Source organism: Bufo bufo, chromosome 3 (genome assembly GCF_905171765.1).
Source record: "Bufo bufo chromosome 3, aBufBuf1.1, whole genome shotgun sequence".
In the NCBI taxonomy this organism is placed as follows: Eukaryota; Metazoa; Chordata; class Amphibia; order Anura; family Bufonidae; genus Bufo; species Bufo bufo.
In genome coordinates, this window is record NC_053391.1 from 328,413,895 (window position 1) to 328,538,433 (window position 124,539).

At 43.3% G+C, this 124,539-nt stretch overlaps 1 protein-coding gene across 1 annotated transcript; it reads left to right on the plus strand.

Moving 5' to 3' along the window:
- Positions 1-15,229: 15,229 nt before the first annotated feature.
- On the plus strand, positions 15,230-117,100 carry LOC120995286 (protein argonaute-1). Its single transcript, XM_040424386.1, has 19 exons — positions 15,230-15,356; positions 82,668-82,851; positions 86,220-86,340; positions 86,430-86,611; positions 86,713-86,849; positions 87,162-87,296; positions 88,428-88,515; positions 88,597-88,744; positions 95,237-95,356; positions 96,182-96,304; positions 97,400-97,533; positions 100,748-100,932; positions 101,582-101,741; positions 104,331-104,421; positions 104,521-104,715; positions 104,813-104,947; positions 105,197-105,298; positions 109,774-109,973; positions 115,319-117,100. The coding sequence occupies exons 1-19, from the start codon at positions 15,332-15,334 to the stop codon at positions 115,425-115,427; spliced, it is 2,574 nt and encodes an 857-aa protein (XP_040280320.1). The 5' UTR covers positions 15,230-15,331; the 3' UTR covers positions 115,428-117,100.
- Positions 117,101-124,539: the final 7,439 nt, after the last annotated feature.

The window sequence follows — 124,539 nt, forward strand, 5'->3', positions numbered from 1 at the left end:
CTTTTAGTGATGTAAGGTGCCAAAAAATGTTTTTAGCACAGTTTTTATTTTATTTTTTTGACTGTGTTCATTTGAGGGGTTAGGTCATGTGATATTTTTATAGAGCCGGTCGATACGGACACGGTGATACCTAATTTGTCTACTTTTCTTTTTTTCCCAATTTAAACTTTTTTTTTTACTTTATTTTGGGAAAAGGACATTTTTTTCTTTTTTTTACTTGAAACTTAAATTTTTTTGTAAAACTTAATTTTTTTAACTTTTTTTTACACTTTATTTTTTGTCCCACTCTGGGACTTCAACTTTTGGGGGTCTGATCCCCTTTACAATGCATGACAATACTTCTGTATTGTGATGCATTGGCTGTTAGTGTATTACCACTGTAATACGCTTACAGCCTGCTTGCCTGTGAGATCCATGGGGCTGGATCTCACAGGCTCTCCAGGAAGGCAGCTACGATGCATAAGGAAGGCATCGGGCTGCCTTTCCTGTCATCGGATCCCCGTCACAGGAGCACAGGGACCCGATGACAGCTCCGATACCCGCAAGGACATCGCATGTGCCGCGGTCAGCGCTGACCGGGGCACATGAAGGGTTAATACGCTGGCATCAGTGATTTCAACGATGCCGGCACATGCAGCAGTGGTCCGGCTATCAGTGACTTCCCGGACCCCTGCCGCGGATCGGGCGGGCGCATCTCCTGCACCCTCCTGATCACAGCGCTGTACATCTACGGCACTGGTCCTTAAGTCACAGGCATCTGCACCGTACATGTACAGCACGGGTCCTCTACGGGTTAATATAATGTAGTATAAAGTATAATTTTACTCCTACGTGTAGCGCAATGCCATATATGTGTACTTTGCCCAACACAGTGTTCACTTTGAGCGCTGTATTTAGGTCTCAGTGCTAAATACAGTGCTCACGTTGAGTGCTGTGTTTAGCGTTTTTTTGGGGCAGAGAGCTGGTTATTATCAAGAGAATTAGGCTGTGCAGCGCAATTTACCGTTGTTTTAAGGACTGCAGATATACTCCCTGGTCGCATGAGGCATAGTCAGCTAGAATAAATGTTTACAGATAAGAGACAGAAAGGGGTTTTCTGGGAGGAATTTATATCAGACTGATCACCTTTATGGCAGAACGCCATGACATGCAATTTACAATTAAAATTGAACTCTTAGGTAATGTTGATATATGTGTTGCAGCCTCTATCCGGGGCCTCTGTCACAGAGTTTGTCAAAGTAGCGAAGACAAAAGTCCTGCATGAAGGTCTTTTTTTCTCCACTATAAAAAATTTGGAAACTGTACAGAACCCATAATGGTCAATGGGATCATTTTGGCTCTGTTCCTGTCAGTTACTGTATGTACTAAATCTGGCACTTCTGTTATTTTCTTTGTTCTGTTCCTATACAGTAAGAATAGAGCATGGCGCAACTTTCTTGAGATGGATTGATGGTCTGTGTGGAAAATCACTCTTGTGGACATACCTGTTCAGTTAGTCAGTGTTCAGTCTGGGTGCTGTGCTTTGTAAATTCAGACACCTGAATTCTGCATCAGAACTGGGGGTTCAGCACTGGAAATGAGGGGTTCACTTCACACCTAAAACACATATTACTGACAGCACAGTCACTTCTCACCTAAAGTCATAGTTTCCGCAGAAGTCACTCTCATCATCCTCTACGCTGTCACTTGCAAGTTGCTTGCAGAGGAATGAAATCCTGACTCCTGTGGTACAGGACACTAAAGTTTCTCTGCTGAGCACTAGGCAAGCCAATCAGCAGCAGGCTCTGCAAGCACTGATAATACTGATTGGCCAGCCCAGCGCCCAGCAGCGAGACAACATAGAGCGCTAGTCGGGACTCCAGCGAGTGCTGATGTGCTGAGTAAAGGGGGCTCCGAGGACAGAACAGAGGAAGCAGGGAGCTGGAAAGTACAGCCTGAGCCCCGGACAGGGACTCAGGTGCGAGAATTAAGTGTAATTTGGGAAAGCTTTTGTCCAAGACTGGGCTCATTCCTCAGTAGACTCTGTATAAGGCCCCATGCACACAACCATATACATTTTGCAGTCTGCAAATCGCGGATCTGAAAAAATATGGATGTGGTCCATGTTACATCCACATTTTTGTGGACCCGTTGACTTAAATGGGTATGTGGTCTGGAGATAGTTTCTGTCAATACAAAACGTTCAGGAAAAACTAAGGGGGGCAGTAAACTACATAAAATATCACTTTTATTAAATAATAGGAGATAAAAAACGGCCCCTACAGACAAACAACAAGACAAATACATACACAAACTGGTACACAAGCAAGGACCAGTTAATTAAGATGTGGGTAAAGTGTGAGTAATGGACTGGACCAGTGATGGCAAACCGGGCACGGCTATGTCAGGTCAGATCAGCTAGCCCTAGTACCTCCCTGCTTGACCTGGTCCGCCCTACAATTTTATTTTATTTTATGTAGTTTACTGCCCCCCTTAGTTTTTCCCTTATTGTTTATTGAGCAGTAATCAGGGAGACACTCCTGTCTTCTCCTGACTGACCATCTTTAACAATACAAAACGTTCCCCTATCCACAGAATATCTGGAACTACCACTGATCACGAGAACTGGATCCTGTGTCCCCTTATGAATGAAGTAGCTTGCACATAGCTACTCTGTTCACTGTCTATGGGGCTGCTGGGAGATAGCCAAGTACAATGCTCAGCTATTTCCAGAATTCTTATAGACATTGAATGAAGCAGAAGGGAACATGGTTGACCCACCATTCCATTTCTTTGGGGACACAGGATCCTCATTCTCATAATCATGGGGGACCCATGAGTCCCCTCCGATCAGATACTTATCTCCTAAGCCTAGCTGTAAAACCAAGAAAGGCCATCACTATCTGATCAGCAAGGGTCCGACACACTGCACCGCATTCCAGTTGACTATGAAGATTCATAAACAGGCTCAGACTCACCACTACTTAATATACACTGACTTCTTTATTAACTGCAAGGTATCAAATCTACAGTAGATGTTCTTATTAGAAGTCAGGGTACTGGTTTTAAATCTTGCCCTGTTGATTATGGACCTTTGACTCATGAAGAGTTGGGGCCTTCAGCACTCAGGAGTGGAAAAAACCCCAATGGAGGAAACCTCTAGGGAACCATGGCTGAAGGACTGCCCTTCCCCTAGGCGGTGGAGGAAAACAATGGCACATGACAAGGACGGTAGATTTTTCCTTGAATCAATGGTGCATGTCAAGTGCGTTGACTTCTGCAGAGACCAAGCCTGGAATCTGCCTTTTGATGCAGCAGAAAAGTCACTTCTTCGGTGAATACATCTGACTGCGGAAAGTCTAGTGAATGTCAAGTCCAGTGGTTATTGCAGAGACCAAGCCTGGAATCTGCCTTTTGATGCAGCAGGAAACTCACTTCTTTAGTGAAAACGTCTGACTGCAGAAAGTCCGGTGGGTGAGTGCAGAGACCGAGCCCGGAATCTGCCTCTTGCTGAAGCACTGGTCATCTGATCCTGACACAGTGGCCACCATGTTGTTGACTTGTGGTAGAGTCATCACTAGGGATGAGCGAATCGACTTCGGATGAAACATCCGAAGTCGACTCACATAAAACTTTGTTAAAATATTGTATGGAGCAGAATGAATGTATTGACTCAGATGAGCCAAAGTTATTACTTCGCGAAGTCTCACGAGACTTTGGGTAATAACTTCAAAAATTAATTTCTACTGTAAAAAAACTTTTGCCGAAATCGGGTTTGGTTCATCCGAAGTTGATTTGCTCATCTCTAGTCATCACCTCCAGCTGTATCCCATATTCATTGCAGGGACACAGTGAGACCCCCCGCTCTGGTACAGTGATCCCGAGATGCGAAACATCTAACAAATTATTACTGGAGTATCTGAAAATTACATGTACGTGACACACAATTTACTCCCGGTCACTGTGGGTCATTTTAATCCCTTTATCTGTATTAAACTAGGCCCCATGTTTCTAACAGTGATACCAACGCTTATCAATGTCATTGACTGTTATAGCTGTTATTCTTGTTCTGGGACCCACTGCTGTATCCAACATAAACAGACTACAATAATTGAGACACAAAATATAATGTATAGCTGTTTTGACTGCACTTTCTAGAGGGGAAGCTAACGGGTACTGACACATACAGATGGCCCTTATCAGTTCCTTTCCTGGAGGGGGAATCGCCTAATAATTGAATGATCAGTAGGGAGTGCTCAGCCTATACGCTTTCCCTATGCCAACTGGTTTATGGGCAGGAAAAACCCTAACTGGCTGTAGTCGGAGCACCTGCCCTGAAAATGGCGACCCCCAGCCCTTAAGCTTCCCTTCCTAGCAAAATCTAGTCCATCAAGGATGATGAAGGATGATGGACTAGATTTTGCTAGGAAAGGAAGCTTAAGGGATTTTTAGCACAGGTCCGAGGTTCCAGCGGCTGGGGGTCGCCCTTTTCAGGGCGGGTGCTCTGACTACAGCCAGTTAGAGTTTTTCCTGCCTATAGACCAGTTGGCATAGGGAAGCGTATAGGCTGAGCACCCCCTCCTGATAATTCAATTATTAGGTGATTCCCCCTCCAGGAAAAGAACTGATAAGGGCCATCTGTATGTGTCAGTACCCGTTAGCTTCCCCTCTAGAAAGTGCAGTCAAAACAGCTATGCATTATATTTAGTGTCTCAATTATTTTATTTATTAAAGACAATAAAAGTTATGTTTTCATTTTTCAATAATAAGGTACACTGAGTTCATTAGTATACAGTTTAGAGACCACTAAGGATATTAATAGTAGGTCATTTCATTTTAGACCTCCATTAACACGGTTATAAACAGAATACACCTTATAATCGTGGGCTGATTTATTTTCATATATTTTATAGGGTTTGGTGCTCAGTTTTCCTGATACAAATCGCCAAAACCCCTGCTTTCTTACACACTTACATAGTTAAAATTCTGGGAGCCATTGCTCAAGGTGATCTACATATCAAGGTCAATGGGAGCTCCCCCTAGTGGTGACTGCAGTCAGTTAGAATTGTAGTATACTTATGCCATGTTTCAGGCGATTTGGATGATTTTCCACTAATGACCACTGCTATGCTAATCTTCGTGGAGAAGCTAAACCCTAAATTATTCTGTGTCATGTCTGTTATTATTATGAGCTCCTGTCATAAATCATATTACATTGTATGACTCCTGTAACAAGGATCTTACCTTATTTAGGGATATTTTTTTCTTAAGACCAATATCTTCTAGCAGGGGTCATTGGTGAAGATCAGGAGATGGTTTATTCTGTGCCTCATTTTGTCTCAGACCTCTGGTTATCCGATCTGCTGCAATTGCCTTCATTACCCCAGGCTGTTTTTATTTCCAGTGGTTATTAGTGGATACCGCTCTGTCCAAGTTATACAGAAAACACCATAAATATCAAGAAGCAGAAATATCTTAAATCATCAATATACCCAATGAAGATACAAGGTCTTCTCATGGATGCGGTACCTATCATTTGATAGTCTGACACATGTTCCCGGGACACAACTGCCTAATAATCAGGTCTCTAGGACCGAGTTAAAATAATAAATCAGCAAACTCCCCTCATTAATAGGTATAACTATAGAGTTATTGGGCCCATAGGCTAAAAGGCCAATGTTCAGTGGCGACTCTAGGAATAATATATAGGGGGGGGGGCACAAAGATTCTTTCCCATTCTTTCTGTCTCTCGTCAGTGCGCAGGCGTACTGTTATGGTGGATCTGTGGAAGACACACTGTTATGGGGGCATCTGTGGATGACACTTATTATGCCTCTCATCATTAGCCCCCATATGCCTCTCATCATTAGCCCCCATATGCCTCTAATCATTAGCCCCCATATGCCGCCTCTCATCATTAGCCCCCATATGCCGCCTCTCATCATTAGCCCCCATATGCTGCCTCTCATCATTAGCCCCCATATGCTGCCTCTCATCATTAGCCCCCATATGCCGCCTCTCATCATTAGCCCCCATATGCTGCCTCTCATCATTAGCCCCCATATGCTGCCTCTCATCATTAGCCCCCATATGCCTCTCATCATTAGCCCCCATATGCCTCTCATCATTAGCCCCCATATGCCTCTCATCATTAGCCCCCTTATGCCCCCAGCAGCCACATTTTTTTAATAATAAAAAATCACTTACCTCTCCTGCTCCTGGACGCCGCCTGCCTCTCCTCAGTCGACTGTGCTCTGAACTGGCGCGCACAGCGTGAGGTCACAGAGCGCCCTCACGCTGTGCGCAGCCCTGCACAGCCGACAGCCGAGGACCAGGAAGTGGTGAGTACAGAGCGTTCACCACTTCCTGGTCCCTCGGTTCTAATGAGCGCTTCCATAATGGAAGCGCTCATTAGTATTCAGCGGGGGGGGGGGGCAACCGGGGGGGCAAAGAACATAATAGGGGGGGCGATTGCCCCCCCCTCGCCCCCCCCCCCCCTAGCGACACCACTACCAATGTTTGTGGAGTGTGATTATCCCGAACCTTTGGTGGTTGTCTAAGTACTTACTACACATACATATATTATCACATGAGAAGACATTATTACAATCTGTACATGAAGATGATAAAACTTAAAAAAGTCACTGGTTACTTACTGATGCCAACAAGTCTGTGGGTTGAGACCTGTACCATCTGGGGTTGGTTATAGACTGCAGCTTTGATGACATAAAGAATCCAGGTCTCTTTCGGTAATAGGCTTCTGGTCAGGGCGATCTCTTGGCCTATCATAGACTCGACATGTCATGAAAGACATGGAGTCGCTAATTGACCTTTTTGGGAAAGCCTGTGATCCTGCCATTCTGCAGGCAGGATATTAGATGGTCTCTCATCATGTTGTGCTGGAAGATCGCCGTGGGTTCACCATCATCTGTCAGAAACCTAAAGACAAATGCTATGGCGAACACCCCACAGTCATAGGCGTTTCTCTGCTGATCCACGTTAAGAAATTGTAGATGTTTCAGGGGCTCATTGACCACTACATTGTAGATGTTATTAATCTGCTTGCAAACAGATAGAGGCAAATTGCTGGTCTTGATGCTGTCGGCCACTAGGATGTCGCCATTTTTGAAGCAGGTGGTCAACCAGTGCACCCTGTCCTTGTCGTAGTGGATTTGTACGGCCTTCTTTAGCACACTGTACCCTGGAAAGAGAATAGCAGCAGCTGGCTGCAGGCCATCAAAGTCCCCAAACTGATTCTGCAGGAGATCCTGGGCCTTTTTTAAAAAGTAAATATTAAAACGATTCAAACAATTTACATCTCCATGCCACGCCAGAGAATAGAATGCCTTCCACATCATTAATTTATAATATTCTAGGTAACATACCAGCAGAGGGTGCACCGAGGATAGTGCACCTTATTTATTCCAGAAGCCTGGGAAGGTGGAGTCACTGTGACAAAGTATCCATACACTATCATCCTTCACTGCTTTGTCTTGTTTTTGACGAGTCTTTCTATTACATCGTCACTTACAGCTCTTTGGTGTTTTTTTTTAGCAGGTGGTGCTTTGTGGACAAGGAATGACTCCACAGCATCAGCGTTCCGGGGTCTTTTTGTGGGGGTTGCCAACTTTTTGGATTTTCTCCCAGGGACATGCCTTGTGGTATAATAGGCCCCTCATGTGCAACTGTTGGATCATCAATAAAATTGGTTGGTGTCTTCTCAGCTGTGTCATGGCGGATGACGTGGTTTTTCCGTCTTAAAGGGTTTCTGTCATGAGAAATAAGGTTATGTAGCTGACTGATATTAGCGATGTGCTAATGTCAGCAGTACATAACAGTAAGCTTTATAACTTCCTGCCACCGTTCTCTTAAAGGGCTTCTGTCATTTTTCATTTTTGGGCTAATTAAAATCCTTATAGTGCGATTATTCAATATATAGTGCTCTTACCTTTTTCTGTGGCTTAGTTTCTTTAAAAACCGCACTTTTATAATATGTTAAATACCTCGCTAGCAGCAAGTAGGGCGCTTCCTCAGCACTCCCTCAGTGCGCCTGCGCCGATGACGTCTTCTCTTTCAGGTTTAGAGGTGACGTCATCGGCACAGGCGCACTGAGGGAGTGCTGAGGAAGCGATCGTCCTTCTTTCAGAGCGCTTGCGCCGAATGAAGACATGTAAGGCGCAGGCGCGGGATTTGAATTGCAGACAGGGCCAGCCGGAAGAGGAGAGCGCTCGCTGGCCCTGTCAATCAACAGGAGGAGGGGGCGTTTTTTTGAAAGGAGGATGCGGCGGCTACCAGCAAGTAAACGCCCTACTTGCTGGTAGCGAGGTAATTAACATATTATAAAATTGCGGTTTTTAAAGAAACTAAGCCACAGAAAAATGTAAGAGCACTATATTTTGAATAATCACTTTTGGGGGGAGACAGAAGCCCTTTAACCACCTCCCGACCGCCTAGGGATGTGTCCTGTGGGCGGCCGGGTTATTCCTCCTAGACGCATCGGCACGTCATCTAGCGAGACGCGAGATTTCCTGTGAACGCGCGCACACAGGAGCGCGCGTTCACAGGATCGGAAGGTAAACGAGCTGATCTACAGCCTGCCAGCGGCGATCATTCGCTGGCAAGCTGTAGATGCGATTTATTCAACCCCTGAAAGGTACAGTACAGACCAAAAGTTTGGACACACCTTCTCATTCAAAGAGTTTTCTTTATTTTCATGACTATGAAGGCATCAAAACTATGAATTAACACATGTGGAATTATATACATAACAAACAAGTGTGAAACAACTGAAAATATGTCATATTCTAGGTTCTTCAAAGTAGCCACCTTTTGCTTTGATTACTGCTTTGCACACTCTTGGCATTCTCTTGATGAGCTTCAAGAGGTAGTCCCCTGAAATGGTTTTGACTTCACAGGTGTTCCCTGTCAGGTTTAATAAGTGGGATTTCTTGCCTTATAAATGGGGTTGGGACCATCAGTTGCGTTGAGGAGAAGTCAGGTGGATACACAGCTGATAGTCCTACTGAATAGACTATTAGAATTTGTATTATGGCAAGAAAAAAGTAGTAAAGAAAAACTAGTGGCCATCATTACTTTAAGAAATGAAGGTCAGTCAGTCAGCCGAAAAATTGGGAAAACTTTGAAAGTAAGGGCTATTTGACCATGAAGGAGAGTGCTGCCAGGGGTCAAGTCCTGGGAAAAAAAGTGTGGGAACTCACCCAAGATCCAGCCCCCACAGCCGACAGCCGAGGACCAGGAAGGCGGCGGTGAGTACAAAGCCTTCACCGCTTCCTCCTGGTCCTTTTGCCCTGAAAGGGAACGGCGTTCCTGCCATGAAAAAAGTGCAGGAACGCCATTCCCACGCGTTCCCCTTGACTCGACCCCTGGGTGCTGCGCCAGATGACCTGGCCTCCACAGTCACCGGACCTGAACCCAATCGAGATGGTTTGGGGTGAGCTGGACCGCAGAGTGAAGGCAAAAGGGCCAACAAGTGCTAAGCATCTCTGGGAACTCCTTCAAGACTGTTGGAAGACCATTTCAGGGGACTACCTCTTGAAGCTCATCAAGAGAATGCCAAGAGTGTGCAAAGCAGTAATCAAAGCAAAAAGTGGCTACCTAGAATATGACAAATTTTCAGTTGTTTCACACTTGTTTGCTATGCATATAATTCCACATGTGTTAATTCAGTTTTGATGCCTTCATAGTCATGAAAATAATGAAAACTCTTTGAATGAGCGTTAACAGCGTCTTACCTGGTCCTCTGGTGGTCCCTTTTGATTGGATCGACCACCAGAGGACACAGGCAGCTCTGTAAGTAGCACCAATCACCACACTACACTACACCCCCCCCCATCACATATTAACCCCTTATTAACCCCTGATCACCCCCCTGTCATTGATCACCCCCCTGTAAGGCTCCATTCAGACGTCCGTATGTGTTTTGCGGATCCTCGGATCCGCAAAACACGAACACCGCAGATCCGCAAAACACGGACACCGGCAATGTGCTTTCCGCATTTTGCAGATCCGCACATTTCCAGAACTATATCGAAAATGCCTTTTCTTGTCCGCAATTGCGGACAAGAATAGGACATGTTCTATAGGCTCTACAAAAAACGCAGTGTTCGCCCGATCAGGCCTGATCTTGTGCGCACACTTGCGTTCAGTCCGCCCCACCGCAGTGACAGAAATATATTTTTTTCTGATCACTGCAAAAACACTGTAAAATCGCTGCGGCGCTATAAAGATCACTTTTGAGGGGCATGGCAAGTTCATAGAAGATTTATTTTTTTTTGGCACAAGTTAGCGGAAATAGATTTTTTATTTTTTTTTACAAAGTCTCATATTCCACTAACTTGTGACAAAAAATAAAATCTCACATGAACTCACTGTACCCCTCACGGAATCCAAATGCGTAAAAAATTTTTGACATTTATATTCCAGACTTCTAATTTTTTAATTTTTTTTATACAAAGTTGTCAAGTTACAGAGATATTTCTCTCACCCAGCATGGGTATATGTAAAAATACACCCCAAAACACATTGCCCTACTTCTCCTGAGTACGGCGATACCACGTGTGACACTTTTTTGCAGCCTAGGTGCGTAAAGGGGCCGAAAGTCCAACGAGTACCTTTAGACTTTACAGGGTTGCTCACAATTTAGCCGCGCCCAAAATGCCAGAACAGTAAACACACCCCACAAATGACCTCATTTCGGAAAGTAGACACCCCAAGGTATTCGCTGAGGGGCATATTCAGTCCATGAAAGATTTAACTTTTTGTCACAAGTTAGCGGAAAGGGAGACTTTGCGAGAAAAAACTAAAAAATATATCATTTTCCGCTAACTTGTGGCAAAAAAAAACAACTTCTATGAACTCGCCATGCCCCTCACGGAATACCTTGGGGTGTCTTCTTTCCAAAATGGGGTCACATTTGGGGTATTTATACTGCCCTGGCATTTTAGGGGCCCTAAAGCGTGAGAAGAAGTCTTGAGTCCAAATGTCTAAAAATGCCCTCCTAAAAGGTACTCATTGGAATTTGGGCCCCTTTGCGCACCTAGGCTGCAAAAAAGTGTCACACATGTGGTATCGCCGTACTCAGGAGAAGTAGGGCAATGTGTTTTGGGGTGTATTTTTACATATACCCATGCTGGGTGAGAGAAATATCTCTGTAAAATGACAACTTTGTATAAAAAAATGGGAAAAGTTGTCTTTTACAGAGATATTTCTCTCACCCAGCCTGGGTATATGTAAAAAGACACCCCAAGGTATTTCGTGAGGGGCATGGCGAGTTCATGTAAAATTTTCTTTTTTGTCACAAGTTAGTGGAATATGAGACTTCGTAAGAAAAAAAAAAAAATTTCCACTAACTTGTGCCAAAAAAATATATATTCTAGGAACTCGCCATGCCCCTCACGGAATACCTTGGGGTGTCTTCTTTCCAAAATGGGGTCACTTGTGGGGTATATATACTGCCCTGGCATTTTAGGGGCCCTAAAGCGTGAGAAGTAGTTTGGAATCCAAATGCGTAAAAAATGCCCTGTGAAATTCTAAAGATACTCATTGGAATTTTGGCCCCTTTGTGCACCTAGGCTGCAAAAAAGTGTCACGCATGTGGTATCGCCGTACTCAGGAGAAGTAGGGCAATGTGTTTTGGGGTGTATTTTTACATATACCCATACTGTGTGTGAGAAATATCTCTGTAAAATGACAACTTTGTATAAAAAATGGGAAAAGTTGTCTTTTACAGAGATATTTATCTCACCCAGCATGGGTATATGTAAAAATACACCCCAAAACACATTGCCCTACTTCTTCTGAGTACGGCGATACCACATGTGTGACACTTTTTTGCAGCCTAGGTGCGCAAAGGGGCCCAAATTCCAATGAGTACTTTTAGGATTTCACAGGGCATTTTTACGCATTTGGATTCCAAACTACTTCTCACACTTTAGGGCCCCTAAAATGCCAGGGCAGTATAAATACCCCACAAGTGACCCCATTTTAGAAAGAAGACAACTCAAGGTATTCCGAGAGGGGTATGGTGAGTTCATGTAAAATTTTATTTTTTGTCACAAGTTAGTGGAATATGAGACTTTGTAAGAAAAAAAATAAAATAATCATTTTCCGCTAACTTGTGACAAAAAATAAAAACTTCCATGAACTCACTATGCCCATCAGCGAATACCTTAGGGTGTCTACTTTCCGAAATGGGGTCATTTGTGGGGTGTTTCTACTGTCTGGGCATTGTAGAACCCCAGGAAACATGACAGGTGCTCAGAAAGTCAAAGTGCGTAAATTCACATTTTTGCACCATAGTTTGTAAACGCTATAACTTTTACCCAAACCAATAAATATACACTTATTGCATTTTTTTTTCATCAAAGACATGTAGAACAATAAATTTAGAGAAAAATTTATATAGAAATGTAGTTTTATTTGAAAAATTTTACAACAGAAAGTGAAAAATTTCGGTCAATTTTCGATTAATATAAAAAAAGTAAAAATCTCAGCAGCAATGAAATACCACCAAATGAAAGCTCTATTAGTGAGAAGAAAAGTAGGTAAAATTCATTTAGGTGGTAAGTTGTATGACCGAGCAATAAACCGTGAAAATAGTGTAGTGCAGAATTGTAAAAAGTGGTCTGGTCATTAAGGGGGTTTAAGCTAGGGGACCTGAGGTGGTTAAAATAAACACTTTTATAATATGCTAATGAGCCTCTAGGTGCTATTAGGGCGTTGCTTCAGCACCTAGAGGCTCCGTCTTTTCACCCTTTGGCACGCCCAGGTCAGTGGATTGACTTTCGAGTTCTCCTCATCGTCCTGTAAATCCCGCGCCTGCAACGTCCCGTTTAGTATTTGGCGCAGGCGCAGTGAGGAAGGCGGCAGCAGTCACTGCTGTGTTTTTAGGCAGGAAATAGGGAGATATCCTATTATGTTTGTGGTGTTTGGGGTTCATTGACCATGCTGGTCCTACCATCACCCAAATTCTCCCTGATTTCTCTAAGTGCGCTCTGCCTGTATGCTAACATCATTGCTACAAAAGACACTGGAGGCTCAAGTCACCTATAGTGGGTGTTGCCTGTTCCATTTGATGATTCACTAAAGTCGTGCCTCTTTCATCCTGCATTTCCATGACCAAGTGGTAGCACTAAGGTTTCTTTTTCCTTTGTGATTCGGACTAGTGTCAATGACATCTGCAGCCCTATGTGTCTCTCTCACTGCAGCTCACTTCCATTCACTATAGCTTTCAGTGAGCTGACAGTCCGTCTAGAGATAATGTTAATTTAGGAAATTGAGAGGGGTGGAAAATAGCTGAAAATTGTAGAAAAAGGTATTTTATGCAGATAAGATATATTACAAAGTTTCTCATATTCGCCTGTTCTATTCATATGCAAAGCGGAGTGATAATGTAGTGATTATTAGTAAAACTATTGGCTCTGATAATATGTAGTGTGGTTGCTACTTGTGCACACCCTAAGGGATCATTTACATGACCGTTTCCGGTTTTGCGGACCACAAAACATAGATGGCGGCCGTTTGCCTTCCGCATTTTGTGGAATGGAACATCCTTCTCCATGATAGAAAAGCCTATTCTTGTCCGCAAATACGGACAAGAATTGGACATGTTCTATCTTTTTTGCGGGGTCATGGAACGGACATACGGATGCGGACAGCACACGGTGTGCTGTCCAGATCTTTTGCAGCCCCTCTGCAATTAACGTATCCACATCTGATCCACAGATCCGCTGATGGCGACAGAAAAATATAGTCGTGTGAATGGGCCCTAAGGCTCCACACCTCGCAGCCACATTGTGGACATACTCTGCCAACATGTAGGTTAGCGCAGTTTTAAATGCCACCTTTTAGCATCACTTAAATTTGAAGTGAACTGCTGTTTTGCTGTATAACACTGTGTCCAACAAAAACCAAGGTGCTTTTAGCTGGCATTTAAAACTGTGGTAATCACTAAACCAGGTAAATACATAATCACTAATTAATTATAATTGTATTTCTAAGGTTACATGCACATGAACGTATTTTGTTTCCGTGTCCGTTCCTGTCTTTTTACGGATAGGATGCGGACCCATTCATTTTAATGGGTCCGCAAAAAATATGGACAGCACACCGTGTGCTGCCCGCATCAGTATGTCCGTTCCATAGCCCCGCAAAAAAAATAGAACATGTCCTATTCTTGTCCGTTTTAGGGCTCGTTCACACGAACATTTGCGGATCCTCAATACACTGGCATCGTTCCGTGTGCATTCCGCATCACGGATGCGGACCCATTCACTTCAATGGGTCCGCAAATCCGGAGATGCAGAACGGTGCGGAACAGAAGCACGGAACGGAACACTATGGAAGCACTACGAAGTGCTTATTGGGGTTCCGTTCCATGCCTCCGCAAAAAAATAGAACATGCTCTATCTTTTTGTGGAACGGAGGGATCGTGAACCCATTCAAGTGAATGGGTCCATGATCCCCATGCGGCTGGGCCACAGTCGGTGCAATTGCATTGCGGACCGCAATTTGCGGTCCGCAATTTGCGGTCCACAGCACGGGATTCACACGGTCGTGTGAATGAGCCCTTAGGCATTGTTACAATGGATCCGCAAAAAAAACTGATGGCATAGGGATGTCATCCGTTTTTTTTTTTTGCGGATCCGCAATTTGCAGACTGCAAAACACATACGGTGGTGTGCATGTAGCCTTAGGCCTCTTGCACACGACCGTTTGGCTTTTTCAGTATTTTGCTGTCCGCAAGAAACGGATCCACAAAAAATACGGATGACGTCTGTGTGCATTCCATTTTTGGCGGAACGGAACAGCTGGCCCCTGATCTATGTTCTATCTTTGAACGGAATGGAAAAATTGAAATACGGAAATGGAAGGCATACGGAGCACCTTCCGTTTTTTTGCGGATCAATTGAAATGAATGGTTCCGTATACGGTCCGTATACGGAACACAAAAAAACAGGAAAAAAAAAAAGTTCCTGTGCAAGAGGCCTAAAGGAATGTTCTACACAGGAAACTCTCTTCTTCATTTCCAATGGCAACATAAAATATTTGTCCAGTTCCGGTTGTGTGAAGGGTCCGGCTGTCATTCAGCGCGTGAGTCCTAGCAGAAAATATAAATAGAACCTCTTGTGCGGACAGGTGGTTATCAATAAAGTTGTTTGCATGAAAAAAAAAAAGAAATGTCTGTGTTCTGCGATTGGCTGCTCGGCGGAGGCTCAGCTGCGCTTGCGTGGGCATACTGGAGGCTTAGGGAACAGAGGCAGCAGCTGCAGCAGAGCAGCCAGGGACCAGGCAATCTTGTACAGAAGGGCTGAGAGCAAGCTGGGTGGATGGGATGGAAGCTGGACCTTCTACACCAGGTGAGCAATCCCCGGGTCTCTGCTCACAGGAGAGGTAACCAGGGAAGTGCTGCAGTGTAAAGGAGGAGGGAGAAGAGTCTCTGCAACTAATGTTAATGGGGAGAACCCCCTAAAGAAATGCAAATTAGGAATGTGATGCCAAGAGGAGGGGGTGGGGGTAAACAATGGCATTAGAGGGGGATGTGAGGGGTCCTTGGGATTAGTCTGGGGAAGCAGGGGATTAGAACAGGTTGATTTCACAGGTGGGAACTTGCATGCATTACTTCTGATTAGTTTGTGTCAGCCTTGGCTGCAGAACAGGAGGAAGGATGGAAATGGGTCATTTGTAGTAGGACAGCTGATCAGCGCCCTCCTCACATCTTGTGGAGCCAGCAGCAGGTGCATGGGTCTGTGATGGAGAAGTTCTAGTAGTGGCAAGCTGAGCACACTCACTTCTTACTCTATCTATTATCTGCCTTCCTCTGTCTCTCTGCTTCATGTGGATATTTGATTTATTTAGTTAGTTTTTATGTTTTTCATATTTACTAAGCAGAGACTGGAACTAGGAAATGATGTCCTTTCTTGTTGGTATGTTGTAAAATTTTGGGTTACTTGTAGTCTAGCTTTGTCCAGTCTCCTGAGAATCGGCCAGTGATAGTAATGTGTGATGTATATGAGCTTTGTAGTTAGTGACCTATCCCTTTACCTTACAGTACACCTCACAAAGAGAACTGGCACCACAGCTGTGGACTCTTTTTACAAATGATAGGACCATGTGGCCACTTCTGCAGCATCTTGTCTTCATTTTGACTTCTAAGTTAAAAGTAGCCTGACAGCCCTTCAAAGCAGGGTGCCCAACCTTCTCTGGAGGGTACATTGGCAGGTTTCACCACTTCCATAGGTTGCAGTAAAACTCGAAAAGCTATTCCCATTTGAGATACTTGTGGCATAATGACAGTACATTGACACTGCTCGCCCTAAGGGCTCATGCACACAAACCTATTTTCTTTCCGTGTCCATACCGTTTTTTTGTTTTTGCCAACCGTTTGCGGAAGTTACTTTGTGTGCATTCCGTTTCCGTATGTCTGCATGTCCGTTCCTCCAAAAAAAAAATAGAACATGTCCTACTATTGTCTGGATAACGGAGAAGGATAGGACTGTTCTATTAGGGGCCAGCTGTTCCGTTCTGCAAAATACGGAATGCACACGGATCCGTGTTTTTCGGATCGCAAAATACATATGGTCGTGTGCATGAGCCCTAATGGTGCCAGCCGCAGAGTGCCCCCATAACTTTTCTAGCCAGTAATGTAACTCCATTATTGGTAGGTATGTCTTTCTGAACTATTGGGAGACAGACAAGCATGTCTATGTCCTGACGGTAGGTCGCCACACAGAATGACATTGTGGGTCACGTGGCCATAGGGCTGCAGGTGGTGCATTTTTGCTTTAAAGGGTTTCTCGATGATGATGTAAATGTGACTGAAATAACTCTGTGCAGATAGTGCTGTGTTCACATCTGCGTTGTAACTTCCATTTATAACGTAAGATGTCACGGTGCTGCACTATTCTAGCTGACAGAAACCTTGCCACGATGTAGAAGTGAATAGAGCATTACACAATTCACCATATGTATGTAGACTGAGTGTATGGCAGCCAAAGTCCAGCTTTTGTTTTAATGTATTACTTAATAGGGGTTGTCCATCCAACGATAAAAAAAAAAAAAGTATAAAATATGTCATACTCACCTTACCGATTTACACACAGGAAATGATGGCTCAGACGATCTCTTGAGTAGTGGGAGATCAAGAAGAGGAGTACGGCAGAGTTCACACTTAAGTTATTTGATCAGTTATTGTGAGCAAAAACCAGTAGTGACGCCTCCGCAGAGATCAGGAGTAATGGAAAGACGTACGCCTGTTCTGTGTTTTTGGCTCCTAATAACTGAACAAATCACTGAAGTGTGAACCAGGCCTACCTTTCTGATCTTTTTTTTCTTTTCTTCCCCTTAAACCAAATCTTATTCGTCCATACAACTCTGTTAATAAAGGGAAATCTTGATACATGAAGTCCTTACGTATATGTTTTCGAAATTGTTCTTAAAGGGGTTGTCTCACTTCAGCAAGTGACATTTATCAGGCAGAGAAAGTTAATACAAGGCACTTACTAATGTATTGTTGTTGTCCATATTGCTTCCTTTGCTGGCTGGATGAATTTTTCCATCACATTATACACTGCTCATTTCCATGGTTATGACTAGAGATGAGCGAATTGAGATCTGAAGTCAGTTTGTACAAAAACTTTGAAATGCTGTTTTTGTACAGCATTAAAATGTATTGGCTCCGTGGAGGAAAACGTCGTCTTGCCTAAAGTTGTGCGAGACTTCAGTAAATAACTCTGCATTTCTATCTGCTTATTTAAAAACATTTTAAAATAGGAATCTGAAGTGGACTTTGGTACCGAGGCACCAGCCAGTATCGAACCCGACTTCAGATTCCTATTTAAAAATATTTTTAAATAAGAAGATATGAATACCATTGTAATTCACCGAGGCAAAGTTTTCCTCCGCAGAGCCAATACATTTTAATGTGGTACAGAAACAGCATTTTGAATGAATCAACTTTGGATCTATGATCATAAGCTGGATTCGCTTAAGCCTAGTTACGACCACCCTGCAATCCAGCAGTGGTGGTCATGCTTGCACACTATAGGAAAAAGCACTGGCTTGTCTGGTGTCTGGGACCGTGGGAGCACGCATAGGCATAGCTTCCATCTCAGCCACCTCATATCTGCGCTGCAGCGGTGACCATAATCCTGAAAACGAGCAGTGTATAATGTGATGGAAAAATGAATCCAGCCAGCAAAGAAAGCAATATGGAGAATAACAATACATTAGTAAGTGCCTTGTATTAACTTTTTCTACATGATAATTGCCGTTTGCTGAAGTGAGACAACACCATTGATAGAAATTAGGCTACTTTCACACTGGCGTTTTGAATTCCGTTTGAGAGATCCGTTTCAGGGATGTCACAAACGGTTCAAAACGGATCAGTTCAGCCCCAATGCATTCTGAATGGATAAGGATCCGTTCAGAATGCATCAGTTTGGCTCCGTTGCGCCTCCATTCCTCTCTGGATGCGGACACCAAAACGCTGCAGCGTTTTGGTGTCCGCCTGACGATGCGGAGCCAAACGGATCCGTCCTGACTTACAATGTAAGTCAATGGGGACGGATCCGTTTTCACTGACACAATATGGTGCAGTTGAAAACGGATCCGTCCCCCATTGACTTTCAATGTAAGTCAGGACGAATCCGTTTTGATTTACACTTTTTTTTAAAAAGAATAATGCAAACGGATCCGTTATGAACGGATACAAGTGTTTGCATTATAGGTGCGGATCCGTCTGTGCAGATACAAGACGGATCCGCACCTAACGCAGGTGTGAAAGTAGCCTTAGATTTTTCTGATTATAGCAAGAAAAGACATGTATAGTGATGTGCATAAAGAATATTTGCACCAGTTGGAATTATTTTGCGTGCATGCTGCCTGGTGTCGCAGTGCTAGTATCGGATCTCTGGTTGGATCGAGGGTGAATTGTCTTGTATATAGTGAGCTATAGGGAAAGTGACTGCGCAGGGCAGGCTATTTTTGTACTGACTAACCTCATGGCCCACCCCATCACCCTGCAGCTGCTTTTCCCAAGATAAGTGCTCAATCCCCAATACTCGGGCACTGAATTTTAACAGGAGAAGCCTCATATATCAAAACTGTCACAGAAAAAAAAACGTCTTGCTGAAAGCAGCCGGTCACACTTCAATTTTTATTTTCGAATATCTATTGGTGTAATGACTGAAAATACATGGAAAGTACAAGACATGCTTGCAAATATTTTAACAATTTTTTACTAAATATTTGGGAACCCCATTTATATTATAGAGGCCACAAGTATGAAATAAAATGTCACGTATTTAAAGAAAACTTTAAGGGTTAACTAGATAATTGGAGCCTGGCATATCTAGCCTGCTACCAAGCGAACGGTGTTGACACAGACCTCTCCAGGGAGGTTGGGTTTAGGCCAAATGCCTCTATTTATTACCGAGGAGCAGAATTTGGTAGGTGCACGCCGTGAAATGCTTAGAGAACTTGATAAGCTCAGCAAAATCTTCACCTTTAGGCCTCATGCACACGACTGTTGTGTGCATCTGCGTCCGTTCCGTCATTTTTCACAGTTTAGCGGAGGTCCCATTCATTTCTATGGAGCTGTGAAAAAAACTGATAGTCCTCCGTTTTTTCTCCGCGTCCGTGATCCGTGATCCCAGTCTGTCAAAAAAATATAACTTGTCCTATTCTTGTCAGTGGAAAACGGAGGACGGACCCATTCAAGTCAATGGGTCCGTCAAAAAAAACGGATGCACAACTGGTATGTCATCTGTGTCCGCGTCCGTTTTTTTCTAAAAGACCTTGGTGCAATAAAATTACACTTTTCATTAACCTTCCTTTTTTTCCCCCCTGTTAGACAAAAAAAAAAAAAAGAAGACACAAGGAAATACAACTGAAGCAAAATCGGACACGGACCACTGAAGCCAAATCACTGACAGTGAAAAAACACTGTCGCGTGCATGAGGCCTTAGTGGCTCATACAGCAGGGATTATTATCCTGTGTTCAGAATGTAGCAGTGTAGTTCACAATGGCACAGGGTAAGAAAAAAAGCTCATACATCTCAATATTGGGTACTATAGTCTTAATGATGTAATTAGCCTGAGTCAAGAATTTTGGCACAAAGTGTCTCTGATTTATCAAGTGTCATACACTGATTAGAGGGGAATTAAATCTGATGACGTCTCCTCAGGATTGGAGATCAATATCGGGTCATTGGGGTTCCATCTCCCAGCACCCTTGCCATTCAGATGCGAGAGGGGCTGTGGAGCTCAGGCAACCTATGGGTTTCTGCTGAGGTCTCGCATTTTGCATTCTACAGGGCCACCTACGGCTTTACTGGGGCAAATCTGAGTGCGGACATCCACTGCGGTTAACAGTGGTTTCCGTGCCAAAGGGAGATATGGAAATCCGCCACGTCAGAAGAAACGGCACTGCTTTTTCCTATTGATATCAATGACTGGTAGATCCCATGTGATATCTGGAACGGAATCCATGCACAAAATTCCCCATGTGAATGAGCCCTAATAGAACCACTATGCATCCTAGCTTTCTCAATTGCATCCAGCGATCACGTGATCTCCAGGTGTCTACAGGAGAGTAGATCTGCTTGGTCTGAACAGACCTGGATTATCTCTATATGTGTAAAAAAGGTGGCTGTTTTTCCCCATAAATGGGGCTCCTTTGGATGCCCAAGTTACAGTGCAAAAGTGTAAAATAAAACTAAATAAAAAAGTGAAAATGTCGTGTCAGTTAAAAAAAACTCACAAAAAATATTTCAGTAGGCTAAGGGTACTTTCACACTAGCGTTTTTCTTTTCTGCCACTGAGTTCCGTCCTAGGAGCTCAATACCGGAAAAGAACTGATCAGTTTAATCCTAATGCATTCTGATTGGAGAGTAATCCATTCAGGATGCATCAGTTCAGTCTTTTTGACTGTTCAGGACGGAGATAATACCGCAGCATGCTACGGTTTTATCTCTTGCCAAAAAAACTGAAGACTTGCCTGAATACATTCCCCATAGGAATGTATTAATGCCGGATTTAAACGGATCCGTTTGTCCGTATGACAGACGGATCCAGATTGCTGGATCTGGCAGCCAGTTCCGGCGACAGAACTGCTTGCCGGATCACTCTGCCGCAAGTGTGAAAGTAGCCTTACTAATCTCATACATTTTGCTTTCTGCACCTGTCTTGATATCCCCTGCGCTGCCGGAGGATGCACCCTAATTTATGACAAGTTTTAGAAAAAAATGACCCTTTTGGCCCAGAATATTTTTGAAAATAGACATAAATCAATAGCCAAGGGCTATACCAATTCTGTATTATAACCTTAATTTTTTTTCTTTTAAAATATACACAAAACAAAGTGATATATTTGTATATATCTCTGTGTATCTTTTTTCAAAAGCATAAAGTGATAATAAAAAAATTCAAAAAAACATTAGTGTTTTGTTGTTCTCTATTTTTAAAATCATCTGTTTATTTCAGTGATGATGGTATTTAGGTCTAGATCTATATTAGAGCGGTAGTTGTGTTATCTTTCACACACTACCGCAATAATGAGGGAATTGTCTTTTTAATATATAACTTGTTTATCCACAAAAGCAGCTACTTTACCTGCCCTTTTCAGTATTGATTAAAGGGCTTCTGTCACCCCACTAAACAGTTTTTATTTTTTTTGGTTAGTTATAATCCCTATACTGCGATTTTTTTTTTTTCATACATACTGTAATTAATCATTTCAGTTCAGTAGATTATGTTAAATACGTATTTTTTAAATATGCAAATTACATTGCTACCAGCAAGTAGGGCGGTTACTTGCTGGTAGCAGCCGCATCCTCCTATCCTAAAGACGCCCCCTCTGCATGTTGATTGACAGGGCCAACGGACGGGATCGTCCTCTGGCTGGTCCTGTCTGCTATCAAGATCTCGCGCCTGCGCCGTAACGGTATCCAGTCGGCGCAGGCGCATTGAGAGGAGGACGCTCGCTCGGCGCCTCCATCCTCAATGCGCCTGCGCCGATGATGTCATCAAGTACACCCGGAAGAGATTTATTATTAATAATCGTTGGTGGTATAGTGTTAATAACTGTCATTTTTATAAAATTATTTATTCCCATTTCGTTGGTGGTTTTTGTGGCAGCATGCTTATTACGTACATACTTACCTGATTCGAGCATCCAGCGACGTCACCAGACTCTCCGCCTCCTTCCAGCGATACCGGCATCTTCTCTTCTGGGTGTACTTGATGACGTCATCGGCGTAGGCGCATTGAGGATGGAGCGGCCGAGTGAGCGTCCTCCTCTCAGTGCGCCTGTGACGACTGAATACCGTTACGGCGCAGGCGCGAGATCTTGATAGCAGACAGGACCAGCCAGAGGACGATCCCCTCCGTTGGCCCTGTCAATCAACATGCGGAGGGGGCGTCTTTAGGATAGGAGGATGCGGCTGCTACCAGCAAGTAGCCGCCCTACTTGCTGGTAGCAAGGTAATTAGCATATTTAAAAAATACGTTTTTAACATAATCTACTGAACCGAAATGATTAATTACAGTATGTATGAAAAAATCGCAGTATAGGGATTATAACTAGCCCAAAAAAACCAAAAAACTGTTTAGTGGGGTGACAGAAGCCCTTTAAAGGGTTTCTATCACTTCATATCACATATTTAGGTGTCAGACACTAGCGATCCGCTAGTGTCTGCTCTAACAAACCATCCTAATATAATAGGTTTTGGGGCAGCCGTTTTGCTAAAATAACAACTTATATCTATATGCTAATGAGCCTCTAGGTGCTATGGGGGCGTCATTAGCACCTAGAGGCTCCGTCTACCTTCATAAACTGCCGCCGCCCAGCGCGTCCCTCCAGCCCGCCCATCTCCTGCTGAATGCGATTCTCTCCGTGCGCGTCTCTGTTCTGCGCATGAGCAGTGAATGTCTGACCGCTTCCCTGCTCAGACATCTCCACTGCGCCTGCGCCGATGACATCATAGTGCTGTCTGACACCTAAATATGTGATATGAAGTGATAGAAACCCTTTAAACCCTCTGCTTATTTACTGAGTGTACTAGAAAGCTGTAAACATCAGTTGCTCTCTATTGGCAACATTGTTTATTATTATATGAGATAGTTTGCCACATTATTAATCTCACTTAATACAGCATACATTTTAACTATCTAAGGCCTCTTTCACACTTGCGTTGTCCGGATCCGGCGTGTACTCCACTTGCCGGAATTACACTCCGGATCCGGAAAAACGCAAGTGTACTGAAAGCATTTGAAGACGGAACCGTCTTCCAAATGCGTTCAGTGTTACTATGGCACCCAGGACGCTATTAAAGTCCTGGTTGCCATAGTAGGAGCGGGGAGCGGGGGAGCGGTATACTTACAGTCCGTGCGGCTCCCCGGGCGCTCCAGAATGACGTCAGAGCGCCCCATGCGCATGGATGACGTGATCCATGTGATCACATGATCCATGAGCTTGGGGCGCCCTGACGTCACTCTGGAGCGCCCCGGGAGCCGCACGGACGGTAAGTACACTGCTCCCCCGCTCCCCGCTACACTTTACCATGGCTGCCAGGACTTTAGCGTCCCGGCAGCCATGGTAACCACTCTGAAAAAGCTAAATGTCGGATGCGGCAATGCGCCGAAACGACGTTTAGCTTAAGGCCGGATCCGGATCAATGCCTTTCAATGGGCATTAATTCCGGATCCGGCCTTGCGGCAAGTGTTCCGGATTTTTGGCCGGAGCAAAAAGCGCAGCATGCTGCGGTATTTTCTCCGGCCAAAAAATGTTCCGTTCCGGAACTGAAGACATCCTGATGCATCCTGAACGGATTTCTCTCCATTCAGAATGCATTAGGATAATCCTGATCAGGATTCTTCCGGCATAGAGCCCCGACGACGGAACTCTATGCCGGAACACAACAACGCAGGTGTGAAAGAGCCCTAAGGCTACTTTCACACTACCGTTCAGAGCTGGTCCGTCTGATGTCTGCTCAGACGGATCCGCTCATATAATGCAGACTTGGGATCCGTTCAGAACGGATCCGTCTGCATTATATTGTAGAAAAATTTCTAAGTGTAAAAGTAGCTTCAGACGGATCCGTCCAGACTTTACATTGAAAGTCAATGGGGGACTGATCCGTTTGAAGATTGAGCCATGTTGTGTCATCTTCAAACGGATCCATCCCCATTGACTTGCATTGTGGGTCATGACCATCTTGCTCCGCATCCCAGGACATAAAGCAAACCGCGCCATGCTGCGGTTTTCTCTCCGGTATGAGAACGGAACAGAATGCCTTTTGGAGCATTCCGTTCTGTTCTGTTACGTTTTGTCCCCATTGACAATGAATGGGGACAAAACTGAAGCGTTTTTTTTCCGATATTGAGACCCTATGACTGATCTCAATACTGGAAAATATTAACGCTAGTGTGAAAGTAGCCTTAGTTGCTATCCAACAAAAGCGCTAATGTGAAAGTAGCCTTAGATAGTTAAAATGTATGCTGTATCAAGTGAGATTAATAATGTGGCAAACTATCTCATATAATAATAAACAATGTTGCCAATAGAGAGAAACTGATGTTTACAGCTTTCTAGTACACTCAGTAAATAAGCAGAGGGTTTAATCAATACTGAAAAGGGGAGGTAAAGTAGCTGCTTTTGTGGATAAACAAGTAATGGTTTCCTGCTCTATTTGAGCTGGTTTTTCTCAGACTGTCTATTCCCTAAGGCTCAGTTCACACCTGAGCGTTCTGAAAGGAGCGCTCTGTATGCGCGATTGTACGGGTGTTTACAAGCGCGCATACAGAGACAAGCGTACACACAGTGTCGCGCGTTCCCGAAAGTCTATGTACGGGAACGCGCGACAAGCGCCCAAAAAAAACGCTCCTGTACTTGTTTGAGCGTCGGGCGTTTTACAGCGCGATCGTACGCGCTGTAAAACGCCCAGGTGAGAACCATTCCCATAGGGAAGCATTGGTTTCTCCTTGTTGAGCGTTTTACAGCGCGTAGGAACGCGCTGTAAAACGCTCAGGTGTGAACTGAGCCTAAGGCCTAGTTCACACGAACGTGTGTGATCCGAGGCCGTATTTGCAATACACGGCAACAGTTCCGTGTGCATTCTGCATCACGGATGCGGACCTATTCACTTCAATGGGTCCGCAAATCCGGAATTGCGGAACGGCCGCACGGAACGGGACCCCTCGGAAGCACTATGGAGTGCTTCCGTGGGGTTGCGTCCCGTACTTCCGTTCCGCAAGATAGAACATGTCCTATCTTTTTGCGTAATGGGCGGATCGCGGACACATTAAAGTGAATGGGTCCGCGATCCGATGCGGCTGACCTACGGCCGGCGATCGTGCATTGCGGCCCGCAATTTGCGGCCCGCAGCACGGGCACGGGTGAACTCGGCCGAAATATCCTACATCTCAGTTCTCAATTCCTTTGTCTATCTCCTTATTTTTTAGAATCGGTTAGTACAGGGGGACGCCTCCAGTTCGTGTGGCATCTTTAGGGGTTAGGAGCTTCTAAAAATAAAATATGTAGAGAGAAAAAAGAAAATAAAGAATTAGGCTAAAAACAGGATTGGTATAGCCCTTGGCTATTGATTTATGCCTAATTTATGACAAGGCGCAAACGTAGTCATAAATTAGGGGTGCATCCTAACCAGAAATCGATGGCAGCGATTTCTGGCTTTATTTATGCAAGTTTTCTGAAGATAAATTTATCACTGCTGCTGGCCACACCCCCCTTTTTGAAAAGTTGCAATAATGGCAAAAAAGGAGAGATGCGACTTATTTTTTTTTAAATAAAAGTCGCTCCTGCAAATTTGTAGCACTACTTTTCAGGCATAAACTGAATGATAAAACCCCCTCTGTCCATTGTGTAGCAGCCATGCCAGTGTACTGCAGCTCAGCTACCTTACAAGTAAATGGGGGTAGCACTGCAGTAAGTTTTGGCGATGAAACTGCCCCCGACCAGCTGATCGGAGGGCTGTTGGACCCCTGCCAATCTAATATTGATAGCATATCCTCAGGAAGGAGCTATGAGGCACTGCACACAGTACGTTTTTTATTTATTAATTATTATTATTATTTATAATATTTATTGCATAAGTATTTAAATTTGGTGACTAAAAATGTTACATGGCTACTACATTTTTCAGTTTAGGAGCCACTGGCTTATAGGTCTTTTCTTTAGTTTGTAGCACTGCATAACACTAGTTTATTGCAGATTTGAAGCAAACATTGCAAGTTTTTAGGAACTCCCTCACTTTTTTAAAATCTGACCTCTCTGTAGTAAAAGATTAAAAAGTGACAGCGTAGCAGCAGTATACTTTCTGACGCATTTAATTAGATATGAGCCTAATGCCAGTTCCCAAGGGTGTACATACTATCAGGCAGTCAAATTGGCTGCTATGGGACACATGGAGAGCAGGTCTATCCACTCCAAATTGCAAACGGTGGGGATGGGAAATGGGCGCTGGACCCTTGTTTCCTTTGTGGATAAATCTGACCTCAATAATAATTGACCTCAATTTGATCACTGCTGAGCGGTCCCCATTTGCACCATAGTTTCATTTAAGGTGAATTCTGCCACATTTGGAGTCAGGAAGGACATTTGAATGATTGAACAAGTAGCTGTTTTTCCAGCCAGTGCTACTCCGAATTGAATGTTCATCACATTAGAGGTTTTCCGGTTTCAAGTACAAACCGGACAACAAATGGGATCCCTCTGTAAGAAACAACTGCGCGTTACTTACCTGACAGACCCCCCTCTGGTTATGCTGTTATGTCAACTACACATGACTGCTGTAGCCATTCACTGGTTTCAGTGGTATATTGACGAGGCCAGTGATAGACTGCAGCGGTCATGTGTTGCCGATGTCACATGATCACTGCAGCTGGGTAAACAAAGAGCGATGTGTTTTTAATTAATTAATTAATTAATTTATTTATTTTTAGAAATTTACGGAATATTGCTTGGATATGTCATCACTTTCTGATTAGTAGTAGTCTTGAGCGCGAATATTCGAATCGTGATTTTTTTTTTTTTTATCGCGAATATATTAAATAGCCGATTTTCGCAATCAAGAAAATGACTGGGAATCACGAATTTGCGAATTTATGGCGAATATTCGGCCAAAAAGTCGCGAAATATTGCGAATTCGAATATTGCCTATGCCGCTCATCACTAATTAGTAGGTGTGTGATTGCTACAGTTAATCCAAAGAAAATAAAAATCTCTTTAAGTGACAGAGACCTAACTCACCATAATACCAGTAAGGGCTCATGCGGTCCGCAAAGAATACGGATGACGTCCGTGTGCATTCCGTATTTTTCAGAAGGGAACAGCTAGCCCCTAATAGAACAGTCCTATTCTTGTCCATTATGTGGACATGTTCTATTTCTTTGCAGAACGGACATACGGAAAAGAAATGCACACAAAGTAACTACCGTTATCTTTTATTTTTTTGCGAACCCATTTAAATGAATGGTTCTGCATACGGTCCGCAAAAAAAATGGAACGGACATGGAAAGGTTATAAGTTTGTGTGCATGAGCCCTAACTGTGTATATTGTGTACAAGGAAAACATCTAATCCCTACTTAAAGTAGTTATCCAAGACTAAACTTTAACAGACCCCCGCGGCTGGATCTGCGGGGGGAAGGGCATATTTACCTGGTCCCTACTGCTGGATTCCGGCTGTATTGTTCCATGGCCTCCAATGCAGTTCCCGGGAATCAATATCCTATTGACAGGCATTACGTGCCTATGAGGTAGGTCACTGGATCACGTACTGAACGAGTGACAGGTCACCGCTAGGGGTGAGCGAACTTGTGTTTTCAAGTTTGGCCTACAAGGTTTGGGTTATCTAATAATTCCGTTATGAATTCCGCGGTAGCGGAATCCATAATGGAATTTTTTGATAACCCGAACCATGTACACCAACTCAAAAACACAAGTTCGCTCAACACTAGTCACCGATGCAGTGGTCTTGTGACACCTGTCAACAAGATGTTTATTCCCAGACATCCAGGACCTCCTGAGGCGGCTATGGAGCGATGCACCTGTAATCCAGCGGCGATGACCAAGGACGTATGAACCCCACCGCTGGTAGAGCCACTCTGAAGAGGTCTGTTAAAAAAGTGTAGTCTAGGTTAACCCCTTTAAAACTATCCACCCTTTCCCAAATCCTATGGGAGCATCTTCCATAACTTTCTGGCTAGCAGATTGCAGAAATGCTCTCCAAGTATGTGACAAATATGCACTTAAATAGCTTGAGTCTGCTAGAACAGGAGATGCAACTCCAGAGCACATATTCTTTTGGCTCATAGAAGGGGGCCTCGAGTGGGGGACCGCCTTCTTTGATCTCAATGTCCGCTAATGTGGAGTACAAACAGGCATTGTCCTCATGAGACAGCCGCTTTTAATGAATGTAACTTTTGAGGTGACACACAAAGAAAGAAAAATCCACCATGCGTCATTTTCAATTCTATTTGTCGCCGATCTAAAATAATTATGTATACACTATCAAAGTGCAAAAAGAACACCTGGAAAATTAAAGGGAGTTGTGATATCAGGCTGCCTGTTACAAGGGTTATCCAGCTTTTAGATATTGATGACCTATCCCCCTGTTACCCATATCAGATTGAGTGGGGTGTTGAAACTGTTTGTGGCAGTCGCCGGCGCTGGAAACAGAACAGTGGATGGATTTGGAAGAAAAAGGGTCAGTTTACTGTGTAGTTGCTGTGCCAGCATATTGCAGCTCAGCGCCCATTCAGGTAGGTCATGAATATCTCAAAGCTTGACAACCCCTTTAAAGGGAATCTGACACCATGTAGCTTGCTATGAAACCGTCTTACATGCCAGATGCAAGCTTTTCAATACATTTTAATAGTGTTGGTCATATCAGTGGCCCCATTGTGGAAAAATTAGGCCTTTTATTTGATACTGATAAGCTTCTGGGTGCAATGAGGGCGGTGCCTTTGCACCTCGCTGCACTCGAGGCTCCGCTCCTTTTCCTTCCAGGCTGCACCCCCAAGACTTTTACTGACAGGGCCAGGCAGTCAAGCTGTACTCATGCCTGGCCCTTAGTTCTCACATTTGCTCGCTCACTTCACTGTTTGGCACAGGTGCAGTACTGAATCTATCATTTAGAGAGCTTCTATACTGTACCGCGCCGAACAATGAAGCAAACGAGCAATCACGAGACTATGGGCCCAGGCATGAGTACGTCTTCACTTCTTGACCCTGTCAGTGAAAGTGGTGGGGGTGAAGTAAAAAAGGAGCGGAGCCCCGGGTGTAGCAAGATGCAACGTCATTGTCCTTGTTGCACCCAGGGGCTAATTAGCATCAAATAAATGGCCTATTTTCTCCACAATGGAGCCACCGATGGAATACACTTTACACCCTGTTTTAACCTGCCATAAAAATCCTCTGAACTTGTAATGCTCAAACACACTGGCGCAAATTTATCTATGTGATAAGTGTAATTCATTTACTGAAGATTTCTGGTTCCTGTGTGGACTCGTTACCTCTGCTGTGTGTGAAGGGGTCCACTTCTCATTGAGGCAGATGCACCGTCGGAGAAGGAGGTTTGCTTAGCTATTGAAATATTCCAGTCGCTGACCCCCTTCACACACAGTAGAGATCAAGTTTTAGACAAGAGGGGGCCCACATTTTGAAGTAGATCAAGTTTTAGACAAGAGGGGGCCCACATTTTGAAGTAATGTGCTAAAAACACAGTCCGATGTCTGACACCCCCGACGATCAGCTGTTTGAGGAGACAGCACGTGCTATTCACTGCTGTTGTCCCATAGACCTACAGCAGCAGAGCAGGAAGAGAGACGGCACGTGCACACAGCGCATGCCGTCTCCTTAAACAGCTGATCATCGAGAGTGCCGGGTGTCAGACCCCCGCCGATCTAATTATGATGACCTATCCTAAGAATAGGTCATCAATATGAAAAAACCCGGAGAACCTCTTGAAGCTACCCCCAATACTGTGCCTGTTGTGCTCCCCCCCCCCCCCCATGTCCACAAATACTATACTATACACCCAGACTGCCCTCATTAGTAATGGTGCCCCCAATAGTGATAATACTCCCCAAGATAGCCCCCATTAGTAGCAATGCCCTCCATATTGCGTCAAATAATAACGCCCCTACAGTACTCTAGTAGTAATAATATAACCATAATGCTCCCAGTGGCTCTAATGTCCCCCTGTATTGCCCCCCACTAGTTCCAATATATAATGCTTCCCCCCATAGTGCCAGTATATATATAATGTTTCACCGTAGTGCCAGTATGTATATAATGCTCCTCCATTCCTCCCCAGTAGTGCCAAGTATATATAATGATCTCCTTCCTCCTATCCCTGGTGCCCCCAACAGTGTGGACATTTAAAAAAAAAAACACCTCCCTCCCGTCCCCCCGCCGCTGTCTGCGATGCAGACCACAGTTTTATCTGTGGCTTGTGTTGCTGCATCCTGATCCATGTGGTCCTAATGACATCACCACTCCTGCTCCGGGTCTCACGTGATGACATCATCATGCGAGACCCAGAGCAGGAGGTTGCAGTGATGTCATTTCGGCTTCTTGCTCTGTTCTAATGCCTGACAGGCTTGAGACCTGGCGGCCTGAGGCTTGTGAAGTTGGACCGCCATATGTGCACCCCCCTTTATGGGTAGAGAAGTGGCACCCTAGGGGGATGACTACCCTCCCCTAGCCATCCTCCCGGCCCTAATTCAGAGCACATTACTGCAGGAGGTATAACAGGAGAGGACTATAACTCCCAGCATGTCTAAGCCATTATTATTTGATATCAGAGCACATTACAGGGGGACGTATATGAGGATGCAACTACAACTCCCAGCATGTCCAAGCCGTTATTATGTAATATCAGAGTACATTACAAGAGAAGGTATAAGAGAAGACTACAACTCCCAGCATGTCCAAGCAATTATGTAATATCAGAGTACATTATAAGAGGAGGTATACAACTCCCAGCATATCCAGGGAGTTGTAATGTACCCTGATATTATATAATAATGGCCTGGACATGCTGAGAGTTGTAGTCCTCTCCTCTTATACCTCCTCGCGTAATGTACTCTGATATTACATAACAAGCTGGACATGCTGGAGTTGTAGTCCTCTCCTCATACCTGATTAACTGCCTGAGAAGGACGCTTAAAATGATACATTTATTATATAGATATTAAAATATAGTGGCTACCTGCCAACAGTTCAGTTCAGGCTAGGTGCTATAGGGTAGTGGATTGTTAGCATAAATATCCAACCACTAGCCCCATTGTCACCAATGAGTAAAACAAACTGTGTGCGGTGCTGGAAGTGTTAGGCCCCTTTCACACAGGCGAGAGTTCCGTGTGGGTGCAATGCGTGAGGTGAACGCATTGCACCCGCACTGAATCCGGACCCTTTCACTTCAATGGGGCTATGTACATGAGCGGTGATTTTCACACACCACTGGTGCGTTGCGTGAAAATTGCAGCTCTCTATATTGTGCGTTTTTAAAGCAACGCAGGCCTCATAGAAGTGAATGGGGCTGTGTGAAAATCGCAAGCAAGTGAGGATACGGTGCGATTTTCACGCATGGTTGCTAGGAGACGATCAGGATGGGGACCCAGTCTTTATTATTTTCCCTTATAACATGGTTATAACGGAAAATAATAGCATTTTTAATACAGAATGCTTAGTAAAATAGTGATGGAGGGGTTAAAAAATAAAAAACAATTAATAAACTCACCTTAATCCACTTGAACACTCAGCCTGGCGTGTCTTTTTTTCATTTTTGATGAAAAGGACCTGTGGTGACGTCACTGCGCTCATCACATGGTCCATCACCATGGTGATAGACCATGTGATGAGTGTAGTGACATCATCAAAGGTCCTTTAGCCAGGTCCTGAAGAAAGTAGAAAGAAGAGGAGATCCGCTACGCGATCAAGTGGATGAGGTGAGTTAAATTTGTTTATTATTTTTAACCCCTCAATGGACATTTTACTAAGCATTCTGTATTAAAAATGCTATTATTTTCCATTATAACCATGTTATAAGGGAAAATAATAAAATCTACAGAACACCTAACCCAAACCCGAACTTCTGTGAAGAAGTCCGGGTCTGAGTACCAAACATGCCGATTTTTCTCACGCGCGTGCAAAACTCGCGTGGAAAAATTGTGCATTTTCCCGCTACGCACCTGCATCTTGTCCAGCCCTCACACGCGACGCCCGTGTGAAAGAGGCCTTACTGTTTCCTTCACAGATTCACCACACACACATTCAGATACAGTGTTCACTTAATGTGTATCTGGTTACTCCACAGGTCATTCAGAGCTAACGGCAATGTATTCTGACAAGAAGGGGGTTTGATTGGTCTGATATGCAATTGTAGCCACCGATCATGCCCCAATATTGTTGTCTAGCTCAATGACCTGAGTATAGTAAATGATCCCTGCCTAATGTAGCATCTACTCGACGCGTTTCTGTGCTACCCTAAGGCTGGGTTCACACTTGAGCGTTTTACAGCGCGTTCAAACGCGCTGTAAAACGCTCAACACATGAAAACCAATGCTTCCCTATGGCCCTGGTTCTCACTTGAGCGTTTTACAGCGCTGAAAAACGCGCTGTAAAACGCCCTACGCTCAAACAAGTACTTGAGCTTCTTTGGGGCGTTTTGACGCGCGTTTGTGGCCATAGGACATTGCAGTCAATCACACAAACGCGCGTCAAACGCGCGTTTACTATTGCAAAAAACGCTCGTCAAAAACGCGTGTCAAAAACGCGCGTTAAACGCGCATATCAAAGACGCTCAGGTCTGAACCTAGCCTAATGGGGAAGCCTTTCATCAGGAGCAGAGTATATCATCTCCCAGCTACAGGTCGCCCATACATTTAGCATTTCCTGCAGCCTGGGAGGAACAGGGAATCGTGCTGCACGCTGGAGACGCCACACGTGCAGCACCGAGTGACACAGGCTCCGGCTCTGAGATGGCCGTAGCGCAGCCGCCGATAGCGCTCCTTACATCGGTGGGCCACGCCCACTAGGCGGAGCTACAGGCGGCCTGGACAAGCTGCGAGGTATGGTAAGACCTCCCCCTAATGCCGCCCATCGAACAAGCACAGCGCTTAAAGTGGGCTATACAGTTAACTGGCATAACTAGCTATCAAGTAACACAGGAAAGATTAATCCAAATTAATAGCTGAAAGCAATCTTCAAAGGTAGGGATCTCGGGAGAGAATGTATGGATCAAGGACAATAGACTATGGATGGGCAATTTACTGACATTAAGTTAGTGACTGAAGAGTCTGACCGCATCACGATCAGGGTGAGACATCAGTCAGATCAAAAAGCTGATAAAGTGAGGTAATTCCATATGCTAAAAATTGCGTGGAAAGGTATTATGATGAGGTATATAAACTGACCACTCACTAAAGTGTAGCGACAGACTTACAATAATTAGATAAAACACGCATATGAAATAAAGTTGTTGAGGCCGCTTGGTTTTAACGTTTGTAGTGTGAAAGTCCATTGTGCTTCTTTACGCAACAGTAAATTATCCACATCACCCCCTCTAGAGGAGCCCCTCACATGCTCGATACCCTGAAACGTGATGCAGTTCCTTTCTCCCAGGTGACATTCCTTGACATGTTGTGCAATTGGTGTATCATTCTGTTTAGTGATATCCGAGAGATGTTCTCCTATACGCCTCTAAAACTCTCTTGGTTTTGCGCACGTATTGTTTACGGCAAGTGCATGTGGCCACATATACAGTTGATGAAAGGACCTGATCTTGTAAATGCGGCATGTTGCAGCGCATTTTACAGCATCCCCTTTTTTTTATCGCTTTGCATGCTATGCAATTGCCGCATTTAAAGGTGCCCAAAGGTTTGGCGTATAACCAAGTAGATTGAAGTGGAGGATTGTGCAGACTGTGTACCAGCTCGTCCCTCAAATTACATCCTCTTTTGTAGGTTATCAGGGGAAGGTCTCCCACCAGGTGACCTATCACTGGATCAGTTTTTAGGAGTCCCCAGTGTTCATGCAGTAGGTCCCGGATTTCCCTATGTGCCACATCGTAGGTCCCTATGATCCGTACCGTACCGTCGCTTGCATCTCAGTTTTTGGGAAGAACGAGAACGTCCCTGTTGCTAACTGACGCGTGTGTATACGCCTCAGTAAGACATGACCTGGGGTATCCTCTTTGAGAGAATCTTTGTTGCAAATCACCAGCAGCCCGTTTGAAGTCCACCCACTCGGTTGCGCCTAGCTCTTAAGTATTGGCCTTTTGGTATGCCATGTTTGAGCCTGCTGGGATGCGCACTTTCCCATCTGAGTAGGTTATTAGTGGCCGTGGGTTGGCAGTACATTTTAGTGGTGATTTTTCTCGATTTATCAATAATAGACAAATCCAGGAATGTCAAATGGGTACCATCAATGTCACTAGTAAAAAACAGGCCAAGATCATTATTGTTCAGCTGTGATACAAATTCCTGAAAGGCCAAGCACGTGCCCTCTTGTAATGTACTCTGATATTCCATAACAGGAGGTATAAGATGAGAGGACTACAACTCCCAGCATTTCCCTGGCATTTACATTGAATACATACTTCACATGCATGGCTGGTCTTCTTCTTCATTACTTTACTGCACTGCTGAGCTCTGCCTCCTGTTCTGGTCACATGATGGTGAGGTCATCACAGGTCCTTCATCCCCTCTTCTCTGCTGAGCTCCGCCTCCTGCATCTGACATTATGGCAGGTCCTGTCAGCACTAGGGTAATGATTTCTCTTATATGTGAGGCAGGAGTCCGTACACTGCATTGTAAAGTGCAGCTGTTCAGCTGTCCACCCGTTTGCTTCCTCAGACGTTCAGCTGAACAGCAGCACTGAAGCAGGGGGCCCCTTAGACAATTGCCCCTCCCTAACGCCGGCCCTGCCCACACAGGAAATGTTCTCCTAACCTCAACACAAACAGGAAGTGGAGCCGCTAGGAGCTGAGGACTGGCACTATCTACGGGTTGTTGAATGATGTATATGCGCCTTCTCTTCTGTTTTAAATGGATAGACTTTTTCCCAGCTGGACAACCCATTTAATGCATATGCAAATTAACCTGAGATGAGTCCTGTATGTGAGATGAGTCAGGGACAGGACTCATCTCAGGTTAATTTGCATATGTATCAAATAGTTTTTTTTTTTACACAATAAAAGCACACAGAGCTATGGGGACTGGGTATTGCGGATGTGCTAGCGGCCATCTAGCAACCCATGTCTTCAGCTCTATACACAAAATCCCGGTGACAGGTTCCCTTTAACTCTTAAGTGTTGCGAAGTTATTTGTCTTTCTCATCATGGATTTATATCAATTCTAGCTTCTTGACCTGAGAGATGCCTTTGAACTAAGGGCAGCAGAGGTCATCTCTTTTTCTAACTAGCATTATAATAGCACTATAGATTTCAAAGGGTTTGTTGTCTGGCATTGTGCTTGTTTTATGGCTATACACAGATCGGCCATAACACTAAAACCACTGTCCTAATATTGTGTAGGGTTTCCATTCCTCCAAAACTGTTCAGACCAGTCAAGGCATGGACTCCACAAGACCTCTGAAGTTGTTTATTTAGCATCAAGACATTAGCAGATTCTTTCAGTCCTGCAAGGTGGGCCCTCCATGGATCTGAACTGTTTTTCTTGCACACCCCCAGATACTTGATTGGATAGAGATATATGGGGAATTTGAATGCCATATAAACACCTTGACCTCTATGTCATGTTGCTCGAGCCATTTCAGAACTTTTGGCAGTGTTCCAGAGTGCATTATTCTGCTGATATAGACCACTGCCATTAGGGAGTAATGTCACCATGAAGTGTGTACTTGTCAGCAACAATATTTAGGTGGGTGTTGGATGTCAAAGTAACATCCAGGTGAATGTCAGGACCCAAGGTTTCCCAGTAGAACTTAGCACAGAGCATTATGGTGCCCCATCTGGATTATCTTATGAGTGCATCCTGGTGCCATGTCTTCCCCCACGTAAACAGAGCAAACACCCTTGGCTGTTCACAGGATGTAACAGAAAATGTATTAAACCAGGTCACCTTCTTCCATTGCTTCATGGTTCAGTTTTGTGGACATGGGTACTCTGACCAGGGGTGATGCACTGTGTGGTGTGACACCTTTCATCATAGCCAACATTAACTTTTTCACCAGTTTGTGCAGTCACAGCTCTTCTGTGGGATCTGACCAGATGGGCTAGCCTTCTTTCCCCACATACCGTACATCAAGGAATGTTGGGCACCCAAGTCTACAGTTCACCCTGTTTCTGGGTCAACGGTTGTCCTTCCTTGAACTGACTGTTCTCTTGGTGCCTAATATATCCAATTTCTTGACAGGTTTCATTGTCATGAGAAAATCAGTGTTATTCCCTAGCCGCTAGCACATCCGCAATACCCAGTCCCCATAGCTCTGTGTGCTTTTATTGTGTAAAAAAAAACGATTTGATACATATGCAAATGAACCTGAGATGAGTCCTGTCCCTGACTCATCTCATGTTCAGGACTCATCTCAGGGTAATTTGCATATGTATCTAATTGTTTTTTTTTTTACACAATAAAAGCACACAGAGCTATGGGGACTGGGTATTGCGGATGTGCTAGCGGCCATCTAGCAACCCATGGCCTCAGCTCTATACACAAAATCCTGGTGACAGGTTCCCGTTAACCTCTTCAGGACACAGGGCGTACCGGTACACCCTGATGTCCTGGTACTTCAGGACACAGGGCGTACGGGTACGTCGTGTGTATTTCTTATCTCCGCCGCCCAGCGGTGATCGGAATCCGGTGCCTGCTCAAATCGTTGAGCAGGCACCTTGGCTAAATGCAAGGGGGGTCGGCGATCGCCGCAAACCGCAGGTCAATTCAGACCTGGGTTTGCGGCTTTACCTGCGGTTTGCGGCGGCGATCGGCGGCGCCATCGGGTCCCCATGCGGCTGTAGGGGGGACCCGATGGCATGGAAGGCATCGCGATGCCTAAGGAAGGAATCGCGCTGCCTTCCGGTGACGAGCCTGTGAGATCCAGTCCCCTGGATCTTACAGGCCGGAAGCTGTATGAGTAATACACACAGTATTACTCATACAGCTAATGCATTCCAATACAGAAGTACACTGCGTGCAGAATTATTAGGCAAATGAGTATTTTGACCACATCATCCTCTTTATGCATGTTGTCTTACTCCAAGCTGTATAGGCTCGAAAGCCTACTACCAATTAAGCATATTAGGTGATGTGCATCTCTGTAATGAGAAGGGGTGTGGTCTAATGACATCAACACCCTATATTAGGTGTGCATAATTATTAGGCAACTTCCTTTCCTTTGGCAAAATGGGTCAAAAGAAGGACTTGACAAGCTCAGAAAAGTCAAAAATAGTGAGATATCTTGCAGAGGGATGCAGCACTCTTAAAATTGCAAAGCTTCTGAAGCGTGATCATCGAACAATCAAGCGTTTCATTCAAAATAGTCAACAGGGTCGCAAGAAGCGTGTGGAAAAACCAAGGCGCAAAATAACTGCCCATGAACTGAGAAAAGTCAAGCGTGCAGCTGCCAAGATGCCACTTGCCACCAGTTTGGCCATATTTCAGAGCTGCAACATCACTGGAGTGCCCAAAAGCACAAGGTGTGCAATACTCAGAGACATGGCCAAGGTATGAAAGGCTGAAAGACGACCACCACTGAACAAGACACACAAGCTGAAACGTCAAGACTGGGCCAAGAAATATCTCAAGACTCATTTTTCTAAGGTTTTATGGACTGATGAAATGAGAGTGAGTCTTGATGGGCCAGATGGATGGGCCCGTGGCTGGATTGGTAAAGGGCAGAGAGCTCCAGTCCGACTCAGACGCCAGCAAGGTGGAGGTGGAGTACTGGTTTGGGCTGGTATCATCAAAGATGAGCTTGTGGGGCCTTTTCGGGTTGAGGATGGAGTCAAGCTCAACTCCCAGTCCTACTGCCAGTTTCTGGAAGACACCTTCTTCAAGCAGTGGTACAGGAAGAAGTCTGCATCCTGCAAGAAAAACATGATTTTCATGCAGGACAATGCTCCATCACACGCGTGCAAGTACTCCACAGCGTGGCTGGCAAGAAAGGGTATAAAAGAAGAAAATCTAATGACATGGCCTCCTTGTTGACCTGATCTGAACCCCATTGAGAACCTGTGGTCCATCATCAAATGTGAGATTTACAAGGAGGGAAAACAGTACACCTCTCTGAACAGTGTCTGGGAGGCTGTGGTTTCTGCTGCACGCAATGTTGATGGTGAACAGATCAAAACACTGACAGAATCCATGGATGGCAGGCTTTTGAGTGTCCTTGCAAAGAAAGGTGGCTATATAGGTCACTGATTTGTTTTTGCTTTGTTTTTGAATGTCAGAAATGTATATTTGTGAATGTTGAGATGTTATATTGGTTTCACTGGTAAAAATAAATGATTGAAATGGGTATATATTTGTTTTTTGTTAAGTTGCCTAATAATTATGCACAGTAATAGTCACCTGCACACACAGATATCCCCCTAAAATAGCTAAAACTAAAAACAAACTAAAAACTACTTCCAAAAATATTCAGCTTTGATATTAATGAGTTTTTTGAGTTCATTGAGAACATGGTTGTTGTTCAATAATAAAATTAATCCTCAAAAATACAACTTGCCTAATAATTCTGCACTCCCTGTATTGGAATGCATTGTAAAGGATTAGACCACCAAATGTTCAAGTCCCAAAGTGGGACAAAAAGTGAAAAATAAAGTTGAAAAAATAAAGTTTTCCCCCCCAAAAATTAAAAGTTTCAAGTAAAAATAAACAAAAACGTAATTTTCCCCAATTAAAGTTAAAAAAAATTGGTAAAAAATAGGGGGGAATATTGGGTATCGCCGCGTCCATATCGACCGGCTCTATAAACATATCACATGACCTAACCCCTCAGATGAACACCGTAAAAAATAAAAACTGTGCTAAATAAATAATTTTTTCACCTTACATCACAAAAAGCACAACAGCAAGCGATCAAAAAGGCGTTTGCCCACCAAAATAGTACCAATCTAACTGTCACCTCATCCCGCAAAAAATTAGCCCCTACCTGAGACAATCGCCCAAAAAATAAAAAAACTATGGCTCAGAATATGGAGACACCTAAAACATAATTTTTTTTGTTTTAAAAAAGCTGTTATTGTGTAAAACTTACATAAATAAAGAAAAAGTATACATATTAGGTATCGCCGCGTCCGTATCGATCGGCTCTATAAAAATATCACATGACCTAACTCCTCAGATGAACACCATAAAAAAAATTATATAAAAACTGTGCTAAATAAACCATTTTTTTGTCACCTTACATCACAAAAAGTGTAATAGCAAGCGATCAAAAAATCACACGCACCCTAAAATAGTGCCAATAAAACCGTCATCTCATCCCACAAAAATCATACCCTACCCAAGGTAATCGCCCAGAAACTGAAAAAATTATGGCTCTCAGACTATGGAAACACTAAAACATGATTTTTCTTATTGTTTAAAAAAAGAAATCATTGTGTAAAACTTACATAAATTTAAAAAAAGTATACATATTAGGTATCGCCGCATCCGTGACAACCGGGTCTATAAAAATATCACATTATCTAACCTGTCAGATGAATGTTGTAAATAACAAAAAATAAAAACTGTGCCAAAACAGCTATTTCTTGTTACCTTGCCTCACAAAAAGTGTAATATAGAGTACCCAAAAATCATATGTACCCTAAACTAGTACCAACAATACTGCCACCCTATCCCGTAGTTTCTAAAATAGGGTCACATTTTTGGAGTTTCTACTCTAAGGGTGCATCAGGGGGGCTTTAAATGGGACATGGTGTTAAAAAAAACTAGTCCAGCAAAACCTGCCTCCCAAAAACCGTATGGCATTCCTTTCCTTCTGCGCCCTGCCGTGTGCCCGTGCAGCGGTTTACGACCACATATGGGGTGTTTCTGTAAACTACAGAATCAGGGCCATAAATATTGAGTTTGGTTTGGCTGTTAACCCTTGCTTTGTAACTGGAAAAAAAAATATTAAAATGGAAAATCTGCCAAAAAAGTGAAATTTTTAAATTGCATCTCTATTTTCCATTAATTCTTGTGGAACACCTAAAGGGTTAACGACGTTTGTAAAATCAATTTTGAATACCTTGAGGGGTGTAGTTTCTAGAATGGGGTCATTTTTGGGTGGTTTCTATTATGTAAGCCTCGCAAAGTGACTTCAGACCTGAACTGGTCCCTAAAAATTGGGTTTTTGAAAATTTCTGAAAAATTTCAAGATTTGCTTCTAAACTTCTAAGCCTTGTAACATCCCCAAAAAATAAAATATCATTCCCAAAAGTAATAACTATTTTTGGAGGAATTACTATGTATTATAGAAGTAGAGAAATTGAAACTTTTGGTAAATTTGGTATTGTTTTTATAAATAAAAACGAATTTTTTTTTAAACTTTATTTTACCAGTGTCACGAAGTACAATATGTGATGAAAAAACATTCTCAGAATGGCCTGGATAAGTCAAAGCGTTTTAAAGTTATCAGCACTTAAAGTGACACTGGTCAAATTTGCAAAAAATGGCCTGGTCCTTAAAGTGAAATAAGGCTGTGTCCTGAAGGGGTTTAGCACAGTTTTGAGTGCTGACAACAAAGGGCAGTAGGAAAAAATGGTAATCTGGGCTCCTTGTCTTCAGTACTACTAATGTATTACTGCAGATAATAGCCCAGAATTGTGATTCCCTTTAAGCTATGGAACAAGCTATCCGTTTTTCTTCAACAAGATTATGAACACTGCTGGTGACAACTCTACCAATATCCAGTCCCTAGAGTCAAGGAAGAGCACCGTCTGAGGAGAGGTTTGCCTCTCGCTTTATGAACGAGGTTCTGTCAGCCTTGCTATGCATAAAGGGTCCTTCACAGGAGCTGAGAATCTGACAGATAATCGCTAACGAGCATTTATAGGAATGCCCTCTAGCAAATATCTGGCGGTGTAAAGGTGCTACCAATTGCCCAATGAATGAGCGAAATGCCCGTCATACAGTAATCGCACCTTTCATGTGGTCACCTAAATCGTCATTTGCTTGCAGCAGATTTTGCTACAATCTATGGCATAAGCGATCGCTCCTCCCCATACTGTAGAGAAGATCACTGCAAGTATATACAGCATTCTCCTCCACTGATGAGCAGGCACTTTCTTCTTGACCAACCATCTGCTAAATTGTCTCTTTTTACACTTTTTAGTAGCATTTGACTGATGGATTGATTAGTTGGTTTTATATAAACTTTTGATCAGTAAATATGGCAGAGATCTTTTTAGGAAAGGTGCTGAGAGGTCTCTGTCGCTGTAAAGTAAATGTGTACAGCAGATATGTTAAAGAAGGCCTCATAGCTCAATGCGGCTAAGTCAATTATAACATGTTAGAATATGTTGAAATGGGCATCATATATAGAATTTTGGATCCTAAACTTCTGTTTGCATTACGCCCAAGCTTACTATTTTTGGAATATTGTGCTAATGAAATACAGTACACATTAGGAATGTCTCTGCATTAAAGCCATCACCTATTGTAGAGCATCCAGTGTAAATGTTCGCTATACAATACTGTATGTGGAGTAACTATGACAACTGAGAACTTCATGCACGCAGTTAGCTAGGGCTTACAGATGTCTTCATGGTAATTTCAGGTTATTTTCCTTTAAAAAGCCTTTCAAGCCACAAAAGTATTAACACTGTATAAGTGGTATAAATGGCATCACAAAGAGGTTTGGATGACGCAGTGTGAATGCTACATAAAAAACATAAGAGTGCACTATAATGTGTGGATGCTAATTAGTCTGGTATAGAGCGATCCATGTACTTGGAAGATGACTTGGTACTCATTGCGATTGCCTGCGCATACCGGTCAGCGGTTAAATCCGTAAACACAGGTAAATCTGCAGAAATCTGAGTTGAATATTTGGTGGTAAACCCATAGACATGCCTGTACAAATGTTTATGCTTAAAGGGAATATTTCATCAGAAAATGATCTGCTGTTTAAATCACTATTTTATGTTTTACATATTTCAAAATAATTTTTTTGTTTTATTTTCCATGTCGCTTTTTATATTTAAACTAAAACCAAGTATCCTGCAGTTTTTGCACAGGCCACTATGTCTAATAATTGGCGCCACGTCTTGGTTTATACAGATCACTTTACTGCAGTTAACTCATTCTAAACCTGCCTGTAATGCAGGTAAGGCCTCATGCACACAACCATTTTCGGGTGCGGACCAATTCACTTCAATGGGGCCGCAAAAGATGCGGACAGCACTCCATGTGCTGTCCGCATCCGTTGCTCCGTTCCGAGGCCCCGCAAAAAAATATAGCATGCCCTATTCTTGTCTTTTTTGCGGACAAGAATAGGCATGTCTACAATGGGCCGCCCGTTCCGTTCCGCAAATTGCGGAAGGCACACGGGCGGCTTCTGTTTTTTGCGGATCTGCGGTTTGCGGACTGCAAAAAACGGCACGGTCGTGTGCATGAGGCCTAAGACAGGATCCACCATTCACAATAGGTGATTGTCAAATCTTATCTGTTCTTTCCTTTTACAATGACCTCTGCACAGGTCACAGAACATGCCCAGAAAACTCTCCTATGTAAGTACCGTATTTTTCGCTTTATAAGACGCACTTTATTTCCCTCCAAAGTGGAGAGAAAAAGTTATTGTGTCATATAAAACGAATGTGGCCCAAATGTGTAACTTAATGCAGCTCAGGAGCTCTCACTAACTGCTCCTGAGCTGCCATAAAACAATGGGAGAACGGGCGGGCAGCACTCACGGTACCCTTCAGTGAAGCAGCCAGCCCGTGCATACATTGCGGCACTAAGCAGCGGGCTGGCGGTTTTACTGATGACCGAGTGCTGCGCCAGATCTCCTCCATGTGAGCTGGTCCTGGAGTGTCCGGACCGGTACCGTAACTGTCTGCAGGCTGGCGGCATCTCTGTATGCCATATAGTGCCGCCAGCCTGCATTACCGTAGTACAGCGCCACCGCCCAAGCCTCCCCCCCACCCCATCTAAGTACAGGTCCTGACACTTTCTCCTCCTCTCCAGACCCCCCACACACACTTTCTCCTCTCCCCCCCCCCCCCCCCCCCCAGGCAGGCAGTTTCTCCCCCTACTCTACTTGTCCAGAGCTGATTGGTGGTGAGTCCTGCTCCCCCTTCCTCCACCAATCAGCTACCGGTACACTGTTCAGTGCCACATGACACCCCCCACCCCCGCAGATTGCATCCTAATTCCCAAGGTGAGGACATCTTAAGGCAATTTATGGTACCCTAATTAAAAACTGTGTGCCAAATATGACTATAACCCCCATCATCCATAGAGATCCACCCATATACTGCAGTATATGGGTGAATTCCTATGGATGTGGGGGGTTATAGTCATATTTAAAATAAACACTGTTCTGTAATAGTTATGTGTCTATATTAAATATGACTATAACCCCCCTCATCCATAGAAATCCACCCATGTACTGCAAAATATGTCATTTTATCCACCTTTTAGTTCAAATTATTTTTTTCTCCATTTTCCTCCTCTGAAAACTGGGTGCGTCTTATCAGGTGTGTCTTATAAAGCAAAAAATACGGTAAATAGGGTGTCCTCCTGACCCCTGTGCCTATAGACCATGGGGCTGCCGTAAAGAATTTTTTTTTAATGCCTTGTAAATCCTGTTAACAGCTCAGACAAGATGGCTGCCCCCATAATCATGTTCAGGACATAAAATAAAAAAATCTACGACCAGAAAATAAAAACATATTAGTAAAAAAGGAGATGTGCTACTATCTGGTCTTAACTGGCAAATAAAATTTTGGGTGACACATTTCCTTTAAAGCTGTCAGACTGATAAATAGTTAAAGGAGGTTCCCTGTGTCTCTGTTGATGACTGCATGTCAGCTCTGATTCAATGGGACCTGAGCTGCAGTACACCAGCACAGCCACTACACGGTGGATGGAGCCTTCTGTTTCCGACCTGGTGCACTGTTTTGTTGATGGCATTGAGAGCTGCCATAAACAACTGATCGTGGGGGTACAGGATGATCAGATATTGATGGCCTCTTCTGAGGATAGGTCAATGATATTGAGAATCTGGCAAACCACTTTAAGGTATAGGTCAGGAGCAGCCAACTATCACATACACTGTTCTTTGTTCTCATGAGAGAGAACCCGATGCCAGAGATGTCCGACAGTGGCTTATTCCCCTTTCAGGAATGAGAACATTTGCTTGATTGGGCCAAAAATAACAAATAGATAACACCCCAAGAAGCACTTGTTGGAATTGAATGACACTTTGTATGTGAGAATGTAATGATGATATACAGTCAGGTCCATAAATATTGGGACATCAACACAATTGTAACATTTTTGGCTCTATACACCACCACAATGGATTTGAAATGAAACAAACAAGATGTGCTTTAACTGCAGACTGTCAGCTTTAATTTGAGGGTATTTACATCCAAATCAGGTGAACGGTGTAGGAATTACAACAGATTGCATATGTGCCTCCCACTTGTTAAGGAACCAAAAGTAATGGGACAATTGGCTTCTCAGCTGTTCCATGGCCAGGTGTGTGTTATTCTCTCATTATCCCAATTACAATGAGCAGATAAAAGGTCCAGAGTTCATTTCAAGTGTGCTATTTGCATTTGGAATCTGTTGCTGTCAACTCTCAAGATGAGATCCAAAGAGCTGTCACTATCAGTGAATCAAGCCGTCATTAGGTTAAAAAAACAAAACAAACCCATCAGAGATATAGCAAAAACATTAGGTGTGGCCTAAACAACTGTTTGGAACATTCTTAAAAAGAAGGAACGCACTGGTGAGCTCAGCAACCCAAAAGACCCGGAAGACCACGGAAAACAACTGTGGTGGATGACCGAAAAATTATTTCCCTGGTGAAGAAAACACCCTTTACAACAGTTGGCCAGATCAAGAACACTCTCCAGGAGGTAGGTGTATGTGTGTCAAAGTCAACAATCAAAAGAAGACTTTACCAGAGTGAATACAGAGGGTTCACCACAAGATGATGTAAACCATTGGTGAGCCTCAAAAACAGGAAGGCCAGATTAGAGTTTGCCAAACGACATCTAAAAAAGCCTTCACAGTTCTGGAACAACATTCTATGGACAGATGAGACCAAGATCAACTTGTACCAGAGTGATGGGAAGAGAAGAGTATGGAGAAGGAAAGGAACTGCTCATGATCCTAAGCATACCACCTCATCAGTGAAGCATGGTGGTGGTAGTGTCATGGCGTGGGCATGTATGGCTGCCAATGGAACTGGTTCTCTTGTATTTATTGATGATGTGACTGCTGACAAAAGCAGCAGGATGAATTCTGAAGTGTTTCTGGCAATATTATCTGCTCATATTCAGCCAAATGCTTCAGAACTCATTGGACGGCGCTTCACAGTGCAGATGGACAATGACCCAAAGCATACTGCAAAAGCAACCAAAGGGAAAGAAGTGGAATGTTATGCAATGGCCAAGTCAATCACCTGACCTGAATCCGATTGAGCATGCATTTCACTTGCTGAAGACAAAACTGAAGGGACAATGCCCCAAGAACAAGCGGGAACTGAAGACAGTTGCAGTAGAGGCCTGGCAGAGCATCACCAGGGATGAAACCCAGCGTCTGGTGATGTCTATGCGTCCCAGACTTCAGGCTGTAATTGACTGCAAAGGATTTGCAACGAAGTATTAAAAAGTGAAAGTTTGATTTATGATTATTATTCTGTCCCATTACTTTTGGTCCCTTAACAAGTGGGAGGCACATATGCAAACTGTTGTAATTCCTACACCGTTCACCTGATTTGGATGTAAATACCCTCAAATTAAAGCTGACAGTCTGCAGTTAAAGCACATCTTGTTTGTTTAATTTCAAGTCCATTGTGGTGGTGTATAGAGCCAAAAAATTTAGAATTGTGTCGATGTCCCAATATTTATGGACCTGACTGTATGTAAGTGATTATAATATTAGAGCGAAAGGATACCTTTATTGGGAAAACCTGTACAATTGAAAAAGGACTCCAATACCCCATTGGGCCCACTCTAGCCTGGATACCAGATAAGATACAATTAGGAATGGGATACAGGTTCCACATGGTATCCTGCGGCACATTTGCCCACAGATATTTTAGCTGGGCCTGTAGATTCTGTATACTCGTAGGTTGCCGAAGCAAGTGCCCTAGCTGGTCTCTATTGGTAATAAATGTGGAAAATAGTCAGGCCAAGGAAGTGTTGCAATCTTGTAGACAATCTTTCAGACATGCAGACAGTGTGTTCTTTTTACCTCATTATGCCAATATTGTATGTGAGTGAGCAATAGAAGTCATACTTGCAAGTTTCTTTTATTTATTTAATTCATTGCATTTTTGTGGAGACATTGCTCGGAAACCCTTGTTGTGTGGGTGCTCATTATCCTGCTGAAAAATGCCAGTTGGAAGCCCCGCACATGTCACTGAGCTGTTAGTGTCCCCTGTATCACTACTAGGGGTGACCGACTGTTTAATGCGATGGCTCCTCAGATCATCACATCAGCAGTTGGGGCAGTGTGTTGCTCCACTGCAAAGGCAAGTTTAAAGTGCTCACTACGAGGTCTCCTTACTCGAACATGACTGTCATCGGATCCCAAACAGAACCTGAATTTATCTCTAAAGATGATATGGTTCCAATCTGTAGCAGTCCAGATTTCTCAGAATACCATTGCAAACGAAGGCGATGAAGGCTGGCTGTCAATGGCAGGGCACTCAATGGGTGTCATTACACCAAATTCCCTTCTGCTAAGTGCCTGGAAATGGTCCAAGCAGAGACACAGGTGTGTAATGAAGGTGCCACCTGTGTCTGGATGGTGGACAACGAAACTGTGGGAGCTGCTCATGCTTATTGGCAGTGTTCAATCAATCCATTCTACTGGTGGTCTTTGTGGGTTGCCTGGAGCTTGTACGCCATATGTGTGTGCCCACATGTAACTACTGCTCCCAACACCTCCTAACAACTAGGTCAGAACAGCCTAGAAGCGGGAAATTCATTGAAATGGCCATCCTGTTTCTCACTTTCAAAATGTCGTGGAGAGCATTGTAGAGGCATGTCTACCAGTTGACGATCTCTCAACAAGAGGTACACTACCCAAAAGTAGCCTCTGAGAATCTTTTTACAGGGTGGCACATGGGAAGCACTTTTACACCCTCTTGTGGCAAGACCCAGTGTCTAATCAGACCACTCCTGTAATCATTTACATATCTGCCTGAGACATAACTGCATACTGAGTCTTGCCGCAATCTCACAGTTCTATCTGGGTACGTTATTTTCTTTTTTTTTATGAGTGTGTGTCACTTTCTCAATTGCATTTCTGACTGTGCAAAAAATCTGAACATATTTTGGTCAAAGGGCAGCTTAAAGGGGTTGTCTCATCACAGACAAAGGGGGTATATCGCTAGGATATGCCCCAATTGTCGTATAGGTGCGGGTCCCATCTATATCGGGAACGGAGCCCCAAAAGGTGGTGGCTGAAGAACTCCAGTCTGGCCACCACCAAGCGCGCTCCCCATAGAAGTCATTGGGGGCATACAGCGCATGACCGGCCACCGCGCCCATTCACTTCCATGGGCCCAGCGGAAATAGCCAAGCCAGCGCTTGGCTATTTGCGGTGGCCCCCATAGAAAATAAATGAAGGGCGGCTGCGCATGCGCAGTGCACCTTCCAACACTTTCGGGGCTCCGTTCTCGATATAGGTGTGGGACACGCACCTATTAGACAATGGGGACATATTCTAGCGATATGCCCCCATTGTCTGTGATGAGACAACCCCTTTAAATGGACATTTCATTTGATTTAACTGTGCAGATTGTAGAACATTTTTTCATCATGGTGTGGGCATGTCCTCAAATATTTTTAAAAAACACCAGGCTTTTATACAAAAAACACCATCTAGGTTTAGTCTTAAATGTTGCTGAGTTAGACAGACATAACCTAGTTGTTAAAGGGACCTCCCGAAGAAGCTGTGGCAAAACGCGCATCGAGGTTCCTATCCTGACCTGCGCTGCTCTTCTCACCCCCCGAAAAGCGAAAAGGCCAGATTTGTCGACCGGGCCTACTTAATCCCAAAATTAAATAGCATATATACTGATCCCATAGGACAGAGGGATAAAACTTAACATTTAATAATGATACAATCTAAAATGGAATAGACACTAGAGGAGGAGCCTCTACACCAAACATAGTGAAAGACAGCCCAGCGGGCAAAAACTTGTACATGTATACACAGTGTGACCAAGATGATGTAAGATAACAGGAACGTTCTCACCCGATTGTAGATCAGGATGTCTCACGAAGATGATGGGTGATGGAGACGGCCCTCTGGTGCTTGGTAATTCACACTGGAAAGGATAGGTAAGTGTGCCCCTTCAGAATAGGTGGGTGACAGGGTGGTTGACCCTAGACAGCCCTGAATGGGGGGCAGGGGCTAGTGTGCCCTACCTATCTATACGGGGAACTTGCCCCGCAAGGAGCGTCCCCGTCCGGATACCTGGCCCTTTGGGGACAGATTCCCTAGTAGTCCCTAAAAAATGCTCCCTACGTGTCACGTTTCAGTTCGTCACAGAATATCATCAGGGGAGATCAATGGTGGACACAGGACTATGGATGGGGCCTGTGCGACCAAGGAGGAGAAGATGGTACAAAAAAAGGGGTTAATATAGGTCAAGTGCCTAAAAATGTGTGTAGCCAGTCAGGCTAAAACGCACAAGACACGACCGCATCAAAAATCTATCAATACATATAGATGCACCAGTCAGCCTGCCCTCGGATCAACTATCCTGTGGCTCTATCTATGCATTATAGCTGGCACCCACAGGTGCATCTATATTTATTGATAGATTTTTGATGCGGTCGTGTCTTGTGCGTTTTAGCCTGACTGGCTACACACATTTTTAGGCACTTGATCTATATCAACCCCTTTTTTTGTACCATCTTCTCCTCCTTGGTCGCACAGGCCCCATCCATAGTCCTGTGTCCACCATTGATCTCCCCTGATGATATTCTGTGACGAACTGAAACTTGACACGTAGGGAGCATTTTTTAGGGACTACTAGGGAATCTGTCCCCACAGGGCCAGGTATCCGGACGGGGACGCTCCTTGCGGTGCAAGTTCCCCGTATAGATAGGTAGGGCACACTAGCCCCTGCCAGGGCTCCAGATGGCGACCAAAACGGTCGCCAATGCGCCTTAAAATTTGCAGATGGCGACAAGACTTTTTAGTCTTGTCGCCATTTGCAACTGTACCGCCGCGATCCTGCACAGCCTAAATTCTCTTCACTAGCACACTGCACAGTGGAGAAGGAAGGAGTCCCTCCCTCTCCACTGTGACGCGGCCGCCACTACCACCAATGGGGAGATAGCAGGGGAGGAGGAGGGGAGGAGCTGTCGCCACTGCGCCACCAATGAATGTAAAACATAAGTATAGGCAGCGGTATCACAGACCCGGCACCCGGCCTCAATAACAGGGCATGCGATACGTGGCAATTAACCCCTCAGGTGCCCCAGATCGCATGCCCTGTTATTGGTGCCGGGTCTGTGATACCGCTGCAGACAATTGTATAAAGGAGTTAGAGGACCTTTCGTGGGTCCAAAGAATATGAACTTATCAGCAGGCTGCATAGAGCGGCGCCCAGGGATCTAAGTGCACTTACTATTATTCCTGGGCGCCGCTCCGTTCGTCCGCTGTGGCCCCCGGTATTTTCAGCATTCAGAGGAAGGAGGAGGAGACGCCAGTGTCTCTCCTTCTCCCTGACAGCAGCGCTGTCCAATCAGAGCGCAGAGCTCAGAGCCAGGGAGAAAAAAAACTCCCTGGATCTGAGCTCTGCGCTGTGATTGGACAGCGCTGCTGTCAGGGAGAAGGAGAGACACTGGCGTCTCCTCCTCCTCCTCCTTCCTCTGAATGCTGAAAATACCGGGGGCCACAGCGGACGAACGGAGCGGCGCCCAGGAATAATAGTAAGTGCACTTAGATCCCTGGGCGCCGCTCTATGCAGCCTGCTACTAAGTACATATTCTTTGGACCCATTAAAGGTCCTCTTTAAACATTCATTGGTGGTGCAGTGCGCTCTCCCAAAGCCTCCCCCCCCCCCCCCCCCATTATCACTGGCCACAAGTCGTCGTGTCCCCCCTCCCCCCTTCATTGTTATATGGTGGCCACAGGGTCCCATCCCGTTCATTGGTGGCAGTGGCAGATTACACTGCTGGGGCTCAGATCGGTTACCATGGCAGCCAGGACGCTATTAAAGCCCTGGCTGCCATGTTCAGCTCCCTGCTGCTGTGTGCACAGAGCCCAGGGCAGCAGGGAGAGTGTGAGCTCCTATTCACCCTGATAGATCTCTATCAGGGTGAATAGGACAAGGGATGAAAAGATCCAGGTTCTAGTCCCTAAGGGGGGAAATCAGGGTGAATAGGACAAGGGATGAAAAGATCCAGGTTCTAGTCCCTAAGAGGGGAAATGGTTATTAAATAAAAAAGTAAAAAAAAAAAAAAAAGAAACACCAAAATACTAAAAGTTTAAATGGCCCCCTTCCCAGTTTTACATATAAAATTTACAAACAATAAAGAATAAACATATTACATATCGCCAAGTCCCAAAAAGTGTGAGCTATTAAAATATAAAAAAATATTTCCGCTCGGTGAAGGCCGTAACAGAAAAAAAAACTCTAAACCACGCAATTCGCAATTTTTAGTCACCTTGTCCCCCAGAAGATGTCCCTGGATGTGAGAGGTATGTGGTGCTGTTTTCTCCTATATGTAGTGCTGGCTCACTACTGTCACCTGCGTCTCATCTTTTCAAAGTCCTTTTTTAAAAATTATATGCATTTTAAATTTGGCGAATAAAAAATTGAATTTGGCTCCTAAATTTTTTCGTTTAGGAGCCAATGGCTCCTGGTCATTTTTTTTTGTCTGGAGCACTGGCCCCTGCCCCCTATTCAGGGCTGTCTAGGGTCAACCACCCTGTCACCCACCTATTCTGAAGGGGCACACTTACCTATCCTTTCCAGTGTGAATTACCAAGCACCAGAGGGCCGTCTCCATCACCTATCATCTTCGTGAGACATCCTGATCTACAATCGGGTGAGAACATTCCTGTTATCTTACATCATCTTGGTCACACTGTGTATACATGTACAAGTTTTTGCCCGCTGGGCTGTCTTTCACTATGTTTGGTGTAGAGGCTCCTCCTCTAGTGTCTATTCCATTTTAGATTGTATCATTATTAAATGTTAAGTTTTATCCCTCTGTCCTATGGGATCAGTATATATGCTCTTCTCACCCCCCCCCCCCCCCCCATAATGTCCTGTGGTATACATTGATTTGATTACAACTATTTTCTTGGCTCATTTCACCCTTTTACTATAGGGTCTTTCACTTAAATTTTTTGGGGGGATTTACTTTTTCTCCTGCTCTTATATTTAGGCTATTGGCTCTATTGAGTGATAGGTTTCACCTTAGAGTTTTGTTCTTTTTAGGGATTTGTACACGTTTAGTGTGATATTCTTATATGCTACATTTTTAACTTCTTCTTATATTGGGCCAAACAATTATTGATATTACTTTTTTGATTTGATCATGAATGCATTCATAAATTAGTTGTGCTAGACATGTTTAACAACTATTGGTGGGTGATAGCGGCATAGGCCAGTGGATTTTGTCATTGCCTATCTGCTGGTGTTCCCTGGTATTTTTTTATTTTTATTGTGTACATTATGATATGTTATGAATTTGTAACTATATTTATGATCATTTTGTCGTTTGTTTGTAAACAACATTGTGGGTATATATTGGTCTACTAAACTTTTGCCCAGATTTACTGTTTCACATATTGAGGCTTGTTTTTGGTTTTGTAGTTGTTAAAGGGAGTCTGTCAGCAGTTTTGTTCATGTTGTACAAGCGAGCAGTCCCATAGAGTTCAATGGAGAGGCAGCACGCATACGTGACGAAGGCTCCATTCAAGCAGAAGAACACAGTAACTCCATTCTTGTGATCGGCAGAAGTCTCAGTAGTTGGATCCCCACTGATCAGTTACTTATCCTCTGTCCTGTTTATAGGGGAGACGTGTTTTGTCATGGGACAATACCTTTAATGAACCCTATTTAAATCAAGAGGATCCATCAGGATTTGTTAAACCTAACAAGTAAAAACTGATCTATCAAAGTGCTCTTATTATTGTTTTTATGTCATTTTACTTGTCACGTTTACACTGCTTGTTCCAGTATCTGATTTCTATTCATTTTTGCTGTTTTAAACATATCTGTTACCATAAATTATCAGTAAACACATGACTATATGGTTTAACTTTGGTCTTCTTTTATCTTATTGAAGTTTCAATCTCTTATCCCTCTGGTGTTGATTCTTGATAGGTTATTTTAGCCAGCACTGCATCTGACCCTGCAGCAATTTAACAGGCTGAGGCAGCGTTGCTGGCGTTGTGATTTATTTGCCTGGCTCCCCCTTAGTCCACCCGGCTGACTCTTCATCTCTTTTCTGTGTCTATAACCCTCCCCCCAACCTGGCTGACAGATGGACAGCCTCTCCAGCAGGAGGGGTTGTGGGAAAACCCATGCTTTGTGTCTTCTGTTGCTTTGGACCAATAATGTTTAATTGGTCCACAAAATCCTAGGAGCAGAAGTCCTCCTATCATGTTACATTATATCCTTGTCACCTGAGTTTCACATTACATAACTCTTTTTACTGTTTGCCTCCGATCCCATTGCGCACTTATTATATTCAAGCTGCATGCATTTTTCCTTCATATATTACCATAATGTCAGAAAATTGTTACATAGTGATATTCTAGCATCTGGTTTATAGCTCTGACACTGGATGCTTTGTTTAAGCCCCCAGATAACACTCCTCCAGCTTCTCATATCTCCAAACATCTAATCACAAAGACCCCCGTGTTGTTGTCACATATTTACTACAGACTCGCATGGCAACAGTGGGGTTAATGCCCTGTTTAATTCAACATCTTTATTGTCTCCCGCCAAAACAGTGTTCCATCAAGCCAATTTACATGACAATGGGGAGCTTGTGAGGCCTGCAGCTTCAAGATGAGGAAATGTGCCCCTTTGTTTGCCACAGCCGATCATCTTTCTCATGGCAACACCCCCACCTTCTCTCCCCTCAGAAGCACTTTACACACTTTCTTTTCCAAGCTGGTGTTCCCTCTCCAATCTGCTTTCGTCTTCTTTTGACTAAAGGACTCAAAAGAAAAGACAAAATGGGGATTTTGGGGTCAGATCGCCCTCCTGTGCATCAATTGGCCTACAACACATCTTTTTTCTAGTAATTTCATTGAAGTTTAAATGAACATTTACTACTTTCTTAATTATATATTTGTACTTGCGTGTTGTTTTGAGCACCCAAGCTATTGACCACCCCCATCCTTCTATGTATACTAGTTTCACACATCTTTCAGGGTCCTTCAAGCCTCCACTTATCATTTCATATGTATACATTTTCAGCACTGTCAAACACCCTTTGACGTAATATCTGGTTTGTGAATCTAAGCTGCTTGCTTGTAATTTCTCTGTATACTTCTTCCATTCACTTTGCCTAGATTTCTGTATTCTTCTGTCTCCAGATAAAACTCAGCTTCACAACTGAGGAACTATTTGGATGGTTAGTAAAGGGGGTTTCTCACTTCAGCAAATGGCAGTTATAATGTAGAGAAAGTTAGAGGGGTTGTCCAAGTTCAGAGCTGAACCTGGACATATCCCCATTTTCACCCAGGAAGCCCCCTTGATATGAGCAACTCTCTTGCCCTGCGCCATATTACATTGTTTCCGGTGACATCATCGGCACTGATGGGCAGGATTTAGCGCTGCCCTAGCCATTTTACTAATTATGGCAGAGCTAAAGCTGTCCATTAGTGCCAGTGACGTCATCTGGCTTTCCCAATGGAGAGCCCGGTACGTCCCCGGATCTCCAAAAAAAGGCTTTGACTTGCGCATCTCAGCGCAGGGCAAAGGAGAGCATCTGAGCATGAAATGCTCCAATGCTCATGTCAGAAGGGCCAGAGCGGTGAGGATGGGGATATGTCTGGGTTCAGCTCTGAACCCGGACAACCCCTTTGATAGAAGGCAATTGCTAATGTACTTTGATTGTCCATATTTCCTACTTTGCTGACTAGACTCATTTTTCCATCATATTATACACTGCTTGTTTTCATGGTTACGACCACCCTGTAATCTAGTAGAAGTGGCTGTGCTTAGGGAAAAGAAAAAGTTATTTTTTATTGCAGTTTAGCACCCAGATCAGATATCTGGGGTCCACAGCACTCAGCTGTGTGACCCTAGACCCACCCAGGGGTGCTGCAGCTTGCCCCCCAGCCACACACACATTATTTTTTTTTGCATGCGCTGACTGTGGCCGGCACTCTTAGGCCCCTTTCACACGGGCGAGTATTCTGCGCGGATGAGATGCGTGAGGTGAACGCATTGCACCCGCACTGAATACCGACCCATTCATTTCTATGGGGCTGTGCACATGAGCGGTGATTTTCACGCATCGCAGCATGCTCTATATTCTGCGTTTTTTACGCAACGCAGGCCCCATAGAAGTGAATGGGGTTGCGTGAAAATCGCAAGCATCCGTAAACAAGTGCGGATGCGGTGCGATTTTCACGCACGGTTGCTAGGAGGCCATTGGGATGGAGACCCGATCATTATTATTTTCCCTTATAACATGGTTATAAGGGAAAATAATAGCATTCTGAATACAGAATGCATAGTACAATAGCGCTGGAGGGGTTAAAAAAATAAATATATTATTTAACTCGCCTTAGTCCACTTGATCGTGCTGCCCGCCATCTCCTTCTGTCTCCTTTGCTGAACAGGACCTGTGGTGATGTCACTCCGGTCATCACATGATCCATCACATGATCTTTTACCATGGTGATGGATCATGTGATGACCGGAGTGATGTCATCACAGGTCCTGTTCAGCAAAGGAGACAGAAGGAGATGCCGGGCAGCGCGATCAAGTGGACTAAGGTGAGTTAAATAATTTTTATTTAATTTTTTTAACCCCTCCAGCGCTATTGTACTATGCATTCTGTATTCAGAATGCTATTATTTTCCCTTATAACCATGTTACAAGGGAAAATAATACAATCTACACAACCCCGATCCCAAGCCCGAACTTCTGTGAAGAAGTTCGTGTTTGGGTACCAAACATGCGCGATTTTTCTCACGCGAGTGCAAAATGCATTACAATGTTTTGCACTCGCGCGGAAAAATCGTGCGTGTTCCCGCAACGCACCCGCACCTTTTCCCGCAACGCCCATCTGAAAGAGGCCTTAGCGTCCGGCCACTGTTAGCGCATCTCCCACCCCACCGCTGATCAGCTTCGTACCGCTGATCATCGCGTTTGAATTTTTTTTTTATTTTCTTTGTTTACACTTTAAAAAAAAAATTTGGTTCGTTTTTTTTTCCTGTTAGGTGTAGGGAAAAGTCCGTGAACACCCATCCCCCCACACACACACACTGAATAATAATTTTCTACGTACGTACGCACGCACGCACGCACGCACGCACACACTCCCCTATGGCCCGCCAGACGTTCTCGGCCAAGGAGGCATACGCCCTGCTTGCCTCTGACTCTGAGAGCCCCAGTGAGGACGAGGATGACCCCACTTTGCTTTTGTCATCCGCGTCCTCCTCATCATCTAGCGATGATGATGATGAGCCTCCAAGGCGACGGAAACGCCGCCAGGCGGAGCAAGGGGACCGCCATGCTAGGGACCCTGTGGCCCACACTAGTACGAGCAGCTCTGGGGCTCGTACTAGTTTTCCGGCCCAACAGATAAGTCCACCTGAGCCCCCTACCGGTGAACTTGTCTGGTGTACCCCAGAGCATTTTAAGCCTGTGATTCCTGATTTTGTTGGCCAAGCAGGAATCCAGATTCCCACAGTGGGCTTCACTGAATATGACTATTTTAGTCTTTTTTTTTCAGTGACCACTTTGTAAATCTGATGGTGGAGAAAAAGAACCTGTACGCCCAACAGTTCATTGCTCAACACCCGGGCTCCTTTTTGGCTAGGGCCGGTGGCTGGACTTCGGGCAGTGCGGCGTGAATACTTCTGTTCAGTTTTTTTTTTTTTTTTTACAAAGGAAAATGAAGGAAAAGGACCTTGGTTAGGAAAGAAGACTAATTAATCTTTTGATGCATGTGTCTTTACAGAGGAAGAGGTTCTAAGTCAGCTGTCTAAAATTAATACAAATAAGTCACAGGGGCCTGATGGGATACACCCAAAGCTATTAAAAGAGCTCAGCGGTGAACTAGCAAAACCATTAACAGATTTATTAAACCAATCACTGGCAGCAGGAGTCGTCCCAGAAGATTGGAAATTAGCAAATGTGCCAATTCACAAGAAAGGTAGTAGGGAGGAATCGGGCAACTATAGGCCAGTAAGCCTGACATCAATAGTGGGGAAATTAATGGAAACCATACTTAAGGAGAGGATTGTGGAACATCTAAAATCCCATGGATTGAAAGATGAAAAACAGCATGGGTTTACTTCAGGGAGATCATGTCAAACTAATCTTATTGATTTTTTGGATTGGGTGACTAAAATAATAGATGGAGGAGGTGCAGTAGACATCGCTTATCTAGACTTTTGTAAGGCTTTTGATACTGTCCCACATAGAAGACTTAACAATAAATTGCAGTCTTTGGGCTTGGACTCCCATATTGTTGAATGGATTAGGCAGTGGCTGAGGGACAGACAACAGAGGGTTGTAGTCAATGGAGTATATTCAGACCAAGGTCTTGTTACCAGTGGGGTACCTCAGGGATCTGTTCTGGGACCCATATTGTTTAATATCTTTATCAGCGAAATTGCAGAAGGCCTCGATGGTAATGTGTGTCTTTTTGCTGATGACACAATGATTTGTAACAGGGTTGATGTTCCTGGAGGGATACACCAAATGGAAAGGGATTTAGGAAAACTAGAGGAATGGTCAAAATTTGGCAACTAAAATTTAATGTTGATAAGTGCAAGATAATGCACCTGGGGCATAAAAACCCAAGAGCAGAATATAAAATCAGTGATACAGTCCTAACCTCAGTATCTGAGGAAAGGGATTTAGGGGTCATTATTTCAGAAGACTTAAAGGTAGGCAGACAATGTCATAGAGCAGCAGGAAATGCTAGCAGAATGCTTGGGTGTATAGGGAGAGGAATTACCAGTAGAAAGAGGGAGGTGCTTATGCCACTCTACAGAGCACTAGTGAGACCTCATTTGGAGCAGTACTGGAGACCATATCTCCAGAAGGATATTGATACTTTGGAGAGAGTTCAGAGAAGAGCTACTAAACTGGTACATGGATTGCAGGATAAAACTTACCAGGAAAGATTAAAGGACCTTAACCCCTTCCCGACCGCAATCTGTATATATACGTGATAGCTGCACATACCCTGTGCAACTACCACGTGTATAGACGTCATGGCAGCTGTTTAATCCAAGCGCTGCAAAGCGCTTGGATTAAAGCTTCTGCCCCTGTCCTGCTGCTGTCACGGACAGCATACAGTTCAGTAATGCCGGCAAGGGACCAATCAGAGTGGCCCCTTGCCGACAATCGATCCGATTGGTTAGTCTGTGCAGACTAACCAATCGGATTGCGGCAGTGAAAAAATGCCGGTTTCAGGCGCTGATCTGTGCTCTGCAGATCAGAGCCTGAAATCAGGTAATGTGCCCCTCCAAGCCCCCCCTTGTGTCCGCCTGCCGCTGAAGCGCTTATCTCCTGCCTCCTGCGGTCCGCCCCCTCCCCGCCCCATACATTCCTCCTGCTCCCTCAATGCTGGCCGTGACACCCCCCCCTTTCCAGCGCTGCCCCCATGCCGTGCGGTCCCCCTGCTGTGTGTGATGGCGGCGGCTCCATTCCATGACATTTCCAAAACGATGCCAACATAAAGTAGACACATGGGAAATGTTAAGTAGTAAATATTTTAGTAGGTATGACTTTTTGTTTTAGAAGCAGAGAAATTGAAATTTTGAAAATTGAGAATTTTTAAATTTTTTCATAAATAAAGGTGAAATATATTGACTCAAATTTATGACTATCATGAAGTACAATATGTCACGAGAAAACAATCTCAGAATGGCTTGGATAAATAAAAGTGTTCCAAAGCAATTACCACATAAAGTGACGCATGTCAGATTTGTAAATTTTGACCTGGACATTAGGGCATCAATGACCCTTGGTTATGAAAGGGTTAACATGTATAGCTTGGAAGAAAGACGAGACAGAGGGGATATGATAGAAACTTTTAAATACATAAAGGGAATCAACAAGGTAAAAGAGGAGAGAATATTTAAAAGAAGAAAACTGCTACAAGAGGACATAGTTTTAAATTAGAGGGGCAAAGGTTTAAAAGTAATATCAGGAAGTATTACTTTACTGAGAGAGTAGTGGTTGCATGGAATAGCCTTCCTGCAGAAGTGGTAGCTGCAAATACAGTGAAGGAGTTTAAGCATGCATGGGATAGGCATAAGGCCATCCTTCATATAAGATAGGGCCAGGGGCTATCCATAGTATTTAGTATATTGGGCAGACTAGATGGGCCAAATGGTTCTTATCTGCCGACACATTCTATGAGATGAGGACGTTTTGGGGCCTCGTGCTGCACATGGGCCTAGTAAAAAAATAAACAGTGTCAGGCATTACTGGAGTGGTGATGTCCTCTACCAGACCCCACTTTACAGTACAGCCATGACACGTACCCGGTTTGAGGCCATCCGGAAATGCCTGCATTGTGCAGATAATGCAGCATGTCCCCCCGAAGGTGATCCTGCCTATGACCACCTGTACAAAATCAGGCCGGTCATGATCACTTTGGGGCCAAATTTTTGGAGGCCTATGTACCTGGAAGGGAGGTCTCTAATTGCTTTCAAGGGAGACTCCTTTTCCGCCAGTATGTTCCCTCTAAGCGGGCGAGGTATGGCGTGAAGCTGTACAAACTTTGTGAGAGTACTTCAGGGTACACTTACAAGTTTAGTGTGTACAAGGGGCCAGATTCCCATATTCAACCCCCAGAATGTCCCCCCACTCTGTGTGTTAGCGGGAAACTTGTGTAGGACCTTATGCACCCACTGCTAGATAAAGGTTACCACTTGTACGTGCATAACTTTTATACTAGTATCCCCTTGTTCCAGTCCCTCACCGCCAGATTCACGTCCGCTTGTGGGACCATGCGGAAAAATATACGCGGCCTCCCTACCCACCCCCTCCAGGTACCTATCCCCAGGGGTGAGACCCGTGCCCTTACCAGTGGAAACCTGTTGCTGGTCAGATATAAGGACAAGAGGGATGTCCTTGTAATGTCCACAATTCACGGTAACGGCATCACCCCTGTCCCTGTGCGAGATACCGCGGCAACGGTCCTCAAGCTCGATTGTATCATCGACTACAATCGGTATATGGGAAAAGTTGATCTCTCTGATCAAGTCCTCAAGCCATATAATGCAATGCGCAAAACCCGGGCATGGTACAAAAAAGTTGCGGTCTACTTGGTACAGGTTGCCTTGTACAACTCTTTGCTGTCCCGGAGCGCTGGCAACACAGGGAAATTCCTGCAGTTCTATGAAGCAGTCCTCAAGGCCCTGATCTTTTCTGATCGGGAAAGAGCAGGCCGGAGTACCTCGGGAACTGGAGGCGCCGGATCGTCCCTGGCCAACACTTTCCAGGTGTGGTCCCCCATACTGGAAAGAAGGGACGGTCCCAAAAAAAGTGCAGAGTGTGTCACAGGAGGGGGATACGGAAGGACACCACCACTCAGTGTGACACGTGCCCCGATCATCCGGGCCTCTGCATTGACGGATGCTTCAGGGAGTACCACACTTCCATAGAGTACTAAATTTATAATCCCCTTCCCCAATTTTAATTCCATTTAGCCACTGACAATCGGGAAAAAAACTATGGTTCTCAGACTTGAGACACTAAAACAAAAAAAAATTTTTTTCTAAAATATTATTTTGTAAAACTAAAATAAATTAAAAAAAGTAGACATATTAGGTGTCGCCGCGTCTATAAGAATCTGCTCTATAAAAATACCCCATGACCTAACCCCTCAGATGAACATGGTAAAAAAATTATAATAATTTAAACGGTGCAAAAAAAGGTATTTTTTTGTCACCTTACATTACAAAAAGTGGCATAGCAAGCAATCAAAAAGTCATATGCCCCTCAAGATAGTGCCAATAAAGCTGTCCTCTCATTCCTCAAAAAATGAGCCCCTACCTAAGATAATCGGCTAAAAACTAAAAAAAAAACTGACAGACTATGGAGATACTAAAATGTTTTTTTTTTTTTGTTTATAAAAGGATGATCTAGTGTAAAACCTAAGTAAATGAAAAAAATTTAGACATATTAGGTACCGCCGCGTCCGTAAGAATCTGCTCTATAAAAATACCCCATGACCTAACCACTCAGATGAACACGGTCAAAAAAATAAAATAAAAACTGTGCCAAAACAGCTATTTTGGGGCAAATTTTCCATTTTAAACCGTTTTTTACAGTAACAAAGCAAGGGTTAACAGCCAAATAAAACCTAATATTTATTACCCTGATTCTGCAGTTTACAGAAACACCCCATATGTGGTCGTAAACTGCTGTATGACCAAACGGCAGGGTGCAGAAGGAAAGGAACGCCGTATGGTTTCTGGAAGGCAGATTTTGATGGCCTCTTTTTTTGGCACCATGTCCCATTTGAAGAACCCCCTAGAGTAGAAACTCCATAAAAGTGACCCCTCAAGGTATTCAAAACTGATTTTACAAGCTTTATTAACCCTTTAGGTGTTCCTCAACAGTTTATGGCAAATAGAGATGAAATTTCAGAATTTCTATTTTTGGTAACCTTGCCTTACAAAAATGTAATATAGAGCAACCAAAAATCATATGTACCCTAAAAATAGTCCCAACAAAACTGACACCTTATCCCGTAGTTTCCAAAATGGGGTCTCTTTTATGGAGTTTCTACTCTAGGGGTGCATCACGGGGGCTTCAAATGGGACATGGTGTGAATAAATCAGTCCAGCAAAATCTGCCTTCCAAAAACCACACTGCGCACCTTTCCCTCTACGACCTACCGTGTGCCCGTACAGTGGTTTACGACCACATATGGGATGTTTCTGCAAACTACAGAATCAGGGCAATGAATATTGAGTTTTGTTTGGCTGTTAACCCTTGCTTTGCTACTGGAAAAAATAGATTAAAATGGAAAATTTGCCCAAAAATTTTAATTCTGAAACTTCATCTCCATTTGCCAATAACTCTTGTGGAACACCTTAAAAAGTGGGTTTTTGAAAATTTCAGAAAAATTTCAAGATTTGCTTCTAAGCCTTCTAACGTCCCCAAAAAATAAAATGTCATTCCCAAAATGATCCAAACATGAAGTAGACATATGGGGAATGTAAAGTAATAACAATTTTTGTAGGTATTACTATATATTATAGAAGTAGAGAAATTAAAACTTGGAAATTTGCTAATTTTTCAAAATATTTGGTTCATTTGGTATTTTTTTTATAAATAAAAATGATATTTTTTTTTACTCCATTTTACCAGTGTCATGAAGTACAAAATGTGACGAAAAAACAATCTCAGAATGGCCTGGATAAGTCAAAGCGTTTTAAAGTTATCACCACATAAAGTGACACTGGTCAGATTTGCAAAAAATGGCCTGATCCTTAAAGGGTTTCTACCACTTCGTTTTCACATAATTAGCTTTCAGACACTAGCGATTCGCTAGTGTCTGCTCTACCAAACAATCCTAATATAATAGCTTTTGGTGCAGCCGTTTCGCTAAAAAAAGAACTTATATTGATATGCCAATGAGCCTCTAGGTGCTATGGGGGTGTCATTAGCACCTAGAGGCTCGGTCTACCTTCACAAAATGCCGCCGCCCAGCGCGTCCCTCCAGCCCGCTCATCTCCTCCGGAATGCGATCCTCCCTGTGAGCCAGCGGACGAATTCTCGCGCATGCGCCGTGCGCGTCTGTATTCGGCGCATGCGCAGTGAATGTCCGACCGCTTTCTGCACAGACATCTCCACTGCGCCTGTTCCTCGGAGCACTATGACGTCATCGGCGCAGGCGCAGTGGAGATGTCTGAGCAGGGAAGCGGTCAGACATTCACTGCGCATGCGCCGAATACAGACGTGCACGGCGCATGCGCGAGAATTCGTCCGCTGGCTCACAGGGAGGATCGCATTCCGGAGGAGATGGGTGGGCTGGAGGGACACGCTGGGCGGCGGCATTTTGTGAAGGTAGACCGAGCCTCTAGGTGCTAATGACGCCCCCATAGCACCTAGAGGCTCATTAGCATATCAATATAAGTTCTTTTTTTAGCGAAACGGCTGCACCAAAAGCTATTATATTAGGATTGTTTGGTAGAGCAGACACTAGCGGATCGCTAGTGTCTGAAAGCGAATTATGTGAAAACGAAGTGGTAGAAACCCTTTATGGTGAAAATGAGCCTGGTCCTTAAGGAGTTTAGGACCAGGCTGATTTTTGCAAATCTGACATGTCACTTTATGTGCTGATAACTTTTAAAACGCTTTTATATATCCAGGCCATTCTGAGATTGTTTTGGTAAATTTGAATCAAAATATTTCATTTGTATTTATAAAAAAATACCAAATTTACCAAAAATTTTGAAAAATTCACAACTTTGTAAGTTTCAATTTCTCTGCTTTTAAAACTTGTAGTGATACCTCATATAATAGTTATTACTTTACATTTCCCATATGTCTACTTCATGTTTGGATCATTTTGTGAATCCCTTTTTATTTTTTGGGAACGTTAGAAGGATTATAAGTTTAGAAGGAAATCTTGAAAGTTTTCAGAAAATTTCCAAAACCCAATTTTTAAGGACCAGTTCAGGTCTGAAGTCACTTTGTGAGGCTTACATAATATAAACTACACCCCTCAAGGTATTCAAAACTGATTTTACAAACTTTGTTAACCCTTTAGGTGTTTTACAAGAATTAATTGAAAATGGATATGAAATTTCAGAATTTCCCTTTTTTTGGCAGATTTTCCATTTTAATCCTTTTTTTCCGCTAACAAAGCAAGGATTAACAGCCAAACTAAACTCAATATTTATTGCCCTGATTCTGTAGTTTACAGAAACAGAAAGTCCAGCTGAGGTGTAACCCTAAATTATAAATAATCTTTAATAGTATTACCAAGACAAACATAAGTCCTAAAGTGTCCAAACCTGGGCGTGTCCACCAATCACGCCTAGTGGAGAGTGGATAACCCTGATGATGGTCCTAAACCTAGGCCCTGTGCCCAGGGGCGAATCCTGAAGGTGGAGACCCCCTGTCCTCGAACCTAACTGGCAACTCCTAGTTATCTCTAATGGGGAAGGGCAGATATAAAAAGTAATAATTGGTGGACAGGTCAGGTACGGACAGAACAGGATACGAAAATATGCACAATGTATACAACCCTGTTGGAAAAAAAGCAAGGATTAACAGCCAAACTAAACTCAATATTTATTGCCCTGATTCTGTAGTTTACAGAAACGCCCATATGTGGTCAAAAATTGCCGGGCACATGGCATGACACAGAAGGAAAGGAATGCCATATGGTTTTTGGAAGGCAGATTTTGATGGACTGGTTTTTTGACACCATGTCCCATTTGAAGACCCCTGATGAACCCCATTTTAGAAAGTAGAGTAGAAACTCCAAAAAAGTGACCCCATTTTAGAAACTACACCCCTCAAGGTATTCAAAACTGATTTTACAAACTTTGCTAACCCTTTAGGTTTTCCACAAGAATTAATTAAAAATGGATATGAAATTTCAAAATTTCACTTTTTTAGGCAGATTTACCATTTTAATCATTTTTTTACAGTAACAAAGCCAGGATTAACAGCCAAACTAAACTCAATATTTATTGCCCTGATTCTGTAGTTTACAGAAACACCCCATATGTGGTCGTAAACTGCTGTACGGGCACACGGCAGGGCGCAGAAGGAAAGGAACGCCATATGGTTTTTGGAAGGCAGATTTTAACTTGCTATGTCACATTTGAAGACCCCCTGATGCACCCCTAGAGTAGAAACTACAAAAAAGTTACCCCATTTTGGAAACTACGGGATAAGGTGGCAGTTTTGTTGGTACTATTTTAGGGTACAGATAATTTTTGGTTTCTCCATATTACACTTTTTGTGAGGCAAGGTAACAAATAAATAGCTGTTTTGGCACAGTTTTTATTTTTTGTTCTTTACAACGTTCATCTGACAGGTTAGATCATGAGCTATTTTTATATAGCAGGTTGTTACGCATGCGACAATACCAAATATGACTACTTTTTTTGTTTGTTTGTTTCAGTTTTACATAATAAAGCATTTTTGAAAAAAAAAATTTTTTTGTGTCTCCATATTCTGAAAGCCATAGTTTATTTTTATTTTTTGGGCGACTGTCTTATGTAGGGGCTCATTTTTTTCAGTATGAGATGACTGATTGCTACTATTTTGGGGTGCGTATGACTGTTTAATCGCTTGCGATTACACTTTTTGTGATGTAAAGTGACAAAATGGCTTTTTGATACCATTTTTATTAGATTTTTTTTTTTTTTACTGTGTTCACCTGAGGGGTTAAATCATGTGATATTTTTATACAGAAGGTTGTTACGGATGCAGCGATACCTAATATGTATACTTTTTTATTTATTTAAGTTTTATACACTAATATCATAAAAAAAAAAAAAAAAAATCATGTTTTAGTGCAAGGGTGGCCAACCTGTGGCTCTTGAGCCGCATGTGGCTCTTTGCTTCTTCAAGTGAGGCTCTAGTTGTGGAGATGGGAAGCAGTCAGGCCGGCTCACTCTTCACCCCATGCTCAGATCTCTTTTCCTGATCGGTCACTGTTGCTACTTTGCAGCTCCATCTCACTCTCCACTATGTCCTGATGCACACAGTGTGAGAACGTAGTACGTGGAGACAGGCACTATGACCTGATGTTGTCCTTATCAGATCACAGTGGAGAGCGTGTCAGACCTGCAGAGTAGCAGGTGCCCGAGCAGGAGCCCAGTGCCTGATCAGGAGAGGGAAGATATTTTTTTAAATTATAGAACTGAGCATGGGGGTCTGATCTAAGCATGGGAGGGGGCCCTGATCTGAGCATGAGAGGTTCTGATCTGAGCATGGGAGGGGGCCCTGATCTGAGCATGAGAGGTTCTGATCTGAGCATGGGAGGGGGCCCTGATCTGAGCATGGGAGGGGGCCCTGATCTGAGCATGGGAGGGGGCCCTGATCTGAGCATGAGAGGTTCTGATCTGAGCATGGGAGGGGGCCCTGATCTGAGCAATGGGAGGGGGCCCTGATCTGAGCAATGGGAGGGGGCCCTGATCTGAGCAATGGGAGGGGGCCCTGATCTGAGCAATGGGAGGGGGCCCTGATCTGAGCAATGGGAGGGGGCCTGTCACGGATGGTGTACAGGAAACAAGACAATACCATATAAACAATGTCTCTCTGGATCCACAACTAAGGAACAAAGGGAGACCCCTGCAATAGAGCTGCCGCTCTCCCTCACTGCTCAGCCTATGCGAACACCCCAAAGGTGGATGGCCGCATATCCACGTTCCTCGGCTATCTATTACCTGAAGACCCTACAATAGTGAAGGGACACGACCACCGGCTCCCTACACTGACACGGAGGGAGTCAGGGTCACCTGGATCCAGAAAAGACAAAAACATAAATACATAAACAGCACTTATCTGCAGACGACTGAGGACTGGGAACTGGGAACTGGGAACAGCATGCACACACACTCCAGGAAGTTGTATCAGCCGCACACTACTGCATTATGGGGAGGAACTGAAAGGATAGCGATCAGTCTGACTGCATGACAGCTGAGATAGACTAACGAGATGAGAAACTAAACCAAAACAAAGAAATTCAAGGAGGAGGATCTGAGAAGCTCCTGTGAGCGCTTCTCAGCTGTCTGGCTGTGACAGGGCCCTGATCTGAGCAATGGGAGGGGGCCCTGATCTGAGCAATGGGAGGGGGCCCTGATCTGAGCAATGGGAGGGGGCCCTGATCTGAGCAATGGGAGGGGGCCCTGATCTGAGCAATGGGAGGGGGCCCTGATCTGAGCAATGGGAGGGGGCCCTGATCTAAGCAATGGGAGGGGGCCCTGATCTGAGCAATGGGAGGGGGCCCTGATCTGAGCAATGGGAGGGGGCCCTGATCTGAGCAATGGGAGGGGGCCCTGATCTGAGCAATGGGAGGGGGCCCTGATCTGAGCAATGGGAGGGGGCCCTGATCTGAGCAATGGGAGGCAGATCTGAGCATAGAGGGGTCTTGTTTGAGCATGGGTTGGTCAGGTCTGAACATGGGGGGAAATCTGAGCATTGGGTGGGGGGAGATCTGAGCATGGGTGGGGGGAGATCTGAGCACTGAGGATCTGACACTGGCAGTCTGATTTGTGTTGTCTGATCCAAACATTGGGGGTCTGATTTGGAGGTCTGATGAGGTTTGGGAATCCTATTTTAGGTCAGATGAAGATTAAGGATCTGATTTAGGAGTCTGATCTGAGGTCTGATGAAAAATATATTTTAATCTTTTATTTCTCTGCTAATGAAAAAATAAGATTTTTTTTTATCAGACCTCAGATCAGATGACTAATAATTTTTTTCTCTTATTTTTTTTTAACACCTAGGTGCATCATGTAGGGCGAAAAATACGGTGACTCGTGTGTAAATGTGGCTTCTTGTGGTTGTTTTTTTTTTTGGGGGCTTTTTGTGTCTGTAAGGTGTCTTTTTGTGTCTGTGTCTGTAAGGTTGGCCACCCCTGTTTAGTGTCACCATAGTTTTTAGTTTTTTTTTACATTTAACACAATAAAAGCATTTTTAAAACAAAAAAAATCATGTTTTAGTGTCTCCATAGTCTAAGAGCCATAGTTTATTTTTAATTTTTTGGGCGATTGTTCTATATAGGGGCTCATGTTTTGCAGGATGAGGTGATGGTTAGATTGGTATTTTTGGGGACATACGCCTTTTTGATCGCTTGGTGTTGTACTTTTAGTGATGTAAGGTGACAAAAATGGCTTTTTTTGACACAGTTTTTTTTTTTTATAATGTCTATCGGATGCGGTAAATCATATCATATATTTATAGAGCCGGTCGTTACGGATGCGGCGAAACCTAATGTGTGTCTTTTTTCTTTTCTATTTTTTATAATAAAATCAGGGGAAACTTATTTTTTTTATTGAAAACACTTTTTAAATTTTTATATATTTTTTAACTTTATTTCTGTCCAACTCTGAGACTTCAACTTTTGGGGGTCTAATCCCCTCTGCAATGCATTACAATACATCTGTATTGTAATGCATTGCCTGTTAGTGTATTACACAGGCTGGATCTCCTGGGCACCCGTAGAAGGCAGGTCCCGATGTCGTGCAAGGCATTGGGCAGCCTCTGCACGGCATCTGGCTGCCTTCTGACACATTGAATCCCTGCCACAGCAGCGCGGGGACTCGATGTGCTCCCTCACCCGACACAAACCCCTTCTATGTCGCGGTCAGCGCGGACCGCGGCATAGAAGGGTTAATCCGCCGGCATCGGCTTTTACAGCGATGCCGGCTGATAGAGCAGGGGCCTGGCTACCAGGAACTGCCGGACCCCTGCAGTGATCGGGCACGGACCGCTCCAGTGCATGTACGAAGGAATGCATTCTGGCAATGCATCCCCGCCGTACATGCGTTAAGGGGTTAAGCTGCAGTCGGCATATTATAGAGCAAGAGGAGCTGAGCAGATTAATATATAGATTTATGGGAGAAGATTCAGTAAAACTTGTATTTTATACATTTATATCTCTGCTCATTCTGGGCTCTGAAATCAAGGATGCAGTCCTATCAGTGATTGACAGCTATCTTTGTGTACACAGTCATAGAGGAAGGCTGCCAATCACTGATAGGGCCGCCTCCTAGACTCCAAAGCTCAGAATGAGCTGGAATATAAATGTGTGAAATATAACTTTTATTGACTCTTTTCCCATAAAACTATATATTAAAGGGGTTATCCCATCTTAGACAATGGGGGCATATCGCTAGGATATGCCCCCATTGTCTGATAGGTGCGGGTCCCATCTCTGGGACCCGCACCTACAAGGAGAACAGAGCCGGGGAGAGTTGTGGCTTGAGGACCCCGGGTTTCCTGGGGTCCGTCCACCACCAGGCGCAGCTCCCCGCCTCTCCCATTGAAGTGAATGGGAGCGCACCGCGCATGCGCGGCCACCGCTCCCATTCATTTCTATGGGGCCGACGGAAATAGCCGGACTGCGCTCGGCTATTTTCGGTGGCTCCATAGAAATGAATGGGAGCGGTGGCCGCGCATGCGCAGTGCGCCCTCCTCAACTTTCTCTGCTCTGTTCTCCTTGTAGGTGCGGGTCCCAGAGGTGGGAGGTAGGTGTATGTGTGTCAAAGTCAACAATCAAGAGAAGACTTCACCAGAGTGAATACAGAGGGTTCAATTCACCACAAGATGTAAACCATTGGTTAGCCTCAAAAATAGGAAGGCCAGATTAGAGTTTGCCAAACGACATCTAAAAAAGCCTTCACCGTTCTGGAACAACATCCTATGGACAGATGAGACCAAAATCAAATTGTACCAGAGTGATGGGAAGAGAAGCGTATGGAGAAGGAAAGGAACTGCTCATGATCCTAAGCATACCACCTCATCAGTGAAGCATGGTGGTGGTAGTGTCATGGTGTGGGCATGTATGGCTGCCAATGGAACTGGTTCTCTTGTATTTATTGATGATGTCACTGCTGACAAAGGCAGCAGGATGAATTTTGAAGTGTTTCGGGCAATATCTGCTCATATTCAGCCAAATGCTTCAGAGCTCATTGGACGGAACTTCACAGTGCAGATGAACAATGACCCAAAGCATACTGCAAAAGCAACCAAAGAGTTTTTTAAGGGAAAGAAGTGGAATGTTATGCAATGGCCAAGTCAATCACCTGACCTGAATCCGATTGAGCATGCATTTCACTTGCTGAAGACAAAACTGAAGGGAAAATGCCCCAAGAACAAGCAGGAACTGAAGACAGTTGCAGTAGAGGCCTGGCAGAGCATCACCAGGGATGAAACGCAGCGTATAGGTGGTGTCTATGCGTTCAAGACTTCAGGCTGTAATTGACTGCAAAGGATTTGCAACCAAGTATTAAAAAGTGAAAGTTTGATTTATGATTATTATTCTGTCCCATTACTTTTGGTCCCTTAACAAGTGGGAGGCACATATGCAATCTGTTGTAATTCCTACACCGTTCACCTGATTTGGATGTAAATACCCTCAAATTAAAGCTGACAGTCTGCAGTTAAAGCACATCTTGTTTGTTTCAATTCCAATCCATTGTGGTGGTGTATAGAGCCAAAAATGTTAGAATTGTATCAATGTCCCGATATTTATGGACCTGGCTGTATGTATCAGTGTTGTATGCATAACATTCTGTGATTGGTGTGTGCAACTTATGATTTTCTGTATGTATCAGCTGTGTGTGCAGCATGTGACATATGTATCATGTATTAGTGTCATATGTGCCGCATGTGTCCAGTGTTTCATGTGTGACTAACTTCTGTGCAGTATTTTCATATACATTATGATTTCTCTGCTGCTTCTATACATAAGTTATACATAAATTATATAATTTCCTATTGAATCTACTGCTTAAAAGAGTGTGAGCACTTTTGACCATGATAAACTGCTGGCATTGCTAGATAGGGCTGTGGAAAGCAATAGAATCATACTTTTTTGTGGAGCTTTTCTCATCAGAAGCAGTGTGAATATGAACTTTTATTCTGTCTGTTTAGGCTCCTGCAAGTGCCCAGGGTGGGGCTTCACTGTGAGTGCTCTCTGTATTGATTTGCTTCACAGCCCCTCCCCTCTGATCTGAGTGATAGGTGTAGCATCCAATTAGGAGACCACCACATCTTTTACCTGCCACAGAGGGGAGGGAATGAGAAGCAGCACAATGCAGAGAGTACTTCATAATGAAATCCCGCCTTAGGCACTTGTGCTGTCATATTTTTTATATACCTATGATCCTGCATTTTGATGTCTTGTTTATTTTAATTTTTAATTTTTTTGTATTATTAGTATTGAGACTGATGTGTGCAATGCGAAACCAGCATTGGTGTCTTGTTTGCTAGTCTTACCTGCTAAGATAAAAAAATGCTCCAATATTTTGTGCGGGATATGTAGCGTCCATGTACAAAATGCATCAATTATCTATTTTAGTTAAACAGAAACATTTTTAAGCTGGGCCTGCTTTTTATGCACTTTTTTGCACTTTCTGTGTTGTAAATTATTAAACAGACAATTAGTTGTAGAATTGTGATTTTGTTAATGTGTGTGTTCCTTCAGTCTCTCGCCGTATTTTACCTGTATAGTCAGTGTAAATGTATGAATTTCTAGGTACTTACATGTATGTTGTGCCCATGTCCATTAATAGCTTCCTTCTTATGGGGGGGTCTAGTATCCTGTTTTTCTTTGAGCTGTAGGACACTACTTCTGTTCTTCAGCGTTTTATTATTGTCCAGATCTTCCCCCTCCCAGGAATTCAGTGTCTAAACCGACATGGGTGATGGGAGATGGTGTACTTTTTTTTTTTTTTTTTTTAGCAAATTCAGGCCTAAAGTCCATAGGAAAGTAGAGGCATATGTTTTTTAGAAACAATGGGCAAGTTGTAACAAGACGGTAATGAAAAAGTTTATGGATCCAAATTAATGTAAAGTATTACAGCTCACTATTACATAGTAACATAGTACATAAGGCCGAAAAAAGACATTTTTCCATCCAGTTCGGCCTGTTATTCTGCAAGTTGATCCAGAGGAAGGCAAAAAATAAAACTGTGAGGTAGAAGCCAATTTTCCCCACTTTAGGGGAATAAAAAATTCCTTCCCGACTCCAATCAGACTATCTCCCCGGATCAACGACCCCTCTCTAGTAGCTATAGCCTGTAATATTATTACACTCCAGAAATACATCCAGTCCCCTCTTTAATTCCTTTATTGTACTCACCATCACCACCTCCTCAGGCAGAGAGTTCCATAGTCTCACTGCTCTTACCGTAAAGAATCCTTTTCTATGTTTGTGTACAAACCTTCTTTCCTCCAGACGCAGAGGATGTCCCCTCGTCACAGTCACAGTCCTGGGGATAAATAGATGATGGGATAGATCTCTGTACTGACCCCTGATATATTTATACATAGTAATTAGATTTCCCCTCAGTCGTCTTTTTTCTAAAGTGAATAACCCTAATTTTGATAATCTTTCAGGGTACTGTAGTTGCCCCATTCCAGTTATTACTTTAATTGCCCTCCTCTGGACCCTCTCCAGCTCTGCTATGTCTGCCTTGTTTACAGGAGCCCAGAACTGTACACAGTACTCCCATGTGTGGTCTGACTAGCGATTTGTAAAGTGGTAGGACTATGTTCTTATCAGGGGCATCTATGCCCCTTTTGATGCAACCCATTATCTTATTGGCTTTGGCAGCAGCTGCCTGACATTGGTTTTTGCAGCTTATTTTGCTGTTTATTAAAATTCCTAGATCCTTTTCCATGTCAGTGTTACCGAGTGTTTTACCATTTAGTATGTACGGGTGACTTGCATTATTCCTTCCCATGTACATAGCTTTACATTTCTCAGTGTTAAACCTCATCTGCCACTTATCTGCCCAAGCCTCCAATCTATCCAGATCCCTCTGTAGCAGTATACTGTCCTCTTCAGTGTTAATTTTACTATGCAAGCCTTCTACAAGATCATTAATAAATATATTGAAGAGAATAGGGCCCAATACTGACCCCTGAGGTACTCCACTAGTGACAGTGACCCAATCTGAGTGTGTACCATTAATAACCACCCTCGGTTTTCTATCACTGAGCCAGTTACTTACCAACATACAGACGTTTTCACCCAGTCCGAGCATTCTCATTTTATTTACTAACCTTTTATGTAGTACAGCAGGGCTTGACAAATTTCCTTGAAATCTAGGAGCCAGCTAAAAAAGTTAGGAGCCAGGCAGAGCCGCGTCATAAAGCCCCCAATAGGTGCCCCCATAGTGCCCCCCCCACTTCTCCATAGAGCCCCCCCAATAATGCTGTATACCATGTTACATATACCGCCGCTCCGTCCCCGGACCCTATTGACTATAATGGGGACGGGGGTGGAGCTCCGGCGCAGCACGGCAGTTCGCGGTGAGAGGCCGCCGGACTAAAAAGTTGGACATGCAGTACTTTTAGTCCGGCGGCCTTTCACCATGCACTGCCGTGCTGCGCCAGAGCTCTGCCCCCATTATAGTCAATGGGGACGGAGCGGTGGTCCGGCGAAACAGCGGAAGGACGGATCCGACAGGGTGAACAGCCTGCCTGATCCGTCCTGCCGCAAGTGTGAAAGTACCCTTAGTTCTATAGCTACTGAATGAGACAGAAGAAGGGATGCCTTTAACATATAGATCTCCTTGAGAAGCCAATTTGATCCTAAAGGGTTAATTCAAACTGTAATCTAAACTGTGTCATCTGTCACTTCTCTTATCTCTGCTCCTGTCCCGTAACCTTATCACTGCTGCAAAATCATCAGCCACAGCCTCAGTGTAACCTGTTCTAGAGTCTGACTCAGGGCTCTTTTAACTCATATAATCGAATGAGTCTCTAACTAATCGGATCTTTAGATTCTTAACCTGAGACTCATTCGATTCATTTCTATTCTAACTCCCTGCACTACTCAGACGGCTCAGAGCTGCTAGTCCTTGCCTCAGCTCTGATTGGTTGGTGGGCGGGGAGGGGCTGGCAGAAGCAGCTTCCACTCTAGGATCAGATTACACTCCTCCTCCCGAGCCCCTCCCCTCCCTGCTGCCAGCGTCTCTGCTATTGTGTGCTGTGACGGAGCTGTTTCAAACAGTGCTGCCTCCGGACAGAACGGCAGCTCCGCACCCATCGCACGGGCACCTTTGAAAACGGGCTGACAAATACCCAAGCGCCAGGACTAAATTCCCGGTCGCCATGGCGACCTGGCGCCTGGGATTTGTCGAGCCCTGTAGTACAGTGTCAAATGCTTTGGAGAAGTCCAGATATACGACATCCATTGATTTGCCGCTGTCAAGTCTAGAACTTACCTCCTCAGCGAAACTGATTAAATTAGTTTGGCATGACCGATCCCTCATGAAGCCATGCTGATATGGCGTTATTTGCTTATTTCCGTTGAGATGCTCTAAGATAGCATCTCTCAGAAAACCTTCAAACTGTTTACCCACAACAGATGTTAAACTTACCGGCCTATAGTTTCCAGGCTCTGTTTTTGGACCCTTTTTGAATATTGGCACCATATTTGCCATGCGCCAATCCTGTGGGACATTCCCTGTCAGTATAGAGTCTGCAAATATCAGAAATAAGGGTCTGGCTATGACATTACTTCATTCCCTTAGGATACGGGGGTGTATGCCATCCGGTCCTGGCGATTTGTCTATTTTAATCTTTTTAAGTTGCTGTTGTACTTCTTCCTGGGTCAGACAGGACACTTTTAATAGGGAATTTATGTTTACATTCAGCATTTCATCTGACAGTTGATTTTCCTCAGTGAATACATTGGAGAAAAAAATATTTAACAGCTTTGCTTTCGCCTCATTACTCTTTAAAGGACCGACACCTTCAGATTTATTCTTTTTAACATTTTATATAATTGAAGAACATTTTAGGGTTAGTTTTACTCTCTTGGGCAATTCATCTCTCGGTCTCTAGTTTGGCCGCTTTTCTTTTTGTCATTTATTGCTTTCTTTACAGTTCTATTTATCCACATTGGTTTCTTTTTGTTCCTTAACCTTTTATTCCCATACGGTATGTACCTCTCACAATGAGATTTTAGGATGCTTTTAAAGATATCCCATTTTGTGGCTGTATTTTTATTTTTGAGGACTTTGTCCCAGTTATTTAGGCCTATGGCCTCTCTTAGTTGGCTAAATTTTAGCTTTTTTGAAGTTTGGTATTTTTGTTTCTCCCTGTAGAAACGCTCTTTTGAATGATAATTGTAAGGTTATTACTTTATGGTCACTATTTCCCAGGTGTCCCCCAACCTGCACGTCTGTTGTTCTGTCAGGCCTATTAGTTAATACTAAGTCCAGTATGGCCGTCCCTCTAGTCGGGTCCTGAACCAGTTGGGAGAGGTAATTGTCTTTGGTTATTGTCAAGAACCTGTTTCCTTTATGAGATATACAAGTTTCAGTTTCCCAGTCTATATCTGGGTAGTTGAAGTCCCCCATAATAACCACCTCATTATGATTTGCTGCCTCGTCTATCTCGTTTAGTAGTAGATTTTCTGTGGACTCTGGTATATTAGGTGGTTTATAGTAAACTCCTATTAGTAATTTATTGTTGTTTTTAGCTCCATGTAGCTCTACCCACAGTGACTCCACATGTTCATGTCCCTCACTTATATCTTCACGGAGTGTGGGCTTTAGACAAGACTTTGCATAAAGGCAAACGCCTCCCCCTCTCCGGTTTTGATGATCCTTTCTAAACAGACTGTAACCTTGTACATTAACTGCCCAGTCATAGCTATCATCCAGCCATGTCTCAGTTATTCCCACTATGTCATAGTTCTCCTCACACATCACTAATTCCAGCTCCCCAGTTTTATTAGTCAGGCTTTTGGCATTGGTATACATACATTTGAGAGGTTTATGTATATTTTTTACCCTACACCTTTCCTTCTGAACTGTTCTAGTCCCTTCTTCCATTCCTCCCCCAGTCCCACTACCTTGCCCCCGGTCTCTATCTGCCCTATCTTCCCCTCCTATAATGTAATTTCCCTCCCAGGGATCCAGACTAAAAAAAATATCAAGGAGCCATTGGCTCCTAACCTGAAAAATTTAGGAGCCAAACTAAAATTTTTAGTCGCCAAACTTAAAATACATATAATTACAGTATAATAAAAAAAATAAATAATGTCTTACCTAGGTTTGTCACGATACCAAAATTTTGACTCTATTTCGATACCATAAAAAAGTATTGCGATACTCGATACCATGTGAAAAAAATAAAACGCCAAAAAAGCCGCGTGCATTACAGATTTTATGGAACGTCTGGACCATAATAGAACACTCCTAACCTAATTTTTGTCGGGACAAGGTGACTAAAAAATGGCAAATTGCAATTTTTTTTTTCCTGTTACGGCGTTCACCACATAGGAGATATTTTTAAATATTTTAATAGTTCACAATTTTTCGGGCATGGCGATATGTAATTTTTTAAATTATTTTTATATATTTTAACTTATTTATTTATTTTTTTTAAACTTTTTTATTTAATACCTATTTACCCCCTTAGGGGCTAGAACCTGGGATCTTTTAATCCCTTGTCCTATTCACCCTGATAGAGCTCTATCAAGGTGAATAGGACCTCACACTCTCCCTGCTGCTCTGTGCACACAGCAGCATGGAGCTGACTATGGCAGCCAGGACTTCAATAGCGTCCAGGCTGCCATGGTAACCGATCAGAGCCCCAGGCTTACACTGCACCAATGATAATACTTGGGGGATGGGGGGGTTGGGGGTGCACTGCGCCACCAATGATTTTACTTTATAATACTGTGGTTGGGGGGGGTTCAGTGCACTGCGCCACCAATAAATATCGTTTATGCTCAATACAAATGCAGGCTGCGCTGCGGGTGCCGGACATATCCCATACCCGGTACTGACAGCAGCGCTTGCCATGTCAGTTATGTGAAAGCGGCAGAGGTCTAGGTGCAAATGGCGACAAGACTACAAAGTCTTGTCGCCATTTAGCAATTCTAGGTCGCATTTGCGACCATTTTGGTCGCTATCTGGAGCCCTGTCCCCCCCAGTCCCTAGTTTAAACACTCCTCCAACCTTCCAGCCATCTTTCTCCCCAGCACAGCTGCCCCTTCCCCATTGAGGTGCAGCCCATCCCTACGATAGAGCCTGTAGCCGATAGAGAAGTCAGCCCAGTTCTCCAGGAACCTAAACCCCTCCTTCCTACACCAGTTCTTGAGCCAGTTGTTAATCTCCCTAATCTCCCGCTGCCTTTCTTGTGTGGCCCGTGGTACAGGTAGTATTTCGGAAAATACTACCTTTGAGGTCCTTGCCCTAAGCTTTTGACCTAAATCCCTGAAATCATTTTTAAGGACTCTCCACCTACCTCTAACTTTGTCATTGGTTCCGATATGGACCATGACCGCTGGATCTTCTCCAGCCCCTCCCAGTAATCTGTCAACCCGATCCGCTATGTGTCAAACTCTAGCGCCAGGAAGACAGCACACTGTTCGGCGATCACAGTATTTGTGACAGATTGCCCTATCTGTTCCCCTAATAATTGAGTCTCCCACTACCAGCACCTGTCTGGCCTGCCCTGCTCTCCTGGTCCCCTGCTTACTGGAGCTGACTGGCAGAGTAACGGGTCCACTTGCAGCAGTGCTGTCCCTGGACTGACATCCCACTCATCCGCCAAACGTGCAAACTTGTTGGGGTGTGTCAGATCAGGGCTAGCCTCCCTGGCACTCTTCCCTCTACCCCACTTTCTAACTGTTACCCAGCTAGCTACCTCACTTTCCTCAGCCTCCCCGCTTTCACCCTCCCCCTCATCTACCCCAAAGAGTGCTTGCTCGGTGAGAAGCAAATTCTTTTGCAAATTGTCAATGCCTCTCAGTGTTGCAACTTGCCCGTTTTAGAGACTCGATTTGCGATTCCAAACGGGTAATTTGCTCACATCTTGAACAAAGATATACACCCTGGAACGGCATTTATGTAAGCACAGGCAGAAGAGAAATTAGCTCAGTCAGAGAAAAAAGGCGAGAAGGCATTCTTCAGATACATAAATGAAAAAAGGAAACTAAAACAAGGAATTACCAAATTAAAAACAAAAGAAGGAAGGTATATGGAAGAAGATAAAGAACTAGCTGACTGCCTCAATGAATATTTCTGTTCAGTTTTTACAAAGGAAAATGAAGGAGAAGGACCTCAGTTAGGAAAGAAGACTAATGAATCTTTTGATGCATGTGTCTTTACAGAGGAAGAGGTTCCAAGTCAGCTGTCTAAAATGAATACAAATAAGTCACAGGGGCCTGATGGGATACACCCAAAGCTATTAAAAGAGCTCAGCGGTGAACTAGCAAAACCATTAACAGATTTATTTAACCAATCACTGGCAACAGGAGTCGTCCCAGAAGATTGGAAATTAGCAAATGTTGTGCCCATTCACAAGAAAGGTAGTAGGGAGGAATCGGGCAACTATAGGCCAGTAAGCCTGACATCAATAGTTGGGAAATTAATGGAAACCATACTTAAGGAGAGGATTGTGGAACATCTAAAATCCCATGGATTGAAAGATGAAAAACAGCATGGGTTTACTTCAGGGAGATCATGTCAAACTAATCTTATTGATTTTTTTGATTGGGTGACTAAAATAATAGATGGAGGAGGTGCAGTAGACATCGCTTATCTAGACTTTAGTAAGGCTTTTGATACTGTCCCACATAGAAAGCTTATCAATAAAGTGCAGTCTTTGGGCTTGGACTCCCATATTGTTGAATGGATTAGGCAGTGGCTGAGGGACAGGCAACAGAGGGTTGTAGTCAATGGAGTATATTCAGACCAAGGTCTTGTTACCAGTGGGGTACCTCAGGGATCTGTTCTGGGACCCATATTGTTTAATATCTTTATCAGCAAAATTGCAGAAGACCTCTATGGTAAGGTGTGTCTTTTTGCTGATGACACAAAGATTTGTAACAAGGTTGATGTTCCTGGAGGGATACACCAAATGGAAAAGGACTTAGGAAAACTAGAGGAATGGTCAAAAATATGGCAACTAAAATTTAATGTTGATAAGTGCAAGATAATGCACCTGGGACGTAAAAACCCAAGAGCAGAATATAAAATCAGTGATACAGTCCTAACCTCAGTATCTGAGGAAAGGGATTTAGGGGTCATTATTTCAGAAGACTTAAAGGTAGGCAGACAATGTCATAGAGCAGCAGGAAATGCTAGCAGAATGCTTGGGTGTATAGGGAGAGGAATTACCAGTAGAAAGAGGGAGGTGCTCATGCCGCTCTACAGAGCACTAGTGAGACCTCATTTGGAGTATTGTGCTCAGTACTGGAGACCATATCTCCAGAAGGATATTGATACTTTGGAGAGAGTTCAGAGAAGAGCTACTAAACTGGTACATGGATTGCAGGATAAAACTTACCAGGAAAGATTGAAGGACCTTAACATGTATAGCTTGGAAGAAAGACGAGACAGAGGGGATATGATAGAAACTTTTAAATACATAAAGGGACTCAACAAGGTAAAAGAGGAGAGAATATTTAAAAGAAGGAAAACTGCTACAAGAGGACATAGTTTTAAATTAGAGGGGCAAAGGTTTAAAAGTAATATCAGGAAGTATTACTTTACTGAGAGTAGTGGATGCATGGAATAGCCTTCCTGCAGAAGTGGTAGCTGCAAATACAGTGAAGGAGTTTAAGCATGCATGGGATAGGCATAAGGCCATCCTTCATATAAGATAGGGCCAGGGGCTATCCATAGTATTTAGTATATTGGGCAGACTAGATGGGCCAAATGGTTCTTATCTGCCGACACATTCTATGTGTCTATGTTTCTATGTTCCAAGACTGCATACATCATGCAAGATGTGCACTGGACTGCGTTGTCAATTGTGCAACACATAATAAATGGGGATTACAACAGTTAAAAAGTAAAACCTTAAATATGATTTAGAATTAGACCCTGTCTGCTGTAGTTGAAGGACTACCTAAAATTAAGCCAACAACACACAAGAAAATTATATCCAACCTTAGTTTCCTGCTCCTTATCTTGAACTCCTTTTCTTTAACTCCACTTAATAAGAAGCCCACTTAGTAGAGCAACCTATTCATGAGATGAGCTGACAGGGTTGTAATGATCCTGGATGTAGGGGTTGTGACCAGGCCCTCCACTATCAAACGGCAGATTTTGAGCCAGTAGGAGCAGCACCACTATTGCATTGCCTCCAGTGTCTTACCGAGGCAGGAGTTGGACAAATTAATGACAAAAATTTGTTGTCAGGTTCCTGCATTAAACGTCAGCTGGCTATACAGCCGATCAGTCGCTAACGTCTAATGCCACCCAGCACTCGTTCATCTGGTGATCGGGTCGTCATACTGGCACCATAAATAATTGTTTCTGTGCAGCAAATCATGCTGTCCAAACAGCTGTCTGCTGCACAGGAACAATGATTCTCTATGGGGACGAGCAATCATTATATGGGTGGCTTGTCTTCATACAGTGGAGGTGATTACTTCATGTAAAGGTAGCCTTCATCTCTGTTGACAGTCAGGCAGTTATATATGTGTATATGTGTGTGGCTTATGTATGGTGTGTGTGTGTGTGTGTGTGTGTGTGTGTGTGTGTATATATATATATATATATATATATATATATATATATATATAATATATATATATATATATATATATATATATATATATATATATATATATATATAGCAGATATGCAGGAAGAGAGACAGGAGATCTGATATTGATGACCTATCATGGAACCTGGAAAACCCCTTTTAATATTTTGGGAATAATGATGGAGGCTCAGGCACTCAGGTTCAATGTTTGCACCTACATATATCGTATGACCCACAATCAGACACGTGTGTGTTCATTTTTGTGGTACATTTGTGTGAGCTCATTATTCATTGCAAGTTTTTGTAACAATATGAATGCCTTTTTTGCATATCATATGATGCTTATCTGTACAGAAAAATATTATTACTTTGGGTAACTCAGTATTGCCAATCCAATAGATGTATTCAGATGATTTTTTATTTTTTTTTTTAGCTTTTATTAGAAGATCTATGGAATATTAGGCCTCTTTAACACCTATTTTTTTATTAAATTTTTTATGTTTATACATAACCATTTTTGGTCAGAAACACAGATGCATAGGCTTCTTTAGAAAAATATATGCTGGAAGTCCATATGTTTTCTCTAGTTTGCATTCCTGTTTGATTATTTTTATTTTTTTACTGGATGGGAAAGCGCAGATATTTAGGCTATTTATTTCATCCAGCAAAATAACGGATGCGGCGCTTTCCATCACAATCCAGGAAAAAATCTATCAAAAGTGACAGGACGATTGCATACAATTAGAGATTAGCGAATTCCATGTTATGAAATTCGTTCACACTTCGTTTGGTGGTAAAAGCAGAATTGCGTTATAGATTCCGTTACCACGGACGATAACGCAATTCTATGACGGAATGCATAACGGAATGCTATTAGAGGCATTCCGTTATTCATTCCATCATAATAGAAGTATATGGCCTGCATAACGGATCCGTCCCGTTTCCGTTATGCAGGAGAGGATTTCCCTGCATAACGGAAACGGGCCGGATCCGTTTTGCAGCTCATAGACTTCTATTATGACGGAATAAATAACGGAATGCCTCTAAAGGCATTCCGTTATGCATTCCGTCATAGAATTGCATTATGGTCCATGGTAACGGAATCAATAACGTAATTCTGCTTTTACCAAAAGAAGCGTGAACGAATTTCAAAATATGATATTCGCTCATCTCTACATCCATGAATATCCATCTTTTCCATCTGTCCAAAAAAGGCCAAAAAAAACCAACAATCTATATTCCAGGAGCCGGGACCTAGCAACGAGAAGCAGGTAAGAATCCCATTATGGGCCAGACCAGGAGGGGCCAGGCCTCATTCACACGTCAGTGTTTCGGTCAGTCATTTCTATCAGTGATTGTGAGCCAAAACCAGGACTGGAGCCTCCACAGACATAAGGTATAAGGGAAAGTGTATTGCGTAACCGCCGCATGCGATCCGCAGCACGGGCACGGAGCCCTTACGTTCGTGGGCATGAGCCCTAAAACACTGATGTGTGAATGAGGCATAAGTATTGCACAGGTAGTTAGCACTCATTGATGAGGTAACCATAGGCCACGGCACCCATTTATTAATCTATGGTAGCAATTAATGATGTGGAGATCAACATTACCCAGTGGTTTATTGACTAGAAAGTAAAGGATAGAAAGTCTGAGTTGTGTTAGGGTCCATTCACACGTCCGTAGAATGGGTCTGCATCCGTTCCGCAAATTGCAGAACGGGTGTGGACCCATTCATTCTCTATGGGGCAGGAATGGATGCGGACAGCACACAGTGTTTTTTTAGGAAATTGGATAGACAGATAGTTGACGGCTGTGCATTAACTTGGCATTAGTCCATCCTCGTGTGCCAGCAGCAGCAAGCTTGATTTTCACACCACTGAATTCAGCTCTTCTGGTGTCTAGTGTAACAAAGGTGAGGATGACCATGTCTGCATGCCGGTTGAATTTGGAGGAGTAGAGTATAGTGTTCCCATGGCACAATGAGATGATGGTTTTTGGTCTATTATGGCAACGTCTTCAGATCCACGAACCCTGACACTTCATCTATAGAGAATATTTCTCTAAAGTCTAAGGATAGACTTGGTCCTACAGCCAATGCACCTTGTCAGTGGCTCATGCACACGACTGTATGTATTTTGCGGTCCCCAAAAACCGAATCTGCAAAAAATATGTGTGCATTCCGTATTTTGCGGAACGGAACAGCTGGCCCTTCATAGAACAGTACTATCCTTGTCCGTGATGCGGACAATAATAGGACATGTTCTATTTTTTGGCGGAACAGAAATACGGACATACGGAAATGGAATGCACACAGAGTAACTTCCGTTTTTTTGCGGACCCATTGAAGTGAAGGGTTCTGCATATGATCCGCAAAAAAAACGGAACGGACACGAAAAAGAAAATACGTTCGTGTGCATGAGCCCTTAGTAAGTTTGGATTCTTTGCGGAAAAACCCTCATAGGAGTATTTCCTTTCCTTACCAAACACTCGGTGACATACAAGAGCAAAAGAAAAAATCGCTACATTCATATGCCTAGAATATCATCACAAGAGTTGACAATGACGAAGCACTATTCTTTACGTACTCTACATTAAAGGGACCATTTGCGAATTTAAAAACATGGCTACTTTTGTTCCATGAACAGCGCCACTCTTATCTGTGGTCAATGCATATGTGGTAAAGATCATGGGTAGAAAAGGCTGTTCACTTGTGTTAAAGGGGTATTCCGATTATACAAAGCTATCCCCAGGATAAGGGATAACTATTAGATTGGTGGGAGTCCTACTTTTGGGACCCCCACCAATCATGAGAACGAGGGCCTTGTACCCTGTGGCGTCCCTTCGAAATCAATGGATCGGCTGGTCGGGCATGCGCCCTGCCACTCCATTCATTTCTATTCAACCATCTCCGTGACTCCCATATATATATGAATATAGTGTTCATTTCGGGGGGCTCCATGGGGTACAGGGTCTCTGCCGATCTAATAGTTATTCCCTATCCTATGGATAGGAGATTGACTTTATATAACTGGAATAATTGACACTGCAATATAAAGGAAATGCTTGTCATGGAAAATGTAATCTATGTATTTTATCTTTTTGTTTCTCCAATAGCCCCAAGTGGGTTTGTTCCACCATTACAGCAAGTGTTCCAGGCTCCACGCCGTCCTGGGATTGGCACAGTTGGGAAACCAATAAAGCTTCTTGCCAACTACTTTGAAGTGGACATTCCCAAGATTGATGTCTACCACTATGAAGTGGACATTAAGCCAGACAAATGTCCCAGGCGTGTCAACAGGTGAGTCCTCGACTGTTTGAAGAAAACTAAACCATTGTTTCCCTGTAAATCTAAAAGTTTGCATACATCTTCATTAGCTGTTGGCCAAATGCTTGTTTTGGCTGACTGCTATCTCTCCGGACTCCCCCATACACATGCATGCTTGGCTAGGCGCACAGAGTGTGTATGTGTTTTCAATCGGCTTATCTCCTGAGAGAAAAAAAGGTTGGGCATTAAGACTCAAAGCACCCGATCCTTCTCTCCCATGACATCATCATTTGTGGGAAAGTTGGATATTCCATATCACATTAATCGGATCCAGTTATGTCTCCGTTCACATCAATGTGTATATTAAGGTCTCTCAGCTCCTGAGTTCACACATGTAGCAAAAGTCAATCACCAGACAAAAGAATTCTAGTTTTGTTTGCTTAATATACCATGTGCAACAATCCTGACATATGTACACTTTATTCCATTCCATTATGTAGAATATATTCACCCTTGTGCAGTCAAAGTATGTAATCAGTTCTAAATCCAAGAATATATTCCAGAAAGTCTTAAAAGGACCAGATGGAGATGTTGCATGAGGTGACTAAGGCCCCTTTCACACGGGCGAGTTTTCCACGCGGGTGCAATGCGTGAGGTGAACGCTTTGCATCTGCACTGAATCCGGACCCATTCATTTCTATGGGGCTGTGCACACGAGCAGTGATTTTCACGCATCACTTGTGCGTTGCGTGAAAATCGCAGCATGTTCTATATTCTGCGTTTTTCACGCAACGCAGGCCCCATAAAAGTGAATGGAGCTGCGTGAAAATCGCAAGCAAGTGCGGATGCGGTGCGATTTTCACACACGGTTGCTAGGAGACGATCGGGATGGGGACCCGATCATTATTATTTTCCCTTATAACATGGTTATAAGGGAAAATAATAGCCTTCTGAATACAGAATGCATAGTACAATAGGGCTGGAGGGGTTAAAAAAATTAATAAATGATAATATAACTCACCTTAATCCACTTGATCGCGCAGCCCGGCTGCTCTTCTGTCTTCTTCTTTGCTGTGCACAGGAAAAGGATCTGTGGTGACGTCACTGCGGTCATCACATGGTCCGTCACATGATCCGTCACATGATCCATCACCATGGTAAAAAAGATCATGTGATGGACCATGTGATGAGCGCAGTGACGTCATCAAAGGTCCTATTCCTCAAAGAAGAAGACAGAAGAGATGCGGGCTGCGCGAACAAGTGGATTAAGGTGAGTTAAATTTTTATTTTATTTTTTTTTAACCCCTCCAGCCCTATTGTACTATGCATTCTGTATTCAGAATCCTATTATTTTCCCTTATAACCATGTTATAAGGGAAAATACAATCTACACAACCTTGAACCCAAAACTGAACTTCTGTGAAGAAGTTTGGGTCTGGGTACCACATTCAGTTTTTTATCACGCGCGTGCAAAACACATTACACCCGCGCGATAAAAACTGAACAACGGAACGCAATCGCAGTCAAAACTTACTGCAATTGCGTACCTACTCGCGCGGGTTTGCCGCAACGCATTCGGACCTTATCCGGACACGCTCATCTGCAAGGGGCCTAAGGAGGGAGCCATGCTTGTCACGTCTTGGGGTATCCTCCCCCTTTCCAAGCATGTACTCTATGTCCTTTGAACAGGTAAACTAGCCATAGTCACATGACCCTTCAATACACCTGTCAGCTCTTATACTTACTACTAATATTAAAATAAATATGTGAGTAAAATAAATATTAATGTTATACAAAATGACAGAAAAACACTTCATGCATCTATATTATTTTACTTTAAATACTTTATATTATTTCGACTGAAGCCTATTGAATAATCCCCACTGGAAGATCACTATACACATTCAGCCAGCTAGCTTAATGTGTATTGGGGCCTCAGGCTAGGTTCACACCTGATCGTTTTACAGCGCGTTCCTACGCGCTGTAAAACGCTCAACAGGCAAAAACCAATGTTTCCCTATGGGCATGGTTCTCACCTGAGCGTTTTACAGCGCGTACGAACGCGCTGTAAAACGCCCTACGCCCCAAGAAGTACAGGGGTGTACTGTCGCACGTTCCCGCCTATAGACCCGATAAAAACGCTTGTAAAAAGCGCTTATCGAATACGCTCAGGTGTGAACCCAGCCTTAAAGTACACGACAGTCTAATAAAGCTAGAAGCAGCCACCTCACGTGGATCCAGATATCCCCCCATTGATTGCTCCAAATGGCCTGCTAGACTTATTTCAGGCTGGCAGTTCAGGGTGTGTGTCCTTTCTCAGGGGGCTTAAGGATGAAACTGTGTATATGGATAGCCATGTGGACATAGAAACAGGAAAAAAAAAACAACAGCAGGTGGTGCTATACAGATACAATTTGTTGAATAACTCGGTACTGGCTGTGCTAAATTTTTTATTGCATGCTATTCTAAACGTATTGCGATCCAAATGCTGGTTTGAAAATTGTAGAATATTTTTCGTGGGACAACCCTTTTATTAGTTGTACCTATAGGAAAGTTTTCATATATATGGTTGTATTTTACTACTAAATGTGAACTACAATGTACAAAGATGTGATTGTGAAGATGGATCTAAGTGATCAATACAACAGGAGGGTTGTTATAATCGGGCACTAGTAGAAACTTTAAAAGAAGGCTTTACTTCATACTTTTATACTTTACCTTGTGAACTGCGTTGAACTTGGTGTTGGTCGGGAGACACATTTGCAACAGAAATGGAAATAAAGAAATGGCAAATAAACATTTCAACACACTTATGCAATCCAAACTGGCGGGATTTGGAGGCCACCTCTGGTAAACACAAGCCACCAGGAACACCCTAAGGACCTGCTTTTTTGGATATTTTCTCACCCAGTCATCATTATTTACCCCTGACTTATGAAAGTCACTCAGATCCATACGTTTGTACACTTTACCTGTTTCCAACGCCTCAACGTCATGAACTGAATGTTCACTTGTTTTTATTATATCCCTCCTAATACCAGATGCCATTGTCTCAAGATATTCAATGTTGTTCTCTTCATCTGTCAGGTTTTAATGTTATCTATATACAAATCTAGGGAGGCCAACATAGTACTAAAGTATAATGCTGTTTTAAAGGGGTTGTGTTGATATATTGTGTTTATCTCTATCAGCTCCTAACATTGTGCCCCAAGAAGTATGTACAGTATGTGACGATCTGGCCCCTGGAAGACAAATAAAATGTGTGCACCCCAATCTTCACTCACATTTTGTTTCCTTCTGCACCAATATGTTGATTGCCCACACTGTAGTGATCTATGACTTTTCATTGCATAACTCAACTTACTTATCTGACAATTACTTCTAATGTTTTATATATTCAGGGAAGTTGTTGAATACATGGTCCAACATTTCAAGCCACAGATATTTGGAGACAGAAAACCAGTATATGATGGAAAGAAGAACATCTATACAGTCACAGCATTGCCTATTGGTCATGAAAAGGTAAAACTTTACACTCAGCTTGAGGAACCATTGACAATTCATCGTGAACTGTGGCTATACCACCATCATATATATGCTCTTATTTGCAGGTTGATTTTGAGGTAACTATACCTGGTGAGGGAAAGGATAGGATATTTAAAGTGTCCATTAAATGGATGGCAGTGGTGAGCTGGCGGATGCTCCATGAAGCTCTGGGAAGTGGGCGAATTCAGCTGCCTCTTGAATCTGTGCAGGCGCTAGATGTAGCCATGAGGCACTTGGCTTCAATGAGGTAAGAACCTTAACTAACTTCTATGCCTTTTTAGAGTAGAAGAGAATGCAACAATCTGTTAGGCAGCAGCTCCTGGAACATACTTGGTGATTTCATTGCAGGTATACTCCGGTAGGCCGCTCCTTCTTCTCACCACCCGAAGGTTACTATCACCCGCTGGGAGGAGGGCGTGAAGTCTGGTTTGGGTTCCATCAATCTGTACGTCCAGCCATGTGGAACATGATGCTCAACATTGATGGTGAGAGGGAATCATCATCTGCTCTGTATTATATTTAATCTATACCATAGCTTGAGTAAGGGCCAACATGGTGGGATGAAGCTTTGCTCCGGACACATACAGTGCTGCAGGATTCTTATAATGTGTAACGTGTATTTTAAATTTTTTTACTTCTATACATGTTCAGTAGCCACACATCATAAATATACAACACAAGGTGCTGGAGCAATTGCTTATGTTTTCTGTTCTCATTCTTCTGATTTGTCATTGCAAGGATGAGGACTTTATGCAATCTGTTCCTTATACGGCTTGTTTTCCCCTCTGTTTGTTTAGTGTCTGCAACTGCATTCTACAAGGCTCAACCAGTCATAGAATTCATGTGTGAGGTTTTGGATATTCGAAACATTGATGAGCAGCCCAAACCACTTACAGACTCACAAAGGGTGCGATTCACTAAGGAGATCAAAGGTAAGTCATTGTAATTAAAGATTAATATGTATTACAGTAGTGCTAACAAAATACATTATTGTAAAAAAAAAAAAAAAAAAAGTTTCAGGAACTTCTTTAACTTTACCATTTGTATTCTTTTTTTGGTTCTTGTTTTCCCTCCAACTCACTATACTCCACTATTTCATTCTTACTCAAATGCCAAAATGCCCCAAAGATTTAATATTGTATAAATTAATCACTTACATAATCACTATTTGTGGGAATTTTTTAAAGCTGCCACACCAGATTTCTGTCATTTAGAAAATTTGCTAATTTTTGCATAATTTTCATGCCACTCTTGTGATTTTTCTGAGAATTAGGTGAGTTAGTGGTAGGTGGCGTGGCCTCCACTAACACAGAAAATGTACTATAATTTACACCAGGACCTAGTGTAAAATATGGCTCAGTTCATAGCTGGCGTAGATTTGGCTTTCCGGTGCAAGAGGGCAAGAGATGCGTCAATTTATTAAGAGGCTTACCCAGTTTCTAGAAATATTTTCTAATATCCACTAATCTATTTTTCATGTGACATATATTTGTATATCACATCATAACTTACCCCTGAAGCTCAACAGAAGATTCCCATCTGTGGGCTATGTAAGCTCCTACAGTTCTCGGCTGCTGTGTCCACATGGGGCACAAGATGGCAGTGGTGGTGATATTGACTCATATAATTGAATTCTGTGCTGTCCCTGGATGGACCCTCTTTTGCACATGCGCTGAACAATAAATCAACATGTTTAACGCAAACACAGAAGAAAATCCGTCCAGGGACAGTAAAGACAGTGGTGACGTGGATGAATTACATAATCCACACTATCATGCACCCTATAGATGCAGCGACTGCAGATTAGAGGAGCTTGCATAGCCAAAGATGGTGACCCAGGGGCCTTCTGCTGTGCCTCAGGGGTAAATATGATTTGACATACAGATGTGTGTCACAAAAAAAATAGATCAGGGGCTTTTGGAAAATATTTCTAGAAATTGGTCAACCGCTTAATTAGGAGTATCTTACTCCAGCGCGAAATCGATCAAGTTTTGATCAAATCACCCCACCGGGTTTTATGGACAGAGCTATATATTTCATACTACTTCTATGCCTATGGACAGGTTTAAAAGTGGAAGTCACACACTGTGGACAAATGAAGAGAAAATACAGAGTTTGTAATGTGACTCGTCGACCTGCCAGCCACCAAACGTAAGTAGACACTTGTGCTTGTACTTATTATGGATTAAGAAATGGACGTGTCTGAATGTTGTATCTCATCTTGTATTGTAGGTTCCCGCTGCAGCTGGAGAGCGGTCAGACTGTTGAATGCACAGTAGCTCAATACTTTAAACAAAAATACAATTTACAGCTAAAATACCCTCATCTTCCCTGCCTGCAGGTGGGGCAAGAACAGAAGCACACTTATCTACCTCTGGAGGTGAGTTAACATAGTCCTTTTAATTAAAACTCCTGGTACAACTAATATTGTGTTGTGCCTATTGGAGGGCATGAGGGGTTGTATATAAATGTAAAAAGGCAATATGAGACCCTGAAAAAATATGTAAAGGCTGTCAGTGTTAAAAAATAACACAAGTCGTACTTACTTGGCTGACCCTGCTGTTCCTCCGCTGGCACTCGCATGCGCCTCACCAGTCTTTTTTTTGGTGCTTTAGCTATGATATCCCCAACTACCCCAATCAATGGCTGCAGGGATCAAGTGGTATTGCTGGTAACATCCTTACAACCCTTAAGACTTCTGAGGCCGGTGATTGGCTGCAGTAATTATGTGGGTTAGTCAGGAGGTCATCTCTGCAGTGCTGGAAACCAAGATCAGCAGGGAGCACCAGAATAGTAGTGCTGAAATGACGAGGGATCAGACAGAGTGAGTAAGTCTTCTTTTGTTATTTAACAACACTCCCTGACTTTACCTAAGTTTTTGGGGGTCTTGTAAACTCCCTTTAAAGAATACTTAGGAGAGAGAATACCTTTGTCATGCACTGTCCCTTACATCCGGCATAATACAATGTGTTGGATTTGTCGGGAGTAAGTACAGTATAATATTGCTGAACACTAGGGGTCATTTATGAAAGACCGCCATTTCAAATCTGATCTTTGATATCCCTGTGCTGGAGGAGGAGGCGCCCAACCTGGCTAAATTTAGGTGAATGGCGCTTTAAAAGTCACAAAATTGTTACTTCCAACTTTTTTTCTGCCAGTTTCTGGCATACAGAGGCATAGTGAAGGCCTCTCACTATGTTTAATTCTACAATTAGCTGCAATTAACATAATGCTGCATGTCATATCTATGTATACATCAATATTTCTCGCCCATATTCATTGGGGGACACAGGAACCGTGGGTATAGCTATGTCCTCTAGGAGGCGTTGACACTAGTAAAAGCTGTTAGCTCCTCCCCTGGCAGCTATACCCCCTCCAGCTTGGAGAGAGAGCTTCAGTTTTTACTAGTGTCAATAGGAGGCAAGACCTCCCCAGGGAAGCTCCTTAAGGTTTTTTAGTTTAGTTTCTTATTTTCCTTCTTTTTCAGGTCGCCTCACCTCCCTGTTCTCCCGGGAGAGCACGCCAGCGTTGGTCCGCCACGCTGCCTCCTCCCCCACAAGAAGACAAAGTGGACCAGGGCAGCTTCGCTCCCCTGCATCCCGCCAGCAGAAGGGTCACCCATCCAAACCCCCTATTCCAGCGTCCTGCCACTAGCTGAAGGGGTGACCCTGCTGGAGAAGAGTAAGGGGAACATGGCGGCAGGGAAGAGAAGAGAGGTGAGTACACGGGACTAGGTGAGTATGTTAACCCTCCTGGCCCTCCCTCCCTCTTGGTGGCGATAGCCTTCAACAGCACAGGGCTTCAGCGTAGCCCAGCACCCCTCAGGCCATTCCCAGCACCCCTCAGGCCATTCCCAGTTCCCCTCAGGCCATTCCCTGTTCTGGAGTCATTCCCAGCACCCCTGAAGCCATCAGCAGCCCTGATGTAATTCCCCTCACTCCCCCTCTTGATGTCCTCCAAGAAGGGACATCGGCACATAGGGGGTTAATACCGCCGTCCGGAGCGCACATGAAAAGAGGGGAGCGTCGGAGGCTCCGGCTCGCCGACAGTAATTTTCCACATACGGAAGGGAGTTCGCTATTGCCACCTCATTTCCACCCCTTTCCGGTGCGGGGTTAACTGCCATACGTTCGGCCGGCACCGCATCGGTGTTCCGGCGGCGATATTGTTTGCCCGGCCCGCACTGGTGTCCACCCGGCCCGCGGGGTGCAGCCCCCGTCCGATGCGGGGCGGGCGCATTCGCTTGCTGATCTGTTCATGAGGCCGGCCGATGCAGCAGCTAGCATGCCCTAATCGGCTGTGCACTGGGGCTTGGTTCGCCATTTTGCAGCCTGCTAGGCCGCACACTTCGTCACCTGGAGAAGGGGGGGCTCTCTGGCGCGAATTATTCCCGCCCTACTTCCCCCTCCCCAGAAACATGCTGAGCTCCGCCTCCAGTCCTCAACTGGCCTTAACCCTTTCTGCCCAGCCACCTCTTAGGCCGGCATATCTGGGATCTACTCTAGTGCAGGTTTTGTAATGGGAAAAACTTAACCCCTTCCTGCCTCTTGTGCGCTTGAGGCCGGCATCTTAGTTTAAAAAAATAAAAAAAGATGTGCGCCATACGGGTCCCCCTCCTCTGCCCTCACTACCGCGGGACCACCCTGTCTGGTGGTATCGCGCTGGGCCCGTGTCATATCTGACAAGGAGGACCTCTCATAGTTCCCAATCCGCCCTCCGTGGCCGTTTGGTTGATAATTCTCCACCTTCGCAGATCCCACGGAGGACAGCTGAAGTATTCCCAATCCACCCTGTGGGTCGTTTGGTTGATAATTTCCACCTGCGCAATTCAGTGAAGGACCTTTGAAGGATTCCAATGCGTCCTCCGGGGCCGTTTAATAATTCCACCACTTCCGCAATACAGTGGAGAGCCTCTGGAATTCCCAATCCACCCTCCTGGGTCGTTTGGTTGATAATTCTCCACCAGCGCATTCAATAAAGGACCCCTGACATTCCCTATCCACCCCCCTGGGTCGTTTAGTTGATAATTCCCCACCTGCGCAATCCAGTGGGGGCTCGCTGGAACTTCCCAGTCCACCCTCCTGGGTCGTTTGGTTGATAATTCTCCACCTGTGCGACCCACCCTCCGGAGTCGTTGGATTGATAATGCACCGCCTGCGCGATCCGGTGGACAAACCTCCTAGAATTCCCATTCCACCCCCTGGGTCGTTTGGTTGATAAGTCCGCAACTGCCAGGGGCGAGATTCTGAGGGGTAGACCTATGCACGTGCGAACCACAGCACCTCTTTCTCCTCGCAACCCGACCCTTCCTCCCTGGGTCACGCTCAGACACACCCTCCCTCACAGGAGAGGGTCCGTCCGGCGGCGCGGGGGGGGGGGGCAGAATCACGGATTCAGACCCCGACATGAATCTGAAGCAATCCCCCAAGATTGCGTCTACGGTGGCCAGCGGTAGTTCTCGCTATTCCATAGGCGGAATACTTGCACTACTTCGGGATGCAGTACTTACCTTATACATTATCCCTGCCACAGTTTCAGTGCCGGACACTGGTTTCAGTGCCGGACGTATGATTTCCCCCTTCTGTAGGTGGCGGAATTGCATCTCCACTGGGTTCAGTACCTGCCGTATGCATTAGCCCCTTCCTTAGGTGGCGCGATGACATTATCACTGGCTACAATGTGTGCTGTATACATTACTCCCTTACTTAGGTGCATTAATTGCACTCCTACGGGGTACAGGACTCGCCACATGCACTAGTTCTCGCAGTGGGCATTAACCCACTTCATAGGTGTAATATTTTCCCTACCACTGGCTTAGGTACTTGCCTTCTACATTCCACCTTCCATAGGTAGGGTAATTGCACCACCATTGGATACGGTCCGACTGTTGCGCTATCCTTCTATAGGCGGAGTGTTGCACATCACCGTGCTTCCTGTTGCATTTCCCCTTCCAAAGTTATCCAATAGCAGAGGAATAACTAAGCGTCTTCGGATGCTGCAATTCAACAGCACCACGGCTATAGGTGCCTTCGCTTAGTTCACAAGGGGGTGTGGCAATGGTCAGTACCTGCGGGTGCCCGCTACTCTTTCTCTAGTGTCACTTCTGTGTCTTAGAGACCCCTCATCTCCATGGGCCTCCATTGTTAGTCGGTCATGATATTGTCCACATCAATACGTAGTGCGTACACCATTGCACATATATGGTGAGAACGTTCCAGCGAGTCGAGTGTTCACTAACTGTATTCTCTATCCACCACTCCTTCTTTGGGAAGTGGTTATGCTGGCACTCTGGTTTAGCTGCTACAGCTTGTTCTCCTCCACAGGTGCAGCTTTTCGCTAATGCTCGAGTTCGTGGTCGCTGCAGTGGGACATTCCCTCAGGTAGGGGTCCTACCCTGGCGCTAGCTTGGCAGTTGCGCCTGTTCAGTGCCCTTCCAGGTTTTTAAGGTTCGCTCTACTTAACAGGGGCAGTATGGTACGTGGCTTCTACGGATAGTCTTAGGCCTCCCCTTCAGTTTTGCGCTGATGGGGCAAGCGCTGGCTACTACTGTGGGAGCGGTATTGCGTTACCACTACATACTTTGGTTCTTACTGCACAGCTCTTTCGTCAGGCGGTGGAATCTTTTTAGCACTGAATTCGGTGGCCTTTGCTGGTGGCCCCCTCCTCTGCTGGGGTATGGGGCTAGCAATACAGTGTCACTCACCTTGCCTGGCTTCCTCCTCAGGCGGAGTTTTTTGCACAGCCGCTTAATCCTTGACTACTTCTGTATAGCGCCGGTCTCAGACGGGGAATGAGCTTAGACCTAGCCTATTCTTCCCCTTTCTTTTCCTCTCTGGCTCATGGTTCATAGCCACCCCGCATGCCTTGGTAGTTCCTACGTTACTACCTTCCCTCATCTGCATTGCACGGGGTATTCATTTGGTGGCCTTTCATTCCAGGCACGCTCCGGTCCCGACTGGTGGGCTGTGGCGCCCTCCACATCCCTCCTTCTACAGGGACTCTTCCATTGGTCCGGGTGTGCTAACGGTATCTACACGTAAGCTTCCACCTTTCTCTCCAGAGCCAGAGTTCCAGAAGCATGCGACGTGGACGCCCTGATTTCTCCTTGGCGGGAGTTCTCCCTGCCTACGTGTTTCTTCACCTCCTTCACAGGGTTCTACGGAGGATCAGGATGGAGGACATTCCGACAAATCCTAGTCGCGACGGGGTCAATCCGGCGCGACTAGGATTTGTCGGAATGTGGTACGCCGACCTCGTTCTCCTTCTAGGAGACGTCCCTTGGTCACTGCCACTCAGCATCTACCTTCTTTCAGAGGGTCCGGTCTTACATCAGCATTTAGATGACGGCGTGGCTATTGACACCGCCATTCTCATGTGGAGAGGGTTTCGGCAGATGTCATCCGCACTATGATTCAGGCCAGGAAGCCTGCATCACCCAGGATCTATTATGGGATCTGGAGGTCCTTTCTGGGCTTCTGTGAAAGCCAGGACATCCCCCTCACTCCGTTTTTTTCTTTCCCCACGGTCCTATCCTTTCTACAATCAGGGTTGGACCTTGGTTTAGCCTTTAGTTCCTTGATGCGTCAGGTGTTGGCACTTCTGTCCTGGGGCAGCTTCCAGCATCCTCTGGTTCCCCTGGTGCCCATGAAAACCTTCCTTCTGGGAGTGACCCATACGGTTCCTCCAAACCGTCCTTACCGCCTTGGGATCTGAATATGGTTCTCTCAGCGTTCCAGTCTTCTCCCCTTGAGTCCTTGCGGGAGTTCTCACTCCGGCTCCTGTCCTAGTAGGTAGTTTTTTCTTAGACTGGTGTCTAAGTTGGGGGTGCTCTCTTGCAAATCCTCCGGCCCATTCCTTCTTCTCCCGAAAGTGGTCTCTGACTTCAATATTAATGAAGAAATTGTCCTTCCTTCACTGTCCCTCTCCTTCACACCCTACGGAAGGGAGTTACATTATTGGACGTTGTCAGAGCTCTAATCATTATTGGCAGCCTTCAGTCACTTCCGGCGTACAGAACCCCTTTTTGTCTTCCGGAAGGTCCTCGCTAGGGATTGGCGGCCTCCAAGGTGGAGATTGCACATTGGATTCGGTCTGCAAGTGCTGAGGCATACCTCACTGGAGCAGGGTTCCGCTCTTATGTGTCACGGCTCACTCCACCACAGCGATGGGCGTTTTCTTGGGCTCAGAGGAATCGCGATTCAGCTGAACAGTTGTGTAAGGCGGCTACTGGTCCTCCTTACACATGTTCACATAAAATTACCAGGTGCATACTTATGCATAGGCGGTCGCTGCTTGGGCCGCATGGTCTTGCAGGCGAAAGTTCTTGAGGCCTGCAGGGACGCTTGCTTCCATGGGTCTGTGATTTTTTTCCCTCCCCGTGGACTGCTTTTGGATGTCCCACGGTTCCTGTGTCCCCCAATAAATATGGGCGAGAAAAGGAGTTTTTTGTATAACTTACCAGTAAAATCTCTTTCTCGCTCTTCATTGGGGGACACAGCACCCACCCAGTATTGTTGTTCGACCACAGTTGTAGCTGTTACTGGTTAGAACCCTATTGGGTCTTTTGACATGGTTGGTGTTCCACGTGTTTTTCTTGGTTGGCTTGCTTCTCCTACTGCTTGTACACAAACTGAAGCTCTCTCTCCAGGCTGGAGGGGGTATAGTTGTCAGGGGAGGAGCTAACAGCTTTTACTAGTGTCAACTCCTCCTAGAGGACATAGCTATACCCACGGTTCCTGTGTCCCCCAATGAAGAGCGAGAAAGAGATTTTACTGGTAAGTTATACAAAAATCTCCTTTTTACCTGGCTTTCGTTACCATGACCACATCAATCTGTTACGAAACAATTAGACTAAACATACATTTTATTCCAGGTCTGTAACATTGTAGCAGGCCAGAGATGTATCAAAAAGCTGACTGATAACCAGACCTCTACTATGATCAAAGCAACTGCCAGGTCTGCCCCAGACCGACAAGAAGAGATCAGTAGGCTGGTGGGTAATATTACTTTATGATTCCTTTTGAATTTATTTATATTTTTTCTTTGACCCTTTTCCCTTATGTTACATTTGTAACTATATATCTGAATCATATGCATCGCCTTATTATAACAAATTATAGATTGTAAAGTAGTAATCTTCTTGGCTCACCCTGTTGATCACAGCAAGCAGCCAGAACTCTTAACTCAATGGCCGTGAGCAAAGAAGTGAACATGAAATAACAACTTTTGGTCTCAATTATCAAACTGGTGTAAAGTAGAACTGGCTTAGTTGCCCATAGCAACCAATCAGATTCCACCTTTGATTTACCAAAGGAGCTGTCAAAAATAAAAGGTGGAATCTGATCGGTTGCTACGGGCAACTAAGCCAGTTCTATTTTACACCAGTTTGATAAATGACTCCATATGACTTTGTACTAATTATTTTATTAATAATGTGTTCATTTCATTGTCATTACAGTTATGGCAATACTAATTATGTGTAGTTTTTTTAATTTTTTTCTGAAAATGAAGGGCTTTTTACTGCTAAAGGCAATTTTTCTTTGTTTTTATATAAATTTTTTTTTGTTTTTACATTTTTATCTTTTTGTCCTTTTTCTCATGTTTTAGTTTAGTCCCGCTTAAGGACTTGAATGTTTATTCAGATAATTTATTGGATATGTCTCAATATTTTTGCTGGTTAGGACCATATATGGCAAACCTAGTGGCCATTGTTAGGACCCAGGCTGCCATGGCATTCCATGGCACCCCATGTGTGGGTGATGGAGCTGACGGGGAGCAATGTGTAATTCTTCTTACCAGTTTTTCTCTGTACTTTCAGATGAAGAATGCAAGTTACAATTTGGATCCGTACATTCAGGAATTTGGAATCAAAGTTAAAGATGACATGACAGAGGTTACAGGAAGGGTCCTTCCAGCACCCATATTGCAATATGGAGGAAGAGTAAGACAGCAAGTTTTTTGCAGCTGGTTGACATCATTGATCTGACTCATACAGTACAATTTTTATGAAGCTTTAGCTTCTTTCCAGATGCACCTATTTGAATTATATTTTTTCAGCAGAAAGACATTTCTAATGTGTACCTTTTAAGACCACCAACCAGACAGAACGTTATTTCACTGTGTTTAAAACTGGAATTGATTTAAACTTGTGATTATACTTTAAGTACTGTAGCTACCATGTTATCCTGATATCAGCCCTGATCGTCTTCACTTGCGGTTTAGTCTAATACTGAAAGGGAGGCCCCCCACTGTGTGACACGTGACAAGTGACTTGCTTGAAGGGGACTATGGCACTGAAATAGACAGCCTGTCCCCATTCAAACATGTCACCACTGTTTTGCTGTCTCAGAATGAACGTGGAAGTGGAGCAGACCGAGGTTGATATCTGAAGATTGGGGCAGCTGTTGTACTGAATGTATATTAGTAAGCTGAATTGATTTCAGTTTTAAATGAACAATAAACACAGAAAATGCACACAAATATCCCAACCCTGCCTCCCTTCATCTTCACCTCTCTTTTGGTCTTATTTTGTACAATTGATACTGAGAAATATGTATCCCTCTCCCTCCTCCTACCCACTATGCATTAACTGGCTGTAAAACAACTGGCTGGATCAGAAGCCTCCCTGTTGTGCTCTGTCTGCAATAGGGCAAACAGGTGGTTAAGCTCTTCCCCTCAGCCGACCACCAGCCAAAGATAAGGGACATCGGTAGGAAAGTTCTCTGCAGTATTTCTACATAACTGTTTGTGTCAGGATCATTTAGAAATGATACAGACTAACAAACAGTGACTGCAAATATATTTCTTATTTACTTTGAGCATTTTATTTCTAGATTTACAAAATAAAATAACATTGTTATCTGGCTGGACAACAATAAACCACATTAGACAACAATATATGTATGTTAGAAAATTATATGGATTCTTATTCAATGAATCAAATCAATAAATACATAGAACCCCCCCCCACACACACACACAAAAAAAAAAGGAAACTAACATAATACCCCTATTAATATGTATTTTGTTTTCCTAGAATAGAGCAATTGCAACACCAAACCAAGGTGTGTGGGACATGAGAGGAAAGCAGTTCTACAACGGCATTGAAATTAAAGTTTGGGCTATCGCTTGCTTTGCTCCACAGAAGCAGTGCAGAGAGGAAGTGCTAAAGTAAGTGTAGTCACTTAAAGCTCTTTGGAACCCTAAAAACCCCATGAAATCCGGAGTTGATCACAAAAGGAAAGAAAGTATATGGCCCCTTTCACACGAGTGAGTTTTCCGCGCGGGTGCAATGCATGACGTGAACGCATAGGAGCCGTACTGAATCCGGACCCATTCATTTTAATTGGTCTGTGTACATGAGCGGTCTTTTTTCAAGCATCAGTTCTGCGTTGCGTGAAAAACGCAGCATGTTCTATATTCTGTGTTTTTCACGCAGCCCTGGCCCCATAGAAGTGAATGGGGCTTCAGTGAAAAACGCATTGTATCCGGAAGCAAGTCCGAATACAATGCTTTTTTCACTGATTGTTGCTAGGAGATGTTGTTTGTAAACCTTCAGTTTTTTTATCACGCGCGTGAAAAACGCATCAAAACGCATTGCACCCGCACGGAAAAAACTGAACGCAATTGCAGACAAAGCTGACTGAACTTGCTTGCAAAATGGTGCGAGTTTCACTGAACGCACCCTGAACGCATCCGGAGCCAATCCGTCACGCTCGTGTGAAAGGGGCCTAAAGGGCAGATACAACTTCTTTTTTAAATTCACTCCTGATTTTGGCTTCTGAAACTGCGTCAAGAAACCTGGCTGTGGCTGTTCCCTAAGGCCCCTTTCACACGGGCGAGTATTCCGCGCGGATGCGATGCGTGAGTTTAACGCATTGCACCTGCACTGAATACAGACCCATTCATTTCTATGGGGCTGTTCACATGAGCGGTGATTTTCACGCATCACTTGTGCGTTGCGTGAAAATCGCAGCATGCTCTATATTCTGCGTTTTTCACGCAACACAGGCCCCATAGAAGTGAACGGGGTTGCGTGAAAATCGCAAGCATCCGCAAGCAAGTGCAGATGCGGTGCGATTTTCACGCACGGTTGCTAGGAGACGATCGGGATGTAGACCCGATCATTATTATTTTCCCTTATAACATGGTTATAAGGGAAAATAATAGCATTCTGAATACAGAATGCATAGTAAAATTGCGCTGGAGGGGTTAAAAATAAATAATAATTTAATTCACCTTAGTCCACTTGATCACGATGCCCGGCATCTCCTTCTGTCTCCTTTACTGAACAGGACCTGTGGTGAGCATTCATTACAGGTCAAGGACCTGTGGTGACGTCACTCCGGTCATCACATGATCCATCACCATGGTGATGGATCATGTGATGACCGGAGTGACGTCACCACAGGTCCTTGACCTGTTATGAATGCTCACCACAGGTCCTGTTCAGTAAAGGAGACAGAAGGAGATGCCGAGCCGCGATCAAGTGGACTAAGGTGAGTTAAATTATTTATTTATTTATTTTTTAACCCCTCCAGCTCTATTTTACTATGCATTCTGTATTCAGAATGCTATTATTTTCCCTTTATAACTATGTTATAAGGGGAAATAATACAATCTACAGAACACCTAACCCAAGCCCGAACTTCTGTGAAGAAGTTCGGGTTTGGGTACCAAACATGCGCGATTTTTCTCACGCGAGTGCAAAACACATTACAATGTTTTGCACTCGCGCAGAAAAATCGTGGGTGTTCCAGTAGCGCACCCGCACATTTTCCCGCAACGCCCGTGTGAAAGAGGCCTAAGTATTCTAATGGTGCTTTTCTACATGTGGTTTTAGATGTTTTTTTTTCCTTATATTGAATCATTTTAGGCTACTTTCACACCTGCGATAGGTGCGGATCCGTCTGGTATCTGCACAGACGGATCCGCACCTATAATGCAAACGCTTGCATCTGTTCAGAAAACATTTTTTTTGTTCATGATAATGCAAACGGATCCGTTTTGACTTACATTGAAAGTCAATGGGAGGCAGATCCGTTTTCAATTGCACCATATTGTGTCAGTGAAAACGGATCCGTCCCCATTGACTTACATTGTAAGTCAGGACGGATTCGTTTGGCTCCGCATCGTCGGGCGGACATCAAAACGCTGCAAGCATCGTTTTGGTATCCTCCTCCAGAGCGGAATGGAGGCTGAACGGAGGCAAACTGATGCATTCTGAACGGATCCTTATCCATTCAGAATGCATTGGGGCTAAAGTGATCAGTTTTGGGCTGCTTGTGAGAGCCCTGAAACGGATCTCACAGGCGGACCCAGAAACGCCAGTGTGAAAGTAGCCTTAGACATCTCTGTTTTTTTTTTTTCCAAGTCTAATAGTGATGCCTATGGGAAAAACTCTATACCCAGAGCATGCTATGTTTTCATATCAGCAGCCTAAGTTAACTAAAAGGAGTTTGGTATGGATTCAGTGGTATAGGTATAGTACGTGCAGAATTAGCACTAGGATTCTGGATGCAATTTTTCCCCCTTCAGCAGTAATCGCTATAGTTATAGCAACCCTCTCCTTCAGTAGTAGTTGCAGTACACCCCCAATAAATAGTAGTCACAACACCTTTACTATGTTCAGTAGTTTTCACCTTAGCCACTGCATCTCCCTCCTTCAGTGGTATCAGTTACAGTGGCCTTTATCTGCATTAGTATTAGGCTACTTTAACAATAGCGTTTCCGTTTTATCGCCATTCATTGTCAATGGGGACAAAACGTAACGGAACAGAACGAAAAGCTCCAAAATGCATTCCGTTCCGTTTGGTTGCGTTCTCATACCAGAGAGCAAACCGCAGGGATGCAGAGCAAGATGGATCCGTCATGACCCACAATGCAAGTCAAAGGGGACGACGGATCCATTTTCTCTGACACTATCTGACACAATAGAAAACGGATCTGTCCCCCATTGACTTTCAATGGAGTTTATGACGGATCCGTCTTGGCTATGTTAAAGATAATACGCTAGTGTGAAAGTACCCTTAGTTAGAACTCCCCCCTCAATTCAGTAGTAGTCACAGCAAAAATGATATTTGCTGTATTACATTTTAGACATCAGTCTTTGGTAACACAAGCTGATGAAGTATATAACAGGCACTGTGTGCTCACTCTTCCCTGCTGCATGGTAGCTGGATGCTGGTATTGACAGCGCCCAGTAGTAGGCATGAAAGGCAGTGGGCAAAATACAGTTAATGAGGTCAATTTTCTTGTTGTTTTGTCCAACTTTGGTCTATGAGCCTCCTTTACTAAATTAGATAACTGCACCACAACTATTATTTTCTGATGTTGAATATTAATCACCTAATGTATATATTTTTTTGTTACTAAAACTTTTCAGGAATTTCACAGACCAGCTAAGGAAGATCTCAAAGGATGCTGGGATGCCCATCCAGGGTCAACCATGCTTCTGTAAATATGCACAAGGCACAGACAGTGTGGAGCCGATGTTCAGACACCTCAAAAACACATATTCTGGGCTCCAACTTATAATTGTTATACTGCCAGGAAAAACACCAGTATATGGTAAGAATGAAGACCTGTACATGTCCTACAGACAGTAATTGTAGAAGTAAAATAATGACTGTTTAATAAATGAAGGGCATAAACAATGTTCTATCGCTACAAATTGTACACTTTTATTGTATTTATTGGTTGGAGTTTATTTTTGTGTGCGCTTGAAACTATTTTTATTTGTATAAATTGTTGGAGATGGCATTAAAGGGAATTTCTGGTAGTTTTATACTGATCAGTGGGGGTCGGACACCCACCATTCAGCTGTTTGAGAACACTGCAGCGCTCTCAGTTGCACCATGGCCTTCTCTCACATTTTCTTAGGCCTGTTCATTGGTTACATGGCCTTGGCACAGCTCAGCCACATAGAAGTGAATGGGCTGCGATAGCAAGCACAGCCACCATACAATAGTGAATGGGCTGCAATACCAAGCACAGCAACCATACAGTGCCACTGCCTTCTCAAACAGCTAATTGGCGGGGGTCCTGGGTGTTGGACCCCCACTGAACAGATACTGATGACCTATCCAGAGGATAGGTCATCAGTATTAAAATCTCAGAAAACCATTTTAAATAATAATCTGCCTGAAATGTATACTGTCCATTTTTCTATTACTAAACAGTTTTTATGTTAAGTTGTTAACAATATCTTCATTTCTAGCTGAAGTGAAGCGTGTTGGTGACACTCTTCTTGGCATGGCCACTCAGTGTGTCCAGGTGAAAAATGTTGTGAAGACCTCCCCACAGACCCTAAGCAATTTGTGCCTAAAGATCAATGTCAAACTAGGTGGAATCAACAACATATTAGTGCCTCATCAACGGTATGTTTTGGCTTTGCCGAACCTGTCCTTATGTTGGATTCTACAGTGATACTCCATGCAAAAGCTGATAAATACATATATTGTTCCATTGGTTTACCTAACATGGTCCTGAAGTCTCACCCGCATAGTCCCTGACGATTGAAGGATCCACAGGCGTTTTCTTGCAGGCTTGCACCCTGCTCACATACTAGGCAGTGGTTGTCATGACCTCCCCCAGGAACCTGTATAGCTAAATGTTCATTGCACATGTTCTTACACACTTTATAGTGAATAATTTTTTTTTTTACAAAGGTTTCTGGGCTTGTTAAGACAACTAAATCCTGGGATCTGAGCCCTCTATGTGAATCTTGTAGTTCCTTCGATCACCGAGTGTTTTTAGCACCTGTTAACTGTTACACTATCTAACATTAAAACTCAGTAAACATAATCTAAGCCAGGGGTCAGCATCTTACGGCACTGGGAGTTGTAGTTTCACAACAGCTGGAGTGCCAAAGATTGCTGACCGCTGGCTTAGATTATGTTTACTAAGTTTTAATGTTAGTGTAACAGTTAACAGGTTTTGTTTCTCATTGTTTACTTTGCAAGAAATTAATCATAGGGCAAGACTCTATGGCGAGTTCTGCAACATTTCGTAATATGATTTTCTAGATAAAAGTTTTTGATGTTGGTTAATGTATACCAGTTCCGGTCCACAGTTTTTAACTTCCTCTTTGTCAGGACATTTAACATTTTAAAGGGTCTCACTTAACACTCATGGACCATCAGTCAGACCAAGGAGGATAGAGGAATGGTGCATTAATTAGAGCACCACACCTCCCCTGTGCTGTGCCAGTAATGTGGTTGGTCAGCAGGGGTGCACCTAGACCTTCTGCTGCCTGAGGTGAAAATTGAAATGGTTCCCCTTCCATGCCAAATTTTCAACCTAACCCCCTCCCTATGGCCCTACTATTAAAGACATACTTGGGAAAACATTATACAAGGCAATAAAACATACAGGATAATACAGCGTCACATTCCTCTTACATCCAGTGATATAGACTTTCTCTTTCCTCATCTTTTCCATTTGGACCTGACCACCATGATGATTTCTTTCAGCCATCTCTGCAGAGTTTGACACACAGACCTCTTAGTTTTCTACTTTTCCATCTCCTTGTCACCTTCAGTACCCCATCCTGCCAACCCCAATACTATACTGCAGAAACAGATATTCCCCTCAAAATACTAGTAACACACAAATAATGCTCCCTTCAACAATTGGCACATAGTGTTAAAAATAATAATTGTGCTTAACTGATACTGTGCCAGAGTGCCCCCACAGTAATAGTACTCCCAATGTCCCACCAATGGAAATAATTCTCTGCCAGAGTGCCTTTACTGTTAACAATACCCCCATTGTGCCTCAGAAGTGATAATGCCCCCAAAGTGCACATATTAGTAATCATGTTTCCCATATTCCGCCAGTAGTAATAAATCCCACTATAATGCCTGCCGTAGTAATAATTCCCCTTATGTGTGCCAGTAGAAATAATACCCTCTTATGTGTGCCAATGGAAAAAAATGCCCCCTTATAATGTGTGCCTTTAGAAAAAATGCCCCCTTATAATGTGTGGCAGTAGAAAAAAAAGTCCCCCAATGTATGCCAGTACAGAAAATACACCCTTATAACAAGTGCCCGTACAAAAAAATGCCCCTTATTTGTGCCAGCACAAAAATGCCCCCTTATGTGTGCCAGTACAAAAAATGCCCCCTTATAACACGTGCAAGTATGGAAAAAGAAAACTTTTAGTGCCACTAGTAGAATGAATGTCCCAATAATTCCCCTATAATAATGTGTGCCAGTAGAAAAATTGCCCCTATTTATTGCTCCCAGTAAAGCTAATGGCCCCATAGTGCCCCCCCTTATAATATGTTTCAGTACAAAAATGCCCCTTTTTAGCGTTCCCAATGTCTCGATAGTGCTCCCTCCAGTTATAAATAATCACCCCACCCCATAGTGGCCCAACAGCATGCTGCTAAGGAAAAATAATAAACACAAATATTTACTTCCATGCTGCTATATCGCCATTCTGAGGAAGAAAATACAGTTGAATATGCAGAGATGAGCTCTTCCACAATGGAAGAGCTCACTTGCCCACAGCCCTGCTGCCGGCCCACACTTGGCCCCACCTGGCGCTGTCTGAGGTAATCACCTCACCTTGCCTAATTGGCTGTGAGCCCCTGCTGGTCAGGACTTCTCACATTATACTTATCAATACACTGCTCCTCAGTTTAAATGTTTATTTATGTATATCAAGAGAACAATAGAGCTGTCTTCCAATTACTATTCTAATGAGGATTACCTTGCAGATAAACACTTCCCTGAGCCATAAAGTAAGATTATTTTGCCTTCACTTTATGTCTTCACTACTTCACCGACATTTTTGGTCACTTTGAGTTTTTCATAGATTTACAACCTTTTTTTTTTTTATTGGTGTGTAAGTAAGGACAGATGTAGTGACCCACTGATGGGTTTGTCTATCAGCTGTAGAGTGCAATCTCTTGTCTTTTTGAATACGCATAATTAAGTTTCTTGTTTTTGCCTTGTGACAGCTCTGCGGTCTTCCAGCAGCCAGTCATTTTCCTTGGAGCAGACGTTACACACCCACCAGCTGGTGATGGAAAGAAACCCTCGATCACAGCGGTTAGAAACTAAGCAATATATATATCTGAATGGTGGGTAATCTGATATATGCAAAGAAGAAACTACCATTTGTTCCCTTTTTCTTTTTTTTTAATACAGGTTGTAGGAAGTATGGATGCTCATCCAAGCAGATACTGTGCAACAGTAAGGGTGCAGCGTCCTCGGCAGGAGATCATTGAGGACCTTTCGTACATGGTTAGGGAACTTCTCATCCAGTTTTACAAATCTACACGTTTTAAACCCACTAGGATTATCTTCTATCGAGATGGGGTGCCAGAGGGACAGCTCCCTCAGGTAAGTATATGACCATACATGGCTTAAATATTTTCCCTGAGTTCCATATGAAGTCTTCCATATGAAAGCAATTTCTTTTTATTTTCTGCCCTTTCAGATTTTGCATTATGAGCTGCTGGCTATCAGGGATGCATGTATCAAACTGGAGAAGGATTACCAGCCAGGCATCACTTACATTGTAGTCCAGAAGCGGCACCACACGCGCCTGTTTTGTGCTGATCGCAGTGAGCGGGTGCGTGGTGTTCAATGTTTATGGAATATATTACTTTAGATGCCCCTGCTCCTTTGCTGAACACTCTTGGCAGGGTGTTTATATCTAGTGTATACATAAGCACTGCTCAAGGATATGCATGTTATAAATGGATTGATCCATTTGGAATAACATATCAATCGATAATGGTAGTATTATTGTCAAAATATACATATATATGGTATAGTATGTTGTTGTTTTTTATATATATATTTTTTTTTGTGTGTATAGATTGGAAAAAGCGGTAACATTCCAGCCGGGACGACTGTTGATACCAACATCACGCATCCGTTCGAATTTGATTTCTATCTGTGCAGTCATGCGGGTATCCAGGTAACTTGCTGTAAAAGATTTGTGGACACAGGTTATCTTCAGCAAACTAATGATACTTGAATACTATTACAGTTATGATGATAAAAGTCCTGAATACATAAGTCTACATGTGTCTAAATGCAGGAAAGCTCAGAATATTTGTATGTTTAAAGGGGTTTTCCGGTTGATACAAGCCATACCCACCCATCACGAGAACAGGGGCTCAGTACCCCCTGCGACCGCTCGTTAGTGAAGATTGGCCTGGAAATCACCTGTTGTAATAGAGGCTTACTCTAATCAATGTAATTCTCTTCTGTGACATCTTTATCTAGGACCATCAGGAGAACAATAGAGCTGTTGTACTGTTATCCTAAATTCTACAATTATTCTGGGGGCGTGTAACAACAATGCCTGAGCTCTCCCTCATGATTATTTGTGGGTGTGAATAATCTGCCCTTGCCCGCCCCCTGCACTGCACAACCTAACTTTACATACAAACACAGTCACATCATCATCTCCTAGCTCACACAGGCAGAAGATCTTCGATCTATATCTCTATATACATATATATCTATATATACTATATACATACCGTAGGTGAAACTCGAAAAATGTGGATACCGTGCAAAGTTCATTTATTTCAGTAATGCAACTTAAAAGGTGAAACTAACATATGAGATAGACTCATTACATGCAAAGAGAGATATTTCAAGCCTTTATTTGGTATAATTTGGATGATTACGGCTTACAGCTTATGAAACCCCAAAGTCACAATCTCAGGTACCCTTTGCTCAGGGAGTATGGATTAATTAGCTGACTAGAGTATGACACTTTGAGCCTAGAATATTGAACCTTTTCACAAAACTCTAATTTTAAGGTTTTAAGCTGCATTAATGCAATTCCTTTTAAGTTGCATTACTGAAATAAATGGACTTTTGCACGATATTCAAATTTTTCACCTGTGTGTGTATGTGTGTGTGTATGTGTGTGTGTATGTATGTAATATATATATTACTTTATGGTAAAAAATGAAAAACCTTTTATTCACCACCTTTTTTGTATTTTGTGTAGTGGGTAATTACTTATTCCCTTAGGGCATTGCACCCACTCATTATTGTCTGTGCTGCCATTTTTTTCTTATTATATTTATATATAGATCTATATATGGTATATATAGATATATATGTATATAGAGATATCGATCGGTAAATATATATCTCCATATACTTATATATAGATTGTGTGTGTGTGTGTGTGTGTGTGTGTGTGTATATATATATATATATATATATATATATATATATATATATATATACGAAAATGGGACAGCACTCCAAAAACAACCGTAGTTTTATTGACCATGATCAAAATGGCAACGTTTCGGCTATATATATATATATATATATATATATATATATATATATATATATATATATATATATATATATATATATATAGTGCAAACAATTCATCACATCAAATTACAAAATAGCAGTGCATAATTAATCAACCAACATATACCTATAATAATAAAAACTGTGATTGTCATCACACAAATATAAGTTATCTAAAAAAGGAGATATGTGGCAATAAGACAGTGTAGCATAATATACAACATTTCATCAATATACAAATGATAAAGTGCATAATAGTGATCAGCTGTGTTGATGCACCAAAATAAAACCATAATTAAGGGGCGGAGAACAAGGAAGAGGAAGACATGTAATCATACCCAACAGGTGGAATCCCATGCGCTGTGCCGCCACATTCGGTGTGCCACTTGTCACAGTACACATGCTCCAGAATCCAACACCAGTGTGTAAAAACAGGAAGTGACGTACAACAGCGCAAGGCGCCTGCGCACTTCACTGCATGAGGCAACATCGGTGTACAGAAACAGGAGGTGACGCACAGCGCCACTCGGCGTCTGCGCACTACATTCCCGTTCCGGACATCTTCAGTGCGGTATCCAGGTGGTGATGTACGCATGCACGTGAAAACATCATAGACCCGCATCGCCATGTTGGAATCTGGCGAGCTGCCCACTTACTAAGAGCCAATACGGAACTCATACGGTCCACCTTAGCCGCACATAAAACAAAACATGGCACTAAAGATATATGAAGCAAAGGGTCTAATTGCTGGGTATGCACAATCCTCCTCTCCCAGTTCTCCTGCATCATAGTCCATAAATACTGGAAAAAAGAAGAGAAAAAGACACAATTCAGTAGTGTACGTGTTCCAACTACATCTAACTACTACATAGGAAGAGAATCGAACAGAAGCCACACAGGGTACGGGCAAGCCCACCGATCAAACCACACTCCACGGGTTATATTCAATATTAAGCCCATATGGTTTAAAGCAATTTAGAGTATTTATCCAATACATCTCTCTCTTTTTTTCAACCGAAGCAGTCGATTACCACCTCTCCTTGGTTAGGGTACATGATCAATGATCCAACATTTAAGATCACGTTCAGTGTGCCCCATATCCGAGAAGTGTTTAGAATCTGATACAGGTAGATCAGAGCGCTTTTTTCGAATCATATATCGGTGATTGTTAAGTCGAGTCTTGAGGTCAGTGGAGGTCTCACCAACATTTAAAAGTTTGCAAGGACATATTAAAACATATACAACAAAGTTAGAGTTGCATGTGAGATAATACTGTATGGAAATAGACAACCCTTTTGTAGGATGTACAAAAGAGCTGCCTTTGCAGATGTGTTGACAATTGACACAGCATAAGCATGGGAAACTGCCCATGCTATGCTGTGTCAAAGAACTTTGTGTCAATTTAGCTTTTGGGCCTATATCAGCACGGACAAGTTGATCTCGCAGATTCCTGGATCTGCGGTATGAGAAGAGTGGTGGTGCTAAAAATTCAGGTATCCTACCTAGGCAACCACGAAGAGTACCCCAATGACGTATAATAATACGTTGAAGCGCTAAGCTGTGCATAGAATATGTAGAAATAAAATGAATTCTTCTTTGCACATTTTTTGGTGCATTCCTAATCAAGGTAGTTCCCCTGTCCATCGCACGAACCTCCTTGTACTGTGTTTGCAATAGGCCATGTGGATAACCTCTTTGTAAAAATGTATCAGTCATAATGTCTAGAGTACCATCAAGATCCAAAGGATCAGAGACAATACGTTTGGCCCTGAGATACTGAGAAAAAGGGAGATGTTTTACCATTTTTCTACCATGATTGCCTTCATACCGTAAAAAGTTGTTTTTGTCCGTAGATTTAGTATACAAAGAGGTATCCAACTTGCCATCTAGTAACCGAACTGTGGTATCCAGCAATTGTATCTCCGTGTCAGAAAATGACAAGGTGAATTGTAAATCCTTGTTCACACTATTTAACACGGTGTGAATTCCCATTTTTTTATATATATATATATATATATATATATATATATATATATATAATATATATATATAATATTTACTGATCTATATCTCTATATACTAATATATAGATGAAGTATATAGATATAGATGTATATAGAGATATAGATTAATATATAGATATATTCCCACATACATAGATCTATATATATATCATCTATATATATCTCTAATCTAAGATATAGCTTAGGTATAGCTTGGGTATAGCTTAGCTATAGATCTACATCTAATATATAAGTATATCTAAGCTATACTTTGTTTTGTTCCTGGGAGTGGCTGATGGCCAGTGGAATAGGGCAATGCTAATTTGATAAGGCTGCCGACACTGGTAAAGATCGCACAGGAGTCGGCCAGCACCAGACGCAGAGGCAGGGGAAGGGGCACACTGGTGGATCACAGGGAGGGAGCAGGCACACCGGTGGATCACAGGGAGGGAGCATGCACACCAGTCCAGTGAATCTTTTCACAAGGCTGCCGGCACTGGTAAGGATCGCGCATACGCGATCCCTCACAGGAGCCGACCAAAAGCAGAGGGAGGGAGGGGGCGGGCACACAAGGCTCTGACGTTTCGTGTACAGAACCAGGCCACTCCCTAAGGCAGGGATAGATCTGTACACGAAACGTCAGCACAGGGAGCTGGCTGGATGACGTCGGGGGTCACGTGACCCACAGCAGCGCTGAAGAAACCTGATGATATAGCTTAAAACAGTATATTACAAAATAATTATGTGGTATATTATAAGGCACATTGTAAGAAATATATATAACTTGGATAACCTAAGGATCCGTAAACTGCAGTAGTGTTCGCTTATAGAGGCCTTAGGGGTATGTTCAGATGTATCGGATATGCCGTAGATTTTACATCCAGATTTTGTGAGTGGAAAATCTGTTCACATAGAAATTTAAACCAAATAAAACTGCACTTCTATTATTAGGGCAAGTTCTGATGTGGTGGGTTTGCTGCAGATTTGCAGTGTAGATTCTGCACAGCAAATCTGCAGCTATAGATGTCCAAACCTATACATAAAGAGTTACTACTTGAATCATGAATTATGTTGACTTGCTGTCTTTTCCTCTCTGCAGGGCACCAGCCGCCCCTCTCATTACTATGTTCTTTGGGATGACAACCGATTTACAGCCGATGAGTTGCAGATCCTCACGTACCAGCTGTGTCACACATATGTGCGCTGTACACGGTCTGTATCTATCCCAGCTCCTGCATATTATGCTCGACTGGTTGCATTCAGAGCACGATATCACCTTGTAGACAAAGAACATGACAGGTATGTGTTTGGCATTTACTTTTTTAAGCTCAGGTAGAGAAATAATATAGCTTTGATATTAAAAGCATACAAATCAATTCCCTCCTAGTCCCATGGATAAATTTTCCTTGCCAGTCAAATGAAAATAGTAAAATGATTCTTAAAAATCCCACTCACACAGTGGAAAAAAAGTCTGCCTACTTTAGGGCATACTGTAGCATTGTGCTCTATCCCTTGTGAGATTTTATTTTGCAGAAAAGCTTTGGATTCAACCCATTGTATTCAGTGAAATCTGCAGCACAATTTCCACGAAAGCCCGCTTTTTATTACAGACAGACTTCACTATGGGTTCCACTATGGATTTTTCGCACTGCATCCGAACTTAACCTAATAGTGTGAGAGCATTTAAAATGGGCTAGTACAGTTTTACTACTTAACCCCTTAAGGACCTCCGCCGTATATGTACGGCGCAAGTCCGGTCCCTAAACATGGCGCCCGCTCGTACGTGCAGCGGGCGCCATAGCCGCCGGGTTTATGCTATTTTAAATAGCAGAGACCCACCGCACATGTATGAGATCAGCCATAAGGCTGATCGCATACATTTTACCCTTCAGATGCCGTGGTCAAATGTGACCACGGCATTTTCGCAGTCCGGAAGCGTAAGTCACGCCCTTCCGGTTCGGTAACAGCGTTCTCTGACTGAGATCGGGGAACCTGTTACATTACTAAAATAGCCCGAAGCCTATTTCAGGAATATACCAATACAGGCCACTAGGTGGCAGCATTGTATTGGTATGAATGAAGAGTTCAATGATGTCTATGTAGCCATCAATGAACACAGTGGGCAATCTAATGATTGCCAGTTATTGTCACCCAAGGTGACTTAAAAAAAGTGGGAAAAAAAAGTTTTTACAAATATAAAAAAAAATTAAAAAAAATTTAAAGTTCAAATCACCCCCTTTCCTTAGAATAAAAATACTAAACCAATAAACCAAACCAATAAAAAAAATAAACATCATGGGCATCGTCGCGTGTAAAAATTGCCCATACAATTAAAATATAACAATATTAACGGCATATGGCAAATGGCGTAACGGGAAAAAAAAATTTAAACAGCCAATTAGCCATTTTTTGTCACTTCAACTACCCAATATTTTTTTTTATAAAAAGTGATCAAAAAGTCGCACACTCTTCAAATTGGTATCACTGAAAAGAACAGATCGTCCCGCAAAAAATTAGCCCACACACAGCCCCGTACACATAACTAAAAAAAAGTTATAGGGGTCAGAATATGGTTATAAACAATTATTTTTCTTTCCTCAAAGGTTTAAAAAAAAAAATTCCAGTATTAAAACGCAATAAAAATTATACAAGTGTGGTATCGTTGTAATCGTACTGACCTGCAGAATAAAGATAACAGGTCAATTTTACCGCATAGTGTACAGTGTAAAAAATAAAAAAATACAAACCTTTATCAGAATTGTGTTTTTTCCCAATTCTACCCCATTTGGAATTTTTTTTCCCCGCTTCCTACTACATGATATGCCACCGTAAATGGTGCCATTAGAAAGTACAACTTGTCCCGCAAAAAATAAGCCCTCATAAGGCTATGTGAATGGAAAAATAAAAAAGTTAGCACTATGGGAAGGTGGGGAATGAAAAACGCAAAAATGGAAAATCTCAGGGTCCTTAAGGGGTTAAAAAAGGAACGTTTATTCAAAGAAATGGTATGAAAAACATACAGTATACAGGACATGCACAAAGTACAGCCATGTCACATATACAATCACAGATCGTATGACATTTGGCTACCAAATGTATAAACACTGTTTCTTACTCAGCCCAAACATTGCGTGCATGGGCATGAAAGTAATGAGGTTACTTGCGTATGGTCTACATCAACAGAGAGGCCAGCCGCCACCAACAGTAATATAGCATAGAAGAATACCCTAACAACAATGAAAATAAAATAACGGAAAAGCAGGGAGAGAAGGGGCGAGCAGGGCTAAGGAAGCACAACTGTCTTAGGGTCCATTCAAACGTCCGTAGTGTATTGCGGATCCACAATACACCCGGCCAGCACCCCCCATAGAACTGCCTATTCTTGTCCGCAATTGCCGACAAGTATAGGACATGTTCTATTTTTTTGCAGAGCCGCGTCCCGGAAGTTCGGGGCCGAAGCCCGGAAGTTCGGGGCTGCGCTCCGGAAATGCGGATGCGGAGAGCACATAGTGTGCTCTCCGCATCCCTTCCGGCCCCATAGAGAATGAATGGGTCTGCACCCGTTCCCGATATTGCAGAACGGATGTGGACCCATTTGCGGACGTGTGAATGGACCCCAAGGGAAAAGAAGTCGGGGAGCTAAAGGTACCAGGCCAGTGGGAGAAATCCTTAACCAAGGCCCCCGGACCTTTTCAAATTTATAAGGACAAATAGGTAAGCATATATAGTGTGAGTACCATATTCAACTCTCTAAGCAAGGCAGTTTTTGTAGGTCTCTTCGGATGTTTCCAATTATACAAGATAATTTTTTTAGCATAATATAGTAATAGTTTAAATAAAGTGCGTAAAGCCACAGTAATAGGAAGGTCATCAATTAGCCCAAAGAGGCACACTTAAATTCAGCATGCTCAGATAAGTCTCCATAAACCCCAGTACTTCTCTCCAATACGCCTGCAAGACTGTACATTCCCAAATCATCTGCAGTATCGTGCCATATCTGGGGCTCTCAGCCGAGGGTGACGCACCCATAACATAAAGTTTATGAGGGGTATAGTAGATCCTGTGTGTGAATTTAACTTGTATAAATTTTCCCTAGCACTAATCAGTGGGGGACCTGAAGCAGTCAAGAGAGCTTTACAATCATCATCATCCGAATCCGGAATGCCCCGTTGCCATTTCTGTAGCATTTTATCTCGCAGGGGTACAAAACTCTGGACTATAAAGCCGTAACAGGCAGGCAATGGTTTCCCTAGGTCTTTTTTACTCGCCTTCTGTAACTGGAGTGGTGAGAAAAAAATCAAGACCACCCCCATCTGTGCGCATGCTTCAATTGATGGTAGTTATAAAGCTCAGTACTGGGAAAATGATAAGTAGTCTTTAAGTATTGAAAGGAACAAAGGGACCTCACATCTATGATATGTGCAAGAGTAGTAATACCATGTCTCCTCCAAATTTGCAAATTAGGGAACCGCACAAAATGGGGAAGTCGGGGATTGAGCCAAAGCGTAGTATATGAAGACCATCGTAATGCCTCCTCTGGGACTAGTTTAAAGTGGACCTTTCACCACTCCTGACATGCCTGTTTTAATAGCTAATTGCATTACCCATGTAATAATAATTCTGGAGCATCTATTCTTATGGCTCTATGTTGTGCTATTCCTTTGTTATTTCTACTAGACGTTATGAATGAATAGCTAGCAGTCTGCAGTAAGGGTACAGAGGGGAGGTAACCAGTTGGGGGTGTGTACTTGCACAGTGTGACAATGGCAGCACTGATTGGATAGAGTCAGACTGTGCAGGTACACACCCCCAACTGGTTAACACCCCTCTGTACCCTTACTGAAGGCTAATAGCAATTCATTCATAACTTTTAGTAGAAATAATAGAGGAATGGCACAACCTAAAGTCATAGGAATAGATGCTACAGAATAGTTATTACATGGGGAATGCAATTAATTATTAAAACAGGCGTGTCAGTAGAGGTGAAAGGTCCTCTTTAAATAAAAGGGTCCCACAGCTTAAGTGACCATCATAGGCTTGGGAAGAGAAAGAAGGTCCACAGCAACTCCCCTCAGAAAAATCGTCTGAAGGGATCTAGTCGGAGAGTACAGAAAAAACTACAGGGAATTTAGAGTGGGAGAGCCATGAAAAAGATATAAATATTTGGGGAGCAACATCATTTTCAGTAAATTTATTCTGCCCACTAGGGTAAGAGACTTCCATATTTGGGCTGTATCCATTACCAATTGCAGTAGAGGGAAGATATTATCTACATATTAGGTGCTTACTTGTCTATTTACTTGTAACCCCAAATATTCTGTTTGATCTACCCAGTGTAATGGAGGTGGAAGCATTATGTCTCTCGCCTGCACATCCAAAACCATAAGATTCGTTTTTTCCCAGTTAACCCGAACCCCTGAGAACTTCACCAAGAGACTCCTGTGGGTCTTGCAAAAACAAAAGGGTATCGTCTGCAGAACTCTCCTATCCTTGTCTGTAAGGCGGACTAGAATAGGACATGTTCTATATTTTTGTGAATGCGAACGGACAAACTGTGTGCTCTCCGCATCTTTAGCGGCCCCGTTGAAGTGAATCAGTCCACATCCGACCCGCAAAAAAATGCATATCTGATGCAGACAAAAAAATACATTACGTGTGCATGAGTCCTTATAGATTAAGAGTGCACCAAAAACAGTAGTCATGCACCAAACTCTCAGGCCCTGCACTATGAAGAACACATAGTATAATGTTTTTACCTGGAGTGGTCCTTTAAAGAGAACCTGTCACCACATACCTTCATATCAATCTGAATACATTTTTATATGTGCGCTGGTCTCCTAAGTAAAACGCTCTTAATCCCATCTTGATTGTTGCCCGCATTATGCACAAATTCTTCTTTTTTTCATATAAAATTAACTAGTCAGCGAAAGAGGGCGTCACTGTTGCACTGAAAGCCACACTCCTTACTCCTGGCCACCCCACCCCTGCAGCTTTGAATGACAGGGCCAGGAAATGATGTAGTCTCTGGCCCTGTGTTACTGTGTGTGCACCCTTGCTTCTCAAATCGGCACACGCGCAGGGCAGCCCTGTTGTTTGCCAGGGCTGAAGTCATCTCTACTGCACATGCACCAGTTCCCAAAGCAACTGCGCATGCATGCGCAATACAGATGACTTCAGCCCTGGCAAGCAATGGGTTGTTCTACATATGTGACAATTCCCAATGAACAGCACACACGTGGTAACACAGGGTCAGGCGTGACTACATCTGGCTCTGTCAATCATACCTGGGGGGAGGTTGAGAGACCAGGAGTAAGGAGCGTTGCTTTTAGTGCACCAAGGTGCAATGGCGACCCCCTTGTTGCATCAACAAGTTAATTTTCAGACAACAATCAGGATGGGATCAAGAGTGTTTTACTTGAAGACCAGCACACAGCTACCATTTCATTTAGATTGATATGAAGGTATGTGGTGACAGATGCTCTTTAAATGTAAAGGGAACCTCTCGCCAAACATCTTGACAAGAAGTGTTATAAAACCAGATTTCATACAGCAACTTCTAGAAATGTTCCTCATATCTGAGTCCTGACAATTGTTTCCGTTTTACCACTAAAATTCTTAGCAGTTTTTTTCCACTTCTCTTGCAGTGGAGAAGGCAGCCACATTTCTGGACAAAGCAATGGAAGAGATCCACAGGCCTTAGCGAAGGCAGTGCAAGTTCACCAAGACACTTTGCGCACCATGTATTTTGCCTGATGACTTGTCACTTTCCTAGTGGATTATATCTAGATGTGACTTGTTTGCCACATCCCGTACCTCATTGGCTCAATAGTTGCGTTTCCTGGGATCTCGAGCCTTACAAAAGAAGGGTACCTCAAAATAAACTGAAATACCTTGTGTGGTCCTCTGTGACCAACGTGGGAATCACAATGGACAATGGTTACTTTTTTTTTTGCATGTTGTGAGAGCACCACTTCAGCAGGTCTCTTCTGATTGCCACAGAAAATTTCTAGAAGACTTGAAATGCAATACTGCAGGCAGAAAAAAATTACAGAGCCCCCCTCCTCTCTCCAGGGGAATAGATTGAATGTGCACTGCAAAAAAATACACAAAAAGAGCTACAAGAAAAGACAAACAGTTTTGAGCCTTAAACAAAAGATAAATTCTGATTCAAATAACCAAGAATCTACGAGGTAAACCATGAGCATCGAAGATCTCCCTTGACAATGCTCCTTTGTTCTGTATTCAACACAAGACGTTCTATGGAACGTAACCAGCACAAGAATGTGGCTTGCTCAGCTAACTTCAGGTCATCCAGTAGTTCTGTGGTGATGTACAGGTGCAAGTCCTGGGATACTTCGGGTTTAAAATGTCTACAGGAAAGAGTCAAGCATGTCCTAATTATAAAGTCAACTGCCACAGCACAGTAAATACCTGCCACTTTTCCCCTGGAATGCAATGGTGCCATATGGTCTTCTTATGACGAGGCAGAATGGAGCTGGGTTATTCAAAGCAATAGGGTGTCCTTATCCAGTGATGACCTGACTCCAGCGTGCCTTCATATTGTGAAACAGTTTGATGCATTTGATAAATTCAGATACTTTCACGTCACTAGTTTTAGTTGGTAGCGGTTAAATAGAATTGTGCAAAGTGCCTTGAACCCTTAAAGTGCTAGACAAGAGGAAAATAATCCTGCTTCTCCAGCTCTGCAGTGTGTACATAGTGGCACTAGAAGCACCAGCTCGTTGATAATTTGGCTAGAGCTGTGTCCATCAGTCTTTGCGCAATTACTACAAGATGGTGTTTGCTGTATGTAGCGGCTCTGCCCAGTTGCGATACCATAAGCTTATATATGCTTCTCTGAACTACACATCCTGCCTTTCCTGAGTTCAGAGATATTTTATGGTTGAATTTGTATGAAAATGTTACAAACAAATGTTGTGTCATCGAAATAACCATGCTGCCGACTCAAAAGGGAGAATAGTATCTGCAACATCCTAACACGATCTATACAGAAGAGGAATGCTATACTATACCCTGGGATAGGGTCACTACTACAGATCTCAGCAGCTGAAGGAAAGATTTAGCTTGCTATGTAAATGGGGGTTTACACTATTCAACATTGCATAGACTCATGTAGGGCTGCAGCAAATGATTATTTTAGCAATCGAGTATTCTACCGATTATTTTTACAAATAATTGAGTACTCTAATAAGAAAAAATGAATTAATAGACTGTTTTCCTTTATAAAAACTCATCAGACCCCCTGCCATCCGTCCCCAACACCCTTCGTTCCCCCCGTGCGATCAGCCCATGCATTAGTTCCCCCTAGTGCCATCAGCTCCACTATCCCCCAGTGCCATCAGCTTCCCCCCCGTGCCATCAGCTCCGTTCCCCCAGTGCCTTCAGCTCTCCCCCACCCCAGTGCCTTCAGCTCCACTCCCCCAGTGCCATGAGCCCCTCCATGCCATCCATTGCCATGTCGCTCACTCCCTCAGTGCCGTCAGATCAGCCCCTCCATGCCATGTCCCTCACTCCCCCAGTGTCATCAGCCCCTCCATGTCATCTATTGCCATGACCCCCAGTGCCTCCATGGCATCCATTGCCAATTGCCATGTCCCCCACTCCCCCAATGCCATCAGATCAGTCCCTCCATGCCATCCATTGCCATGCCCTTCAATCCCCCAGTGCCTCCATGCCATCCATTGCCAATTGCCTTGTCCCCCACTCCCCCAGTGCCATCAGATCAGCCCCTCCATGCCATGTCCCCCACTCTCCAGTGCCATCAGCCCTTCCATGCCATCCATTACTAATTGCCATGTCCCCCACTCCCCCAGTGCCATCAGATCAGCCCCTCCATGCCATGTCCCCCACTCCCCAGTGCCATCAGCCCCTCCATGCCATCCATTACTAATTGCCATGTCCCCCACTCCCCCAGTGCCATCAGATCAGCCCCTCCATGCCATGTCCCCCACTCCCCCAGTGCCATCAGATCAGCCCCTCCATGCCATGTCCACCACTCCCCAGTGCCATTAGCCCCTCCATGCCATCCATTGCCAGTTGCTATGTCTCCCACTCCCCCAGTGCCATCAGATCAGTCTCTCCATGCCATGCCCCCCTCTCCCCCAGTGCCATCTGCCCCTCCATGCCATCAATTGCCATGTCCCCCTCCCTCAGTGCCTCCATGCCATCCATTGCCATGTCCCCCTTCCCCAGTGCCTTCATGCCATCACCATGTCCCCCACTCCCCCAGTTCCATCAGATCATACCATGTCCCCCACTCCCCCAGTGCCATCAGATATCATCAGACCCTCCATGCCATTGCCATCCATGTCCCCAAGCGCCATCAGCCCCTTCAAATCACCAACATCACCCCTTCCCCCCCAGCCAATTTTGGGCCCCTGATAGTGCTAACTTTATACTTACATTTCCTGGCAGTGCGCTGACATGGAGTCCACAGAAGTCAGACCACGTCTTCTTGCCAGCATGCACTGGGAGGGACCTGACGTCACACACAGGGTCAGCCAGCGCGCTGACGATGTGTGCATGCAAGGCCCTGCAGCAGGAGGCCACGGAGTGGTGAGTGAAAGGCTTCACTTCACTCACGCTTCGTGGTCACGTGATTTAAATGAATCCTCGATGCAGGGAAACTGCATCAAGGATTTTTTTTGCATCAATTACATCGATGAATAGTTGCAGCCCTAGACTCATGATATTACATTGTACACCTCCATACCATATGGAAACTGCATATTCGGGACGAGCCCCACCAAACTATTGGCGTTCAGAGACTAATCTTTGAGTGAATTGTTGCACTTCCTAACCAAAACATGGGGTTGCCTACTGGAAATGCGGTTCTGGTTTGGTGCCACTTTAAATAATATATTAGGCAACAGTATTATGAACAGTCCCCTATTATGTTATTATAGGCATAATGATAACTGTTATTTCCAGAAGAGAGGCTGATCTATGGTGAGGATAACATTTTCAGGGTCTGTGGTCTTGTAGACTTATTAATGGGATCTGTCCTGGTTGCAGAACTGCTGATAATGCAGTTCCCTGTTGTAAAATGGCTTCAGACTGGAGTTTAACATTTAAAGTAGGGCTGCCATCATGACAGACTTCTTCTAAGTTAGGACAACTAATATATTTACTACTAACACCAACCACAGGTTGCGTTAGTACCCACAAAACCCCTGATCTGGCTCCACCTGATCTGGAGGCCAAACAAAACAAGTCATGTGCTATATGCAAAGCAGCACGCCTGTGTTTTTGGATTGGCTTCCAAGGATATCCTGAATGGTTTCTTTGTACTTTTCTTATAGCTGAGGCTGTCAAGTGATCCTTCTGGGCCAATCCACTACGGTAGATCTGCTGGTTTGCTAAGCCTTATACTGTTTGCTTCCCTTTAGGCCCCTTTTAGGACTTAAGGGGAGCATTCAGTTGGTACCGTTACATCCACTAGTCTAGAGTTATTACACTGTCTATTGGATGTGATTATTTAACCTTAAATTAAAAGTGGTCCGTCTTGGTGACAGATCCTCTGTAATATTGACAGCCACTCTGTAATGGTTCATGTTTCTGTTTTTCCATCTTTATCATAGTTCATTCTGTTAAGACATGGGGTAAAAAGGTTATATCATTTGATTTACAGCCTTTTTTGATTTCTCCATCTTGACAACCAGAACATAGTGTTCTGTTCCTGAATGCATGGCACAAAGGTGGTAAGACATTTTTAGGGGCTTTAGTAGAACAAAGTATTCTTAATGTAGCACTATGGAGTATTTTAAGAGCTCTTTTTAGTTTCTAGGATGCACTTGATATAAAACCTTCAGTGACAGCTAGCACTATAATGTATTGGGTTTCTCTTACAAATAAGGGTGCTCTGGCATGACAATGCCTAAACAATCCCTGCACAGAGAACTGTTTTTCTGTATGACGTTTGGATGACCTGATTTCCCTTTGGCTTACGTATTAGTAACCCAAAGGAAAGTATTTACTGTATTTTTTTTCTGACTATTAGACTGATTTTCTTTTTTTAGTTGAAAGACATTAGGAGATACCGTTTAAAGCTCATGTACCAAGGAAATCCACACCCTTCAAAAAACATGATTATCTCTCTGCCTTTATCACAAGTAATCTTCAAAATGTCTTTCTGTGCGTCTAATAGTCCAAAAATATGGTAAATACCATAGTAGCTTATTTTATTTTAAAAAATAGCATTGTTAATATAAACGAATGATATTTTTGTCAGTATTTAATTTTAGTTAGATATTTTATTTTTTACCTTACACCTTGTGTATAGGTGACCCTGACTAATAAATTAACTTCTTTTCTGTAATCTAGTTCAAAGAACGAATGCATTCATGAATGAGCAGTGTTCAGAGTGTGCGTTTCCTGGGCTATTCATAAAGATGCTGGGGCAGGCTGAAATGTTGACAGTAAATTTGTACAGGACGTTTGTGATTTTGGTGCATGGAAGTATATAAATTTCTGGCAACCGTGCCCATAGAAAATGTATGACTGGAGTTGGTGTGGCAAAATACATTGTTCCATACATTGTGCTGTACAGATTTGGAGCATGTTTTCATGAAAACACTCCCACAGTTTTATGAATATGCCTCACAGAACACTATTTCAGTTAGATGCTAGAACAATAGACTCGAGCAATCAACTCCTGCTCTACACAACTACAAAGCCAGTGCTTGACAAGTGTACCAGGTATGTACACACTGCTTGCCTCATGCAGCTTCTGTAAGAAAACACATATTTGAAATTGTAAAATTATACTACACCCCTTTATATGAATGCAGCATATACTAAAAACTGTTCACAAGAACAACAAGTAAACCATATTGTCCTCCCCTGACATACCTGTTTTAGTCAATTCCACATTAAATGACAATTTTGGAACATCTATTCTTGACTCTATGTTGTGCCATTTCTTTATGATTCCTAGTAGAAGTTAATGAATGGGTAGCCAACTGAGCGTTACTGGTCAGGGTGTGTCCCTGCACAGTCTGACACTGGCCGTTCACTGCAAGCCCCACCCCAACTGGTAAGAATTCTTAAAATTCTGGGGATAACAAAACAATGGCACAACATAGTCATAAGCTGCCAGCTTCCTCACCGTGCCTGCGCCAAATACTGAACGGCGGAGATTTCACCAGAGCACAGGGCTGGCAGACAGAGGCGAGCGCTGCCTGGCCCTGTCAATCAGGACTTGGAGGGAGGCAACAAAGGTGGGAGAACGGAGTCTCCAGGAGCAGGAACAACTCCCCCCTGCTCCTAGAGGCTAATTAGCATATTATAAAAGTTATATTTTTGGCGTAATGGGGGCATATATAAAAGTAGGAATAGGCTAGTTAGGTTTACCTGACATTAGCACATTGCTAATGTCAGCTAGCTTAATAGGGTTAAATCTGGTGACAGAAACCCTTTAAGCATATCATGTGAAATCCAGTAAAGATGACTATAGACATAAGATAACTTCTGGCCAATATTCTACCTAACGCTGCCATAAATGTGCATGCCAAGGTTGCTTGAGCTTGTATGTTTATTTAAAGAGACATGTCACCTCTACTCTACCTTGTCTGTTCAGCACCTACTTGCATTCCCCATGTAATAGCAACTCTGGAGCATCTTTATATATAACTCTGTTGTGCCATTCCTTTATTATTCCTACTAGAGGTTTAAGAATGAATTGCGAGCAGTCTGTAATAAATGTCCAAATGAGTGTTACAAGTTGTTGGTGTGTCCCTATCCAGTCAGTGGCAGACTGTACATGGACACCGTCCCCCTACTGGTAACTTCCAGTTGGACCTTTATTGCAGACTGCTGGCAATTAATTCTCAAATGTCTAGTAGGAATAATTCATAGAGTTAAAAGAATATATGCCCTAGAATTGTTATTACATGGAGAATGCAAGTAGTTACTAAAACAGACGTCAGGAGAGATTACAGGTAGGGAAAGGCCGCTACCAGACAACTGACAAGACATTGGATCCATAAGCAAAGTTCTAATGTTTATGGCCAACTTAATTCATTGTATACGAGATCAGATGTGACCCACTTAAAATGCCACTATTTCATTTACACTATGTGATCTATATAATTTCTCATTATAATTACAGAAGTTTTGCCACCAAAGCTGAAGTCTGACTTTGGAAGGAGTTCGGAATTAGCAAATTTCAATTACTACATCAATTTATTTCAGTGTCTGCGATGACGGGTGTAAGTCGTGGCATTTACAATCTCTTATTGTGTGCTAGTTGTTTCAAACAGGCCAAGGATATGGTGATGCTTATCCATTTTCACATTTTTTCTTTTTTTATTTGAATGCGTAAGAGCACTTTTGAAATAAATCTGTACAATTTAAGTTTCAAGGGCCACTGATCACTTTTTTTTGTACTTTGCTTATGAAGGTTAACAGTTTTTTTTTATTTAGAAACAGAGGCAGTAATACAGAGTAGGATTCCGCCCCACCACCCAAAAGACAGAAGAGCAAAAATAGAGGAACACAAATAAAGACTGAGAGGTTAATAGTTGTGCCTATGTAGAAAGACCTGTCTGGTGGAAGTTATGAGCAGATAGCCAGTCATCATCTGAGGTCCTTCTGTTCCTTCAGTTCATCTGTGAATAAATGTCTAGTACAAGTACCTCTATCACAATGCTTTAGATCACAGATTTAGACCTCATGCACACGGCCATATTTTTGGTCCACATCTGATCTGCATTTTTAGCGGATTGAATGCGGACCCATTCATTTCAATAGAGCTTCAAAAGATGCAAACCGCACACCTTGTGCTGTTCGCATCTGTATGTCCATTCCACTGCCACGCACAAAAAAAAAAACTGAACATGCCCTATTCTTGTCCGTTTTGCAGACAAGAATAGACATTTCTAATATATTGCAAAAGGGAAAAATGTGTGATGTACACGGCCGGTATCCGTGTTTTGAGGATCATGTGCATGAGGCCTTACCTAGATCACAAGACATTTTACCAGTTCAAAATACACATGGAAGGATCTGTTCCATACACCTATTTACTTATGGCCGCATTACTGACTTTTTAAGGTACACTATCCGAGCATTTGCTGTGCTGTACTCTAAGTATCACTTATGTGTTAGAACATGTTATGTCCAGGACACTTCATGATTTATAAAGCTGCAAGGAATGTGGGCTATCAATTTTCAGCAGAATGAGTTTTAGATGATTGAAAAGTTGTATTTCTGGGGAGTTTCCATTATTATAAACCAAATCCACTCACCACCAAACGGTTGTGAAATGATGTAGCAGTTCTATATATCATTTACATGGAGAATTCCATGTTAAATCGACACTTTGTTAATTAGATACATAATTATCTAGACATTCTACTGAGTGGAAGAGATGGTCCTGATGTGTCAGCTATTTTCATCACTCCATGGAAAACCTGTGTAGTTTTTATGGGAGAAGCATGCAGTTATACTATAAAGGATTCAAGGCACACTCAAGATATATATGAAATCTCTAGTCTTTCTTTATTTAGCTTCTTATAGACAAAAAAGAATTGTGTCTCCTGTATATAAGTATTCCAGCAATTATTGACATAAATAGATCCAGATATGGTAGATGACGACATTTCGGTCAGAGGGACCTTTATGAAGTGCCGTCTCTATAAATTATGAAAAATATTTAGCTTTATTTTTCATATTGTAGTGCAATGACGTTGCGCGCCCTTGAAAGATGTCATTGGTGTGCAGACGGCGCACGCGCCATTGAATCGCACACTTGGAAGCCACACATTCCATCAGCCTTATTTAACACTGCTGCATCCTGCTCCCTTTCTCCTCTTCCAACATCGGACGCAGTCGGTTTCCTTTTCCAGCTTTGACCCTTTACCGGATTTTTGACTTTACTATTCCTAATTGCTCTGGCATTTTTACAGACACCAGTCCACTACTCCACTCCTACACGTTTTACCATCTCATAACCTTTACCTCAGCATTTAATCACTTTTACCTTCAAATTTTTCATTCTTTCCACAGATTTTCCCACATTTCTCCACATCAGCATACTTGTCCACTTGTTATCTTCCCTTTGCTTGGTCTCAGCCCTCTTTTCTTCCTGTTACTTCTGATCTGTGTATCCTTCCTCTTTCTTCTTTTTCTCCTCTTTTTTCATTTTTCTTTTCTTTCACATACTGTATCATCTAATTTTAGATTAGTTTTTATTAATACTTATATATGATGTTATTTCACATTGTCTTTTCTATATATATCTCTCTACACAGATGTAACCTGATAAAGGTCACTCTGACCGAAAGGTCGTCATCTACCATATCTGGATCTAGTTATAGAAATAATTGCTGGAATACTTATATATAGGAGACAAAATATTTTTTTGTTTATAAGAAGCTATATAAAGAAATATATGAAATCAAAAGTCTATCTCGAGTGTGCCTTGAATCTTTTATACTATTGGATGTGGTTGAAGAACCCTTTTAGTGGCAACCTCACTACTATATGCATTGGAGTGCTATTCCAATTTCCACTGCTAGCATGCAGTTATACAGCATCATTGATTTCAAGGGATTGTTACACATATTCCGATGCTCAGAATATCATAGATGTCAAGAATAAACAGTTTCCAGCACTGTTTATGGGATGGCCATCCAACTTTTTATGTGACCTATAATATATGTTCAAAAATGGGAAATGGAGGTTCCCGATTTCTGGTTTAGGAATGAATCTAATTGGTATTTCAGTCCTACTGGCTCCTGTGGGTTAGGATGTAGACCCTTTAAGGGCTCATGCACACGACCATATGTATTTTGCGGTCCGCAAAACACAAATCCGCAAAAATAGGACATGTTCTATATTTTGC

What these genes read in the sequence shown, in the direction of transcription:
- LOC120995286 (XM_040424386.1), top strand. Translation starts at nt 15,332, where the DNA reads ATGGAAGCTGGACCTTCTACACCAG. An exon ending in ATTCACTAAGGAGATCAAAG is followed by an intron (nt 87,297 to 88,427) that starts GTAAGTCATTGT and finishes GCCTATGGACAG; the next exon opens with GTTTAAAAGTGGAAGTCACA. An exon ending in CGACCTGCCAGCCACCAAAC is followed by an intron (nt 88,516 to 88,596) that starts GTAAGTAGACAC and finishes CTTGTATTGTAG; the next exon opens with GTTCCCGCTGCAGCTGGAGA.